General features: G+C 44.7%; 1 protein-coding gene across 5 annotated transcripts; it reads right to left on the reverse strand.

Annotated features, from left to right (window-relative positions):
• Nucleotides 1-52,382: 52,382 nt before the first annotated feature.
• PAPOLA (poly(A) polymerase alpha) lies at nt 52,383-117,812 on the reverse strand. Of its 5 annotated transcripts, XM_023546569.2 has the most exons (23): nt 117,609-117,811; nt 94,710-94,883; nt 92,896-92,962; nt 89,601-89,682; nt 87,997-88,106; nt 87,502-87,555; nt 85,167-85,278; nt 84,396-84,485; nt 84,168-84,306; nt 82,547-82,619; nt 81,163-81,283; nt 80,271-80,355; nt 74,933-74,986; nt 74,273-74,392; nt 72,703-72,812; nt 71,943-72,035; nt 68,587-68,708; nt 64,234-64,376; nt 61,298-61,398; nt 60,845-61,065; nt 56,890-56,952; nt 54,878-54,952; nt 52,383-52,801 (listed from the first exon to the last, which is right to left on the reverse strand). In XM_023546569.2, the coding sequence occupies exons 1-23, from the start codon at nt 117,614-117,616 to the stop codon at nt 52,706-52,708; spliced, it is 2,313 nt and encodes a 770-aa protein (XP_023402337.1). In that variant the 5' UTR covers nt 117,617-117,811; the 3' UTR covers nt 52,383-52,705. The 5 variants fall into 5 exon arrangements, with proteins under 5 accessions (XP_023402337.1, XP_023402338.1, XP_003408916.1 ...); XM_023546570.2 differs by lacking the exon at nt 56,890-56,952; XM_003408868.4 differs by lacking the exon at nt 71,943-72,035 and having other exon boundaries at nt 117,609-117,809.
• Between the last annotated feature and the right edge of the window lie 4,502 nt (nt 117,813-122,314).

Consider the following 122,314-nt stretch of genomic DNA (forward strand, 5'->3'; position numbering starts at 1 on the left):
CTGAATAACTTTTCAGCAGATCAAAAAGATATAGTGTTCCAGGAAAACTGAATTCAGAACATCAACACTGAAACATTGCCTGGTTAAACTATAGGACATCAAGTATAAAATCAAATTCTTCAAAGTTCAAGACAGAAAAAGCAAACCACCCACAAGGAGGAAAAAAATGTACTTGCCCTAAGACTTCCCTGCAGCAGTGTTCAATGCCAGAAAGTACCGGAGCAGTGGCTAGAGAGTTCTCGAGTGCCAAAAGTGTCACCAAGAGAACTACAATCAGAAAAGATTCTATCTGAGTAATAAAGACAATAGAAGCTATTCTCAAACATGAAAAAGCATGGGAAATATAGCACCCAAGCCCTTGAAAAAATGACTTAATGAAATCTGCCAGTTCAAATAAATAAAATGAAAGCATAGTGGCAAGACTTTTAGAAATTAAAATTTAACAGCCTTGGAATTATGGTTTTAAAAGAGATTTATTATTATAAAATACGCATAACTGGGAAGTGAAGATGGGAAGAAGTGTGAACAACCCCAGAGCAGGGCATCCAACTGATACTGGTAAAAATGGAAACATGGAGGTACTTGCGACTAAGCAGGAAAGATAAAACACATTTTTATTCTGGTTTCAGGAACCCTTCCCATATAACAGTAACACAACAAGAGAGCTATACACCCAGAGGAAACAGAGAAGATCACCCAGCAGATGAGAGACGTCAACAAAGTTCCGGAAGATGGACAGCTGATGGACCGGTGGGGGATTGACTTAGAAGACCAGAGAACTAAAACGGAATTGAGTCCAAAGGGCTCTGGAGGAAGGCAGGCAACAAGCAGGAATCAGTTCCTGGAGAAGGTCATCATGCTTGGCAAAGTACCAAAACCAAAACCAAACCCAGTGCCGTCAAGTCGACTCTGACTCATAGCGACCCTATAGGGTGAGTAGAACTGCCCCACAGAGTTTCCAAGGAGTACCTGGTGGATTTGAACTGCCGACCCTTTGGTTAGCAACCGTAGCACTTAACCACTACGCCACCAGGGTTTCCTGGTAAAGTGCAGGGTCAACAAAAAAGAGGGAGACCCTCAATGAGATGGATTGACACAGTGGCTGCAACAGTGGGCTTAAGCATAACAACAATTGTGAGGATGGTGCAGGACCGGGTGGTGTTTTGTTCTGTTGTAGTATGAGTCAGAATCAACAGCACATAACAACGACCCAAAACAAAAAATAATACACATGAGGAGTGTGCTTTTAGTTCAATCAGATCCATGAGACCAAATGGGTGGCTCCTGTCCAGGGGCAGGATGAGAAGACAGGAACTGGTTGAGTGGACACAGGGAACCTGGGGTGGAAAGGGGGAGGGTGCTGTCACATTGTGGGGATTGCAACTAATGCCACAAAACAATATGGTATAAATGTTTGTATGAGAAATTAACTTCAGCTATAAACTTTTGCCTGAAGCACAAGACAGAGACAGAGAGAGATAAAGAGAGAGAGACAGAGAGAGGGAGAGACAGACAGACAGACAGATGGGCAGCCAGGGACCACCAGACATGACCACCAGACACTGCAGAAAAGTCCTTAACAGAAATGCAGAAAAAGACTCTAAAGGAAAAAAGAAGAACTCTAAAGAAATAGTAACAGAAGTAAGAGAAAAATACCATATCTGTTAAATAAAATCAGATACTATCAAAACAACAAAAGGAACTTTTTGCTGTTGTTTTAATAGAGAGAAAGGAAAGTGTCTAAGAAGTTAAAGATATGATTGAGGAAATTTTACACTGGATAGAAATATCAGAAGGCAAAGCCAAGGAAACTTCCTAAAAACAGAAGCAAAAAGAACAGAGAGGTGCACCCCCAACACAATTTCCACGCACCCCCAACACAATTTCCACGCACCCCCAACACAATTTCCACGCACCAAAATGGTAAGGGCAGCAATATTATTCTCTTCTTTGTCATTTTGTGTTTTCCAAATTTTCACAATGGACACTGCCTTAGTTATCTAGTGCTGCTAGAGTAGAAATACCACAAGAGGGTGGATTTAAGAAACAAATTTATTTTCTCACAGTTTAGGAGGCTAAGATCCCAATTCAAGGTGCTGGCTCTGGGAGAAGGCTTTCTCTCTCTGTCAGCTCTGGAGGAAGGCCCTTGTCTCTTCAGCTTCTGCTTCCTGGTTGCTTGGAGATCTCCATGTGTCCTGGCATCTGTCTTACCCCATCTCTCCTTTGCTCCCTTCTTTAATCTCTTTTATGTCTCAAAAGAGATTGACTCAAGACACACCCTACACTAATCCTTTCTCATTAGCATAACAAAGACAACCCATTCCCAAATGGAATTATAAACCACAGGCATAGAGGTTAGGATTTACAACACATATTTTGGGGGACACAATTCAATCCATAACAGACACATTTAACTTTGTAGTCAGGAGAAAACAAATAGAAAATGTCATAGTCAAAGACTGTGACCGCACAACAGCAGCCTGCTGGGGGCTCTGGGACTCGAGGGCTGGGCTGGGCTGGGGAGGGAGGTTGCTGGCCAGCTCCTAATTCCCTGCGGGCACCCAGACCCCATGCACCAGGCAGCAGGGGCTTTGTGGGGTTTGCTTAGCAGAAGAGGGAGCCCCTCGAATCCTCTCTGGCCAGGCTTTCAGTAGCTCAGGGCCTGGGCAAGACAGAGCAGTTAGGAAGCTGATGATGAGGTCGACCAGCTGGGCAGGGATGAAAGAGATTCAGGAACCTGGATTTGGATGGAGTGGGTCATTTTTCTGTGTCCACAAGGGACCAAACAGGAGCAGCCGGGCTCAGGTGAGTGCCTGGGAACTGCCCAGTAGGAAGAACTTGGCAGGGGTCCCTTCAGGTAATTGAAAAGCCAGTTACTGTTGAGCTGACTCCAATTCCTGGCAAACCCATGTGTGTCAGAGTAGAACTGTGCTCCGTGGGATTTTCACTGGCTGATTTTTCAGAGATAGGCTGCCAGCCCTTTCTTCCTAGGTGCCTCTGGTGGACTCAAACCTCCAACCTTTTGGTTAGCAGCCGAGTGTGTTAACTGTTTAGATTCAGAGACTCCACCCTGTGGTTAGTCACCAGAGGGTCTTGTGGGTCTCTCCTGTAGAGGGTGAGAGTCTCTCATTTGACAGGAAACTATGGTACACTGCTTCATCTTTCAGGTGTGCAGTTCTCGAGTCTCGGCCCCAAGGTCTCACCTTGTCCAATTCAGCTGGGCCCAGTAGCTCCCACCACACCAGAATCAAATGCCAGCCTCATCCCCTGCAGACACACCCTCTGAACTCAATGCTGCAGACACCCAGGTGTCCCCAGGCAACACGTTCTCTCACCTGCAGAGTTTGTCCGTGCATCTCTGCCCCAGGGCCTCTTTCTCGCCTCTTGGATCTGGCTGCTGCCTACCCAGTCTTTGAAACCCAGTGCAAGCCTTGTAGAGGCTCAGAGTGTGGACTAGCCCTGACTAACGTACCCAAAGCTCTTGAATCTGAGTCGCTCATCAGTCTCCTCCTCCAAGAAGCCTTCCTTGATGTCGACAGAGGGCCTGGACAAAACCGTGAGCTCCGTGTGGGCAGTGACGATTCTTTCTTCTTGCTGGGTCCCCAGAGCCCAGCACAGCGCCTGGCATGTAAGTGCCTCTATGAGACGATGTGGAAGGCGACGGACTCCCCAGCCAGCCTCGCTCCCCTCCTCTGAGAAGTCAGCCAGAGGAACTCCACAGCCTTCTGGCCTCTTCACTGGTCTCGCTGCCGCAGCAGACACTTGGGCCCCAAGATCTTCCTCCCCAGGAGGGAACCAGAGCCCATTGCAGAGGAGGCCATGCACATGACCCCTGCTCCCTGCGGGAATCCAAGCGCATGGCAGGGGTGCCAGGGCTTGTGGAATTAGGAAATGGCTGAGCCTATCCTCACTTCTTTTTTCTTTGCTGTCAAGTCAATTCCAACTCATGGTGACCCCATGTGTCAGAGTAGGACTGTGCTCCATGGAGTTTTCAGAGGCTGATTTTTCTGAAGTAGATCTCCAGGCCTTTCTTCTGAGGTGCCTCTGGGTAGACTCAATCTGCCAACCTTTCAGTTAGTAGCTGAGCACCTAGACATTTGTGCCACCCAGGGCCTCCTTCTCCCTGACAAGAGTCTCCGTATGCCCCACCCTACCATGTGCCCTCTCCCAAAGGGCCCTTTTTAGTACAAACACCCCAAGAACAAATAGTCTAGGAAGTCACTAAGTAGAAGAGTTAGCAAGTCATTATCCTCGTGGACAAGGCACCCGGAGGTGTGCTGAGCTCGGGGCTGCAGAGGACAGAACGGACTAAGCCGGGCAGAAACAGAGGGTCCTACCAGGCGCGCGGTGTGTCTGTCCTTTTCTCTGTCTCTGGCATCACCTTACCGGTGGAGTGACCACAAATAAAAGAACTGACCTCTCAGAGCCTTGGTTTCCCTCACAAGAAAGGCATAGCATGTCTAAACTGTCTGACACGTAGTAAGAGCATTTGTTGTTATTGTTGTTAGGTGCTGTTGAGTTGGCTCCGACTCACAGACAACAGAACAAAATGTTGCCTGATCGTGTGGTATCGTCATGATCATTGGTATGTTTGAGCCCGTTGTTGGGGCCACTATGTCAATCCATCTCACCAAGGGTGGCCCTGGTTTTCACTGGCCCTCTGCTGTATCTGCCCTGATGTCCTTGTCTATGGATCAGTCTTTCCTAGTATCGTGTCCATGGTCAGTAAGCCGAAGTCCCCCTACCTCACTTCTGAGGATCCTTCACAGGAAAAGTCATTTCTACCCCCCAGACATCTCCCTCCAATCTTTTCCCTTCCTGAAGGAAGGCACCGTTTTCATCAGCCCTTCTTGATCGTGCCCCCCCAATCCGTGTCCACTTCTCAGAGTCTCTGAGAGATGGGCTGGTGCCAGGCTGGCCTTTTCTCCTGCTTCCCTCCTCCTCCTCACAGAGCTGGCTTAACCGCCCCTCCGGCTGACCCACAGGTACCTGAGCACTGACGAGCTGCTGAGGGAACCCGCCCAGGCCTTTCCTGCCATGGACGGTTATAAATAAATAAGGCCAGGGCTGTAAGACTAATGGGGACAACAGACTCCTTCAAAGTGAGAGCTGAACTCAGCCCCAACTGGCCCATGGAGTCCACAGTGGGGTGCGGCAGGCCCTCAGGACCTCCCCCTGCACACTCCCCTCTCCTGTCCCCAGCACCGTGCAAATGTGTGTTGACGACCTCTCAGCACCCGGGGCCAAGTGTGAGGAAGGATGGAGGGACGTCACAGTCCCTTCCCTGCCCCGCCTCCATTGGATGGCCTGCAAGGGGGGCAGGGTTAGGGCTAGACAAGAAATTGTCCTTGTGATAACAGCTTCGAAGTAAAAAACTCTTATTTGGTACAATTAAACAGAAACTTGCAGAACCGGCCTGTCAGAGCAGCCAGAAAAAGGGACAGACAAGGAGGGGGAACCGTCCCAGGTAGAGGGCAGATGCTAACATTCCCAGGTGGGAAGGGCTGGCAGAAAGTAGAGAGGGCCTGAGCAAGGCCACTAGGGGCGCGACCTGCAGGGGAGGGGCAGGAGCTTGGGCGAGTCTGGAGAGGCCGTCTGGGCCTCATCTCCCAGGCGGTGGCAGTTCTCACAAGGACTTGGGCTTTTACTAAACCAGAGTTTGGAATCAGGAGATTTGGTCACCAACTGGCTCTGCTAAGTCCTTCTTCAACTCCCTAAGTCTCAATTTCCTCACCTGTCAATTCTATCCTGCAAGGAGGCTCAGGACCTAGGAGATGAGATGTCGGCACTGGAAGAAACCCAGATGTCATCCCATCCAACGCCTTCACTGCAAGACGACAGGAACCTGCCCAGAGACAGGCAGTGATCAACAGATGTGCAAGTAGGAGGCCAAAATGTGCAAGGGAATGAACGTGCAGTCACCAAAGTGTGGCCCAAACCCTGGCTCTGTCTTGATTAGTCATTTCTCAGAGCCTCGGAATCCTCACCTGGAAAAAGGGACAATACACCTTGTCACCAGGACTACTAACAAAACACAAGGGTCTGTCACAGCGCCTGCGGCGGGTTAGAATATGCGTGGCAGCTTGACCACTGTGCCTTGAGAAGTTACTGGGCAAGGCACACATGCTGTTTAGGGGTTCTGTCAGCCCAGCAGGCTGTCCTGGCCTCCGCAGGTGTGAGCTCTCAGTAGCTCCACCCCAGTCTCCCATTGGTCCCTAATAGCCTGAGAATTCTTGGCTCTCTCTGTCTTCCAGGGTGGAAACGGCTACAATTAAAGCATACCCCCAAAACCGCCAGATTTGTCCCTGAAAAGATATCTCTGGGTGGGAAGTCTACTGGACCAAGTGACCCCCATCTCAGACTTGCCCTGGGGGGTCTCTAGGGCTGCCTACCACTGCCAGCTCCACGGGGGTGCTGGGAGGCTCCGTGCACAGGTCCTCTTCCTTCCTGGCTTCCTTGGTCACACCTGAATCTGGCCAGCCCTACCCCACAAGCTTTAACTAACCACTGAGCCCTGGTGGCACAGTGGTTGAGAGCTCAATCTGCTAACCAAACGCTTGGCAGTTCAAATCCACCAGCGGCTCTTTGGAAACCCTATCGGGTGGTTCTACTCTGTCCTGTAGGGTCGCTACGAGTTGGAATCGACTCGATGGTGACACGTTTAACTAACCACCAAGGGAGAACAAGAGAGGAACAAACCCAGGCGTCCACGAGGCATAAATCCACGGCTGCTTGGGCTTTCTCACAGGACAGCAGCATTGTCTCTAGAGTGAGTTCCCAAGAGAACCAGGTGGAAGCTGTGTCAGCAGTTACCATCTATCCCCAGAAGCCACACGGTCTTCCCCACTGTAGACAAAAGTTCACTTAAATTCAGGATTCTGGTGGTTTTCAAGGGGTTGGATGGTGAGGGACACGACAGTCTTCTCAGGCTGACCTGCTTGTGAGCCGGGGGAAGAAGGCCAGCCAGGGCCAGCCGGAGTCAGTGGCCAGGACTGGGTTCTCTCTGGGGCAAAGTAAGCTGACCAGGCCCCAGTGCTCTCACACATGCCCAGCCCAGCCTTGCCCCGACCGAATACCACTGTTGTTGTTGTTCTGTGTACTGTCCAGTCACTTCCAATTCAAAGTGACCCTACAGGACTGAGTACAACTGCCCCATGGGGTTTCCTAGGCTACACTCTTTATGAGGAGCCCTGGTGGCACAGTGATTAATAGCTTGGCAGCTAACCAAAAGGTTGGCAGTTCAAATCCGCCAGCTGCTCCTTGGAAACTCTACGGGGCAGTTCTACTCTGTCCTATAGGGTCACTATGAGTTGGAATTGACTTGACGGCAACAGGTTTAGTTTTTTGGTAATCTTTATGTGGGCAGGTCACCAGATCTTTTCCCCTGCGGAGCTACTGGTGGGTTCGAACTGCTAACCTTTCAGATAGTGGCTGAGTGCTTAATCACTGCACCACGAGGCCTCCTTGAAGACCAGCAGGACCTTGAAAACAGGCACCTGCACCTGTCTCCACTCAGTCAAGCAGCTCTAACATCAGACCCCTCCCAGTTCCAGCCTCTGCACCTCTTCCCGTGGCCAAAGCCACCTCCTGCCCAAATCCCAGGTGTGTGCCAAGACCCAGACCCCGGAGCCCAGGCTGCCCCAAGTCCTCTGCCTTTGGCAAACTTCATGTTTCCAGCATCCCACCCTCCTGCCCAGAGATTATTAAATATAACTCCCATTTGTAGGAAATATGCAAAAACTGTTTATCTTTGGAAACTCAAATATATGAAACTGAGTCATCAGGCAAATTACATGCATCAGTAAGTGATAAATGTTGGGGGCAGCTGTCCTGAAATAGCGTGTGAAAGCCTTCTTGCTACTCTTCTTTCTGCCTACCGAGCACTTCAGAGCCAAGTTCACTGCTGAGAGTACAAAGCCAAGCCCCACAGAGCCTTCCACATCGGCCCTGCCTGCGCCGAGGTGCCACTGCCCCAGCCCACCCTCTCTTCTCTGCAGGGCAAAACTGGTGGGACTTTACTCTGGATGTCCCCCAAGGCCCCTGTGGCTCGGCAGCCTGGGACAGGAGGTCCAGGAAACCGTCCTCTTCGCTGGCAGACCCGACAGTCCAGTATGGCTCCCCTCTAGCCTTGGCCCAGAGAAGGTCCTTTCCCACAGTGCACTCCTTCACTGAGTGACCCTAGATGGACAACAGCTTCTAGCAGCTTCCTTTCCGGTACCCTCACTCGTGCTCTCTCTTCCCCCTTCCCATGATGCAGACAAGAACACTACTGCTTCCCCCATCCCCACCATGCACCCCCCGCAGCGTGCAGTGGTGGTGATTGTCACTTGCCATCAAGTCGGCTTTGACGCGTGATGACCCCATGTTCAACAGAACGACATGTTGCCCGTTCCTGCACCATCTTCACGTTTGAGCCCACTGTTGTGGCTGTTATAGCCCCTTCCAACCTAGAGGCTCATCTTCCAGCACTCTACTGGACAATATTCCATGATCCATAGAGTTTTCATGGGCTAATTTTAGGAAGTAGATTGCCAGGCCTTTCTTCCTAGTCTTAGTCTGGAAGCTCCACTGAAACCTGTCACCATGGGTGACCCTGCTGGTATTTGAAATACTGGTGGCATAGCTTCCAGCGTCACAGCAACACGCAAGCCACCACAGTACAACAGGCTGGCAGACAGGTGGGGGGGCCGTGTGGTGGCTCCATATTAACCACAGAGACAGCTGGGCTGGACTGAACTCGATGCTGAGAGACCTGAATTCTAGCCCCACCTCCTCCCTGAGTCACTGCGTGATGCCAGACCTTCTCTGGGCCAGTCTCTATATCTATAACACAGGAGGCTTCACCCTACGGCCCCTAGTGGCTCGTGGTTGAGTTCCTCATTCTAAACAGGTGCTCAGCATAATCCTGCCACAGATATAGAAACTCGTTAATTCATTCAACAAACACCAAGTGAGCACCTCCTGTGTGCCAGGCTCTGTGCTAGGCTCTGGGGATCTAGAGCAACGAAGACAAACTCCTGGCCTCGAGCTGCCCACAGTCTGAGGCCTAGAGTGCTCCCCAGATAAGGCGCCTACTGAGCCGTGACTCCAACAGGCCGCCTTCTCACTGGACACTGGGCCAGAACTCCACCTTAAGCCCTTTATTGCCTTCAGGACGGGGAGCTCGTGTTTTAGCTTAACGCAATGGTTATAGTCTCCAGCAGGGCAGAGTTCTCATTTCAGGTGCCCCTAGGTACTTTCAGGTGAGTTTCCTCACCTGAAAATGTGAATTAGAACAGGATCACCTGGAGGATTAAGTGAGATCACCCATAGTGCTTGGCACACAGTAAGCAGCTAATAAATGCTGCGTCACATTTCTCCCCTCCAGACATCCCTCGTATGTGTGAGTATCAATCATTCACGCTTTACTGTGAAAATGACTCACCTTGTTCGCTCTCTCAGGACATTTGCACTGAGGAGCTGGCCTGGTGTAGCACACACACCTGATACGGAGAAAGCTGACTATGTAGGAACAGGACCCAATGTCAGTCCTGGGAGATGAGATCATAGGCGAATGGATGCAGGAGCCAGGCTGTGCAATCCACAGGCTAGGAATTAGGAATCAGGTATGTCAAGACGTTGCTGTCATGAAGGGAGTCACTCCTGCTCCTGAGTGCTAGACTCACCGGGACCACGGGAACCTTCAGGTATTGCACAAATGCTGTGCTATTTTCTCCAGCTCAGGTGTGGCTTAAATTTTATTCTCAGCTGTCAGGTCACTGAACAACCTTGCACCATCCTCTGCTGGCCTCCAATCCCTCCCTCCTGAGTTCGAGTCTGGCTGTGTCGCCAAGGAGCTATCTGTCCTTTGTCTCAGAGTCTTTGTCTGAGACACGAGCTGATACCAGCTCCCTCTTTTTAGGGCTGCCATGAACATTGAATGCAACAGCACCCAGGGAAGCTGTCTGTAACCTGTGAGTGATCCATGCACACAGTCGGTCTCCCATAGAAGCAGAATGTCCCTCGGCATACGTGAGATCAGCAGGGATGCTTTGAGCTGCAAGTAACAGAAGCACTGACTCAAAGTGGTTTAAAAATGAGGGGATCCATTACGTCACTATACAAAAAAAACCTGAGATAGGGCCAACTTCACACAGTAGCTGACTGGCTCAGTGTCAAGGGGAACAGGAGCCTTGGACCAATCGCAGTTAACCCTCTGGAGCTGAAGGTGGAGCCTGGAGCCACGGGTGGGTGGACAAGGGTGGATCCCCAACAGATCAAAATCAGCCAGCAAGAAAAGGAGGAGAAGGGACTGGAGCAGACATCAAGCACGTCTACCACACCTGCTCACATGAGAGCTGTGCATGCGATCCTTCTCGTCCACTCGCCATGCAGGGTTGCTGCTGTTGTTATCAGGCGTCTTCAGCTCCACAGCGACTCCGTGTGCAACAGAACCAAACACTGCCCCGTCCTGCACCACCCTCACGATAGAAGGTGTGTTGGAGTCCACTGTTGCAGCCTCTGTGTCAATCCATCTTGTTGAAGGTCTTCCTCATTATGCGTTATTAGCATTTCCTAATGACGTTGAATTGGTAATCACTTTGATTGGGAAGAACACGTGATCCTTGGTGTCCTTGGTGTGTGTGGTAGTCCTGCAGTGCTGCTGTAATAGAAATACCACAAGGGGGTGGCTTTAACAAAGAGAAATTTATTCTCTCACAGTTCAGGAGGCTAGAAGTCTGAATTCAGGGCACCGGTTCTAGAGGAAGGCTCTCTCTCTCTCTCAGTTCTGGAGGAAGGTCCTCATCTCTTTTCAACATCTGTGGGCCCAGTCCTCCTTGGAGATCTCCATGTGTCTTAGCATCAATCCTCCCCTGGGTGCAGGAGGCTCTCAGCACAGGGACACTGAATTCAAAGGGCACGCCCCGCTCCTGGCTCTTGTTTCTTGGTGGTACTGAGGTCCTTCTTCCCTCTGCTCGATTCTCTCTCCTTCTCTCTTGTAAGATAAAAAGGTGTGGCTCAAGCAAGGGTGTGACTTGCGTACTTGAATCATGCCCTTTAGCAGAGGCATGACTTAAGATACACCCTACAGTAATCCTGCCCTACTAACACACAGAGGGTTAGGATTTACAACACATAAAATGGAGGACAATTACATCAGATCACAAAATGGAGGACAACCACACAATACTGGGAATCATGGCCTAGCCAAGCTGACACACATTTTTGGGGGACATGACAGTGCATCACACCTATGAACAACAGGCAGATTTGCTGTCCCCTTACCTCCTGCCTCCAGTTGAACTCTTGGTCCAGCAAAGCTGTTGTCCTGGAAAACGCCTCTGCTCATCTCTGTTCATCCTTTTCCTCCAGCCTAGAGACAGCAGCTGACTGGGGGAGCCGGGGGTAGGGAGAGGTGATGAGGAGGGGGGCATTACCCCCTCAAGGGCAAGTCACCAGGCCCCCCAGGCCATCCAGGACCCTCCCCACCCTCCTCATTCCAGACCTGCTTCTGCTCTGACCACCCCCCAACAATGCACTCTGGCCCTTGCCCCTGATGGGGTCCTCTCAGCCCCTCTGAGGTCGATGCCTGCACCTTCCCTGGCCCCTTGGCTGCAGGTCGATCCTCATACCAAGCAGCCTGAGGCTGCAGGAGGAAGGGAAGGGCCCAATCGAACCAGAACCAAGTTGTGGGATGAGACAGAGGCCTCAGAGGCAAGCTCACCCTCACCATCTCCTCTCCAGAAGCGTGCCCCAGAGGCTAGGTGTAGGTTTCCAGCACAGCTCCGAGGACATCCCGGGATAAGAGGAGCCTTGGCCCAGCTGGCTAGGGATGCAGGCGGCGCAGAAAAGGCCCCACTGTGCTCACTGCTCCCTTCCCTGGAATAGGGACGCTGCTCTCGGTAGTACATAAACTCTTGGCAAAGTTGGGTTTTCCATGGTTTGCTGAACTCCTGAACACAGATGTCCCATTTGTGTTTCATTAGTACATCAGCCGCGCTGCGGCTTTCGACCTCTGCACCAGGCAATAATTACCTGGCGCTGGCCCATCCCCTCGCCAGCTGGCCAGGGACCTGCTCAACGACCAGGGCTGTGTCTGCTGTCAGCCCTTTCCAGGCAGCCGGACAGCACCAGCACCACCAGGCATCTCAGCTGGACCCACGTTAGTGCTGGGGGACTGGGAGAATCCCTCCACAGGGAGAAGTTTCCGGAGCCCAGCTACCCTGGGAGGGAAGAGGGGGGAGGCAGGGGGAGGGAGAGGAGAAGGAGGAGGAAGACTAGGGTGAGGAAGAAGGTTGGGGGAGAGAAAAGGAACAGGGCGGGGGAGGCAAGATGTGGAGGAAGAGGGGAGGCAGGGAGGGGAAAAGGGGAGAGAAGGAGAGGAGGGGGAGAGACAAGAGAGGAAGAAGGAAAAAGAGGAGGAGGAGGGGGCAGAGATGGGTGGAGCCCAGAAGAGGGACACCTCATCCGTGAGCTGGGCATCCCCACGTGAGCCTGGCCCCAGCTTCGAGGCCGTCCACCTCCAGTCTGGATGGGCCAGGGTGGCCTCTCACTAGTCACGGGGTCCGCCGGATTTCATGAGCAGCCCTAGCAAAGTACAGGCTTCTGCCCCCTCAACCCAGAGCTGACAAACCTAGGTGCAGGGGAAAGGGTCAGGACACCTCTCCTCCACCCCCAATGGCATCCCCATCCCAAGGCTCTGCTCTTGGGGCTCCAGGGAAAAGAAGACTGGGGCAGGGCCCCGAGCCCAGGTTTCTGTGAGTACAGTTCCAATCGGTGCAAGTCAAAAGGGGTGCACGGAGAAGCCAATGAGGCTTAGGCTTCAGATCCCGTCACGCACCCCTTTCAAGGCCTTGAATCTAATTTGGAAGAGAGCCGCCCAAACTGTATAAGCTTCAAGCCCGGAAACCAAACTCTTTGCCGGGGATTCAATTCCTATTCATGGAGATCCTATAGGACAGAGTAGAACGGGTTTCCACGGAGCAACTGGTGGATTCAAACTGCCGACCTTTTGGTTAGTTGCCATAGCTCTTATCCACTGTGCCACCAACCAGGGCTCCAGTATGAATTTTTACCTGCACTGAAGTTTGGAATACCAAAAAACCAAACCCAGTGCCGTCGAATCAATTCTGACTCATAGCGACCCTATAGAACAGAGTAGAGCTGCGCCATAGAGTTTCCAAGGAGCGCCTGGAGGATTCAAAATGCTGACCTCTTGGTCAGCAGCCGTTGCACTTAACCACTATGCCACCAGGTTTTCCGAAGTTTGGAATACATACATTTAAGTCAAGAGTAAGTCCAAGCAGGGACTCAGGGAGGCCAAGTGTGCAGACAGAAGGACATTCCCATCTGGGTGGAGAACCAATACCGAGACGATTCCAGAGAATGTAGGTGGTGAGACAGGAGAGGGGAAGAGGAAGGAGGGCCCACATTTATTAAGCACCTACTGCGTGTACTCCCGGAGTCCACGGGTGGCACAAACTGTTATTGTGCTCCCCTGCTAACCTAGAGGCTGGTCGTTCAAGTCCATCCAGATGTGCCTCAGAAGAAAGGCCTGGGGATCTACTTCTGAAACATCTGCTGTTGAAAGACAACCCTGTGAAGCACAACACTACTCTGACGCATGGGGTTGTCTAGACAACCAGTTGTGTGTGTGTGTGCACATGTCACGCATCCACCCTCCTAAGTACTTTGAATAACAGTCTCGTTTAATCTTCTCAACAACCCTGAGAAAAAGCTGTTCGTCCATTTTACAGATAGGAGGACTAGACCTCAGAGAAAAGGTAGCGGAGTTGGAATTCAAACTCAGACCTGCCGACTTCAAGGTGCACCTTTGCCAGCAGGCAGTCTGGGCTCTGTTCAAGGGAGCTGGGGAGGCCGGAGTGGACGGTAGGGGCGTTTTGTTGAAACCACGGGAGTCGACGACCCTTCAACACTTCCTGAACAGGAGGGCTGAGTCATGAAAATCAGCTGTATAGCACCTGTCTTAGTCATCTAGTGCTGCCGCAACAGAAATACCACAGGTGAATAGCTTTAACAAAGAGAAACTTATTTCCTCACAGTAAAATAGGCTAAGAGTCCAAAATCAGGGTGTCAGCTCCAGGGGAAGGCTTTCGCTCTCTGTCGGCTCCGGAGGAAGGTCCTTGTCCTCAGTCTTCCCCTGGTCGACAAGCTTTTCAGGCACAGGGACCCCGTGTCCAAAGGATGCGCTCTGCTCCTGGTGCTGCCTTCTTGGTGGTATGAGGTCCCCAACTCTCTGCTTGCTTCCGTTTTCTTTTATCTCTTGAGAGATAAAAGGTGGTGCAGGCCACAACCTGGGAAAACTGCCTTTACATTGGATCAGGGAGGTGACCTGAGTAAGGGCGCTGTCATAATCCCACCCTAATCCTCTCAACATAAAATTACAATCACAAAATGGAGGACAACCACACAATACTGGGAATCAGGGCCTAACCAGGTTAATACATTTTGGGGTGGGGGGCATAATCCGATCCATGACAGTATCTTTCATTATTAATTCACGATGTATCGAGTGTCTTTGGTCTCTTTATTCAGTCTGCTGTCGTTTTTATTGTTTTCCATTTTGTCTTGGTTTGGTGAATGTACATAAAAGTATGCATATCTATAAATTCACGGTTTTACTGGTGATCTTGCTGGCCCGAATACAAATAATACGCCCCATACGTCTGTCAGTCTGTCACACTGTGGGGGCTTGCTTGTTGCTGTGATGCTGGAAGCTATGGCTTCGGTATTCAGATATCAGCAAGGTCACCCACAGTGGACAGGTTTCAGCTGAGCTTCCAGACTAAGACGGACTAGGAAGAAGGACCCGGCTGTCTACTTCTGAAAAAAGTTAACCAGTGAAACCTTCTGAAGAGCAGCAGAACACAAATTTCCCTGTAAGTTCGTCATCCACAAAGTCTCCCTCTTTGGGGGCTTTGGAGAATATAGCCATTGTCGCCAAAGAGTGGAGAAGTATTGACAGAGCCGAGGATGACAAATTTCATCTGTTCACCAAAGCCCGTCGATTACCTATGGGTGCCTTCCCGACACCCTGTGTTGGAGGGACCTCAGGACGTGGTGGTCGGGATCGGTTAGTGTCTTAGATACCTAGTGCTGCTGTAACAGAAATACCACAAGTGGGTGACTTTAAAGAATAAAATTTCCTCACAGTTCAGGAGGCCAGAAGTCCTAATTCAGGGTGCCAGCTCTGGGAGAAGGCTCTCTGTCTGTGGGCTCCGGGGGAATGTCCTGGTCTCTTTCAGCTTCTGTTCCTCCGTTCCCTGGCAATCCCCACGTGGTACGCTCCTTGTCCTGTTCCTGCCGGCTCGTCTGTGTCTGTGCTGGTCCTTGTAACTCAGAAGTGATAGATTTAGGACACACCCTAGACAGATATGGCCGTATTAACGTAACAAAGAAAACCTTATTCCCAAACAGGGTTACACCCACAGGTATAGGGGTCAGGGCTCCAACTCATATTTTGGGGGGACAGAATCAATCCATAAGGGTCTGCCCCAAAAGCAGCTTTCCTGGCAAATACTTGTCAAGCCCTGGGAAAGCTGCCACAAGCCGAAAGGGTGAGTATCTGTTGGGGGGCTGTGACTAGACTCAGGCCCTCAACATAGAGAAAATGGGTTCCTCTCCACCCTGACGAGCCTCGGGGTTGTAGGTGCCTGTCGGGTACCCAGGGAGGCCAAGAGAAAGAGCTCAGCCTTGGGCGTCCAGGGATCACAACCGGAACCAGAAGTAAGATGGGCTTATCCCAGTCTGCCTGAGGAAGGTCCACACCCACCTCTGCCTCCACCTCCCTGGTTGACTGAGTTGCTCAGCCATGGGTCATCTCACATGCTGTGTCCACCTGAACGTGGGTAGGGGCACCTGCCCTTGATTTCCACAGGGAACTGGCACACAAGGCCTTCACGTGCGTGACAGATTCCACTGAAGCTGGGGGGCTGCAGGGGCCACGGGTCTGTTCTCCCAGGGCTGGGAGAAGGGGAGACATTGGCCTGGGGCGCAGAATTCAAGGGATGCCGAAAACCTCTCTTACCAAGAGAAGTAAGCCTCTGATGCAAAAATTCATGGAAAAATCCACGCTGAAGCAAAGATCAAAGCTTTCAATAAAGACAGGAGCAGGCTTCATAATTTTTCCTCTCGCCTCAGGCTCCAAGAGAGCTCGGACTGGTTGATTTTATCTTTATTTAAAATTTTTGTCCATTATCAATTTTTTCATTAATTTTGGGTTTTAAATTTATGGCATTAAAATACTATTTATCTTGATGACTGAGATTTTGGGTGCTCCTTAAATTCCGTGCCTGAGGCGAGTGCCTCACCAGCCTCACCCTAGTCCCAGTGCCCTGCAAGTCTCTCCTCTCCGTCTCTGCTCTGCCACTCTCAGCCTCTGCTCCCAGCCTCTCGGAGATTAAACTGTTTCTCCTGTTTGCTTGGGGCAACTTAGCTCTTTCCCATCGCTACCCCCAAACTCAGGGCTCCAGGTCTTCCAAGACCTGGAGCTTTGAAATTACTCTTGGCGAAGGTCTGCTCAATTCCAGCAAATGCAGGGAAAAGAAAAGCAACAGGTAAGGGCATGACTGAATACATGAGGGGGTTTCCCACCAGGGAGGACTGTTCGTTCAGCTGTAGGAATCAGACACAAGACCCCACAAGCCAAGAGCAGGCTCCCAAGGCAGCTAGTTCCCGGGAAGGTGTCTCACGCAATGTAGGGAGGCAAAGCTGTGGCCAAATAGACCAGACTGTCAGTCAAGTTTGTGTTGCCACTGGGTACACTGGGAGGGGGTGGTCAAGTCTACGTCCCCCTGCTCCTTCCCTCCCCCCATCCTGACAATTTAGCGACTCTCATTGCCCTCTGTAGGGGCGGGGTTCACTCTACAGGGTGCTATGTGGGCCCAGGGCTGGTTGAGGGGATGTTGCTGCTGCTGTTAGCTGATGTCGAGTCATGTCTGACGCATGGTGACCCCATGTACAACAGGACAAAATGTTGCCCGGTCCTGTGCCACCTTCACTATCGTTGGTATGCCTGAGTCCATTGTTGCAGCCACCGTGTATTTTCAGAGCCTTCCAACCTAGGGGGCTCATCTTCCAGCACTATATCAGACAATATTCTGTTGCGACCCATAAGGTTTTCATTGGCTGGTTTTTGGAAGTAGATTGTCAGACCTTTCTTCCTGGTCTCAAATCTGTCCACCAAGGGTGACCCTGCTGGTATTTGAAATACCAGTGGCACAGCTTTCAGCATCACAGTAACAAGCAAGCCACCAGAGTACGGGACCCGAGGGCAGTGGGAGGGCTGAGCAGACCCCAAGGAGCTTGTAAGGACCAGGTATGGGAGGACCAAGCAGGGCCCCGAGGGGCATGGGAGGGGCCTGAAGAAGAACCATTAGCATCAAAGCCTCCACTGTATGGGGCCAAGTGATTGGGGGAACACCAGCCACCAGTGGACACCCGTATAAAAGCAAGAGTGGTCACTTCACCGCATGCCTCTGTTGGGGCCCGGCCACCTTTGTGAAGGCTGCACGGATTTGCATGTCAGAGGAGACAACTGAGCTTTGCCTGGATCAGGCACTTCATGCTCAACCACTGCTCTTTCCCTTCTAAGGCCTGGGAAGAGCTGCGCAGAGAGGAAGGAGTGAGAACCAGCTTGTTCCCAGGCTCTGAGGCTGTAGGCCTCGGAGCCAAGGGCAGTGTGATGGCTAAGGTTGTGTGTCAACTTGGCTAGGCCATGATTCTCAGTGTTTTGACAGTCATGTAATGTGGTCATTTCCCCGTTGAGATTTGATATGTGGTCACCTCCATGATGCGATCTGCTGTGAGTAGACACTCAGTTGAAGGGAGCTTCCTTCAGCGTGTGGACTGCATTGAATATAAGTGGACGCTCTCGCAAGGTTCACGGGCTTTTTGCTTACGCTGGGTCCTAGAGTTGGCTCCTTGTTCATCTGACCTCCAGTCCTTGGGACTTGAGCTAGCAACTTACCTGAGGTCTTGCCTGCTGATCGTGGGATTCATCGATCTTCACAGCCTGTAAGCAGCAGCCTTGCTCTCTGACCTGCCAATTCTGGGTTTGCCAGCCCCTGTGGCTACATGGATCAGGAGCAGCCTCTATCCTAACCCACAGACTTGGGACTTCCCAGTCTCTACAACCGCATGAGTCATTATCTTGATCTAAATCTATACATATATTTATATTTATACACTTTTCTGGTTTTGCTTCTGTAGAGAACCCAGCCGAAGACAGACAGAGAACTTAAATTAAAAAAAAAAAAAAAATTAAACACTAATTTACTAAAGGATACATAGGCAGATAGGTATACCAAGAGGTGTGGGAGGGTGAAAGGGAACACACCCACCTGCAGATACTGGTTTGGTGGTGAATATGTCTACGTACATGACTACAGGTGCTGCTGATATATTAATATAGACAATGGGGCACACAAGGGCCACAGTCAAGGAAACTTCTTAGACATAACCAAACACCTCGAGGGATGAAGTTTCTAGGCTCGAAGGCAAAGGACTATAGACTCAGGGAATACCTACGTCAATTGGCACAACATAGTTCATAAAGTTTTGCCTCCTACTTTGATGAGTAAAGCCCAGGGTCTTAAAAGCTTGTGAGCGGCCACCTAAGTTAGTCTCTTACCATTGAGAGCAAAGGAGAGTGAAGAAAACCAAGGACTCCAGGGAGCAATTAGTACAAAGGACTAATGGACCATATGAGCCACAGCCTACACAACCCTGAGATCAGAAGAACTAGATGGTGCCCAGCTACCGCTAGTGACCACTCTGATTGGGATCACAACAGAGGGTCCCGGGAGAAAAAATTGTAGAACAAAAAATCAAATTCACAAAAGAGAACCGACTTACTGGTCTGACAGAGACTGGAGGAACTCCCAAGACTATGGTCCTAAGACACCCTTCTGAACTGGAGCTGAAGCCATCCCCGGAGACCAGCTTCCAGCCAAACCGTAGACAGGCCCATAAAATAGTAACACCCAAGAGGAACATGCTCCTTAGAACAATCAATCATGTGAGATCCAAAGGTCCTCCCACACCACATAAAAATTTAAAAATAAATAAATAAATGAAGGAGAGTGTGGCGCTCAGCTGCTTACTGAAAGGTCAGCAGTTCAAACCTCCCCAGTGGCTCCTCAGGAGGAAGGCCTGGTGATCTGCTCCCACAGAGATTACAGCCTAGGAAACCGATAGGTCTGTCACATGGGGTTGCTATGAGCCAGAATGGACTCACTGCTCCCAGCACCAGCCCCAGAGCCCTCGTGTTCTGCACATGTACCCCCAGAGGACACAGGACTGGGCCCTGAGCAGGGGCGGCAGGGAGGAGGGAAGCATGTGTAGGGCTGAGAACGGACTCCAGAGCCTGCAGGCCTGGCTTGGAGTCTTGTCTCTGCTGCTTACTAGCTCTATGACCTGGGGCAAGTCACTCAGCCTGGCTGTGCCTCAGTTTCCTCCTCTGTAAAACGGGTATCACAATAGTACCCACCCCATAGATTGTGATGAGGACTAAATGAGTTCAAGATGAGAAGTGCTTAGGACACTGCCTGGCATGTAGCAAGGACTCCGTGTGCCAGCCCTATTTAGTATTATTATGGACACGTAGGAAGGGCTAGTCTCATTCTATTTATTATCCAGCCTCAGCAATATTAAATTAAATGTATTTCTCCATCACTCAGAGCTTATCCTGCTTTTTTTCTCTACTGTTGTTGTTAGGTGTCATTGAGTCAGTTCCAACTCATAGCAACCCTGTGTACAATAGAACAAAACACTGTCTGGTCCTGCACCATTTTCATAGTCATTGCTATGTTTGAGCCCATCTTTGTAGCCACTGTGTCAATCCATCTTGTTGAGGGTCATCGTCTTTTTTGCTGACCCTCTACTTTACCAAGCGTGATGTCGTCCTACAGGGACTGGTCCCTCCTGATAAATACTAACTTAATCACTGCTTGTAACTTGACACAGTACTTTGCATATGAGCCTTCTCATTTCACCTTCACATGAGCCGTTGAGGAAGGCGAATTTTAGGGCTACTCCCATTTCACAGATAAGTAAACTGAGGCTCAGGTATTTAGTGACCAACCCAAGGTCACACAGCTAGAGAGTAAGGGAGCCAAGACTGAAACCCAAGTCTTCTCATTCCAGAGCCAGGGTGCTGACTGTTCCTCCAGGCTCCTCCTGGAAGTAAGTAAGTTGGGCATCGTTTCAAAATATTATCAGCAGTGTAGGTTTGCACTGAAACTGTCAGGTGACCTCAGGTCAGCTCTGGCTCATAGCGAGCCTGTCTGTGTACAACAGAATGAAACGTTGCCGGGTCCTGCGCCTCCTTCACCATCATAGGTATGCTCCAGTCCATCGTTGCAGCCACTGTGTATTTCGATTGCCTTCCAATCCAGAGGCCTCATCTTCCAGCGCTATGTCCACTATATGGGGCGATATTCTCTTGTGATCCATAATGTTTTCATGGACTCATTTTCGGAAGTAGACCATCAGGCCTTTCTTCCTAGTCTGTCTTAGTCTGGAAGCTCCACTGAAACCTGTCCACCATGGGTGGCCCTGTTGGTATTTGGCACACTGGTGGCATAAGTTCCAGCCTTACCCCAAAAACCCACTGCCGTCGAGTCGATTCCGACTCATAGCAACCCTACAGCACAGAATAGAACTGCCCCATAGAGTTTCCAAGGAGCGCCTGATGGATCTGAACTGCCAGCCCTTTGGTTAGCAGCCATAGTCCTTAACCACTATGCCACCAGGGTTTCCTCCAGCCTTATAGCTACCTGCAAACCAGCACAGTATGACAGACAGACAGGTAGTGGACATCGAAATTACATTGGGTTATTAAGGGATTACTATTATTTTTTAGGTGTGATAACGATCTGGTTATATTTAGAAAAAGAGTCTTGGAAAGATACGTTACAATATTTTCAATGGAATATGATGTCTGGACCCACTTGTTTTGGAATAACGGGGTAGGGGTGCGCAGTTGAAATGAGACTGGCCAGAAGTTGTTGATTGTTAAAGCTGGGTGGTGGGTACGTGCAGTTCTTTGTCTGGTTCTTGTGTATGTTTAAAATTTCCATCACAATATAAACTACATCAAGTTTTCTAAAATGGAGGGATACCTGTGTTGCTGGAAAGAACTAGTCAGAAGGGCTGCTTTCAGCGAGTATAGGGAAGAAGACCCCAGGGATGGCTGCTGGCCCTTGGTGGACATGGAGCCAGGGTCACAAATCCAGTGCCTTCAGGGCCAGACAGGCAGTGTCTCTGAGGGGAGACAGGTAAGAGCTGTGGCAAATGGAGGTTCCCACGCACAGACTAAAGGTGCCAGGCAAGAAAGGGGGTGCTGAAGGACCAGATCTTGCCGTTCAAAAACAGCAGAGATCCAGGTTTTTATGTGAAATGTCCTGGTTTTTAAAAGATGGCATCTGATTCTAATTTAACTCTGTGAGGCAAGTGCCTGTGGGTGGCCACTTTGTCTCCTATGACCTGGGCTAAACTTCTGAAGATGGGGGACCAAAGCCCAGAGTGGGGGAAAAAAAACTCTTCCAAAGTCCCACAGTAAACCAGATCTGACCCCATCACCTAACACATGTCTTCCCTCTCCCAGTCCACTTCTGGTTCTTATATTCTAGTAGCCAAAGAACCACTCCTGAAGAAGAGATAATGGAGAAATACAGAAGAAAAGAAAAACAAGTGCCAGATAAGAATTTCTAGGAAAATATAAGTTCTGCTTCTGAATCCAAATTAGTTCGTCTGCCTCAACAAAGTCAAGTGGGGGCAGAGTCTGGGGGTCGGGTGGCAGACATCACTGCAGACCTTAAGATCAGAAATGTGGACCAAATGAGTTTTACCTCTTTTTTTGCCATGTGGGTTTTCTAAGCAAGGTATTTAAGCAGATTGGTTCTCTGTTTTCCCACCTATAAAGTGGAATAATGTAAATAGCTTGCCCTTGTCTGTTTGATAAGGACACTATAAAAGCCCAAACTGTCCGCAAATTGGATGACCTTCTCAGAGCCTTGGAAAAGCAAGGGTGAATATTCCACTGTCATTGCCATGATTTAATCTCCATTAACGAGACACACGTGGAAAAAGCAGCAGTGCTGAGAGCTAACAGATCTAAATGCCTGCACTTTTGAATCTCCCTCTTTTCAGAAACCTTTTTCTTGGGTGAAGAGAAGAGTACTGAAGACAGGAAAGCAACGAAGACTGCCATGACAGTTCTAGTCGCGAGGCAGCGAAGCTCAGGGTGGAAACGCAGTAGACAACTCTCCACTTGGACTTCTGAGGAGACAAGGAAATATTAGTCCAGTGCATTTGTCTTTTAAACATCCCCCAGAACATGGCTAGAAAATGGGGCTACAGAAATAAAATATGCTGAGTAAGGGAAGGATGGGGCGGGTTGGAAAGTGGGGACGAGACCTGCCACCTGTGAAGCGGCAGAGTCCTGGGCTCAGTCACCCACCTCAGCCGCTCGAGGCAGATCAGGCTCTTCCTGGCATCAGTGGCAGTCTCCCCAGTGCCCAGAGGCTCAGCAGCCGCAAGACGCAAGACGGCCTGCGCGAAGCCACAGAGGGCAGGGTGGATGGACGGGGAGAGACCAGAACAGCCATCGGGAGCTGTGCGGCCTTGGACAAGCGTGTCACCTCCCGGAGCTGGGCTTTCTGTTTTGCAGAACCGGAATGCTAAGGTCCATCCTAGAGGATTGAAGGGTAAAGACCATGCATGCAGACAACCAGGAATCTGCAGCAGCTCCGTCATCTGCCCGGGTTACACTATGGCAGGGTTGTGACCAGAACCCAGGCCTCCTGGTCTCCACTGATGTGCCCACTACACCACACTGCTCTTTGGGGTCTGACGCCTGTCACTTCAGTAGTCCACCAGCTGGTAGTGGACTGGCTGGACAGAGGTCACAAGCTGGTAGTCCAGGAGCCAACACAAATGTCTACACAAGATAGCCTTCTTTTCTAAACACGGGAGATTTCACATTAAACATGAATTTCCAGCTCCCCTTGAGAAATTGTAACCCCAAGGCACGCTGGGCCCTGGATTCCCACGTGCCAACAATTGGCTGTCACTGAGAGGTAGCTGCCCCCTGAAAGTCATGGGCCCTAGTTTTGCTGAGGATCCCCCTCTTACAGATTGACTTCTGTTCCCCAAAATAAATGTGGGAGTCCTGACCCCTGTGCCTGTGGGTGCGATCCTATTTGGAAACAGGGTTTCTCTGCTACATTACTGAGGCCGTGTCAGTGTAGGTGTGTCCTAAATCTAATCACTTCTGAGTTCTAAGGAGCAGCACAGACAGACTCACGCCAAACCAAGACCAAGCCCACCGCCATCACATCGATGCAGACTCAGAGCACAGAGACAAGCAAGCACAGATGAGGGGAGACAGAGCCACTTGAGGATCGCCAAGGAACCACGGAATGCTAGAAGAGACAGGGTCTTCCCCCAGAGCCGACAGAGAGGCATCCCCTAGAGCCGCGGCCCCGAATACAGATCTCTATCTAGCCTCCTGAACTGTGAGAAAATACAGTTGTTTTTTAAAGCCCCCCCTTGTGGTATTGGTGTTACAGCAGTACTAGGAAACCAAGCACCCCCGCCCCGCCCCAACAACTACTTCCACCACCTGCTTCACCCATTCACTTCCCTTTCCGGCCCCATGAGCATGTGGACACCAGGACACACAGCCTTCTGCAATAAATAGCCCCTGGCTGACTGGCAGCAGCCAGGGGACCAGGCCGCCAGAGCCGATGAAAGCTTGCAACACATGCCTCCAAATGCCGCCTCAGTGATCAGCAGGCTGGGAGTGTGATTTAGGAAGAAGGATGAGCTCAGGAAATGTGAGGAGCTTGGCTGCACTCCATCCACGGCCTCAGGAAGGAGCCAGGCCCTTAGTGGAACCTGGGGCAGCTCAGAGAAGCAGAAACTGAGCCACAGACATTTTAGCTGAATTATCAGGAGACTACTCCTAAAGCCATGAATGCTGAGGCACACAGGGCTGGGTCCATGCACTTGTTAGTTGCTTTCGAGTCGGCTCCAACTCAAGCAACCTTACGTAAAACAGAACAAAACCTGCCTGGTCCTGCCCAATCTCCATCAGCCTTAGGGAGCTCATCTTCCAGCACACTATGGAACAGTGTGCTCTGTTGTGATCCACAGGGTCTTCACTGGCTGATTTTCAGAAGCAGATCACCAGGCCTTTCTTCCTGTTGTTGTTGTTAGGTGCTGTCCAGTTGGTTCCGACTCATAGCGACCCTACGTACCACAGAGCAAAACATTGCCCGGTCCTGCACCATCCTTACAATCCTTGTTATCCTTGAGCCCATTGTTGCAGCCACTGTGTCAATCCACCTCGTTGAGGGTCTTCCTCTTTTCCACTGACCCTTGACTTTACCAAACATGATGTCCTTCTGCAGAGACTGATCCCTCCTGACAACATGTCCAAAGTATGTAAGACGCAGCCTCGCCATCCTTGCTTCTAAGGAGCGTTCTGGTTGTACTTCTTCCAAGACAGATTTATTCGTTCTTTTGGCAGTCCATGGTATATTCAATATTCTTCACCAACACTGCAATTCAAAGGCATCAATTTTTCTTTGGTCTTCCTTATTCATTGTCCAGCTTTCACATGCATATGATGCAATTGAAAATACCACGGCTTAGGTCAGGTAAGCCTTAGTCCTCAAGGTGACATCTTTGCTTTTCAACACTTTGAAGAGGTCCTTTGCAGCAGATTTGCCCAATGCAATGCGTCTTTTGATTTCTTGACTGCTGCTTCCATGGCTGTTGATTGTGGATCCAAGTAAAATGAAATCCTTGACAACTTCAGTCTTTTCTCCATTTATCATGATGGTGCTCATTGGTCTAGTTGTGAGGATTTTTGTTCTCTTTATGTTGAGGTGTAATCCATACTGAAGGCTGTGGTCTTTGATCTTCATTAGTAAGTGCTTCAAGTCCTCTTCACTTTCAGCAAGTAAGGTTGTGTCATCTGCATATCGCAGGTTGTTAATGAGTCTTCCTCCAATCCTGATGCCCCGTTCTTCTTCACATAGTCCAGGTTCTCAGATTATTCGTTCAGCGTACAGATTAAATAGGTATGGTGAAAGAATACAACCCTGACACACACCTTTCCTGACTTTAAACCAATCAGTATCCCCTTGTTCTGTCCAAACTGCCTCTTCATCCATGTAAAGGTTCCTTGTGAGCACAAGTAAGTGTTCTGGAATTCCCATTCTTCGCAGTGTTATCCATAATTTGTTACAATCCACACAGTTGAATGCCTTTGCATAGTCAATAAAACCCAGGTAAACATCCTTCTGGTATTCTCTGCTTTCAGCCAGGATCCATCTGACATCAGCAATGATATCCCTGGTTCCTTGTCCTCTTCTGAAACTGGCCTGAATTTCTGGCAGTTCCCTGTTGATATACTGCTGCAGCCATTTTGAATGATCTTCGGCAAAATTGTACTTGCTTGTGAAATTAATGATATTGTCCAATAATTTGTGCATTCGGTTGGATCACCTTTCTTGGGAATAGGCATAAATATGGATCTCTTCCAGTCAGTTGACCAGGAAGCTGTCTTCCATATTTCTTGGCATAGACGGGTGAGTACCTCCAGTGCTGCATCTGTTTGTTGAAACATCTCATTTGATATTCCATCAGTTCTTGGAGGCTTGTTTTTCGCCAATACCTTTGATACAGTTTGGACTTCTTCCTTCAGTACCATCAGTTCCTGATCATATGCCACCTCTTGAAATGGTTGAATATCAACTAATTCTTTTTGGTATAATGACTCTGTGTATTCCTTCCATCTTCTTTTGATGCTTCCTGTGTCATTTACTATTTTCCCAGTAGAACTCTTCACTGTTGAAACTCAAGGCTTGAATTTTTTCTTCAGTTCTTTCAGCTTGAGAAATGCCAAGCGTGTTCTTCCCTTTTGGTTTTCTATCTCCAGCTCTTTGCACATGTCATTATAACACTTCACTTTGTCTTCTCGATCCGCCCTTTGAAATCTTCTCTTCAGTTCTTTTACATCTTCATTTCTTCCTTCTGCTTTAGCTGTTTGATATTCGAGAGCAAGTTTCAGAATCTCCTCTGACATCCATCTTGGTCTTTTCTTTCTTTCCTGTCTTTTCAACTACCTCTTGCTTTCTTCATGCATGAATGTCATTCCACAACTCATCTGGTCTTCGATCATTAGTGTTCAGCGCATCAAATCTATTCTTGAGATGGTCTCCAAATTCAGACGGGATACACCCAAGGTGGAAAACCTGGTGGCGTAGTGGTTAAGTGCTACGGGTGCTAACCAAAGGGTCGGCAGTTTGAATCCGCCAGGCGCGCCTTGGAAACTCTATGGGGCAGTTCTGCTCTGTCCTATAGGGTCACTATGAGTCGGAATCGACTCGACGGCACTGGGTTTGGTTTGGTTTGTACTCAAGGTCATATTTTGGCTTTCGTGGACTTGCTCTGATTTTCTTCAGTTTCAGCTTGAACTTGCATATGAGCAATTGATGGCCTGTTCCACAGTCGGCCCCGGGCCTTGTTCTGACTGATGATATTGAGCTTTTCCATCATCTCTTTCCACAGATGTAGTCAATTTGATTCCTGTGTATTCCATCTGGTGAGGTCCATGTATATGGTCACTGTTGATATTGGTGAAAAAAGGTATTTGCAATGAAGAAGTCGTTGGTCTTGCAAAATTCTATCATTCCATCTCCGGCATTGTTTCCATCACCAAGGCCATATTTTCCCACTACCGATCCTTCTTTGCTTCCAACTTCCACATTCCAATCGCCAGGAATTATCAATGCATCCTGATTGGATGTTCTTCCTAGCCTGTCTTAATCTGGAAGCTCTGCTGAAACCTGTCCACGATGGGCGACCCTGATGATATTTGAAATACTGGTGGCATGGCTTCCAAAAAAAAAAAAAAAACCAAACCCATTGTTGTCGATTCTAACTCATAGCAACCCTATAGGACAGAGTAGAACTGCCCCATAGGGTTTCCAAGGAGTGGAGTGGCTGGTGGATTCGAATGGCTGAACTTTTCATTAGCAACCAAGCTCTTAACTTCTGTACCTCCAGGGCTCCAGGCAAAGCTTCTAGCATCATAGCAATACACAGCTGTTGCTGCACCCCGCTGGGTTGATTCGGACTCCTAGTCACCCATGTGACGGAGGAGAACTGCCCCATGGGGTTTCCTAGGCTGAAATATTTATGGGAGCAAATTGCCAGGTCTTTTCTCCCTCGAAGCTGCTGGGTGGGTTTGAACCACCGACCTTTCAGTTAGCAGCTGAGCACTTAATTGTTGCTCCACCAGGGCTCCTGCAATATTCAGAGAAGGGGGAAGAAATATCTTTCCTGTTTCTGTCTGACTTCTCCTCAAAAGAGGACACCAGGTCCACTTGATGGACACAGGGGAAGCCGCTCTCCTGAACAGCAGCTCTGGGGACCGGAGGGAAAAGACTTGAAGGGATAACCAGCTGTTCCATCTTTAGCACCAAAAGAAGGGTAAAGTCATCCTCATTGGAGCTGGCCTGCCTCGACATCAGGGTGGCAGGATAGATGGGGGCAAGAACAATCTGGCAGAAGGGCACAGAGCCTGAGTGTGTGACCAGTGTTGGTGGTCATCAAAGCAGACTGGCTGTGGGATCCTGGCTTCAGAAGAGTAGCCTACTGGGTAGGTATTTGAGTCAGGACACTTTTCAGTTGCAAGAAGAATCCAACTCAAACTGGTTTAAGTGAAAAGGAAAATTATTGGCTTCCATAAATGGTAACATCAACAACAGTGAGTGCTTCAGGCATAGCTGGATCCCGGGATTCAACTGATGCCATCAAGACCTGTCCTCTCATCTTTGACTCCACTTTCCTCTGTGTTGGCTTCACGCTCAGGCAGACGCTCTCCTGTGGTGGTGAGAAGGCCCCCGCCACCCCAGCTTACATCCCAGGAACCCCAATGGAAGCAAAGCACATCTCTTTCCCATGAATCCCAGGAGACATCCTGAGATCAACCCATATTGAGCTGATTTTGGGTCACATTCCCATCTCCAAAGTCATCGGACTGATGTGGAGGTGAGATGCTGTGATTGGTTATCCAGTCTTCTGGGCCCACCTGGGCACTGGGGGTGGGTTCAGCCCTGTCCGTTCCAACGGGCTGGCTGTGGAGGAGGGGTGCTCCGTGGAAAAATTAACGCAGTGCTTCCAGAAGCGGGGGGATGAAACAGAGAGGACTGAGCCACAGCAGGGGGCAGAGCACAGAGGACAGACGCGGTGCTGGAGAGGGGACCAGAAGTAACGTGGCGGGCTCTTGGCCACAGCCCAGCTGGGCTTTCACACGGCCTCCTGGACACTCGATGGGGTCGGGGGGAGGCATCACAGAGGCATCACATTAGACTCCAGGACCCCGGGTGGGGCTGGGAGAGTGAAGATCCTGGCCTTGGCGGGGCTGCCTTGGGGTCTGGGGAGCGTGCAGCTTGGGGAGGCTGATGCCCACAGCTGATAGGGGCCTAGAGAAGGTGTGGCACAGGAGCTCTGAGCCCAGAAGGACAAAAGGGTACACTTCAGTCGCCCACAGTGTCCCCACGCATCCCAAGGTGGCTCTCAGCCTCTGCCCCACGGGGGTGAACCCCAATTTCCTTGCTAGCGATTGGTTTGGTTTTGTTGTTAGCTGCCATCAAGTCAGCTCCAACTCGTGGTGACCCCATGCACAACGGAACAAAACACTGCCCGGTGCTGTGCCACCCCCACGCTCAGGCAGGAATGGAACCATTGTGATCCACAGGGTTTTCATGGGCTGATTTTTGGAAGTAGGTCACCCGGCCTTTCTTCCTAGCCTGTCTTAGTTTGGAAGCCCCACTGAAACCTGTTCAGCATCGCAGCAACACGCAAGCCTCCTCTGACAGACGGGTGGTGGCTGCACACAGTGCGCACTGTCTGGGAACCAAACCTGGTCTCCCGCACGGAAGGCGGGAATTCTACCACTGAACCACGACTTCTCTGTGATTGGTTTAGGCATGGGCACGTGACCAGTTCTAGCCAATAAAAGTTGACGGAGTAGGATGGGGAGGAGGCCTGGGTTCCTGGAGAAGGTTGTCCTTGATGATAAAAAGCATCTCATTGAAGAAAGTGCCCCTTTCCTGCCTGTGGACATCATCATGACCCAGGAACATGCCAGTTCTGGGCAGCCAGTTTGGCACCATGAGGATGAGCCAAGCTGTGGAGGGTGGCCAGGCAGAGACAAGGAGCAGGGTCTTCCTGAGTGATGTTGAGTCGCCGAATCACCTGCCCTAGAACTGCCACCTGGGGAAGCCTTGACAGCAACACAGCCAGTGTCCTCATTCATGAAACTAGTCGAGTGGGGTTTTCTCTTCCTACAGCTGAAGCAGGCCTGCCTGACAAAGACTAAACTAGTGCAGCCTTACTCAGAGTGGGAAGGGGCTCATGCAGGCTGAGAGCGGTGTAGACAGGAAGGATCAGGACCCATGCCCCATCTTACGGGCATCTGGACACCTGTCCTCTGCCCTTCTGGCCAGCTTTGATCACCTCGGGCTTGTCTTATTCAAGACACCTTTTACTGGTCACTTCCTGCTGCAAGAAATGGCTTTTTCTGTCACTTCTAGACTACGAGCCTCTGAAGGAAATTTTCCCCGTAAATATCTTTCTTAAAAAAAAAAAAATTTTTTTTCTTTCTTCTTCTTACCCTGGTTTAAATAAACCTCCCAAAAATGGCCAGAGACGGATATTTCCTTTTCACTCCGGCAAAACGGAAGTTCACCTCTTAGCTGTCCATCAGTAGGAGTGATTATGTTCATTCAGAACAGCCACTGGGGGACTGGGGCTGTCTGCAGCCCCTAAGTCATGGGAGGAGCTTTGCATACACTAATGAACGTGGATAAAAAGCTCTAAGACAGTGTGATCCCAAGTCTATACACAGAGGGGGAAAGAAACGGATGGTGGAATTTATGCTGATATTTATTTTCAACTTTATACGTCTATGCATTTTTTCAAGTTTTTGACAATGAGCACGTCTGGTGATTTTCACCAGGAAACCGGGGCGAACACTGAGAGGAACCACAGGGAAAGAATAGAAAACTCTTCTCCAGCTCTCCTTGAGGTCCAGAATCCCAAGCCCCCAGGGAAGCCACCTCAGAGGCAGGACTTCAGACTAGTTCATTCTGGCTTGAGCCCCTGCTGAGAGTTTGCGTTTCTGACAAGTTCCCGGGCCATGCTAATGCTGCTGGTTAGCGACCTGACCTACCGTTCTGAGAACCACTAGCAGAGCAGAGCTTCTCATCATTTGTTATACATAAGAATCACCCAGGGATCTTATTAAAAGGTAGATTCTGATTCAGTATACCTGGGGTGGAAATACAAATTCTCATCAGGGGTTCAAACCAGAACAAACCAGTCCAAAGCCCTGAAGAGGCCAGAGAGAACACTCATGGGTTGTTGGTTCTACTGAGGGCAAGGCTCCCCTGGGTGAACCCAAAGAGCAGGTGCTAGGGCATGAGAAAAGCAGGGTGCCTGAGCGCCTCCCCTCTGTCTCCTGTCGCCCATCACATCCCCCTCCCACCACCTGGGTGGCGTCTGCCCCTGAGAGCGCGCAGCAGCAAAGCCCCAGAGCAAGCCTACCTCAAAGCCGACCCCACACAGGCCCATTCCCAGGGGCCCCTCACACTCAGGGAGTCTGGCACGTGGAAGGTTAATTCTCTTAACAAAACTGTACAAAATCCCAATTTTGCAGAGTGGCAATTTGGTGGGGGGGAAACCCAGCAATGGGAAAATGTTGGTTAGGCAGCTCCAGACATCCAGTTCTCAGGGGATCAATTATAAAAACACTCATTCAGCTACTTCTATTCAAATGAACACCTGAAGAGGAGGCCTCAATGGTTTTAAAAGTGTGTGGATATTACTGGATAAATGTTAGTCCAATAAAGGAGGCCATCATCCACTATTTGTGTACATTAAGTTGACACTGAAAAGATCTTTGTGGAGTGTGCTGCGGCTGCTGCTTTCTCTGCCCGCATCTTTTTATCCCCGGGTCCCTTAACACTTTAGGAGCTGAGGAAAACAGACCAAGTGCTGCTGGCCATAGGTGTAGTGTTTCCTTCCTTCCTCCTCCCTCCAAGATGAAGGGACACAAGTGTAAGGAAGGCCACACCTGAGGTGGGCAGCCAGGTCCCTCACACTCATGAATATGTAACGTCCTGCTTGGAGGCGCAGGCACGGAACCGCTAATAAGAATTCACTAGTCTGTGTTTGAAAACACACATTTGCATTTGCCCTGAGGTCACCGTACATGGACTATTCTTATTCAAAAATTTATTTGTCTTCTTTTTTTAAGGCCCGGAAATACTCGGTGCCCTGCCGCTGCCAACATCGGCCCCTCTTTCTAGGTTCTCTTGAAACAGAAATTAAAAGGATGGAGGTGGGAGCCCCGTGACTGTCCCTTCCCCTGCAGCCCTGGGCCTGGGGCAGACGCCCTGAAACCTCGGCACAGGAGATTTTGTTTCCTGTCCAGGAGGCTTCTCGGTGCAGAATAAAAAAAAAGGAGAGGCAACAGGCATTTGTCAAAGCCACAGGACAGCAGCAGGCCTGAGCGCCGGCGTGAACCCTGGACTTCACTTACCCAGGCGGCCTCAGTCCTGGCGCGTCCGCTGCAAGTGTCCCTAATAACAGGAGGCGCAGCGCGGGGAGGGGTCCTATGGGAACAGCTCCGCGTTGGGGCAACTTTCCTGTCAACCTAAAACTGCTCCCACAAAGTAAGCGTATTATGATTTTAAAAGGGGGAGCACCAAACAGCCGCGAGGCACGCCGGGCTCACGGAGACCCCAGAGCGAGGTCAGGTGGGATCCGCACGCGGCTGTCCGAGCCCGAGACCCGGGCCCGCGGCGGGGAGCCGGGACCAGAGGCCGTAGCTCTCCGGGGTGAATGCAGAGAAAAACAGCTCCCAGCTGGTCACTCTCTAAAAACGGACTTCTAAAGGGGGCCCTTTTCGTCTGCGACCTCCTGAACCCCGAAACTGTCGCCAGTGTCTAAGCGAGCGCTACAAGTTGCCCAGCCCGAACACCCGTCTTGATTTGGGTCTCCCCTCCCTCTTTGATTCCTCCATAAAGGGAAAGGCCTTTGACCCGTCCGCTCTGGGTCCCGCCCGTCGTGGGTCCTCGAAGCCTGACCGGTGGGTACCGACCGTGTGGACGCGGCCCCGGCACCGACCTGCCCCGACCGCCCCGCGCCCCCAGCCGGCATTTCCGCCTGCCCCCTGCGGGCCCCGCCGCGCCCTCCAGCCGGGGGTCACACCCTGGCCCCCCACACCGGGAATGCGCCCCCTGACCGCGCGGGCTTCCTTCAGGACCCTGTGGCCGCTCGGTTCCATCTTCAGTGGATCCGGGGGGCGGCGGGAGAGGAGGGGTCAAGAGCCGCGGCCCGGAGCCGGCGGGCGGGAAGGTGCCATCGCTGGGGCCGGGCCCAAGAACCGGGCGAGCCGAGCCATTCCAGGGCGAACAGTGACACCTGCAGTTCATCCGGCCACATGTCACACTGCGGGAGAGGGGTGGGCCTCGGGCCGTCCGCCAGCACCCCACCACCCAAATGGGCCGGGCCCACCAGGGGCCCCCAGGGAGAGGGCCTGGCCTGGGTGCCACGCGGGTAGGAGGGACACCTGCTGAGTCGGGAGAGGCGGGCAGGACCAGGTCACCTGCCTTCCGGCCCAGCCTTCAAGCTCCCCAGAGACGTCCCAGTCAGGACCTCCCGCTCTGAACCAAGGAGCTGGGCCTGCTGGTCTCCCAAAGCAGCCCTCCAGCCTCCAACCAGCAGACTCACCCGCACTGGGTGAGGCAGGGAGCTTGACCACCAGAAGCCACCATGGCAGCAGGAGGCTGTTTACTGAGAATCTGCCCAGTTCCCTGTCTTCCTCCCTCCTCCACACAGCCATGCAGCAAGGCGGAGACAGCAGCTCTGCAGCTCATTTCACAGACCACGAGACTGAGGGCCACAGCGGGCCAGTGGCTCCATGAAGGTCACACAGGGAGATGGGCTGGGGACTAAGTCTAGCCTCCAGCCCCTGCCACTGACCCCAGAGCCACGCCCTGGCACTGCCCTGGGCCCCTCTGCTTTCGGCAAGGCCACTGCATAAGGCCCTGCCCCTCCCGGCCAGAATCTCGGCTGAGAAAGCTGGTCTGCAGGGGGTGCGCACACGGCGTGTCCACAGACTCTCTCTTCTGCCCCCCACACACATACACACACATGCACCCACACACACTCGCACACACCTATGCACATGCACCCACACACGCCCACACACCCATACACACTTGCATACACACATGCATGAGCATACACATACATGACCCATACACTCGCACACACCCACACACATGCACCCCCACATGCACACGTGCACATACACATGAACCCACGCACACACACACGTGCACATACACATGCATCCCCACACACACGTGCACATACACATGCACCCACACACACATGTGCACATACACATGCACCCCCACACACATACGTGCACATACACATGCACCCATGCACACACACACGTGCACATACACATGCACCCCCACACACACGTGCACATACACATGCACCCACACACACATACACACACATGAACATACACATGCACCCATGCACACTTGCACACACCCACATACTCCAATACACACAGGCACCAGCATACACATACACACACACACGTATACACACATGAACACCAGCATGAACCGAGCATACACATGGATGCACACACATGCATGCACACACACACCCCACGTGATGGCAGCTGAATTACTTTCGCTTCCCTAAATTCCGTCCCAGGTACCGAGGCTGGGTTTGGGCGGCCCCAGCTCTATTTCCTCCTGTACACTCGCCTGCAAATGTCTGACAGACACGGGGAGCAGGGAATGAAAATGAAGCGACGCAAAGATTTCTTTCTAACTTTTCTCAATATTCTGCTGATTGCTGGCTCAGTAGCAGATGTGGTATGTTAATGATGCATAGACAAGCAGCAGCCCTAATCCCTAAATGAACCTCCCATCTCTAAATAGATGCAGGGGAAGCGACATAAACTCCCTGTAGCCTCTCTGCTCCTCCAGCTCTCCAGGCATGGAAGGAGCAAGTGGAACCCCCAGACCCACAGGGGCACACAGAGGGCGGGGAGGAAGGGGTGGGAGGCTGCAGGGCAGCCAGGTGGCCAAGCCCAGAAAGTTTTCCTCTGCTCTGTCCGGCTGTCAGGGGCCCTTCTGCGCTGTCTCCATGGGGGGACGTGAGGGACTTCCTCTCCCAGAGAGCCATCGGCGGCCAGAGAAGCAAGAGCATCGAGCGAATATCCCTCGGTTGACTTGCTTCTATTAAAAGGTGCTGAGAGGGTCACCTCCGAGTGGCATTGCTTCCTAACCCACAGCCTCTGCAAAACAAATCTGCAACAAGCTTCAGGAAGTTTTTCCAACTGAAGTTCATGACATCGTGTGCTGTTGAGTCGATTCTGACCCATAGCAACCCCAGAGGACAGAGTAGAAACCTAGGCTGTAATCTTTGTGGGAGCAGGTCTTGGCTGCTGGCAGGCTTGAACCACCAACCTTTGGATTAGCAGCCAAGTGCTTTAACCACTGTGCCAGCAGGGCTCCTTGTCTTGGCAAGCACTGTATAAGCATCAGCTGTGTGTAGGCCCTGGGCCAGGCCAGGAGGGACAGCCAGGGCCCAGTGGGGACAGATGTGAGCCCAAAGCGCAGTATGAGCCAGAGGCCCCACTGGGCTCCAGGGCCACAGGGGCCTGGGGTCTGCCCCTCTGCACCCACCCTGCCTCCTTACCCAGGGGGCGTCAGAGCTAAATCTCGAAGGACTCAACACAGAGCTCAGGCAGGTGGAACATCAAGCGCAAAGGCCCAGAGGCAAGAGAAGGCCTGGCCCATACAGAAGCGGAAGCCAAGTCTGGGCGGCTGCAGTAGGAGGGAGGGCCTTGAAGGCCAAGTAAGGAGTTGGCCTTTAAGCTGCAGAAGTGACACCTATCGCCCCTGCAGAGTGAGCGGTGGCAGGTGGGTGGACCGGTTCAAGGCTTCCATTCCAGAACTCCCAGGAGGAGAGTCCAGCGCCTGGCCAAGTCACTTCAAATAGCTGTTCAGCCCAGATGGCCCACCAATCTTGAAGGAAACCCAAGGAGCAACAGAGACACAGTGGGAAAGAGAGGGAGTGCCCCCAGCCCACCCCCTGCCACAGGAGAGCTTATGTCTGTGCTGTGTGGGCTTTCCCATCAGCCGGGTAGAGAAGCCGTGGCTGGGCTGGGAAATCTGTACTTCACCTTACGTCGCACACAGCTGGGTTCAGACTGGCACCAGTGCTAATACCCAAAAAAAAGCAGGGTCTGTATTCATCAGCACCCTCTGGGAGAAGCCAGGAGGGGCCTTCCAGCCTGCATTCCAGCCGCAGACAAAGGGAGGCAGCCAGCCGTGCTGGAGGGCCCATACCGGTGAGCGAGGGCCCTGTGGGGAAGTAGACCCTGGAATGGAGGAGAGACCAGGTCTTTGCCAAATCACAGTTTTCAGGGAGAAAAACATTCTCAAACAGGAGCTTTGGAACAAAGCTCTTAGAGCCAGGAGTCCTTCCAAGAAGCCCTGCCCAGTGGCCTCATTCTATTGATGGAAAAACTGAGGTCCAGACAGGAGAAACCATTTGCTGAGAGACACTGCACCCAGTTGCAGTTTTTTTGTTCGTACGCAAATGCGTTTGTGCTTCATTCTGACTTCTGCTCACGTAAGTAAAGATGGGGGGGGGGCGGTCCCTAGAACGCCAGTCACATCCAGGCCATGCTGATGTGCCTCTGAGCACTGTGCGGAGGGAAAAAGACCCCCAAGGTCTGCTCCTTGCCCTCAAGATGTTCTCATGCTGTTTGGGATATGAAAACCTATTTGAAAGCCCTTAGCAGCATGTGAATAAGAACATAGAGTACGGGGCCTGCCGTACGTACTCCAGGAGCATCGGCTCCGAAATCCCTCCTGGTCGGCAAACTAGGTCGGCGGAGTCTATGGCAACTCGTGTTGACCCCATGTGTGTCATAGGAGAACTTTGCTCCATACGGTTTTCAATGGCCGTCTCTTCAGAAATAGATTGCCAGGCCTTTCTTCCAAGGTGCCTCTGAGTGGGCTCAAACTCCCAACCTTTACGTCAGTAGCTGAGTGTGTTCACCGTTTGTACCACCCAGGGACTCCAGGGAGCCCCTTCGGGTTAGTATTATCTACGAGGCCCACCAGGATCACAGGGTGGTGGGAAGGAGTGGTCAGCCACCTCTCAGTTATACTCCAACTTGGACCTTCCTTTCAGCTTCACTCTGAGCCTGCCTTTGCCTCCCCTCCCAGAATCTCCTTCCTTAGGGTTTTCTGGGAAAAATTTGGTGTAAAAACGTCACCAGTCCGTGTGGATGCAGAGAAAAGATGTGGCTGCAAAGGTTCAGACCATCGTCTCTTAAAACCTCAACTGAGGCCAAAGAGCAGCCCTTCCCCCTCCCCCAGCATAATTACAAGTTGAGCAGCAAAGCAGCTATCTATGCTAGGCAGATGCCACCTACAGGGACACCTCTGGTCCCAACCAGCTTCCTAATCTGTGAAGGACACTTCACGAGCCCATTTCACAGGCTCTTTGTGAGAAGTAAGGAGACAGGCTAGGTGGTGCCAACGGTTTGCAGCAGACTGCTAACCTAAAGGTTGGTGGTTTGAACCCACCCAGCAGCACCTCGGAAGAAAGACCTGGTGATCTGCTTCTGTCAAGATTATAGGCAAGAAAACCCTGCGGAGCAGTCCTACTCCATGACACCCTGGGTCACCACGAGCTGGAGTCAACCCAACAGCACCGAACAACAACGGCCACCAGAAGAAGCCATGGTGCCCTGGGTCGCCACGAGCTGGAATCAACCCAACAGCACCGAACAACAACGGCCACCAGGAGAAGCCGTGGTGGCTCGGAGCAGAAGTCTCACCTTCCGTGTGGGAGGCTCAGGTTCAGTTCCTGCCCAACACACCTCATGTGCAGCCACCACCTACCTGTCAGGGGACACTTGCGTGTTGCTGTGATGCTGAACAGGTTTCAGTGCAGCTTCCAGACTAAGTCAGACCAGGAAGAAAGGCCTGGCAATCTACATCCAAAAAATTGGCCATTGAAAACCCTATGGAACACAGTTCTACTCCAAGACTCCAAGAAGTCAACTCTAAGGAAGCTGGTTGGGGGCAGTGAGTGTTAACCAGAGTGACAGGTGAGATGGCCGTGAGACCCTTGCTGTGGGCCTGAAGGGCACGGGCAGGGCCTTGGCCTGTGGGCTCTACAGTCTTTCTTTTGGGAGCACAGACGCCTTTTTCGCTCTCTGCTCGGCTCGGATTCCAGGCTGGCTTCCTGAGGGATGAAGTGCGTACACGCCAGACTTCAGAGAAGCAGGCTGTCACAGGCAGCATGGACGGTCTGCCCTCCCTCCTGAGCCTTCCCTCCAACTCCATTTGTAATGGAAGGACTGTTGAGCTGAACGTGAACTTGGCAGTGTTCTCTCCCAAATGCTGTTAGCGTCCACTTAGGAAATGAGAATGAGGGCCGTGATGCCACATTCATTTTTAATAAAAAATGAGTTATAGGCCAAGATCAGTTTCTTAAATCCTGCAAGTTATGCCTTAATTTCCTCTCCCAGCGCTGGGCCAGCCCTGTGCTGCGGCTGCTCTGGCCAGGATCACAAACTTGCTCAGCCATTGTCACCTTTGTCCTCTCTGCAGAAGCTGCTGTGGCTGGGTACTGATGAAGCAAGGACTCAGCCTGTAGCTGGTCCTCAGCCAATGAAAGCCTTCTTGACAGCAATCCTTGAGATCTATAAGGACCCCTGAGCTACCAATCACCGCCCCATTAATGGAGCTTCCTGTCTGGTTTGTCCAGTAAATGACAAGTGTCAGGTCAGGGCCCCAGTGAGGGGCTGTGTGGCCTTCAAGCTGCAAGACTCAGGAGCCCTCTCCAGGGTCTGTCTGGTTAGGGAAGGTCCTGACTCACCTGCTTCCAAGCTGGGTGTCCTTGGACAAGGCTCTCATGTTCTCTGAGTTCTGCTCCCACAGGGCTGTTTTCAGAATGAAATGAGAGGTGGAAGGTGACGAGCAGGCCCTCATACACTGCCAGGGCCCCTCTTCTCCATCCACCATGCCCAAATGATACCAACATAGCAGCTGGTCCTGCCCGATAGATGGTGCACGATCTAGGACAAGTGTTAAACACTTGTCCTCTGGGCCTCAGTGTCACCATCTGTAAAATGGGCACTGCAGTATTATCTGGGTCACAGGACTGCTGGGAGGATTTGACGAGACCATGCAGGTAAGGCATCTGGTCCACAACCCTGTTCATAAACACCAGCTACTGCTCCCCAGAGCACCAGGCAGTCCTGAGGGCCTGGGCTGGTCAGCCATAAACTCACCCAAGCGTCACTGTGTGTCACACCTTGTGGCCTTGGCTTTCTGGGAGCTGTGTGTGCAGACTCACAACACACTGCGCAAGCGCTGACTGGGCCACAGAGTGCCCTGGGCGCAGAGGGGTCCCAACCAGCCCCATGGGGCAGGAGTGTTCTCAGAGAAGACGCTATCTAGCTATAGCTGGCAGGATGTGTGGACACCAGTGAGGCACCGGAGCCATGGGGGGCTGTGCCCTGCCCCACCCCGCAACCGCCCCGTGCTGCGCATGGCAGGTGGGCCGTGTGGGTAGCTGCGCCCACGTGCACCGGCCACACCAGGCCAGGCTGGTCCAGGGAGGCGCAACAAGCCTGGGGAGCTGGCAGACACTGGGCTCCAGGTTTCTCTGGGCCACCCCCACACCTCAGTCCCATGGCTGGGGCCCCAAGCGTTGCTGCTGGGCCAAGGTTGTTTGTCTGGGTGGAGGCCCCCAGGCTGCAGGCCCACACCCCTCACCTCAGGCCCCCCAAGCTCTGTCCCCGTTTCTCCTCTCCCTCTCGGCCCAGCCCCTCGCAGAACCCCGGCCTCACTGTTCACCGTTCTCGCCCTCCCCTCTGGGCGGTCAGCCCTCAGGAAGGCTGTGATCAGCGCAGACAGGCAGCAGCCTCGAGGTCGGCTCCTCCCACTGCCTGCGGCGGGGGGAGGGGGGGCGAGGTGTGCCCTAGGGTCAGATGCACCCGTTCGCCTTCTGGATCTGGGTCTTCCGACTAGTGGGTGGGTGAGTGGTGGAGACTAGAGATCAGTTGGCGGCTGCAGGTAAAGTGCACTGCAAGGTGGCTGGGCTGGTGGCCAGGGGTGGCAAAAGGGGGAGGTTGCGTTTATCAAAGAAAATATGAAAGGCTGTTTCTCACTTTGATGAGACTCATTCATACATACTCCACGCAGCAAAGGTGAGCCCACAGTGATGGGGGGCAGGGGCCCAAGGCTCTCTGGGGGACCCAGCAGTGAGACGTGGCCCCCATGGCCATGCAGAACAGAGAGGGTGCGCTGCCTCTGCTGGCTCCGGGCTTGCGTTGCTCCCTCTTACCCTCCTTGAAGTCAAAGGCACTGGTGTTTCAGGGAGCCACGGGGTGGCGGCAGCCAGGTGGTCAGCCTAGGGGCGACAGGCTGCAAGGGACCACCACAGGACTCAAGAGTGTGGCTGTGCTCTGCAGAGGCAGGTCCCCTGCTGGCTGGGCCAGTACGGTGGGTGGTCAGCACCATGGGGTGATACCCCCCCGTGAGGGCTGGGGTGACCAGGGAGGTGGGTCAGTGAAGCACTCAGGGCAAGCCTGGTGCTCGGTGATGGTTGTCATCTGCCCTGCATGGCAGGGCAATGTGTCCTCAACACCCAGGTCACAGGGAAGATGAGGGCAGGGCCCAGGGCACTAACTTGTTGTCCCCCAGGGTGGCAGAGCACCGGGCAGGGTGGGAGGGTCAGGGTGGGAGGGTCGGCAGCTGAATAGAGGCCTGAAACTCCCAGCACAGGCCTGGGCCCCTACCAGGGATTATTTCACTGACCGCCCCTTCCCCCGTTTACGAACTCCCCCAAGAGCTCGGACCAGGTCTGCACGCTGACCTCTCTGGGCGTCTCCACCCCACCTACCCTCTCCATGTGCCCTGTGTACAAGCCCTCTCCCTGGCCGGAATACAACTCCTACCCCGAGCACAGGTGTGCCCCTGCAGCACAGGTCACAAGACACTGCTTCCTCCTCTCCTCCCCAAGGCCACCAGGCTGCTCCCAGCACTACTGGAGGCTTGACTGCCCTGCATCCGCAGGAGTGAGTGCCTACCCGCAGGAAACACTGGGCCTCCCTTCGGAGCCTCCTGGTGACCCTGTCTTGCTTCCATCTTGATCCTCACCAAACCATGAGCTCCCACAGGAGCAGGGGCAGCTGCCACATTGGCTCACCACTGCACAGCTGGGGCCTCTACCTGTGGGTGAACAGACCCGGGGCCTCAAAACAGGCTCCGCTCCCCCTGGCTCATCCGCTTCCTGCCTACCACGGAGTATCGGTGGAGTCCCTGGGGATGTGAACAGCCAAGTACCTGCCTACTAACCACAAGGCTGGCTGTGTTACATCACCCTAAGTGACACCACTACTCTAACCTGGTGCCTTCCAGTCAGTTCTGACTCACGGGGTCACCATGTGTGCAAAGCAGAACCTCAGAAGAAAGGCCTGGCAACCTGCCTCTGAGAGGTCACAGCCTTGAACACCCTGTGAGGCAGTCCTAGTGGTTGTTGCCATTTGGGGTGATGGGCCTCCGGGGTCACTGTGGGCCTCAGCCCCCTCCTCGCTTGTCGTGTCACAGCAACAGCCCCTGGCCATGGGAGCGGGCCGACGGCCATTTGCTGAATTAATGAATTCCCCAGGAGGCACAACCGTTTCCATTAGAATTACATCATTATGCCACAAAAATAAGGGGGGCGGGGGACATGGCTAACTTCAGGCTTTCTGACAGAGTCTGACAAGGTATGTGTTTCAACATAAAGTCAATGGTCAGTGAACCTCCGCGATCTAGCCCTCGCCTCAGCCGTTCAGGAAGTCTGTCATGGTCTTTCTCCCACCCTGGGTCCACATAGCACCTTTCTCCAAGCCCTTGAGGCGAGGTCACGCTCCCGGGGGGTCATCAGCTTGTGTGGGCACAGGACATCCCTGGGGTCTTCGCTGACCCGACCAACAACCATGACCAGAGAACTACAGAGGTCTTAAAGACTAGCTCTGAGAAGTAGGATTAGGAGTGATTTTTATTTTCTTTATACTTTGTACTTTTCAAGTATTAAAATGAATATGTATTACTATTAAACCAAAGAAAGCAACATTAACAAATTAATGAGAGCATCAAGATAGCCTAAAGCCGATTCACCAAATAATTTGCCAAATGACGTATTCGCCCACCGTCCACATTTTAACAATATTTACCACATTTGTGGCAGTTTTTTATACAACATAACGGAAGAAACCTTCCACAAAAATTTATTTAAACATCTATTTCAATTTTTACCTTTCAAAAAAAAAAAAAAAAGTATTTTTAGCCAGGTCCTTTCAGGGCAGTTCTGCCTGGACTTTATGTTTTTAGTAAAAACATACCAAACGTAATCCCTCCAGACACAATAGAGCAGGTACACAACACCTTCTGAAAAGCCTCTAAGGTACCTCTGTTGACATTTCTATGTGCTCTACCCTTTAGCAGTTCTTCCAGGTACTCTTCCGTCCTAGCTGAATTAAAACAATCTACAAGAGGGTGCAAATTTTCTCAAGGAGAAAGTGATCCAATCCAATAAGGAAAAGACATTTTTTAAAAATCTAAATTTTTGGCAAATGTAATACAAGGAAAGTCAACATGAAGCAGACTGAGTGTGAACAGATCAGTCACCTCCAACCAGCCAGGACTAACGACCACACTTATCTCCTCCAGGCTCACTGATCCCACCTCCCCACAGACACTCACCCTGGCCTCTTCCCTTCCTCACCCCTAGCAGGCCAGAGTTAACAGCTCCAGACAGCCGAAATGCATCTTAGCAAAAACTGGAGGCATGTGCAAAAAGAGACAGCCAACTACCTTGGCCTTCCAGTGAGAACACCTTCGAGCTGCACCAAAAGGCAACGCCGTGAAGTAGGGAGATGTACAGCTGTATTTAGGGACTGAATTTGAGAGACTGCACCAGGTTCAGATGCCAAGGTACTTTGTGACCCTGGGTGAGGTATTTCACCAAACTGAATTTGATTCCTCATCTGTAAATTGTGACAGACTCCATTTACAATTTGAATATCAACCTCATAGCGAGCCTATGTCCTGCACCATCCTCTCAATCGTTATGTTTGAGCCCACTGTTGCAGTCACTGTGTCAGTCCATCTCGTCAAGGGTCTTCCTCTTTTTCGCTGACTCTCTACCAAGCATGATGTCCTTCTCCAGGGACTGGTCCCTCCTGTTAACATGTTCAAATTACATGAGACAAAGTCTCGCCATCCTCGCTTCTAAGAAGCATCCTGGCTGTACTTCTTCCGAGACACGTGTTCGTTCTGGTAGTCCAGGGTGTAGGCAGTAATCTTGGCCAACGCCACAATGCAAAGGCATCTTAGGCTGCTGTGAGGGTTAGACCTAATGCTTCAGGCCTAAACCAGTTGCTGCCGAGTCGACCCTGAGTCACAGCGATCCCATGTGCGCCAGGGCAGAACTGTGCGCCATAGGGTTTGCGATGGCTGACCTTTGGAAATAAATTGCCAGGCCTTTCTTCCGAGAGGCTTCTGGGAGGACGTGAACCTCCAACCTTCCGGTTGCACCACCTGGGGACTGCTAACAGACATGCTGAGCCACTAGGAGGTACTGTGGGAGGTACTATGGGGCATTCCCCAGATCTCCTCCTCCCAAGCTTCCTCGGCCACCTCAGGTCAGGCAGGCTGCTCACCATCTCCTCGGAAGCTGCAGCCGCATACTTGTCTTGGTCCTGAGGCACAGAAAGTACGTGTTCTGAAGAGCCAGTCTGCTCCCATCCCACATTAAAAAAAAAAAAAAGTGCTTTGCTGGCCTGCAGCCGCAGTTCTCCCCGCTCCAGGGCTGCCCAGGTTTCCTAGCAAGAAGAGCTTCGCCAGTGAAGGAGCTGGTCTGCTGGGCGCTCCCTGAAGTCTGCAGTTTGCCTTTGTGCCCGCCCTCTGACAAATTCAAATTAGGTTTAAGCTGGCACTTTAAAAAAATCTAGATTCTCTACAACATGTCATATTCACTTGCTAATTCTAATTCACCTAAGGTTGAAAAAAAAGCCTTGTTGCCTTCGAGTCAATTCTGATTCATAGTGACCCTACAGGACAGAACAGAGCTGTCGTCCCACAGCGTTTCCAAGGAGCGGCCAGTAGGTTAGAACTGCCACCCTTTTGGTTAGTAGCCAAGTTCTTAACCAGTGTGCCATGCCACCAGGGCTCCATATAGAGTTCCAAAGAAGGACAGGTTCTATTTTCCTGACTTAAAAACGGAAAGGAAGGTTTTAAAACGACTTGCCCATGGTGACAGGACTGTTCTTCCCGAAGGGCAAGGCTTTTTCTTCTAAGAGTGAGCGCTAATGCCAACTAACACCACACACTGGCCTGGCTGGCTTCAGAAGCAATCAAAATGGAAAATAAAAGGCCAAGGCTCCAATGCAACTGAAAAGGGCAGAACTGGCAATATTCTACCGATAAATAAGAAAAAATCACTTAAAAGTGGTCAAGTCCCAGAGTAGCTGTGCAGTTCAGCCGTGGATAAACGGCTGGGATTCCTCCACCAGTCAGCCTCAGCCCCGACTGACTCACTTCTCCCCGTCCCTGGCTCTCTCCACTTCCCCCGACACCCTGCAATGAAGGGGCTTGCTCACGGCATGGCATCACATCTCCTGCTCACCAGCAATTTTGTTTATTTCCTCTCACTATGACCTGGGAACCTCAGGTTTAGGCTATTCAGTCCAACTAGAAAGATAACAGAAGTTCACAGCATTTGGCTAAACTAATTTTTTTACAAACAAAATTCATAATCAGGTTGACTTGATGCAAATTTTAACGGATTCTCAAAGCACTCAACCTCCTTGCACGGAGGTTAGATTTCTTAAATCCTACCCTGGAACAAAAAGCTCCGATCTGCAACTGCGTAAGTGCTAAAACTCACAGTTAAAACTTGAAGGCCAATGAGCACTCAGCTGCAGAACGGTGACGCTCAGAGCATGCGCAGACCCAGGAGTCAGGAGTCATCGAGCTACCAAAGGCGTTCCGTGCAGGCTCCACGTGGCGGGCATCCTCCCGCATCCCGTCCTCACACGACCCTGCAGAGCTGGTATTACTCTCCTCCACTGAGGAGAACGAGCCTCAGAGATGCTGCAACTGCACGAGAGCACACAAACAGAAGTGGAGACACTGAGATCTGAACGCAGCTCTGACTTGACAACAGCCATCGTCTCCTCTACAGCACACAGAAAAGCCGTTCATCGCAGGTTTCAGCTCTGCCAACACGCGACGAAATGGGAGTCAAGGTTGGTGGCATGAAGAGCAACTTCGCTGAAGGCTCCTTCTAGTGTGAGCCAAGCCTGGTGCCTCAGGGATCAAACAGGCTCAATTCTCCCATCAGGGACTAGGGCGCACCCTACAGGAAGAATGAAAACCTTAGACCTCTTTCTTCCCTTATTCTCCACGGAGCCCCGGGGGGCACAGTGTCTGGCCATGCATCGAACACCAGTGTGGGGTGACCCTCTTCCTGGCTTCTTCCATGGCAGCCAATATGGCAGCTTCCGGCAGAACGCCGCGGATGCTTTCACTTCCGATCACTCGTGGAGGCTCTGTGTCTTTGTATGCTACAGCCCCGCTAGTGAGCAAGCCAAAACGATAAATGAGAATTTCCAAACAGTTAATTCTGACTTAATAAAGTTCTGCTAATTTGCGTGGTTTGGGCATCTACCAGTCATTACTAACAAAAATGTAACAAAGAAACTAACTTCCAGCAGAACATCTGTTCCACGAGGTCGGGAACACAGTCCAGTCCAGGCAGGGAGAGAACTTGAACACGTTTTGCTGAATAAACAAGGGAAAAGAGTTATTTTCTCTAGGTTTCTGGTCTCGTCTGCGTATACATCTATTTCCCCTTACGGGTTTGCGTATTTCCCCTTTATCCCAACTGCATTACCTTTTTTAAAAAAATCTATCCTTAGCATTTCAAACTTTAAACCATTTCACATCCTTCTGGAAATGAAGTAAAATTTTCAAGCTTTCCAAAGGCCTGTTGGGTTGACAACAGCCAAGTCGAAGTTCTTCATAACAGCACTTCAAGGCCCAGTGGAAGCTCATGGAAAATACCAAAAATCCTTGCAGCTTTCCTTCTCCTGCCCATTACAGTGCCCAAGTCCACTTTGTAGGATGATGGTTTACAGGTCTGTGATGAAAACCCACCCTTTCACAAGCCAGCCCTGGGAAGTCTGGATCAGGAAACCTCCCTTTGACGGGTACAGGGGACAGAGCAAAGAGCAGCCTCAGAGAACATGCTCTCCACGTGCCACAGGGCTGGGCGGCACCGGGAGGGCGCCACAAAAGGGTCCTGCAAGAGACGATCCCTCTTACTCCTTCCACAACAAGTGAGTCCAGAGCACAAACACACAAAGAACAGACCTGAGGGCAGGCGGACAAGAGTGTGTATGACCTGTGACAAGTTAGTCTCTTCACCTGCTTTAAACCCTGCTGGACGTCCACGTTCTTCTCCACCCTGGCCAGACACAGGATTCCTGTTAGCAACAATTCATACCAAGTGACCACAGGGGTTTTGGCTTCGGTGAGCTCGTCATGTACCTGGAAAATGCCTCCTAGAAGGACTGACACAACAAGGTGCAGCTCGCTCCATTACTCCCACAAGGGCTACTTCACTTGGAGGCTGTATTCTGCATATGTGACATATCCAAGGGTAGGGGTGTGATCCATTTCCCCCTTCAGGTCCCCAGCTCCTGGAGAATGCACGCTAAGGGTCAGATGGCCACTATACCAATTTGAGGACGTGCTGGTAACACACTCTGGCCTAGTCTGGGCTCAGAGTCTTAACTAGGGCTTCAAACTGGTTCGTTCCGGTTCGAACCCCTGCTGAGAACTTGCCTTTCTCACAAGTTCTCAGATGACAATTTGCATTTCTACTCCAGATATACTGAATCAACATCCACGTTTTAACAAGATCCCTGGGTGATTCTTCTATTTAACTTCCTCGGAATGTATCAGAAATGCAAATTCTCAGCAGGGATTCAAACCAGACAGAACCAGTTCAAAGCCCTGGTCTCAACATACCCTCGTCATAAAACGCACCCCAGAATATAATCTTACTCGGGATAAGAAAACCAACCAGCGACAACTCAGAAACCTGTTTTGAAGGTCTCGTGGTAACGAAAGCAGAGAATTTGCTTCTAAAGGTAGCAGTCAAGTCACTGGGGGTCAAAGAAACCACCCAGAGCCCAGTCTAAAATTTTCAAATACTGCCAAACGATGGAAAGTCTGAAACAAGGGCTCCTCCCTCAATGGAAATGCGTGAGCAGAGGCTAGCAGAGATGCATCAGATGGGATGTCTCATTAGATTTGTTCTAGCTTTTTAGATTTTTAAGAACATATTTTTAACTTTTTTAAATAATCTATTACCCCTCTCCCCTGCAAAGAAGCTATTCAAAAGGTTAGGCTCATGCAGACACGAGACGCAGATTTAAGTTTTCCAAAAAGTATCCACACCTGTGTCACCTAACAAGGCGGTTTCCTTATGGGAAAAGCCTGACCAACAATACAGCCTCGTGGTTAAGAAGGCGAAAACAGAAACCATGTAATAACTAGGGCAGTTTAAAAACTGGAGGCAAAACCCGCACCTTTAAAGTCAGTATAAAAGAGAGCCAAACATTCTCGTGGTCCACCAAGGAGGCCACGCAAAACCGATGGGCAAACAGCTAAGCCGCCAGCAGCCTAAGCTTAGGAACAGGGAGAGATGAAAAACACAGCATACTCAGGAGGACACTGAACATCCCACAACTAGTGCTTACTCTTCAGCCTGTCCAACTTGACTCCCTGAAGACTTTGAGGAAGAGGCTGTCTAGAAAAAATTTAGGCTTTCTATAAAAACTATAGTAATATTTTTTTTAATAAAACAATTTTACTAAGCCAAATGGGGGTGAATTGTGAGCACTTTTCAGAATCACTTACAAAGATAATTATTTTACAGTTGGGAAGTGTGCCCGCGCCCTATTTGTGAGGGTGTCTGTTTTGAGCACGCTGTGGATGTAAGGATAAAAACGGGAACATGGAACAGGCCTAGATCAAAGCGCGCTCTAGCAGCCGAGCCGAGCCGAGCTCCTCCTGACCGTCTTGGCACGGTGTCCAGGCACGGTCGGCTCTCTGCTGGGGGCGGCTTTCTTGGCCGTGAAGGCAGAGCACGCCCTCTGTCACTCATGGGGAGCGGCTCTGCCCAACTGTCTCTTTTCGACAACTTTATCATCAATCTCTTTATTAACAGCTCCGCTGCAGTCAGAAAACGCAAACAAGGACCAATTCTCATGCCAGATTTCTGGAAATCACATAGCACCCGGCACCATGCAGCGTGAAAGTGTGTAGGGAGGGTGTCGTGCCAGGAAAGACAGCATCCACAAGGAACAAGCACAAAGTTGGGACATTCTGCATTATTATATTAAAAATGCACATACCTACTTTCTGGTGCCTGAACTCCTAAATGAACCCAAATATGCAGGTCTGTGTGGGAGCCGAGGGCCACGGCCATGGCACACTCCACAGAAAGTCTTATTAGAGCAAAACTACTTTATACATAAAAAGTGTGAACTACTTTAGGACTACATGACACCACAGAAAATACACAAGACTGAGATAAATGTCTGCAACGAGCTCTAACAAACCCACAAAAGTGTTATTTTAAATTACACAAAATACATATTTTCAGCATGAAATTTGCTGGCTAAAAAAAAACCACATCTTAAAAATTAATAAAACATTCTAAAAGGCTTGCAAAGAGACTCAGACATAAAAAATATCAGGCTGTAGTCACATGAGCATGACTAATACAAAACAAAAAACCTCCACATTAAGGAAAAACTCAGTGTACGGTCTGGACAATTCCAAATTACTGGGATGCACGGTGCTTAGACTGGGTGATACTTTTTCATTTAACTGTTTATTACATTATAATCAGGTCAGGGTTTACCTTTAATTGTTAGTCTGTTCCCTATTTCTGTCTACTGATGTAACTGTTTGGAAATCACACTGGACAAAAGGAGCATTATTCTGTCACTACAGGGAAAAAAATTTTTAAAAACAATAAAATAACGTTTTAAGGCCCTGGTGCTATTGTTTCCAGACACTCATTGTTTATTTCAAAATATAAAACAAACCCCCAAACCCTCGGGCTTTCTCTGGTCAATCCTGGGACCAAGTGAGAAGAGACGTGGCGGGGTTGGCCGAATTCCATTCTTACCACTAAAAACAAACACGGAAAAGCAACACACAGACAGAAGTTCTCAGCAGGATGACACAAAGGAAAACTATTTTTGTTTAGGACATTATTCTCTGTCTTAGAAACAGCGAAGCAGAAACCACAATGCTTGAAGAAATAAGAGCCCATTCTGAATGCAGGTCTACTTTCCACCCTGCCAGTGGGATTTAAAGGGACCCAAACCAGGAGTGACTGCACTGTCTTACTTACACTGAAGTGTGAATATTTTAACAGTTAACATTTTAAACAGTAGATATTTAAACTCTAAACAATACTGTGCCCTTTACAGATATGATTTTTAGCTAGCTAAAAGTATAAAGCATTTTAAAAGATAAGTGGAGGAAAAAAACACAATAAATTACAATCACAACCTTCTACACAAATGCGGAAGGTTCCAAACGTGAACTTAAGCACAGCCTTAACTCTACCCTTTCAAGGAAAGGCTTATGAATTAGGAAGGGATGTGAAAAGTAAATTCTTACTTAAAATTCCATCCCTTTCAACAAAATACATGTGTGGTTTTGATCCGCTGCAATGATACACTGAGACAAAAGCATGTCTCTGAGGAAGAAAAGCAGAAGTTGAAATGATTTTCCAAGTCTATGAAATCGCTTTTAAAACGAAGCACAACCACTTCTGAAATACATGGTTCAGAAACATTGATGCCGTCTTTCTTACTGGATGCCAATAAAGCTACATAAAACGTCAAAGAGTCTTAAAGCTGGTGATTAAAGATCCGCACGTCGATTCTACAGACATGAGACACAGATGTTAACAGAGCGCTGAACAGGCCACTATATGACTGAAGGTCATGTTTAGTACAGGAAGGATTTTATTGACCGAGGTCTGAGTTAAGACAACGTCTATTTGTGATTCTGACTTGGAGTAACGCTAAAAGAAGAGGAACACAGTGGAGGAAAATTTTTTTAAAAGGCAACACATACAATTCATACTAAAAAGCAACTAATTTTCCTTGTACTATTCATTTTTATTAGGGTTAAAATAGGCAAAAGGACATCCAAAGGATGGTTCAATGCCTTTTCAAGCGAACAGTTCGTCCTTCTGTTTAAATGCATTTAAGGGCACTAACAGTTATTTCCGGGACTCGGTCTACAAGTCTGTGTACGTTAACGGTTTATCCCTTCATTATCAGTTACTACTTGGAGCTGATCATTTACTGCCACCCTGAGTGCAGCCACCATTAATACTATGCAGAGCTCTAAAATATGTTTTCTGTGAGGAGAAAAAAAGAGAGGTGTTAATTAGAAAAAGACAAACTTTATTCCAGAACGCATGTAGAGCCACAAAACACACAACTTTCAATCACCGTTTTACCAACTCAGAAGATGCAGGAAATGCCAAAGGGTGTGTGGGCGGTGAAACGCCACAGTGTGACATTCAGCCCCGTGTCTACCAAGGTACGGGGGGCTGCAAGTTCGACCCTCTACAGGCTAACAACGGAGTCCGAGGTCATTTTTACAGCATTTCCCCATTTACTGCGTATCCTCCAAAAGATCAATTTTAGTTGAATAAAAGGCCACCCACGCTGTGGTCCTCTATTTCACACAGAGTGAAGGTTTGACAATTTGAAGTTTCAGAAACCGTATGCATCTTCCAACGGCAGCTGTCATCTCCACTCAAACACTCCAGAAACCACACTCGGGACTGTACCTTCACAAACACACAACAGCAGCTGATTTCTAACCCGCGAGTCAGGTGTGCAATGGTGAGCATTTGGGTGTTTCATAAGGAGAATCCAGTATCTCATCAGGGTTTAATACAAGATGAAACATAAGATCCTGGCTGGTTCTAGTCCACAATCCTAATTCACTGAAAAGCAGTGCCACCTGCTGACATTAGAGATAAAGCACAGTGGCTCTGAAAGCCAACCGCATCCGAGGTACAGTAACTGCACGCACGGAATAAACACGCTGATAAGGTATAGTGTCACATGCCCCAAACACTTCAGAGGACGGAAGAGTTCAAGGTGAATTAACATTAACTATGCTCATGTTCTCCTCCCTAAATGAAAAGAAAACCCTCATTATCATGTGACATATGAATATCAGCCCGCTGCTAACGGCGAAAGTTAACCAGAAACAAACCTTTTCTAGATGTAACTGCAGTAACATCCCTAGCAAGTCCTCACGTAGCGCACCATGCTATAAATGTGCAAGAAGACCCAATCAGACCACTGGAAAAAACAAAACACTCAAATCAAAAGAAATCAGTCAACTGTGGGATTGTGCTGTTTTTTTTTTTTTTTTTTTATTGTGTTTTCAATGGAGAAATACATCATCTGTTTACAAAATAGCTCTTGAAAAATACGAGGAGTACAGATACTATAAAACAAAGCAAACTCCAGTCATGCGGAAGCAACAGTCTGATCTCCAGGTCGTGAAAACGAGAATTAAAAAGTCACTACACAGACAAACTCCAAGTTTCCAGCTTGGCAAAAACTTGGGTGCAGTTACATGAAACGTTAATAAACTGAATTTTTTCCCCAATGTGTAAACAAAATGACAGGACTAAATCTGTGCCTGGCGATTTCAATCTAACTCTGAAGCTACACAAAAAACACAGACGCCTTGTATGCTTCACCTGTTAGTATAACCATCTCGGTTCTGAGGTGGTGGGAAGGAGGGCAAGGTGACTGTGCAGAGCAAAGACAGGGAAGTAGGAATATTGTACACTAGACATCGTCAAGTAACAGTGAAAAGAAAGCCTCAATTAACGCATAGCCTAAGGGGGGAAGACTGCACTCCAACTTTGGGAAATTAATTTAGAAGGACAGGGAAGAGTTGAGAGTAACTGCAGTTTAACAGGAAAAATGCACAGGTGACAGGATGGAGCAGAGAGCAGGATGCGTGAAACGTGTCGTAAGGAAAACTGTTAGCATTTGCTTTGCCCAGATCCACAAAGGGTAAGGTGATCACATCCGGCACCCCTCACAATTCCTACACATGGAGGTTCTGCTGCTTCAGGATGAGATTTTTGCTTCTGTTTTTTTTTCTTGTCTTTAAAGAAAAGAGTTCCTAATTTTTTGACAGAATAAAACAAAAAAAGGAGTACAGAGCCGACTAGATGTCAAGTGCTTACTAGAAGTGATTTTAAAATGTTTCTATATGTAAAATTTACTGACACAAAAAGTAGGTTAAAATTCTTGGAGAAAATGCCTTTTTGCCCACATGTTTAAAATTGAAAACCAACTTTACGACAGACAGGAGTTCTGTGGAGTGTACGAAGTTCCTCCTAGTTAGAGCTCAGCGGCCATCACAGGCGTTGCTTTCAGTCGCCCTCAAGTTTCAGCCATGGGACAAAATCTCGTGCTCTGTGCCATGTGGCCACGGGGTCAGTGTCCTCACACCACGCACGGCTTGAGAAAATACCGGCATTTTGTTTTTTACGAGTAAGTCCTACGTTGTGCATACATGCAAAAAGGGAGGGAAGGGGGCTTTTTTGCTTGTTTCAAAGACAACAGATTAAAGGCAGAAGAATACGGAGCTTTGACAGACAGGCTCAGAGAAAAACGTCTGCTGTTTGATCGCTGATTTGTATGCACTATAAAACAATTCTATAAATAAAACCAATGTATCATTTCTTAATTATGACCCCATCAAAACCAAGTTATTTCCTAATTATTCTTTCAATGTCAAATGTCAAGTACCCCAGAGTTGACATTTCATGTTTTAGGGTCACAGGTGCTCACAGGGACTGAACTAGAGGCACTCTCAGCCTTTCTCTGAAGTCTAACAGTACACCATGCACAATGGTACCCAATTTGGAGACTAAGGGTAAAGAAAAATTTTCAGGTAAAAATGAAAATCCATCAAGCTGAAAATCTAAAATTAGTTCTACTTTCTAATAAAAAATACATAAAAGTGCATCATCAGAATAAGGAATTCTATGCCAGTTTGTATTGCAGATTTGCCAAAGAACGCATCAAACATAAACCCCATTCAGACGTCAATTATGGATACAAAGGGAACTCGAGGTTTTTTTTTTTTTCTCCGTTTTTGTTTGTTTGTTTTTTAAAGGCAGTAATCTTTTGAAATAGTTAATGCAACTGTTGCTAACACATTAATAATAGTACTCCTGGCTTCACATACTAACCTGGACTTCCGATCAAGTGCTGATTAGCCCAGTCAGGGAGTCATCAAAAAAAAAATAAATCCGTTTTCAGTCATGTCTAGTCTTGTACCCTCCATTCTCCTTTTTTAGCATTTGAAGACAACAGGTTGAGTTGGCAGATATTGTTTATGGACCCCTGAGGTGGTTTTTACCGATTCAATCTCAGTTTTATTGAATTCTTGATAACAGGAATAGGATTTGCAGGGAGAGCGGGGATATCAGAAAGGTCTGTACTGGATGTTTTCTGAGGACGAAAGCAAAGAACACAGTTATCATTCAAAGCACTGTAACCGAACAATGAGATTTACTTTCTATCGCTTTATTTCCTAAGAAATGGACGGGACCTTAAAACAGAGGTACTAAAATGTAAAGAAAAACACACTAGTATGTTGTCAGGTTGGAAATTAGCATACCTATTACTATCTAATTATTTATTCTACACTTTTAAAAGTTTTTCAAATAATTATGAAAAATTATATCTATGTACACATATACATACAAACTTCAAGTAACTGCAAATACAGTGTTTAAAAATAGGCTCCTCTCAGAAATCACCTAGCAAATAATAATCAAGTTAAAGTACACTTACTCAGTATTACTAACTCGGTACCACAGCTTCAGTATCAACCAGTACTGGAGCACCCCCATGTGGGAGAACACTTAAAGTTCACCTCACACACAGGACCGGCAGTTAGGTATACATTTATTATTTTCTGACACTGTAAATTGTAAAAATTAATCTACACAACTTAGCGATATCATCCTAAATTTGGGGAAAGTTTTACTATATGAAAAAACATTGTATCGTTCTACTGTCTTTTTTTAACATTCAAAACCATACAGATGAATTTTTCTAAAGTTTTATTATGAAAAACTTCCAACGTACAGGAAGGTAGAGAACACTGTATAATGAATCCCGAATCCCCACGTATTCACTACCCAGCTTCATCAACTGTCAAATCAGAGCCAATCCACTGTCCTCCCACTTTCACTCCCCGGGTTATTCTGAAGTAAATCCTGGAGATCCTACCATTCCATCTGTAAATATTTCAGGGTTTGTCTCAAAACAACAAGGACTCTCTGTGAGACACAACCACAGTATCAACATCACCTCCACGGAAGTAAGTATTTCCTCAACATAACTAAACACAGAGATGCGTTTTACTTTAAAAAGTCAACATAATCAATCTTTTTATAATTGAGTGATTTTCTCTCCATGACTCTAGGAATCCTTTCATTAAAAAGAAATTTCTACTCATGAAAATATCTAAAAGGCAAGCACCCGTGGGTGCTAATCACTACAGGAATGAGCTCGGGAAGACATGACTATGAAAACAGCTCCCTAGAGCATCATGTGGCAAACCAAGAGACATGCAATCACAATCACAAAACAGTTTAAGTGTGATAAACGTGTGTCCACGTATCACAGCACCTCCTAATGTTATTTCCGTTAACCTCCTGCAAAATTTTATTAAATAAAGGTCAGTGAAATAAAAGGCACTGCAGATACTAAATATAAGATTTAACATCTTCACCCAGCAAAAGCGCACTTTAAACTTGTCACGTTAGAGTAACTTCATGAAGCACAAGGCCGAGAGGCGGCATCATGGTGTCGGCACAGCCATGTCACTAGGCAGCAGGTGTTATCTAGGTTATCCAGTGCAAGGTCTACTCAAATTAAGTATTTACTTTGTGTCGGAGTCTGACCTACACTTTGGGGTTTACTCAATTTGAGAAAAGGATTCAAGATGAAGACATTAATTACTTCACAAAGAAAATGAAGGTTCACAAATCAATGCAAAGATTCCACGTTCCTACTGTATGCCAGGGCTTGTCACAACTTCTAAGACAAATGAAAAAATAATTTCCAAAAAACAATGAGTTGTACTAAATAACTAACTGAAAATCAGTAGTGAAAACTGAGGCAAAAACAAATGTTAAAAATAAAAGATCGTGTTAATCTTGCAAAAAATCTATGAAGAGTGTTTTTAGTTCTCTCGTAGCTTAAACGACACTCCGGCTTTTAAATAAAATCTCTAGATGAACAGTGTGCGCGTAATTACTGAGGCTTTAAATAAGCTGCAACATCAAACGGTAATATAACGGGATGAGTTAGCATCCTGACAGAACAAAAGAAAAGCCTCAACAAATCCAATGCCCTGCCTTTAAACAACAATAAATACATTTATTGACCAGCAATAAACAATCACTTTCACAAAAGATAATTAACAGTCTCCTATATGTGCCCATCTTAACTCATGAGACCACACGAACCATAAGAATTGTTTATAAAGCTCTCCTTGCTCTGTGCCCTTAGTACCTGCGAGGCCAACAGAGAAGCTGCCGTCTGGATAGTTTCCGACTGAGCTGTACTTGTCTCTGTGTCCAGTTGTTCCTGGAAGACAAAGAGGATGGGGAAAAGAGACTTAAAAAAGGATACAAGAACATAACTGGGTTTGCTGGCTAAAAAATTTTTAAGACAAACTGGAAGGCGGGGGATCAAGAGAAAGCTGTGACTACATTACAGAATCATCCATTAAGCCCTGTTGTAGGTTATTTCACACTGTTTCAGATACTCCTAAATTTTTATTTGCCTATTTAAATCTCATAAGCACGGTGTCCAAGGATCTCACAACTTTCCAACTGGCTCCAACTTGGACACTGTAAACAAACAATAATTAAGACATATACAGGCACATCATAAAATGCTGCCCAGACAATAGTTAGCAGAATATAAGCTCAAGAAAAAGCTCTTGGCCATAAGACAAAAGCACAACTCAAAAATAATTTCATTACTAAAAGAAATTACCCAGAAGCACAAAAAGTGCACCATGCCTTTAGTTAAAAGTAGACAAGGTCTCTAAACACTTCTCCCTGTGTAAGCTCGAGCTCCTCCCCTCCCGCAGTAACCAGAGCACTGACGCTGCTCTAAGAGTCTGGGGAAACGCCAGGTGAGCACTGTCACTCCACTGGTCTGAACGTCTTCAGAGCAGCACACAAAAGCGAGTAATACATTACTACGCACACAAATACCTGACAACTTCAACTTTTACGACACAATATATACAATAATAAAACAATGAAATATCAACTTTCTCCTGGGAAACCAAAAAGAGTAAATAACAACAGTGCCCTGTGCACACTGGGAAAGTGTCAGGGCCGGCACGGAGCAGCAGTCACCGGAGAAAGGCGGCCTTTCTTGAAGACAGCCTGGCCATATGCACCGGAAGTTTTAAAACGAGGCACACTATTTGCCTCAGTAATTCCTCCTTCATTAATTTACCCTAAGGAAAGAAACATAAATGGATGGCAGCAGCTTAGCTATAGTCAATGCTACAGCAGAGAAGAGCAACTTTGTTTTTTAATGGAAACAACTGTAAATAGGAAATTGGTTGAATAAAATACGGTAGTAGCTTTAAGATGACATTCTATTAAAAAAAACCCAGTGTTCTATGTAGCCATTAATAGTAATTTTGTAGATTACATAACGATGTAAACAATTTTTTCTTGGTTTACAAAGTGAGTAAATATCACAAGGCATTACTGGTATGTGTGTGAACACGTGTGGGCACACACAGAATCTAGAAAGACAGACACAAAAAAACAAACAAACAAAAGATCTATCCATCATGGGAATCTGGATAAGGTCAGGGAAGGGGAAGATTTCCAGCGTTTCTACAACAAACAAAGAGGAAATATGTTAAAGTCTTCCACATATTTCAATTTCTGAAAAAAACAACATTCAGGCTTTGACGGTTGGGCCAAAACCCATCTCTTCCACCCCATCTGCCCCATGCGAGCCCCTGCACCTTAACGCCAGCCAAAACCTTCTGCCAAAACCGGGTTCTTTGATCCCACCATGCTCTTTCCCCAGTAGTGAGGAGCCCTTCTCATTCACCTTGGACTGCTTAAAATCCTATGTGTCCTTCAAGGGCCACTTGAAACGTTGCTTCCTCCTACTATGAAGCTTTTCTATTACTTCTGTCAGAGATAACATCTTCCTCGACACTCAGGCCTCAATTACTGTGATTTTCTTTGATAATGTAATTAATTACATCAATGTCTTACCCTCTCTACTTAATTATCAACTCCTCAAAGGTTTGGGACACACCTCCATCATCCCTATTTAGGCTTCAGCACTGCCTAGCATCCAGTGGGACCTCACACGTTTGAGGTCTTCCATCTCAGCATAATGAATTAACATTAAAGCAGTACTGACAACTATCTGAAACCTAAACAACAAAATACAGGACCACACTCTAGAGACACGTCTGTGACACCTTCTGCACTCTTAATTGTGTATTATATATTCCAAAGGCTAAATTTGTATACCTTCGTTTCTGTTTTATCATGTCCACTCAAAGCAAGACAGTTAGCCTCTTCACTTGTTTCATCCTGTTTTTAAAAAAAAAAGCTTTATTCTCTAAAATGAAAAAATTTTGATTACTGCCAATCAATACTTTATGAAATTTTTAAAACTATAAAACTACAGTTATACTTGTAAGATTAAGTATGGCCTCAAAATAGATTACAGGTTTCCTAAAAACAGTTGTTTTCTTCCCCCCCTCCCCATATTAACCAATGTAATTTGGCTCCGGCATTTACTAAAATTATAAGGAACACGGGAAAATGGTTACTGTAGACCATCACCACCTAAGGTACATTTCCCAAACCACTAAGTTCATGAAGAAACACCCCCTGGTCAAACATGTTTAGGAGCTCTACATCCGATCACCCCGTTCCTAGAGATTCTCACACACAGGCACACACGTGCACACACACATACACATTGTTAGCACATTAACGGTTCTGAGTTCTACAAAGGAGATCCCTTTAAACTCTCTGAACGGAATTAGCCACAGAACCCCCATTCTGGGTAAGACCTAGTAACATCCTAAAGAGATGTCCTTCCCAGGTCTTAATTTATTCTAATTCTATTCAAAACAAACAACTTATTTTTGGCAAGGAGGAAAAGGGAAAGCCAAAGATAGCTGAACTTCACCACTCCTGACTTTCTTAAGAAAAAAATTTTATGCACTATTTTCTCTGCTTTATTTACCAAGCAGAACTAAAATTAAAATCTGAATGTGGCTTCAAAAAAAAAAAAAAACAGAAACAGAAACCACAGGGTAACCTATGTATCAGAAGAGATTCTACTAGCATAGCAATACCAACTCATTCCAGCAAGGACCTTATTTACATCCTGCAAACAGACCAACTATTAAAAAAATGAAAATTTCAAGTCACAGCTGGGAAAATCTGAACACTGACTGGACATGTGACGCCACGACTGACCGCTAATACTGACGTGAGAAATACACTGCATGCTTTTAACATCACTTATTCTTTAGACACACCCTGGAGTATTTGTGGTCGAAATGATATCACTTCTAGTATTTGCTCCAAAACAATAGGGGAAGGTGGGGATACAGAAGCCACAAGGCTGGTGATGCATTATTGCGGAAGCCAGTGAGGCGAACATGGCAGTTCCCTATAAGCTCTACTTTTTCATGTCTGAATTTTTCCCTAAGAAAAGCGTCTGTGTGTATGCAACTTCATCTTGCCATACAGTCCAGGTAGTACAGCAAACTTTATTTTTGTTTTAGATTACCACTCATGTGTTTGAAAAACCTGAGCATATGATGAACATTAAACAGAACTAAATTACCTAACAATATCCAAACCTTCTTATCTATATCCATGTTCATGGATTATTAACTGAGTGGAACCAGTGTTTTTTCCTGATTTGCTAGATTATTTCTAATACCAAGTCCTCATTAACAGAGAATTTTTTAAAGACCCAGTTTAGGAGGGCTTTAAAACTAGGGCACATTTATACTATAACTCATTTCTTCAACTTTGGCACCATGAGAATTAGACCTGGGTTCTAACCTTGACTCGGACTTCAACTAGCTTTATAACTGCAAAAAGCCACCGAACGTCAACTTCCTCTTCTGTGAAATGAGATTAGTAGCCTGTGAGATAACCTAACATCACAAGATTCCTTCTAGTATTAAAATTCTATCTTAAAATTCTGTTTTTGTTAAACAACTCCAGGGAGAGGCCCTAAACAAAATCCAGACTGTGGGAGAACATACAGAACAATAACAACAACAAAATCTGCAAGGGGAGAAAAACAAAAGGAAGAGGGAAACTTTTAAAACGTGACTTAGGTTAAAGACCTAAGAGACATCAAACAACTGCAACGTAGAAATCTTATTTAATTCCAGATCTGAGCAAGTAAACTGTCAGAAAATGAACAAGACAACCGGGAACATCCGGCCATTGACTGGATATATGCTGCTATTAATGAACCGTCCCTTTTTAAGTGGGCTGATTTATTTGGCTTACGTCTTCTCTTTTTTTAACCATTGCCATCAGGGGGTGCCTGGCATTCATTCATTCATTCTCACCAGTACCTCTGGAGCCTTCACCCTCAGGTTAGTGGTGAGGGCATAAGGGGAAATGATGTCTGGATTTTGCTTCTAAATACTCCAAGGGCAAGGGGACACCAAAAGCTGGAAGAAGTAGTATAGGGTTGGATGAGCGTCCCTCCTCACTGAAGGTGCGGGATGGGTACGGGGTCACTAAATGATTCTCTTTACTTCTGTTGCATATATTTTAAAACTTCTAAGTTTAAAAAAATCCTACATTCCTATTGCCTCTCTAACCCAGGCAAAAAACATGAGTGCTATTCTACCAAGGTAAATGAAAGCTACATTACAAACCTGGGGCTGATGCAGTGCACTGAGTCACAGCTCCCAGGGACACACTTGTGACATTCAGGAAACCAAGGGACGAGAGCCTTTCACTAAGGTAAGAGGAAATGTGAACTCTGAAATATTCTGGCAACTCGATGCCATGATCAGCAGACAGCTGTGGAGTGGAATGACACCGACACCAGTACACTCGGGTGGCTGCACAACGCCATCACGCGGCAGCAGAGGCTTTTAATCACATGATTCTCTGAGAGTCTCTGATTCAGCCTCTCGGGAGGAGGCCCTAAAAAAGCCCTGAAAGAGGAACTGTGATGTCCAAGTAGAGCTGAGAACCACTGCCTTAGAGATTTTACACACACACACAGGTGGGTTTTCAGAACACATCTTCTAAGATATGAGAGTCTATACCCATTTTTCTTTTGCATTTAGAGTAAGTGACAAAATTAATCAAAGTATTCATTTTGAGTTAACAGTGGCTATTTCCAAAAAATTAAAAGCAAAAGGCCTCAGAATAAACTAGGGACTAGAACACTTACAAATTAGAGACAAGTAAGTTCCCATCATCACAGATGAAGACCCTTACAATGGACTCCACGAGAAGCCTAGGTATTTTCCTCCCATTCTACAGCAACACTGGTATAACAAGTCCCTAAGTAACAAATTTACGGTCAAAACTCACAATGAAATTGATCCTTTTGGAGTGTTATCTCTGGGGCCATGAAAGCCACCAGAAAGCAACTCCAGGGAGCAGGGAGACGGGTAATGAGGCAGCTTCTATTTTAAGAATCCCACCAAAATGTGCTCTCAATGGTTTTCCTAAAACTGTCTGAGATGGTGACAAGATGAACCAGCTACTATAAAAAATAAAAGTACCACCAGAAAATTTCCTGAAGAATTGGAGCAAATAATCACTCAGGGCCCCAAATGAATGTGACTTTGCCAGCCTGTTCAGCCTCTCCGTAAGCATCCCGAGATCCTACCGTGCTCAGTGACACTGTAATACAAGGACAACGCGCAAACTCCAGAACCCCACTGGATCACGGGTACTGGGGACTTTCGTCCAAAGGGGCTATAAAACAATCAGCAAACATAAAAGATATGGCCCCAAGAGAATAATCAACTAAGACGATAAGTTGTGTTAGCCTACACATGCTATGGGAGTCCTGGTGGAACAGCAGTTAAAGCGCTTGACTAACAAAAAGGCTGGTGGTTCGAACCCACCAGCAGGTCCTCGGAAGAAGGATGTGTCAGCCTGCTTCTGTAAAGATTATAGCCTTGGAAACCCTACAGGGCACTTCTAGTCTGTCCTACAGGGTTGTTACGAGTCAGAATCAACTCGCCAGCTGTACAGAGAGGCAGTTAATGAGAGGAGTAGGGAGGGTGGATAAAGAAAGACTGAAAAGAAACTCTGGCACCAAAGCGCTCCACACACACCTGAAATTTTTCTTCCACCAGATCTGCAAACAGACAAAGCTGGTACCCCCCTGGGCTAACTGCCGTATTACACACACCTCTTTTGTTCTGGTACCCCCCACGCCCCCCAGGGCTAACTACCGTATTACACACACCTCTTCTGTTCTGGTTTTCTTGGGACTCTCTTCTTTATGCGGGGAGGATGTCCTCTTCATTCCTGCTATAGGATTAGGTATTTTTGTTGCTGCATTTCCTGAAGGTCTAGGTGGTTGGTTTACCAGACGTGTTGAGGAAACGACTCTGGAGACCGTAGGCTTTGGTGGTGGAGAAATGGCTGGCTGTGTGGCAGTTTGAGGAATGCTTTCACTCGATGTACCTACGTAGCAAGTATATGAGTTTGTAAAAATTAATCATTCAACCAGGAAAGCTTTAAAAATTTTATTCCTCTAAATTTGATTTCATGGATCACTTTACATGCAATTAATAAAACCCCATTTAAAAAACTGAGTTTAACCTACTTCATCAACAAATAACGCCGTATTTCAAAAGGAAGGCTGAAACCAAACACACTGTAAGCACTCCCAAATCTGTCACCCCTGAGTCCTCACCCCCTGAGCTTTCACTGGAATTGACTTGTGGCACAGAAACTTCAGGAGCCTGGGTGTTGGTCACAGATGCTGCTGTTACAGCTGGAGCAGGACTGTTTCTGCTAAAAATAGTAAGAAAAAACAAGCAAGTACAAGTCAGTAATGGAATTTAATACATGCAGGAGTTACTTTCTAAAGTAAATGATTCTTTAGTTTTACTTCTGATACACAGACTTCAGGTACTGATGGCAAAACAAAACCAACCATCAAAGGCACACACGTTCTAAAGCAGTGCCGCCCGACAGGCCTTTTTAGGGTAATGCAAATGTTTACCTGCACTACGCCGCCGCATTGCAGCCGGCCGCCAGCCAGATGGAGCTGCCGCAGACGTGAAATACGGCCAGTGAGGGACCAAACAGTTCACTGCACTTAACGTTAGTTAAGTAAAACGAAAATCCCCGCATGTGGCTATGGCTACCATAATGGGCAGCCCTGTGCTAAAGGATCTGTTATTACTAATTTCGGGTATAATAAAACTCTACAGAAAGCTATGAAGACAAAAATGGTCTGAGAAACTGAAAGGAATTTCATCATATAAACTCCAAGAGTTTCTGAAACTCTCAAAGCTAAATGTCCCAGGTAACAAACAAAGGTTCTCAAGTGACAGGGCGATACTCTAATACTTTGTTTCAAAAATAAATTATTTTAAACCTTCTTTGTTGCTGCTGTGACGTGCTGATAAGTGGATTCCCACTCCTGGTGACCCCATGTGAGAGTCAAACTGCCCCCATAGGGTCTCCTGGGCTGTAATCTTCACTGGAGCAGACTGCCAGGTCTTTTCTCCCGCGTGGAACCACTAGTGGGTTAGCAGCCAAGCGCCTAACCTTTGCGCCACTCGGGCTCCTCCCCTCAAAAGTCCGACTCTCCCCTCTTTCCTGCCCCTTTCACCTGCAAATCTCAGCAGATGACCTGGTTTCTTACTCCACCCAGGAGTTATCCCAAACGCTGACCATAAAATAAGGCAGGCACAGACACCTATCATTAAGTCCCTTCTTTCCTGTTACACTGGAATTCTGTCTCTTACCATCAGCTCTCCGAGCCCAACCCCACTTCCTCATTCGGGACCCCACTCACTGTCACCCCCCTTCCCCCAGGAGACTGACTTGCCATCCTCCCTCCTCTACTCGCCCCCCTCTTCAACTTTTCTCTCTCAAATAAACCCTACCCTTTATCATTTAAATAATCTCAAGTTCTGATTATCTTCGAAAGCGAAAACGAAAGCTCAAAGTCCTCCACGGTCACCCTCTCCTCCGTCAGGAGCTCTCCCTCTCACTGATGAAAACGCGGGCCACGCTGGAGGACCTGGATGTTTTGGTGTCTCCAGGGACATGCCCGTAGTGTCCTAACACAGTCAGCTTATTAAAGGTACGGCAGGCAAACGCCAGTAGATTAGGGCTACCCCTCAGGGACAGCGCGAAGATGGAATCAGGCCAAGGAGACAGCCCTCCAGGGCACAAACATCTAATAATTAAACAGCAAATGAGAGCCGGTCAGTCCCACAGACGCAAGAGACAACCCGCTGCTGACACAGCTAGCAAAGTGCTTAGGACATAATAAATACTCAGTACCTGTTGAGCAAACACACAGCCATAAACTTAAAATCTGGACGTCTTCTCTAGAGGAGTTATTTAATAACACCTCAGAAACTAACTTTGTGAAATTCCTTAGTACACCGACCTTTCAGGTTCACAGTCAATCACACTTTAACCACTGCACCACCAGGGCTCCTTGCTCAGAATGTACACATAATCGAACACGTGCACAAACTCACAAGTACGCAACGGCTTTTACAAATCCCAAACTCTTACTAAAATGTTAGCACATTCACTCAAGAAACAAAAATCAAATCTTCCCGTTAATAATAAAAAATCTTGAAGTTTATGCTCTTCAAACTAGAAATCTTTTTAAAACTACCAAGATTTAGAGACCACGTTCATTCCGAAGTCTTCACACCACGCATCATTAGCCTAAAAACACATCATGGATACAAAGTTTAAAATCCACCAGCTATACCAGGCATGTTCTACCCAGAGAACCATCCCCACCCTGCAACTCTGACTTTGGCTCTACTTTAACTGCTAATCAAATTTCTAAATCCACTTTTTTAAAGGAAAAAAAAAAAACAGGAATATAAAATGTATTTTACAAAACTGGTCAAGTTTAAGTGTCAACTTACCAATTACAAAGTGAATACACTGGTGTAACCATTACACTTATTTAAAACATTATTGAGCACCCCGTGCGTCTACCCTCACCAGCTCCCTTCGACAGTGAAGTAGTACACCCATAAAAAAGGGGGAAAAATTCTTGAAGGATACACTATTAAGATTTATAGACATTAAATATAAATATGACTTCTTGTGTTCTATTTTTACCACCACAGGCATGTATTTCTTTTATAATGAAAAAACCTAAACTGTCTGGTATGTTTTTAAAGAGAATCTTAATTCTCTAACTACCACCAACCCATACAGACTGTCACCTTTTTTAAAAAAGGTCCCTAATATTCTCACAGACACTCCCCCCTCCTACACAGGTACAAGCAGCTCCGGCACAGAGGAGGGACTCTGCCTCCCGGTCTACTCCCCTTAGCTCACTGTACCGTTCCTGAAGGCAGTCGGTGTCTCCATACAGGGGTTTGGAGAGGCTGTGGTGCTGCTAACATCCATTACTATCTGAATCTAGACAAATCAGTTCCAAAACTGGAATAAAGGTATGATACAGTAGAACAAAAACAAAAATTGTTTGTTTTTCCAGAAACTAAGAATAAAATTGCTGTTAAAAAATTAAAATCTGGAATAAAAATAGCATTCTAAAAAGATTATTTTAACAGCAACTAGAGCATAGTGTGTTCGGTAGCAGATGGCCGATCCGTTTCGGCTTCGCTCTGCCCTTACCCCTGAGAGCTGCCAGAACTGTTCAAGGGACTGGTCTTCATAGCACTGGTAGGTGAAGGCACAGACATGCTGTTGTCACTGTCCATAGACAAGTCAAGGCTGCTGTCATTCAGAGCTGTCAATCGGACGCCTTCTGCTGAATGCTGCAATCAACAAATTATTTAATCAAATATACCTTTATTTCACCAAGATCTTTGAAACGTAGTACCTTTTACCTAACTGATATGACATTTCTACTAAGAAGCACATATCAACAAGTCTGTGAAAACCACAAGTGCCATACTGCCTGTGAAAGGCAAAGATTTGGTAATCACAAACTCGGACTTCAACCTAACTACATTTGCAAAGTGGGAGGAGAAAGGAGTAAGAAATGCTACACTGAAGGTACACACCGATTGTGAGACACATCGCAAATTAAAAAGCATTATAATATGAAAACACACGCATCTCGAATCAGAGGACCATAATTTAATTTTTTTCATATATATGTTTACATATATGAAAGAAAACTCTTAATAATAACCACAACACGAATGATAAATGACTCTGGATAGTGACATAAGTAATTTTGTTTATTGATATTTCTACTTATTCTACAATGAACATAAAATTATGTAATTTCAAAATAATTATCATGTAAGTAAAATTTAGTGCCACTTATTACTATTCTGCAATAAACTCAGCCTCTCAGAAAGGCAAGGGATCTCCAGCACTCCAGCTACAACTCAGAAGTTTAACACGGTACATTTAACAGTGTAAATTATCCTATGAAAACAGAAGCAGAAATAATTTTCTGAAAATTAAACCTACGATCCACGTATAAATCCTAACGTTGGTCTTGATTCACTGTCAAAGCACTTAGCAAGCAGGAAAACCAAAATAATGGTTTTATGGAATAAAGCTAATTTCTGGAGTGACTTTTTTTAAGTTTAATTTTTGCCGCCAGAGCTATTATAATATCACACTGATTTCTTCTTCTTTTTTTTTTTTTTTAAGAATACTTTTAGCCTCCATGTTCACTTAATTTCAGAAACATTTTAATGGAAATAGTTCCCAGCTACTGACAGAAATCCCAGACCCCATGTATCTATATAGGTATCTCTATACCTACTGCTCTCCAGTCTCCCCAGTGGCAACACATCCTAATGTTTGATTTAGCACCACAGAAATGCCACCATGGACACAGATTAACACTGATCAGATGGGGAAGAAGGAGAGGAGGAAAGAGTAATGCCATCTGCTTATAAAGTCAGGTGTGAAGCAAATTTTCTCCTATTCTAAATGAGCACCTTTACTATCCAAACATTCTCCCAGCCTCTCTCCCCATTGGGCATGAGAATGGTTTGTTCACAAATAATAAGTGACTCGCTGTAGACCTGCACTCAAGTCTACAGAGCTACCTGTCTGTCAGAGAGAGACCTGGCCACCACTGGGGCAATCTGGGAACAGAAAGCTTCTGACTGACGGTCTGCACACAAAACAGCAGTAAGTCACTCTGCCTATATCCCCTGCATCTGTATCAAGTCTGGTAGCGAGAGACTCCAACACCAAACACTCACTCCTAAGTATTCTACCAAAGTGTGCTCATGAAACACACATCAGCCAGAGAGCACACCGCAGTGAGAAGTCAACGACACACATACTCTGCAGTCAGAGCTCCAAGTACAGCTCATACTACATGGCCTTCAGCAAGTTTCTTAGGCACTCTTTCTTCTGTAAGAGACAACACCTACAGGCTACCTGGACATTAAATACAGAAAAAGACTGGGGCTGTATTTTACAAATAGACGGTAATAAAAGAGAGCCATCAGACTTCTGGACACTGGTTACTTATAAAAACAAAAAAGTGCCATTCTCAGATACATGAGAGATTAAATAGATCATATTAGTCATACGAAGAAATACTAGGCAGTCACTAATAGTGTCATACAGATAGATGGTCACACTACAGACTACAGTAATCACAAAAAAAAAGTCAGGTCACAAAATGGCATCATCGAACCCCTTTTAAAATACCTGTTATGAAGCGGGTTAGAAGCTGGCGAAAAGGACACGAAAAGAGAGAGCAGAGGGAGAGAGCAGGCTGTCTCATTAGGGGGAGAGTATTTGGGAGTGTATAGCAAGGAGTATATGGGTTTTTGTGTGAGAGACTGACTTGATTTGTAAACTTTCACTTAAAGCACAATAAAAATTATTAAAAAAAAATACCTGTTATATGTGGGTATATATGTCACTCAATAGTCAATATAGAAATAAACTAAAATGTTAAGGGTGATGAGTTTACATTGACTTGATTTGATAAATAAAATTCTTAGACTATGCAAATTTTGATCACTGATGATTCGTTTTACATTCTAAAAGATTATGTCTACACAGATACTACCTTAGTAATAAGATAAAAATAAAGCATCTTATATTAAAATTTTCTGAAACTATACACTAGTCATTTCCAAACATCAATGTTACCATGTAAATAATAAGAGTTTAAAAAAAGGTAAGGTGAATCAAGGGCTCTCAAGAAGCTAATTGCCACAATTATAAATAGCTGTTTTAATAAAATAGAAATGACTAAGCATTAAAGGATAAAATAATCTAATTATTCATATTCATTTCTGCAAAACACAAAAGTTTACAAATATTTTCAATACGTAGTGGATATACATTTAAATGTAACTTCTTAAGCCCACCAACAACATAACACTCAGTGAGAAATCAGAGGACAAATCTTAGACTTGATGCTTTAAAAACAGAATCGCGCTGGTGAGAGGGAAGCAGGGTTGAGAAGGGAGAGGGTTGGTGTGTCGTGGGGCTGTTTATCTGAAGTCTTACAACGATGTACAAAACTGGTTTGTTCTGTAAACCTTCATCTAAGGTTCAATTTTAAAAAATAAAATAAATAAAACTGCTTGAGAGAAGAATTGCACTTTCTCCCCCGACTTTCCAGACTATCATGAAACCATTAGGTTAAGAAGAGAAAAACAAGGTAAGACTTAGATATAATGTATGTAAAGACTTAAATGTTACTGCAAAAAAATGAAACGTGATTTTTAAATTGCATTTAGACCAAAAAAAAAAAAGGAAATGATCTGTGTACCTATCCCCAGGTTATTAATAATAATAATGACGGTGACAGTAACAGAAGCTCAACGTAAGCATTTACTATATATGCCAGGCACTCATTTAAACCCTTTACATATACCGACTCATTTGACCCTCACAAAGCTGGACTTAACAGGTAAAAATATTTTAAGAATATTAACTTTAGAGATGATGCGAACCACGCAACAGGTATCTCTTACACAATCTGCCCAAGTCTCACAGGTAGGAAGCAGTGGACCTTGAGTTTGCATCAGGCAATGTACTCCAGAGTCCTTGCTCTTAACTTCAATGTTTCCATGCCATGATGTGTTTTATTCTACTCATAATATACTCTATGCCTTAAGAAACAAAACGTTATAAAGCTGAAGCCTCCTGTGTTCATTTCATTCCCGTCCTTTCCCAGCCCCAGCCTAATAACCATTATCCTGATGCATGTCATCCTCAAACACACACTTTTATTTCATACTGTCTCCGAAGCAATGAAGTACTCTTAAAAGTTCTTAAACTTATAAACCTTATATAAAGCACTGTATGATATGTATTTTTCTGCAACTATTTTTTTTACTCAGCGTGAGCCCTGCCTCATTTATTTCACTGCTGTGTAAACATTCCACCATAGGAAGAGCCATCTATTTTTAAAACCACTTAAAAAAATGTAAATGCCATCTCTACACTAAAATTCCAATATGCCCTTTATAATGAGTGTAAATAAGGGGAAAATGGCTTTAATTTATTCAAAAGCCAGAATACTGGAACAATGTGCTACAAAATAATAACTCTAGATACCACCAAGTATGGTTATCAGTGACCTCCTTCTTTATACTCAATAATTTTTAATTTTTAAGTAATAGCTATCTATAGCTTTTACACTCATCCACAAAAGCCATTTTCATAAGAAAATGTTCACATCAGTTACATGATTCACATATCACCTAATTTTATTTTTGAAGGAAATCAGATACTGATGTGAGATTTTACATGGATACGAATAAAATGCTTTTAAAAGAGAACATATTATATATAAAGTAAGGATATGAGGCATCACCACTCAGCTCTATGAAGCCTGAACCAAGCGTGTGCAAGAAACTGGATTAAGAAACACAACTGCTCCACGTCACAAATTTTTAAAAAATACTGTGATCTATTTCAAATGTGACTTATGATTATTAACTGAGCCCAGATTCTGAAGTCTGGATAAGCTGTACACGTAAACTGGACGTTACTGATGCTTCTGTAAGTACTTTCTAAATTTACCTTTTTCTTTTTCTGAAGCACGTGATTAGGGAGCAGTTGATGGAGTTGTCTTCTTTTTACATGCATTGCAGCAATTTTCATATCCACCTCAAACATCTTGCTGTTTATTGCTTGCCTATAAACTATACAATTAGGAAATTGTTAAAGAAATAGAAACATTTTAATAAAGGCAGTTAAAGTCACCCAGGAGAAGCTACTCTAAGTAAGGATCCCTTTTCGATCAATACTGCGTATCTGTAAAATCATCAGGTCAAGACCTAACTTTAATCTGATACCACCCATTGCCTGAGCAAACTCTAAGTGCTTATTACAAGGCGTACGTAACAAACGAGAGCACACAGCGTGTTAAGTCTTCCCGGGTGCCTCTTTAAGAAACAGCAGGATTAGAGAAAAAGAGTTTCTTAAGCCCAGTCTTAAGCCCACAGTCTTTTATGCTATCAGTGTAATTTAAGACTGTAGCCCAAGTATATGAAAAGGCAGCAAAATAAAAATCAAACTCATTAAACTGTATCTAAAAAATACCTTTTTTATATAAGATAAAATTTTAAAATGTGAAGTGAAGAATCATTTTAAGTGATGACACATTATTACAGAAATAACCCAAATGACAGGTCACAAGAGCAAAAAAAAAAGCTACACATAAATAAATCCAAATCATTTAGCTCTAGAGAGCCGACCCCAAAATGGAAACCTGACTGAAGTCAATCACACAACAGATACTGACTGAGCACCTGTCCTTGAGCACACTGTTCGAGACACGGGGGTCTAAGAGTGAACTCGAGACCAAAGCAGCCTGAAGAGTCTACATCCTAGTGGGGAGAATATAACAACAACAAAAAAAAAACCAAACCCATTGCCATCGAGTCAATTTCAACTCACAGAACCCTGGAGACGGAGTAGAACTGCCCCACAGGATTTCTAAACAGCGGCTAGTGGATTCTAACTGCCAACATTTTGGTTGGCAGCCGAGCCCTTAACCACTGCGCCACCAGGGCGCCGATGACGCTTGAGTGGAGATGTAAATGAAAAGGACGTGAGCTGAGGGCCCCTGGTGCCCTCTCTTCCAGGGAGAGCGAACATGAAGAGCGTGTCCTGAGCAGAGGGCACGCCTACAATGCTGTAGGAACAGCATGGCCGCCAGTCAGGGGAGGGGAGAAGCAGACGTTCACAACCCCTTCCTCTGCAACTCTTAAATCCCAGAAGTTCCTAACACAGATTTCCCCTAAGTGTGACACCGAAACTCATCTGGCAACAAAATCTGACCTGAACAATCCGTGGCCACCTAGCCTTTGTTGTTGTTGCTGTCAGTTGCCATGGAGTCAGCCCAGCAGGCCAGAACATTACAGATACCGTCTGCGTGGCCATTTACCTTCTGCTGGTGTGAGCATCACAGGGTTCCCTCTGATCACCAGATGTGGCCCCAGGCCTGGCGGGGTGTGTTGCAAAGTGGTAACTTTTATCAACTGTATTACCTTTCTGGCCCCAAGATATGTGGATAAAGGGTGCGGACCTCTCACAGGGGGTGAGGTCAGAGACATAATGGTAAGGTCAAATCATGTGGAGGCTTGAAACCACAGCAAGGACTTGGGCTTCCATTCTGAGTGAGATGGGCAGCAGCTATACATTCACCCAGACAAGACATGATCTGGCTTTAAAAGCTCACTTTGGATCCCATTTAAAAATAGCTGAGGGAGGGCAAGGGCAGAACAGGGACGCTAAGGCAGCAGACAGAGCAACGACAGTAGCCTGGATGAGGGTGACGCGGTGGGAATACTAACAAGTGGTGGGAATCCCAACATATCCTGAAAGCAGAGGCCGAAGGATTTGGTAATGGAGTGGTATGGAGCAGGGAAAACACCGGAGTCAAGGACGACTCCATGGTTTCTAGCACGAACAACCAGAAGGACGTCTTAGCCAGTAACTAAGATCAGAGAGACCTGGAGAGAAGCAAATGGGGGGGGGGGGGGGGTGAAGATTTCTGTTCTGAATGTTTTAAATTTGTTTTACTAAAAAATCCCTTACGGTATTCCATTAAAATGTTTCAAGATGAAGGACACCTAAATATTTCTTTCTTAAAATACCTAAGAGTTCCTTTAAAATCGTAATGGTTCATTAGTACCATCTTTGATAAAACAGCTCATCTTGAATGAATTATACAAATTTTCTAATTCGAGTATCTCTCCATGACTTGTTAGCTCGTTAACTGTTTAAGCTGGCACTGGATTTTTACTTAGGAAAAAAATAACTTCAGTGGTGTCAGCAGGAGGAGTACCACCTCCAGATGACATCCCGGAAATCTGTGACCGCGTTTCTGTTGTCACAATGATTAAGGGTCACTACTGGCTACGGGCACTAGAGGTCCTGCAACATGAACCCTCCAAAAAGCCAAACCCATTGCCATCCAGTAGATCCCGACTCACAACCACCCTACTGGACAGAGTAGAACTGCCCCACACGGTTTCCAAGGAGTGGCTGGTGGATTCCACCTGACGACCTCTTGGTGAGCAGCCACACACTTCACCACTGCACCACCAGGGCACCGCAGTATGTTCCTTGCCCCACCTATATTCCTAAAGATGAAAAATCTACTTATAAATTATTTGAACAAAGAACTGAACTCAACTTTACATAAAAACTGTTTTTATCCCGAATTTCCCAGGAATGCAACTACCATAAATCAAGAGAAGGTTATCTGTTGTTTTCTTTGAATCTTTTATTTTGTCATCAATGGCAAGACAGCTGATGGTGTCTGAATCACCAGAGGTAACACCTGTACCAGTCGGTATTCACAAATGTCCCAACAGCAGTGATTCTACATACAGGTGCGATCACCTGACTACCTCAGTGTGCCTTCTGGCATCTCTGTGCCTGAGCACTTACACGCTAACAGACCTATTTTCTCCTTTTACTTCTCCTTTATAATTACAGCTAGTGCATGATATTTTTTTAATTTTAATTCTTATATATAATTACACTATCTATAAATTCCATTACAGCATAGTAAATATTATCAAACAAAAGTAACTTAACACAGCACCTAAATTTGAGACTGGCTTTTTAATTGAAACTTACTATAAAAATAGACTCTAATTTCTACTTAAAGACTAAAGACTCAGTCACTTCCTTTAATTTATTACATAGGACCCTGGCGGCATACGGCTTCTAACCAAAAGGTCAGCAGTTCGAATCCACCAGGCGCTCCTTGGAAACCCTATGTGGTAGTTCTATTCTGTCCTTTAGGGTCGTTTTAAGTCAAAATCAACTTGACGGCAAGGGGTTTGGGGTTTTGTTGTTGTTGTTGTTATGACCTGGAAGTCACATACTTCGAGTTAAGCTGAAAAACAGTCAAATTGTACCAATTTTTTCCTCTCCATCTCTCCGTTGGTTGGTAAATCTGAACATTCTCTGTGGAAAATTATTTCTCCTGGACAGCTGGAAAATGACACTTGCTGAAGTTTTTTAAAACAGGGGCAGGAAAGGGAGTGAAATGTTTGAAAAGAAGAGAATTAGTCCTTAAGGAAGAGGCAGTTGTCCCTATGTATACTTGCCGTCCCCTGAAAAGCTGTGGTCTACACACAGCCTTAGCTTTCCTCAAGGCCAGCCACCATTTTCAGTCTTTAGTTAAACCGTATCAGCTTTTACCTCAGGGTACAGGTTCATCTGAAATGTGGACCAATTTACCCTACCCCCCCGTCCATGAACTAACATTAACACTTCAATCTACCCTTGACATAGAGAAGATATTCAAGTCCCCAGAAGTTTATCTTCATCTATTTCTAAGGTTCAAGATTATTAAGACAGAAACAAGCTCGGTCTTTTAGAAACTCATACACTCAGGTTGTTTCTAATTACATAATAGTGTGAAAAAATCAAATTTAAAACTGTTTTTCTTAACTTAAAGGTCTACCACTATAAAGATCACTTACATATTGGACATTAATGAAACTGGTTTGGGTTAGTTACTGAAACTACTAATAGGAGATCATTGAAATTATTTTGGTGATCATTGTTCCCAAGTAATTTCAAGTTGGTTATTGCAAATAACTACGGTGTACATTAAGAAAAATTCAAACATGCAAGCATACAAATGTTCTGATTATCCAAGGAGGGACATACCTGTATCTGTGAAAGACTGAATATCATAGGTGAGATCAACACTGAGGTTTTCAGAGTTTTCTGTTTTCTTAAACACTAACCCAATCACCCACATTGTACGAAACTCTTCCCTGCAAAGTAAGAATAACATTACTGTGGTTCATTAGGATGTCAGGAAAATATCACTATAAATGTAGCTGACAATCTGAGGCAAGTGGAAAAACTTGAAATACAAGTGTACAAGCAAACTAAGTAAAACTCTAAACCCAAACTCCATCGAAAGGCACTTCAAAGTGCCCCCACACGGCTGTCCTCTGTATTCCCACTACTGTATAAACAGCCAGCGTGCCAGGGCAAATACGCTCTTAAAACCAGCACCAAACCCATTGCTGTCGCGCCGATTCCAACTCACAGCGACCCTGCGGGACAGAGTAGAACTGCCCCGTAACGCTTCCGAGGAGCGCCTGGGGGGGTCAGACTGCCGTTTTGTTAGCAGCCGTAGCACTTAACCACTACAGCACCAGGGTTTCCAAAAACGCTCTCAGGGTCTGTAGTTGTTGATCCTCCAGCAGCAAAGGCTCTAGGATCAAAGCAAAACTACGTTCTAGCTGATGAGGGAAAAGAATAGTGCTGTTTAGAAACATCTGAAACAAGACAGGGTTTTCTAGGTAAGAAAATTAACCAGAACGTAAATACTCAATCTTTAAGCCTTTAAAATTCAATTAATGAAGTCACGTGAACAGAAAATTCACAGCAGTGTAATAACAACTGGTGGGTGGTGCAGTTGCTTCTGCACATTTGATGGTACCTCGCATCAGTCTTTTCATAATTAAGATGGCGAAGAGAGACAAAAACCCTATACACGAGGACGGCAGCACCCCAGTGCCAGGGACTGCTACCCTATGATGACACAGACTTCAGTGGTCCTTTCACTTCCGGTTTTCAACCCTTCCTTAATGTTGCTTTATTTTTACAATTTAAAAAGGTCATTACTAGTATTTCCCTCATCTTCAAATACAACCAAATACAGGCAAAGCAGACTCTCAAACTAGGCAATAATACATCACCAACCAGGCCAGCCGGTGACCCGTGAGAGGCTCTTACAGGGACAAAGCCAGCCTGCTTTCATTAACGTATCCTCACCGTGTTTCAGAATCTATCACAAATCACAGCTCTGCAAGGTCAAAATCAAAGTATGTTCCTTTTTAAAAAAAAATTAAGATATAAAGCCAAGATCGATGCTCGGTGTGGCAGCTGCACTGAGAGCCGCTGCGGACCGATGGCAGAGTGGAGAGGAGTGCCGCCGGCGGTGTGAGGCGAGGCTGTGGAGTGGGAGCTCACGCAGCCAGCAAGCGCCTCGCCGGCAGGTTATCAGCACAGAATATGCTATTTCACTGCTGATTTTCCTCAAGGAATAGCCCTTCTCGTCAATGTTTCTGATCAAGACAACCTAAGCTAGAAATTCTAAATTTGCTTTGAGTGATAAGTAATGAACAGAACAGTGGTTCTCGTTATAAAAAAAGTTACCTATAAAACCTCGAAGAGTCAAAGTTGACAAGGGAGAAGGGAATTAAATCAGAAGGTGCCTTACTTGTCAGGGTTGTCTTTGGGTGCTGGAAATGACTGGGGGTTCACATGCGCCAGTGTAATAAATTCATTCTTCTCCAAACTTCCAACCAGGATTCGGATTTTTGATTCCACCAAGCCCACCCTGAACAAATGCCACTCAGTATTATTCAAAGTTGTGGTTAACTTTCAAAGACAATCATAAAATCAAATGTACTTATGTAAAGCAGTAATATCAAGACCACAAAAAACCTGTACATACATGCAAGCAGTTCAACTGTCTGAACAGCACAGGTAAGACCAAAGCCTTGCGCTCTACCCAAAAATGATGAGGCCTTGAAAACTATCAATGTTTCTCCCATGGGGAGAGAGAAAATCAAACCACACATCATTCCAAACACGAAAGTTACAAAAGTCAGTGCCACTGATATTTAAAGAAAAACATGCAAGCTAAAACAACTGTTAAGAGTTGATACATGTCTTTATAAAGCAACTAAAAAAATAATTTGTATGTGGATTCTCTAATCCTGTACTTCCATTACAACAGGTAGCAAAGCTCCATTTATGAACAAATCAAAGCCAAACTGGATGCTTTAAGGACCTCCTCCCATCTCCTACTGCCTGCTGCGGGTATCTGAGTCATTTTGAAATTTATTGTTTCTGTAAAGTCTAACCTTATACTCACCATTCTAGGCGTTGTTTTTCTGTTGGTGCACTTGCTAGAAGTACAATATAATGCCTTTGAAGATAAAGACAACATGCTATTTATTTTATTTATATGCTTTGTGCTGGATATTAAAACCACAATGTAATAAGCTTCCTTACAGTTAAAGATCAACATCAATTTAGCAAAGGGGGTTGGTATCACAATATAAACATAAATTCTTAAATGCTAAAATCCACTTGTTTCAAACTACTGGTGGGTTTAATTCTTCTGAACAAGACAGTCATTTTACAAATAATTACAATAAAAAGCATATTAACTCAAGAATGCCAAATAAACATAAGCGATAACTTTGTTCAATGATCCCAATGAAGTACTGCACCTCTTCCAAAGTGTAAAACTGAGGAGCTGCTCACTGAAATAAAATCTGTTAAGCCAAAATTGTTTCTATGGAAGCAGAGCACCAAGGCTTTAGCTACAAAAACATAACTAAATACGGATACCACAACAGTAACTTCAAAACCAGTGTCGCACGTGTCACACATTTAGTTCAAATTAAAAGGTAGCAAAGTTAAACCGGACATTGATGTGAACCTCTGTGATTTTTCCAACAAAGAAAGAGATACCACTAATGTGAAAGCACAAAGAACTCTGGTTTCTACACTGAGTGTGATACCACTCAAATTAGAGTGAAGGCAAGTTTTCAGTTCAGAAAATACCATGACCAAATACCTACTGTTAATCTTTTTTTAAAAGACTATCTACAAAACTGAAGTGTAATTATCACTATACGTCAACTGTGTCAGACTGAAAACATTCAGTTCAACACACCCTTTTACAGTTTCCACTTTAGAGTGCTGAGAGTCAAACTTCTCACAAGACACTGAACCTCAAAAGCACGCTGAAGTCACTATCCAGTGCAGACACCCGTTTGGAATGGGGGGGCATGACCAAAGATTTAAATGTTGTTACCCTAAGTCTGACACATTTATGACGTTTCCTGACAACCACACTTTACAGGTAAGGTTCTTGACCAAAAGCAAGTCTGACCTAGGCCCAGTTCAAGTTAGCACAGAAAAAAAGAGTATTTAGGCAAGGAACACTGGCAGTTTTGCGAATTTAAGCATTTTTAACCATATTCCTTTAAAGTAGTCCCTTTATTTACTATTTATGCTCACAAAATATTTGAAAAGTAGTCCAGATACTCTGTAGCTGTAATCCTGGACAAGTCTAAGACTGATGGTCCTCATCTGTAAAATGCAGTAATAGTGCCTGTCTTACTGACGAGGTACAGGGAAGCTGGAAGTTCCAAGGAGGGAACAAACGTCGAGTACTGCAGTCTAAGGTAACAGAGGAGAGATACGTATGTGAGAATACGTAGAGAGAGGTGAACACACAGCCCACGTTCACACAGACCAACACCTCTCTGTCAGTTAACTGGCTCAGTTTTATCAGAGCAGGCCAAATACATACGGCAAGCACAGATAGCCTCTGAGCACCCAAGTCACACAAAAGCACTGAAAGCTCATGCATTTTATCTACAGAAAAAAAACCTGCAACCCTCTCAGAGCCCCAAACACTCTGAGACAAAATCCTAATAAGCTCAGTGACCTGATTCCCAGGTCCCCAGGAGAGTAAAATAAGGAACTGATTTTAAAAAAAAAAAGGGAGGGGAGGGGAGGGGAGGTGGAGAAAGAGTTCTCTGACAAAAGCGTAACTTACAACAGGAAACAACAATGTATACGAAGCTGGCATGCACACAAAAACTAAAAATGCCAGGTTATCTAGTATCATCTGGCTGTAAGCACAAAAGTCCCTCTGTCCCTAAATCACTCCATTACCACACTATTAAATGGATACTCTTTAATGATCGCCTGAGTGTTTGACAAGAGCTTGAATGATACAGTGTTCTCTATTTATAAAGGTGAAATATACAATTCGCTTGAACACAATTTTGTTGACAAATGAAAAGTTTAAAATTTTGAAGCCCAAAGAGTTTGACTTTGATTTCCAGTGAAATCCCAGAGAACTATCTACTCTGAGAATTGTTCATCAACAGAGCTGGAAGTGTTAAATGACTCTACCGAATTCTTTATGCTGTAGATTAAAAAGTCCTTCACTTTGCCAAATCTAAGCAAATTTGAAGTGGGAAATATAAAACGAAATAATTTGTAAGTTTAATAGAAATAACTTGCTGATATTAGCCATTAGGAGTGGATTTAAAAAAAAAAAAAAACCCCATCCATCTAAGAACTGGGAAAAAAAAATCCCAACTTCACTCTTCTAAAAACACCTACTTTTTTAAGGTTTAAAAACTGTAACCAGGTAATCAATTCCTGAGACTCCTACCAGAACACAGAACCCAAGTGGAAATACTTTTAAATTTAGATTCCATTATTTTGTGATGTACCAAAATCTGTGATCCCCTACTTCACCCTAAGGGATTAAAGCACCCTGTAAACACGACCTGTGAATGAATGAAAGAAGTCTCACCTTGCATAAGTAAACCCCCATGAAATAAGGTATTCTGTGCACTGTCTCTTAAAACCGTCACACTCAAGCTGCTCAGATGCCTTCAAGAGACACTCTGAAGTCTTAGAGCAATTCAGGTGTCATTAAGTTTTCCCCAAATTTAAAGATCATAGCTTTCAATATAACACTATAAAAATGTGTTCCAAATGCATTTAAAATCTACTTTAAAGTACTCAATAACATCTCACTTAGTTATTATTATTCTGTAAGTTAGGTTTTCCTGGCCATTTCATCTCACCAGTATTTTACCTGGGTAGATAGATAATAGCTCAGATATGTGCACTGAAAAACTACTTATCTCTTAGTCAAAAATCCTTGACCAAGTAACCCAATATTGAGTTGCTAACAGTTCACAACAATAAAAGTTTTTATGCATGTTTTCAGGCTAAATTATTTTACATACTCTTTGAAATTATAAATTATTAACCTTACACCTTTGAGAACATTCTGGCTTTTTCCTTGATACTTTTTCTTCCTTGTTTCCCCGTGAAATAAACACCTGAGATTACTATTCAAATTCCCTGTATTTATAATGACTTATTTTATTACTAGCTATGTTTTAATGTGAATACCTTAAAAGATAAATACAAAAATATTCTTAGAATTTTTAAGAATTCTACAAAGCAAGGATGCCACCTTTTTCCTCAAAGAATGTTAATATCTCGTTTTCCAAAAGATGATTCCTCTGCTTTTAGACAACTTCCTCCAAGGTTCCCTCCCTTCTAGGAATGAGAAGTGTATTACACACAATTTAAAATCTTGTATTTATCAAATAAGGAGCCCTGGTGGAACAATGATTAAGCACTCAGCTGCTAACCAAAAGGTCACCGGTTTAAATCCACCAGCAGCTCCACGGGAGAAAAGATCTGCTCCCATAAAGATTACAGCCTAGGAAAACCCTACAGACAGTTCTACTCTGTCATATAGGGCTGCTATGAGTCAGAACTGACTCGCCAGCACACGACGACGCCCATGTATCAAATGGCAGTAATTCCAAAATAAGACTTAAACTCTGACTCAAGACAACACTCAGGATTTCAATTCAGCTGTACATCAAATCTTTGCAGCACTTCATATGAGGATATGTTCCTGAAAAACTCAAATCTCTGAATACTTTCAAAAGCTTAATGACAGTAATTACTATACCTTAAAGAGGGGATGGGACTTCTTCGGAGAAGAACTGAAACTACAAATAGAATTTGGTATAGATAAAACCAGCCCACTGTTCCCATCTTTTAACATTTTCGTCCTCCCAGGACTTACAGCTAGAATTTAAATTTTCCTGATGTAATTTAATTTGTTGCTATTTCCTTACATCTAATATAGTTTACTTTTTATAACATAATTTAAGAATTTATTTCAGAAGAGTTAGGATAGTTTAAATCACATGTTAAAAAATAATCTTTTAGCCAGTCAGATGGAAACCCTGTAAGTACTATTTAGCAAAGACTGCTGTATTGTGTAAGTCTAAAAACAAAAAACCTATGTAAGATTTTTAAAAAGGCAGCTTCCAGGTTCTAGCAATGTGAGTGTATTCAAACGAAATGATACTATCAAGGCTTTTTCAATTCCAAGATTAATCTTTGAAGTGACGGAAGCCACTTCACCAAATACTTTCGAGAACCTCATTCTACCCACCTCTTACTGCTCTTTGCTTCTTGGCAATGAGAGATACTGATGGACTGTTCTGCAACTTTATTCCTCTCCTCACGAGTCATTACCTACTGTTTTATATTTCAGTTTTAAAAGTACCAGTATATATGCTTATTAGTTTAAATGTTCAAAGGTACTTCCCTCAACAGTGGTTAAAATAAAAAACAAAGAAAAATGATTTGCCAGATGGAAAAGCACAATTTATGGGGGTTAATAAAACCAGCACATTCAATATTAATGTATTTAAATGTTTACTGACAACAAGGCAGCGCTCCTGGAACACAACAATGAAGCTGGCTCTATTACTGCTTGTTCATGCACAGAACAGAAACAAAACACAGAGACGGCATGAGGGTCATCATCTCGTTTTTAATCAGGGAACGCATAAAGCAATCCTGCTTAGCTGATTACAAAACACACCCAACACAAGATCAAAGGGTCGGGGAAGTTTCAGACGTTCAAAAATTCCTAAGTGGGACTTTGGCAAATGTTCAGCTCAGGGCAAATAAAAGTGCAAGTCCATGTTTTTTTAAAAAGTAAGATTTATTATAACTTACAATTTTCATCAAAACCAATACAATTCATCAGACTTTTAACCTGTGCTAAGGTATTAAACCATTATATTAAAAACATTACTAAAAAATACTAGACCCACTTAGATCCCAAGAAAACTATTTGTAGAGATATTTCAAGGGGCTTTATTAACATTGGGGGAAAGGGCCAACGATGTGTTGTAACTATTAGAAACATCTGATTGGCTACAGATTGGCATTTATTAACTTTGTTGCAGAGACTATCACTGATAAACAATTTTCCAGAGCTGGCTGAAAATGCTTAGTGTCTTCCTAGACAGGGACCAGATTTTAACAGTTCACCTCTCTGCTAAGGTACATAGGCTTTAAGAGTTTTGGTCGTCAGTAACGTACGCCTACAGAAATGAAGTTACAAAGCCAGGTATTCAGTTAGCTCAGGCAGCAGAACGGCAGAGCTACCCGTTACCTTGGCAAAGAGAAAAGAAGAGGCTTGCTAACGAGCACACCCTCTGTGACAGGAAGGAATAGTCTGGAGAATTAAAGGAAAATCCACGATTCCGTTAGTCTAGCAAAAGAGACGTCATCGCTAAACCACCATCATTTAAGAGAGCAACATGTCCGACATGCCTTAAAATACATACTTGTACTTTTGAAAGAAGTTTGGAGCTTCAAAAAGTTTGGACCACTCTGCCTTACTCAGCAAAATTTCATCTGTGATAGCAAGACCTAAATTAAAAACATATTAAAACGTTTGTATGCTTCAGTCTAACAATCTAGAATTTTAAAGAATCTTATTAAACTTATCACAGGCATTCATAATAATCCTAAAATAATTTTAACTTTAGAGCATAGAGATTTTTATATACATACACACTTTTTCAAAGCAGCTAAAGGATTTTTCAAGAGCCAGGTTTCTGGTAGAGTGCCAATCTGCTAATTTCTGCTGCTCCTAAAAGGGCAGAGACGCCTTCCCACAAAGAGCCTCTCCAGAGGATACAAGTTTTAAACTCGAATTTTAAGCTATTAGATGTGCAACTGATTCTACTTCCTCCACTGTCTTCAGCCAAGCTAAGTAACATTGTCCCAGCTGCTTCTGTCAAAGGCTTTTAGTAGTTATACCCTCAAATTGGAAGTATAACCGGTACTCAAAAAAGTTAAGAGGTTCTTCCAAAATAGCAGGCAGTCTGGCCCCAATCCTCCTCAAATTTCTTTCCCAGAAGTATACACAGCCTGCTTCTCTAGTGCTGCCCCCCAGTGGGAGATCATTAATAATTTTACATGGCACACTGTGGCACTGAGCCAGCTGTCTTTACGTGCTGGTTCATCTTCCAACATACAGTGACAAATAAACTGCCTGAAGGTAATCAAACTGAGTTTTTCAAGTCAGTTCTCAAACACATGCTGTAATCGATACATGAATGCCAATGTCCACTTCCATGAACGCACACTTCCACTCAAACTGCAGAGCAGACTACTGGTCTAGATGGCATTTAAAATCCTTCATGTATAAAGGAAACAAGGATAAACACTTACCTTGCTTAAACTCCTCAACCATGACCATCCGTGTTGAAACGGACACATTGTACGTGGAGTTCTGCTGTGGGTATGCTGGTGTGATTATAGGCATAAGATGGTACCTATCACTGGGGTTGACCTACATACAACAACAGCCAATCAGTTTCTTCAAGTACATACACAACAGACACTTGGACTTTTTATTCCTTGTTAAACTGAATCAATGATTTTTTTTTTTAATTGCATTCACAGCTGGAGTTGAGAAAGAAAAACCATGTAAGGAGACACTGTTTTTATAAGAATTCTTTACAGAATCAGAGATTTGGTCTAAATTAATGGCTTGTTTCCATCTTTCGGGTATTACTCATTTGGCAACCTTACTGAAACAGTGTGCCTGCTGAGCAAGACAGGTCCTCCGGGGGATCTAGTGATGTTTTTCTTTATTCAACAACAGAACTAGGGATGTGCAAAGTTACACTTCTGAGAAAGGTCACACTTCTGTGTAAAACTAGCTTTAAACAAGGTAGAAGCAAGCTTTTACATGCCCTCACTTGTAAGGCCTATAAACTTACTAACACGAGGCAACTACGCTATCCATGTGGATATCACTTTAAAAGGTAATGAGATGACTTAATAAACTGTTCATCTTAATCCCTATCAAAATGATACTGGTGGAAATTATAAACTTGAAAATGCATTGTTTGATGTAATCAAAGAGACTTAAAACTAAGTTTTTCATATTGCAATAAAATATCAAGTGAATTTAGAAAAACCAAGTATCTATAAACCTAGAATGTCTTATTCAAACTCAAATTTCTTTTGTCAATTAATAAAATGCACATTGTTAACACTTAAAATAAGTAAACAGCAATGATCATAACTTGCCAAGAAACAAAATGCAAACTCTTCTTTTTAGCCCAAGCTTGTCTTTATAATCTTTGAAATATTCCAACCCATTTTTACAATTACATCATGAAATTAAAGTGATACTGCTCATAAGTTATCTGCCACATGTAAACATTAAGCAACAGCTTTTCTACAATGACCCAATTTTAACAAGATATTTAGATCAAATAAAAAAATACAGGGATTTTTAGTATCCTTTTATTTTTTTTTAAAAGCACAAATGCCCACAACTTTGACTTACATGGTAGTTCTATATAGACTTAAAGTGTTAGTGAAGTTGCTATTAAAAACTATGTACAATTACGTGGTTTACAGGGTACATCATTACGCTTCACACATCAGAGGACAATTATAGTTCAGGTTATCTAGAAGAACGTGTAATACGGACATGTCCACTCATACGTAAGCGATGGAAAGCCTCCCTGCACTTTATGCAGATGATTTTTACTTGTTATTGCACAATGTGAATTTGTAGGGGAAAAAATAATACACTAACCCTTGGGTCCCATACAGGCAAATTAAGATTGCATTCTTCGGGCTGTTTCAATAGCACTGGATTTGGCCATTCCCTGTTTAAAAAGATTGTAGCACTTGATAAGACTACTGGGTATCACATCGGAACGTACTCTGTAAAACATACAGCATTCGTGACCGTGATCCTTCTTCCCTCATTCTGCCCTCCTGGCTTATATGATCTGGTATTCCTTCCTACTGATATTAGACTACTCTAAATATTTTTCTTCTAACTATGGAATTAACTCAAATGATTTGATAGTTTTCTAAGGTTGAAGTCAAACATCTCTGACTTTCAAAAAAAAAAAAAAAAAAATCCCCACCCAGACGAAGCACCATCAGATAAAGCGGCACCTGGATGCATCCAGCTCAACCGCGAAAAGGATAAATCCCCAGAGAAACTAAAATGTGTCTTTACACTAGCCCCCATCCACAGACAACTGAGAATTTTAAAAAAGTTAATTCTAAGCAAGGGAGTATAAATTACAAAATTTGGGAAAAATTTTCTCTACCCTCATGTCATGAAATAGTGTAGCAAAACTTTTGAGTTGTGAACACACTGTTTTCAAGATGTTTTCTATAAATTACATAGCTACTTTACTCCTTTACAGAACAGATAAAAACTAGAAAACATCTGTGATCCTTAATATCTAGGTCAGCTTTTCAAATACACTATTGGCTTATGTATGTGCAACATTAAGACAAATTCTGACATTCTTTAATCTCACACGCCTGATCACACACAATTATGGGCGATCAAATCCCAGGACAGCAGAATGAGTACTGAAAAGTGTGGCACAGTTCTAAAATTATAAATCAACACCAGTAACTCTAATTTTTATAAAATTACTAGAAAAAAAACTCAATTTTTTTTTGGAGGGAGCAGGGGCAGGGCTTGGCAGGAAAAGGGAAGGAGGACTTAAAATCACTAAGATAAATGTGACCAAAAAACCAAGAACCTTCGTCTTTTGGGCCAAAGTAACTAATATGAAATAACGATAATCTACTATCTCACTTTTTTTTTTTAAAGAAAGAATAGTTGACCAACATGCACATCTTGAAATAAGGAGACTTTTAAAAAAAAATCTCTTTTGCGTTAATGACTAATCTCAAAGGGACCATCATTTTTTTTTTTTCCAGGCACTTAATTTATTCTTTTTTAATATAAATGTATACCTTTAATATTTTATCAAAGATAAACGAACAGCTAAAAGCAAAAACAAACAAAAAAAATCACAAAAAACTAACGGCCTATAGATCTGGAATTCGAAGAGTGAGAGAGGTAGTGTATACACAGGTTTTCTTCTATCTCAACCTATCAACTCATTGGGTTTTAGCAAACACTGCAGCTAAGATTCAGAGCTTATTTGGAGGGCAGGTTTACACAAGGAAGTACAAACTGCACCTGTCTTACTATCCTGGGAAAGCTAGGGAAAACTAATGGAGTTTAGGTTTGTCATTTTATACACAACGTGATCTCCCCGAGGCTACTTAAATCATGAACTAAAATTTGAATCTAAAAGCAGCTGCAGAAATGTCATAGAAATAAGACTAAACTTCAGTGTCTACAATCGATTTTATTTTAATATAATCTAAACACATACCATTTAGAAAATACCAAGAAAAACTTATGTACAAGAGTTGATGCTATTGCATTTGGATAAAGCTGGCAAGTTCTGGCTACTAGCATAGCCCAGGAAACACCACCGAGGAAACCTAGTATATTGGAATAGATGTTGTGGCCTGTTGATAAGGGAAAAGCAAAAAGATAAGTTAGTGTTGAACAAAAGTTCAAACATTTTAATAAGCTAGCCAACAAATTCTGAACTCACGTTTGGCCCACAGTTTGATAGCTCTCAGAGTTAACCTGAAGTTGTCAATGTTTGGTACTAGATGTAAAATTTCATCGGTTACCCTGCAACCTGATTAATAGGAGTGAAAAAAACAGAGCATTAAATCATCAGAAGTTTATGATATTACTTCGTTTAACTTTTCTGAGACTGATGTCAAATTAAGTAAGAACTTTTATTTGGTACAGCCAGTAATGGCAGATTCAAAAAAAAGCAAACAAAAATCTAATAAATCTTTTGTCTTCTTTCACCAAGCACTACACTAAACCATATAAAACTGAATTGTAATCTGTCTAAATCAAGCTTCCAACTCTTTTCAACTTTTTCCATCCAGGCATACAGAGGAGGGCTTGATCCACACAAGTTTCCAGGAACTGCTCTTCAAGAGCATACGTTAATGTAAGACTGTTCAAAAGTAACCCTTTTAACACTACAGCTGAAAACATTAGAAGAGGATATCAGGATCAAAATTAACTAGGGTTACGCGGTGAAATCTAACTCATTAGTAACAAAGCAGATAATCTCGTGAAGTGTCCTAAGTGCCATTCACAACAGAAGAAAAGAAACAGCAGTGTGAGATACCGACTGACACCCACCCTGCTATAGTCTAACTACTAAATAAAGCACATTTTATTTGACTCACTATTAGTGAACAATATGGCTACAAAAAGCTTCAGTACAGAACCTGAGTTAAAAACAGTTATTTCGTGTTTTACAAAAATTGCTACTACACAAAAGGAGGTTTTGACATACCGTTAAGACTTCTTATGCATCTTATATCTAAATTTTTAAGCAGACTGTCATCTCGTAAATCCAAATCTTCTGGAATAGTCTGCAGTGCTAATCTTGCAAACAAAATATCAATCTAAAACAAAAACAGAATATCAATCTAAAACAAAAACAAACTGTAATACTCCAGATCTGCCAAACCATTCTGAAGGCATTTCTATAAAGACAGAATCTTCTCATCAACTAGGACAATGTCCACAAAAGGTTCACAAATCACGTTAATTCACAGCATATGTATAGTGGTAAAACACAACGGAACTCGTATAAATACCTGTTTGTTGAGTTAATCATAGTAAGTTTGATTTACTAAATCTTTTAAATGCATCCACTGGATTATTTAAAATGTGGTATTCAGTTCTCCATCTACAGGAATGGTGCCCAAGTGTAAAGCAACCATCTTTCCATTTACCCAAAAAGTACCTCTTGATGAAAACGGAGCGCCTCCTAGTTGAGAGCATCTATAGTCACAGTATTACAGAATGATTTTTCTGGACTTAAAAGGAAAAATCATGGCCTTAAACCAGAATTGAGACTGATTTTGAATGCTTATATAGAATTCAACTGATGAGAAAAAAAATTTTTTTCCCTCTTGTAAAATGGGGGGGGTGGGGAGCAGAGAAAATAAGCACAGATTTGTTCCTTGTTCCTGGTGGTATGTTTTCCTGGTTCCAGAAAGTTGCATGTTGCTATAAACTAGCCTTTTACAAGATCACTTTAAAGAAAAACCTTTTAAAAGCATGTTGTAAAAGCTGTTTACACATAACACCTATGGGATGACACTGGGGCAGCGGAATCTATGCTGGCTGGATAAAGAAGGACTTGCAGGGATGAGAGCGGGGAGAGGGGAATCCACGCTGCTGGATAAAGGCAGGCTTGTGAGGATAAGAGTGGGGAGAGGGGAATCCACGCTGCCTGGATAAAGAAGGACTTGCAGTGATGAGAGCGGGGAGAGGGGAATCCATGCTGCTGGATAAAGGCAGGCTTGTGGGGTAAGAGTGGGGAGAGTGGAATCCACACTGCTGAATAACGGAGGACTTGCAGGGATGAGAGCGGAATCCACATTGCTAGATAGAGGAGGACTTGCGGGATCGGACAAAGCCGCCAAAGAACCAGATTCCAAAGTCTAATATCTCACCCAATTTAGAAAGAAACAAAGACTTTATGCTCAAAACAGTTGATAACTCAAACAGCCACTCAGTGATGACACTGATGTGAAAAAACAGAGTTAGGATAAAATTATTTCATACAATGTGAAAACAGAAAAAGATAGCCTAAAAAAAAAATTATTTTATATAATATATATAGACAGAAAACACATTTGATATTTTAAACAGCCATCTGACTTTCATCCCTATCCTGAAAAATTTACAGTTGAGTTGTCCTCCCACCAAAAAAAAAAAATCTGTTCTTTGTTGGTAATCTTTTTAGAAAAATGGGGCATCACCCCATTTCCCAGGTTGTTCTCATTTAAAAAACTGACAGTAAATCAAAACTACCTGAACCTGGTAATCCTTACCAAATTTCACGTTTTATGTCTACTTATTAAGGTCATTCCTTTAAGTTTTCATTAAAGACAGAGTTGAACATGTCAGGCAGTTATGAGAACTGCCTTTTTGCAAAACAGTGAAGTATTATTCACCCAATTTCCAAAATTTTCTATTTTCACTATTATTCTCAGTGACTTACCAGTACCATTCAAACCCTATTTCTGCAGAAGTACCGTAATAAGTAATGAAAGTTGCTTCACTGCCAGCTCTGTTCCAATTACCTTCACTACACATGTTGGCAACAGCAAGAAGAAACACGCATCATTTCAAGAGTCTGAACTTGGGTGTCCCACAGCACTTAAGTTCTCCCCTATCAGAAAACATTTCCAGCCTTCACAATACCAGGCCACAATCTTCTCCCAACATCTTCAAAACATCTAACTCAAATGAAGCTGAAGCAAAGTGCTTTTTGCAAAAATATACTGTTATTTCCTTAATGAGACTAAAAGTACACAAAATCTGCAAACAGAACGACTATCACCACAGGCCTCAGGTCTCATTAGTTCCGTCAATGGCTGGCTGCCTAATTTCACTTGGCACTTAAAAAAAGAATGTTTGTTTGTGCTCAAGAAAAAAAAAAAAAGACTAAAATGGCAGGTTCTACAAAACCAAGAATTAAATAAACTTGATTCTTACTAATATCACAGCCAATTCTCTTATTATGAAACTTTAAAATAAAAGAAGTTTTTAACCTGTATCCATCAAAAGTGGTGACACGACACAACAGGAATGTAACTGGAATTACACCTTACCTCTATCCCGTCAAAACACAGCTTGATAACTGGTACAAACGCCTCTTCCACAGCCTGTAAGAAAGGTAAACAGAGTCAGTACCTCTGAAACTACATCAGCCCCTACTAGTTTAGTGCTTTTAAATGAATGCGACGCTCTGGAAACTATTTAACCATAATTTACGTGATAGGTTCTCAGTAAGATGCTTTAAGACACTGGGCTCTTGAATCAGACAAACCTAGTTCAAAGCCTTGATTTCACTCATGAGTTGTGTGATCATGGCCAAATTAATTAATATTTATGTTCTGTTAGCCTCAGTTTCCTAACCTGTAAACAAGAGATTATGGATTTACGCTTTTACACTTGTGGTACAGAATAAAATGCAAACATACACACGAAGTGCTTAGAAGGGTCTAACACACTGAGAGAGTGCAGTAAATGATGGCTATATCCTAAAACTCAGTAGACTAAGTAACTGCTGTAACTCCACTCCCTTTAGCCAGACATTTACTCACTCTTAAATCTTTTACTTCTTCCTGTAACTTCAATTTATCATAGAATGAGGTGAAAAAGTCACTTCGATCAACATGTCTTGGTGCAACACACAATGCATCAATATCAGCACCTAAAAAAAATTAAGCCCATCAACCACTTATCAATATTACAAGAAAAATATTTTGCATCTGATCAGGCAGAATCTTATGTTGAGAACCTGTTAACATTATACTAGTGAGCCACCTCTAAAAATGCATGACCCCCATGACCCAAAAAAAATTACCACCCAGTATAGGAAAAATAGGGTTCTAAATGATGGGATGTGGTTTTGTCTTTTCCCTGAAGCATCCTCTATCTGTAGTGGCCGCGGTGAACTGGGAGTCAGAGAAAGGTGAATGAGATAGGTTTTCACGGTGAAGAGCGGGAATGAGTCAAGCACATGCCCGACATCTTAATGTCACTAGTCATACCCATGTTCATAAGTTTAAAAAAAAAAATACTGTTTTCCTCTATACACTATATGACTGGTACTTCTAGGTTCCTATCTAACCCCAAATGGGACCTACAGAATAAACTTGAAAAAGAATTAAAATCAACAAGTAGGACCATGACGGGGAGACGAATGTGAGGCCAGGTAGCACAGGCATTCCCTACATGTGGGAGCGAAGGCACTACTCTGAAGGCCGTCTACATCCATGGGGAGGAGAGGGCCACAGTACACCACAGCAAATGCACATCTCCTGGCACAGGGCAGTGGGAGGTGGGGGGATGCCAAATGCAGACAGCACTATACAGGCAGATACTTTTAAAGCAGAGAGGCCACTGGTTAATGGTTATAGACTACACCCGCAGGCTGCCTGGGTTAGAGCCCTGCTTCTGCCAAGAGATGCCTGGGAGAAACTGCTGAAGCCACACTGCTTCCTTAGGTCTCAGACCACTTGCTGGTTCTATGGGAACAAGAGGACTGCAAGGGCTGAATAAGATAATAGAGATCAAACGCTTAGCTCCAGGCCCAGTTCAGAGAAAAGAGCTCAACGAGTGTTCTTTGCCAGGACAGCATTTTTATTGTGTTTTGATTTGCATAGAGGGGAAAAAATCTGCAAGAAAATACTGACAGTGATTACGAATGGCTTTTTTTTGCTTAGCCATACTTACAATTTGTCTATAATAAAAGTACGGGAAAAAGGAAAACCGCAAAATTGCTTAAAAGCTTGAATTCGTTTTTATTCTGTCTTTTTACAGTGGCATTCTTCACATGAAGGAAATCACAGGGAGGGCAGTGCTGCCCAACAGCGTTCTCTACAAGGGGGGAATGTTTTGTATCTGTACTGTCCAACCTGGCAGCCACTATCGTATGTGGCTAGTCAGCATATGAAATGTGTCTACTTCTACTAAGGAAACCAATTTTTATTTTTACTTAATTTTTATACTGCACCGGACAGTGTGGGTATAAAAGAAAGCATCACATTACATCTTTCTTCTTCCCAAATTTAGACCCCTTGAGGTCTTCTCTTCCATGCAAACTTCAGCTATGACACAGCACAAGCAACTGAGACGAACACTTCTTTAACATTTTTAAGAAAATAAAAGGACCCCTTCTCAAGGTTAATAAAATAATATTTACCTTTTGTGTGTACTCCTAATCTGTAAGATCCAAATGTAAAAATTTTTCCTCCAACATTTTCAATTACAGATTGTGGAAGATTCTATTGAAACAAATTTAAAAAATAGTTATTTTGCCAGTGACACGCAAGGAAAATTATTTCAGATGGTACTGTACTTCCAAAAAAACCCAGTTAAGATTTCAGTGCAAATTTATATAGAGAGTATTAAAACTATAAGCTCTACAAAATAACAGCCCTTCCTTCACAGACCAACCTAATTTGAAATGCAAGCAATTTTTCCTACTTTCAATGAAGTGTTCTTTAGTGATGATCCAAGCTATTTTAGCTGCTTGCCACATACAGGGTGGCTATGAGTCGGAATCAACTCGGTGGCAACGGGTTTGGTTTTTGGGGTTTTTTTTGGCCACGTTTCTGAAAACTGCTATATTAAGGCAGAGGAGGTCGTGTACTCCCACAGGGGCGATACCAGACCAGGGGTTTTATTCCTGACAAAGACACTACATAAAATAAACCACGAATATGAAAACACAACAAAAACAGATACTGTGATCACTTAAAAAGATCATATTCAATTATACTAAATAGCACACTGGAGTCTAATTTTACTACATGAAAAGTGACTTTACAGCCAACACTGACAAGTGGTAGTGTAGTTTTTTTAGATTTCTGAAAGACTTTGGTAGGATGACTTTAAAAAGAACTAAGCTACTCATAGTTTCTCATTCAGGCGGCGAGGGCGAAATCACTGAGAACCCATCGTGACCATAGCACGGCTAGAGTATGACGGTGGGTACTCAAGGGCCCTCACTGTTAAGGATGGTGGTGTATGCAAACAAAAACCAATGTGAGTGAGTTCTAGTTCAGTGTTTCTCCTTACCTAATTTCCCAGTAAAGTCTCTTTTCAGTACCACAACATATAGGAGAGACCACTCTCTCAGAAAAAATAAATACATGGCATAAATGAAGCATTATTTCATACTAGAAAGGTCCTAAAAACAAGTTCTAAAGATTTGAGGAAGGCTATTTTTAAGGGTGCATTTAACCACCACTTACAGAAAATAAACTATTACATACATGTATAATGTTATAGTCTAAAAAATAGCAAGACTTTTTATCTTTCTATATTTAGTTACAAAGAAGCTCCATTACTGAAATGAAGCAGCAGCATGTGTACAGAAACAGGCCTACAAACGAGGTTAGGGAGCAATGAAGTGAGGACACCGATCTGCACAGAGCTCCACAGACAGACGAACATCCAACATGTGTACAGAAACAGGCCTATGAACGAGGTTAGGGAGCAATGAAGTGAGGACACCGATCTGCACAGCGCTCCAGAGACAGACGAACATCCAACATGTGTACAGAAACAGGCCTACGAACGAGGTTAGGGAGCAATGAAGTGAGGACACCGATCTGCACAGAGCTCCAGAGACAGATAAACGTCCAACACAACTTCCTGTGAGGGTGGAAACGGTCTCTATCTGCACTGCCCAGTACAGTAGCCGCTACCTACACGTGGCTATGCAGCACGTGAAATATAGCTAGTATGGCTAAAAAACCTTAACGTTCAATGTTATTTAATTTTGGTTAATTTAAACACCCATATGTGGCTGGGGCTACTATATTAGTGTAGCTTTAGACATGAACAAGCTTATACCTACTGAGATCACTGTAACCCAGAAATTAGGATTTCTCAATTCAAGTCACAGAAAAAACATTGTTAATTTTAAAATCTTTTTTTAAGAAGTCTTAAAATATTAGATGGCAAACAGGGTCTACTGTCCAAAAATGTTATGTGATTTTTCTCCCAGAATACTATAAATTATGGTGGTTAAGAGTTTGGCTGCTAACCCAAAGGTCAGCAGTTTGAATTCACCAGACGCTCCTTGGAAACCCTATGGGGCAGTTCTACTCTGTCCTATGCTGTAGCTATGAGTCAGAATCGACTCAATGGCAGCGGGGTTTGGTTTTTTTGGTTTATGTTAAATCAGTGGCAGTCAATCAATGAGGATTCTGTCCACCAGAGAACATATGGCAATGCCTGAAGACATTTTGGTTGTCGCAACTTGGGGGGGTGGGGTGCATCTACTGGGTAGAGTCCAGGGATGCTGTTAAAACCAAAAAAAAAAAAGAAACCCACTGCCACTGAGTAGTTTCCAACTCCTAGCGACCCTAAAGGACAGAGGAGAACTGCCCCATAGGGTTTCCAAGGCTGTAATCATTACAGAAGCAGACTGTCACATCTTTCTCCCACAGAGCGGCTGGTAGGTTCAAACCACTGACCCTTCAGTTAGTAGCTGAGCACTTAACCACTGCACCACCAGGGTTTCCAATAGTATACAGGGCTGCTATGAGTCAGGATCAACAAGACAGCAATGGGTTTTTTAGGGTTTTTTTTAGTAGTACATAGAACCCCCAATTTAGAGGACTCCAACTGTTCAGGTTTTCATTAGTCACCTAAAAACATGTATACACTGTTTTAAGAAAATAATATAAATCTGACCCAATCAAGAGACTTGATTTACTTTTCTTCTAAGTTGATGCCCTTTGTCCCCATCCTATAAGGCTTTCGGCTACGCTTGATTCTCTCTCCATCACCTTTTCAGCACCTTGGGCTACCCTTGATTCTCTCTCCATCACCTTTTCAGCACTTTGGACTACCCTGCATAAACTGCAGCTATTTCGCTGAACAGAATCAACTCGACAGCAATGACTTGGTTTTGGTTTAGGTTTGGTTTGGGTATTTTTAAAAATGGGTCAAATGAATTCCACACACAACTCTTTAAGAATCCACTTCCTTTGCCATAAACCCTGTCATGAATTTATCAGTTGTGTGCATGGGTATTCTAATAATACAGTATTAGGAACACAGAAAATGTCATTATAAAAAACAAACAGATATTCTGCTTGAGAGTCTAATACCTTAAATCCTAAAAGAAAAAAAAATTATCTTTGTAGGGTACCTGAGAGGTAACAAGATTCTCAAACATATTAAATATTTTTCCAGCACCTTTTCAGGTACATATCTATCATTTCTGTGAAGTGTAGAAGTAATTTAAGCTTTGAAATGTTCCAACCAAAAAAGTACATATAAAATCATGAAACTCAGTTCAGTTTTTCCTGCTTCCAAAATAACTAGAAAGAAAATATAAAATCATCATCAAGGGACTAAAATGGACTCTGCATTACATTAAGCCTCCAGGTCCACTCAGAAACAAGGATGTTCTATAAAACAGTTGCTGTGTTCAGTTGGTGACAAATGGCAAACGATTCTGTATGCAAAACGTCACTTACCTTGCTTTCACTGATTTCCCGTATCCACTCTTTTACCAGGTTATTTAATTTTCCCAAAATTAAAATCCTGTAGAGAAAACAAACACCAGTCAAGAATTAAGCTGTTTGAGTTAGAAATAGAACTACCATACAACCCAGAAATCCCACTCCTCGGAATATACCCTAGAGATACAAGAGCCTTCACACAAACAGATATATGCACACCCATGTTTATTGCAACTCTGTTTACAATAGCAAAAAGCTGGAAGCAACCAAGGTGTCCATCAACGGATGAATGGGTAAATAAATTGTGGTATACTCACACAATGGAATACTACGCATCGATAAACAACAGTGACGAATCTGTGAAACATTTCATAACATGGAGGAACCTGGAAGGCATTATGCTGAGCGAAATTCGTCAGAGGCAAAAGGACAAATATTGTATAAGACCACTATTATAAGATCTTGAGAAATAGTAAAAACTGAGAACACATACTTTTGTGGTTACGAAGGGGGGAGGGAGGGAGGGAGGGAGAGGGTTTTTTATTGATTAATCAGTAGATAAGAACTGCTTTAGGTGAAGAGAAAGACAACACTCAATACATGGAAGGTCAGCTCAATCGCACTGGACTAAAAGCAAAGAAGTTTCCGGGATAAAATGAATGCTTCAAAGGTCAGCGGAGCAGGGGCGGGGGTTTGGGGAACATGGTTTGAAGGGACTTCTAAGTCAATTGGCAAAATAATTCTATTATGAAAACATTCTGCATCCCACTTTGAAATGTGGCGTCTGGGGTCTTAAATGCTAACAAGCGGCCATCTAAGATGCATCAAATGGTCTCAATCCATCTGGAGCAAAGGAAAATGAAGAACACCAAGGTCACACGACAACTAAGAGCCCAAGAGACAGAAAGGGCCACATGAACCAGAGACCTACATCATCCTGAGACAAGAAGAACTAGTTGGTGCCCGGCCACAATCAACGACTGCCCTGACAGGGACCACAACAGAGAACCCCTGAGGGAGCATGAGATCAGTGGGATGCAGACCCCAAATTCTCATAAAAAGACCAGACTTAATGGTCAGACTGACACTAGAGGAATCCCGGTGGCCATGGTCCCCAGACCTTCTGTTGGCACATGACAGGAACCATCCCCGAAGACAACTCATCAGACATGAAAGGGACTGGTCAGCGGGTGGGAGAGAGATGCTGATGAAGAGTGAGCTAATTATATCAGGTGGACACTTGAGAGTGTGTTGGCAACTCTTGTCTGGAGGGGGGATGGGAGGATAGAGAGAGAGGGAAGCTGGCAAAATTGTCACGAAAGGAGAGACTGAAAGGGCTGACTCAATAGGGGAAGAGCAAGTGGGAGTACGGAGTAAGATGTATGTAAACTTGTATGTGACAGACTGATTGGATTTGCAAACGCTCACTTGAAGCTTAATAAAAGTTAACAAATAAAAAAAAGAAGAATTAAGCTGTTTGGGCTCCAGACTATCAGGGATCAGAGGCATGGAAACAGAGCGCCCTGTGTACAGACAATAAAGCAGGAGGGCGGAGGCAAGGCTGGCTGCCTGATAGCAATCAGCCTTGGGCTGTGGACACTGATAATGACCCTTCTCCCCACCCTGTGAAGTCAGGGGAGGAAGTCCTGACACGCCACCATTTGGTCACCCCTTTAAGTATCACTCTTTTCTGAAACAGATACACAGATTTGGGAGAATAACTCTGACCTCCTAACTGGATAACTCAATACAGAGTGTCACAAAATCAGTTTATTTCAACACTACTAACGAATTATAAATTCTACTTTACAGACACACATCTAATTTACCTGCGCTGCAGCTCCTCCTCCTCTTCAAAAACCCCAAAAGGCTTCAGAGTCTCGATGAGTCTCTGTGTAAGAACGCAGTCAGTCTCCTTGGGGGTTGCTAAGCTGATAGGGGAGGTGATACCATAGTGCTTCTGAGGCGGCCGTGTCTGTTGTGATCCCTGCGTTGTAACTGGACTGTAAACAGAAGGAGAGAAAATTACTGCCCAGAAAGTCTACTATTTTGAAACAAATCAACATTACTAGAAAAACTGCTTTAGTAAAATGCATTTCTAAGCGTGGCTGGTTCTCCACCAGACCCAAAAGTCATTTTACTTACAAAGAACATTTACTTGTCACACAACAAAAAGAAAACAAAAACAAGCGACCAAAAAGAAAACATTGTTTCTTCTCCCATAAGCATTTTAACTTTCTCACTACCTAAATCCTTGAATATTTTACAAATAAAAATCTAGATCCAAAATGTATTGCCAGAGAAAACTTTGAGCAATCAGAAATGTAATCAGAATACAGTCAACTTCTGAGAAGTTTTACTTGTTGAAAAAGGGCCAAAATCCATACACTTCCAAAGCAATTAAAAAAAAAAAAAAAAAACTCTCTACAAAAATGCTGTTTTACCAAAACAGAGGGAACTTAGCATCTGAATTACGGTGCATAAAGCCCACATTACTGTTGTCAGGTGCGACTCATAGTGACCTTATGAACCACAGAACGAAACACTGCCCAGTCCTGTGCCATCCTCACAATCACGGTTATGCTTGAGCCCATTGTTGCAACCACTGTGTCAATCCATCTCACTGAAGGGCTCCCTCTTTTCCTCTGATCCTCTACTTTACCAAGCATGATGTCCTTCTCCAGGGACTGATCCCTCCTGACAACATGTCCAAAATACGTAAGACGCAGTCCGGCCATCCTTCCTTCTATGGGAGCTTTCTGGATGTACTTCTTCCAAGACAGATCTGTTCATTCTTTTGGCAGCCCACGGTATATTCAGTATTCTTCATCAACACCACAATTCAAAGGCATCAATTCTTCAGTCTTCCTTATTCATTGTCCAACTTTCACATGCATATGATGCGATTGAAAATACCATGGCTTGGGTCAGGCGCACCTTAGTCTTCAAGGTGACACCTTTGCTTTTCAACACTGTGACGAGGTCTTTTGTAGCAGATTTGCCCAGTGTGGTGCGTCTTTTGATTTCTTGACTGTCCACATATAACAGACCAAATAACAGAAACACAGACACAGCTTGGGGGAAAGAAGTGTGTTCATACTAAGGTTGTTAAATGATTTTTGGTAAGAGACTTCAATGATGGTGCCAGTCTAACAGGTTTTTCCATTTTAAGGGACATTCCAGGTTTGTACGACCAAAAGGATTTTAACAACCAGGGAAAAGGCACCGCATGCTTTAGATGCTTAGGCAAATAATTTGACTCAATATGACTTAGCAGAACCGATTCTTGCTTTTTTTACTTGTCCCTGGTGAAATAATTAACTTTATAAAGAACTCTAAAGATAACATAACTATTATTTAAAAATTAACAAGTTGAATAGCATACAAAGCCAGGTCAGAGATATGGGAAAAACCTAACATCTGGATTAGAATTTCCCTAAATTGTTTCATGGAACACTCCATTCCATAAGAAATTCAAGTGTTTATTTCACACACATTTAAAGCTACTTTTTCCCTCCAAGTTCTAAATACATTTTTCTTTACTGAATTAAGGGGTGATAATCTACTTTTTTTTTTTTTTAGCAGGCCAGGGTAGCTAACTGAAAGGCTGGTGGTTCAAACCCACCCAAGGACACCTTGGAAGACAGGCCTGGCAATCTGCTTCTGAAAGGTCACAGCCTTGAAAACCCTATGGAGCAGTTCTACTCTGCACATATGGGGTCGCCATGAGTCAGAATCAGTTCAATGGCAACTAACAACAACGATCTACTCAAGCAATAATGTGCCAAATCCAAGTATGCTGTGCACATTGAGTCCCACGACGTGCTGACGACCTACCCCCTGGAGTCCATGTGTACTGTGACTACCAGGCCCTGGTTTTGTCCTCTGATATCAACAGAGACCTAAGCCGGGAAGACCAGGCTGCTTGTGACCAGTCAGCCACAGTGCTGGATATGACCTAGCCAGCGTTTTCTGGTCAGTTACGCATCATCTCAGGTTTCATAACAACGTTTACTGAATAAATATGAATAAAGTGTATTATTATCTATTGCAGCAATTAATTCACATAAGATCACTTTCTCCTACTCCTTTAAACTACACTGCACAGCCACAAAAGGCTACTGTCTTAGTCGCAAAATCTAGGAATCCAAAGAACACCGAACATTGTCTAGACGAATGATGTTACATTTATGTCCTACTTTTCAAATTTATGTAGCATCTATATTAAAACATACAAATTAAGTGTAACTGAATTCATGTCTTGGTTAGTACCTAATTTTTTCAATCAGTAAATAGTTATCATTGGGTTTCACAAAACTGACATCAAAAAGGGGGCCCTCAAAACTGCCTGACAACGGGCAAACCCTGCCTCAAGCCACAAACAAAAACTTTCACTAAAAAAACAGCTGCCATCCAATTCATTACAACTAATGACAACCCCACGTGTTTCAAAGAAGTACACTCCACAGGGCTGTCAGTGGCTGTGATCTTTCAGTAAATTGCCAGGTCTTTTTCCCAAGGTGACTTTGGGAGGATTCAAACCACCAACCTTTTGGTTAGGAGCCAAGCACTTCGCTATTTGTACCACCCAGGGACTCCCCAAACCAGCTGCTGTCAAGTCGGTTCCGACTCGTGGCGACCCAATGTGCTTCAGAGTACAACTGCCCTCAGAAGGGTTTTCAAGGCTTTCGTAAGACCTGTGTCCCGAGGCACCTCTGGGTGGGTTCCAACGCAACCTTTCAGTTAGTCCAGTGCTTAACTGTTTGCATCACCCAGGGACTCCTTCCCCACACCATACACTTATTTAGGATTTTTTAAGTATTTAGATGTTAAAAAAAAAAGCACACTGACCACATATCCGAGCCTAACTGTGTTATTCTGTGTTGTCTGTTGTTTCACACGAGTTTCTCCAAATAAACTACAGCCCTTTGTGGCTATCTCAGAATTAAGCATGCTTTTATAAATGATGGGTAGAGCCAGAAGTTAAGACAAGTTCATCCTAACTAGGCTAGACTTCGTTCAAGCAAGGAGAATCTTCATGCCAAGTGTAATTTGAATTCGTGGCAAGCAATGAGCCTCTATCTTTCCTGGGCGGGGGGAGGGGAGGAAGGGGAAGAGCTGGACAGACTTGGCGCAAGTGATGTTTCTCTACATTCTTTTCCTACTGAACGGTTTTAATTCAATACCAGCTGCGTTTAGGTCATCAACGACATTCGGGAAGCCACTCTCTGTGGAGACCTCTCTCCTACCTTTTCGTTTTGCCCTCCCCTCAAACCTGTCTGGGAGGAAGCACAACCAGAATGCTCTTTAGAAGCAAGGATGGAGAGACTTCATCCCACGGACTCCAGACATGTTATCAGGAGGGATAAGTCCACGGAGAAGGACATTATGCTTGGTAAATTAGAGGGTCAAGGAAAAAGAGGAAGATCGTCAACAAGGTGGACTGACACAGTGGCTGCAACGATGGGCTCAAGCATAACAATGATCATGAGGATGGCGTCATGGATTCAATTGTGTCCCCCAAAAATACACGTCAACTTAGTTAGGCCATGATTCCCAGTATTGTGTGGTTGTCCTCCATTTTGTGATTTTCCTATGTGTTATAATCTCTGCCTGTGGTTAAAGAGGATTAGGGTGGGACATTACACCCTTGCTCAGGTCACATCCCTGGTCCAATGTAAAGGGAGTTTCCCTGGAGTGTGACCTGCACCACTTTTATCTTACAAGATAATAGGAAAGGGAAGCAAGCAGAGTTGGGGACCTCATACCACCAAGAAAGCAGCACCAGGAGCAGAGTGTGTCCTTTGAACTCGGGGTACCCGTGCCTGAGAAGCTCCTTGACCAGGGGAAGATCGATGACAAGGACCTTCCTCCAAAACCTACAGAGAGAGAGGGCCCTCCCCTGGAGGTGATGCCCTGAACTTGGACTTGTGAGAGAATAAATTTCTCTTTGTTAAACCCATCTACTTGTGGTATTTCTGCCACAGCAACACTAGATGACTAAGGCAGATGGTGCAGCACCTGGCAGTGTTTCACTATGTTGTACAAAGGGTCACTATGATTCAGAACTGACTCGACAGCACCTAACAACAACAAATCTTCAGGTTTTTCAGTGACACAAAAACAGTGTTTGGAAAGCCTCAGTCTACTTCAACTATCTTACCAAAACTTTAGGATACAGGCTCAAATTTCCAAATGTGCACAAAGTTTATATACCCTCATTTGAAAAATGTCAATGTCTACAGTAACACTTTGATGGGGGAAAAAAAATCATATGCAAATTGGTAATTTTTTATTTACTTAGTTCAAAGGATAGTCACATCACTCACTCTCAATGCTACTATGTGTTAAGATAAACCTACATTTGTTCCAGCTAATTCAAGAAATAACACACACCATGCATAAAAGCAAAAATAAATCACAGCCAAAAAAAAAAGTAAGAAACAAACGCATGTTGTAAAATTAAAAGTTACTTGTGCCTCTACTAAAAATGACTCAGTCTTAGCTGAGGTGACGGGAGTAGGACTCCCAGAAGGCCAGGTGCTGTGAATGTCCCAAATGCCAAGTAAAGGCATTTCGGAAGTAGGTTTCCAATTTAATTTTGATATTAGACATTTAAGGAATCTTTTGTTGCCATTCTGTTTCTAACAAAACAAAAATATACACTCCAACATTGGGGAATCTGGAACATAAACCTCAGAAGAGCCAGGCTAATGGGTTCTAACTTACATACACACGGAACCTCACGGCAGACAGCTACCAATCCCAGGGATGCAACGCTCTTCCTCTCACTCCTTCCCATCAGACACCTGCCCATGTCTATTACCATCTAGAGACATTTTCATCAAAATTTAACTTAGTTATTTTCTTCAGGCGTTGTTTTACTTTACACTCCTACAATTACATGAGCCAAAGGGGGTGGGAGCGGGATCAAACTAGGCACAAGAGCTCCAAGAGTCACAATTCACCGAAATGCTTCTGGCTTTCAATATCGGAACGGTTGTGCTTCTCCTGAGCAACTGGTTCACTTTCATCGCACGAGCATGACTTGTGTTTACCGCCAGAATACGGACTCGGAAGGAACTGGCCAAGCAGCTGGCCAGCTAACAGGTACAGGATCTCACTGTATTTCCATAAGAACTATGTTAATTAGAACCCTAATTTCTTGCTCTGTTTTATAACTCTATTCTTGTTTTTCCTTTTCACTGCTCTTTAATGCAGACATCTTCTAATTGTTAATACATGACGAAAGTCTTCATCTTTTCTGGACCAAGGCAAGGTATAAGAACATATCTACACATACAGTAGTTACGTTCTTATCTTATAGATCCTGCCTACTTTCAAAATCACAAAGACAGCACAACATGTCCTGTCCCTCCCTTTTACTGGAGGAGGAGGAAAAGAGCATAGTAGAAAGCATTTTCAGAACTCAAACTCTTCTCTCCTCTGAGCACGTGGTATTTACAATATTGAAAATATTTACATCAAAGCAAAGCTCACATCAAAGGATCAGTAGTTGGAAAACATGGTCTTGGTGACAGAAACAACACCAGAGATCATACGACAGAATTTTCCAAGACCAACAACGTCTTCATCGCAAATACCTTTTTCAACAATATAAACGGCGACTATACACATGGACCTCAATGGATGAAATACAAAGGAATCAAAACGACTAAATCTGTGAAAAGAGATGATGGAGAAGCTCAATAACACCAGTGAGAACAAGGCCAGGGGTTGACCGCAGAACAGACCATAAACTGCTCCTATGCAAGTTCAGGCAGAAGCTGAAGAAAATTAGAGCAAGTCCACGAGAGCCAAAATACGACCTTGAGTATATCCCCTCTGAATTTAGGGACAATCTCAAGAATAGATTTGACACACTGAACACTAATGAATGAAGACCAGACAAGCTGTGGGATGACAACAAGGACATCATACATGAAGAAAGCAAAAGGTCATTAATAAGACAAGAAAGAAAAGACCTAAACGCAACGTCGGAATAGACTCTGAAACTTGCTCTTGAATGTCGAGTAGCTAAAGCAAATGGAGAAATGATGAAGTAAAAGAGCTAAACAAAGGGCGGCTGGAAAAGACAAAGTACTATAATGACACGTGCAAAGACTTGGAGATAGAAAACCAAAAGGCAAGAACAAGCTCAGCATTTCTCAAGTTGAAAGAACTGAAGAAAAAGACTCAAGCCTTGAGTTGCAATTCTGAAGGATTCTACGGGTAAAATAATAAACAACATAGGAAGCATCAAAAGAAGACAGAAAGAATACACAGAGTCACTGTACCGAAAAGAACTGGTTGACATTCAACCATTTCAGGAGGTAGCATTATAATCAAGAATCAATGGCACTGAAGGAAGAAGCCCAAGCTGCACTGAAGGCACTGACGAAAAACAAGGCTCCAGTAACTGATGGAATACCAACTGAGATGTTTCAACAAACGGATGCAGCTCACTCATTTATGCCAAGAAATCTGGAAGACAGCTACCTGGCCAACTGACTGGAAGAGATCCATATCTGTGCCCATTCCAAAGAAAGGCGATCCAACAGAATGCAGAAATTATGGAACGATATCATTAATATCACACGCATGTAAAATTTTGCTGAAGATAATTCAAAAACGGTTGCAGCAGTGTATCGACAGGGAACTGCCGGAAATTCAAGCCAGATTCAGAAGAGGACGTGGAATGAAGGACATGATTGCTGATGTCAGATGGATCCCAGCTGAAGGCAGAGAATACCACAAAGATGTTTAATTGTGTTTTATTGACTATGCAAAGGCGTTCTATTCTGTGGCTCCTAACAAATTATGGGTAACACTGGCAAGAATGGCAATTCCAGAACACTTAATTGTGCTCACGAGGAACCTGTACATTGACCAAGAAGCAGTCATTCCAACAGAAAATGGGGATAGCGCGTGGCTTAAAATAAGGAAAAGTATGCACCAGGATTATATTCTTTCAACATACATATTGAATCTGTATGCTGGGCAAATAATCAGAGAAGCTGGACTATATGAAGAAGAACAGGGTATCAGGATTGAAGGGAGGCTCAGGAACGACCTGTGATATGCAAATGACAAAACCTTCATTGCTGAAAGTGAAGAGGATTTGAAGCACTTAACAATAAAGATCAAAGGCTACAGCCTTCAGTACAAATTATACCTCAACATAAAGCAAAAACTCCCACAACTGGACCAGTAACCAGCATCCTGATAAACGGAGAAAATATCAACGTTGTCAAGGATTTCATTTCACTTGGATCCACAATCTACGTCCAGGGAAGCAGCAGTCAAGAAATCAAACGATGGAAGGGAAAGAAGCCTCGGATAAGTAAAGCATTACCGCAAAAGAACAACAAAGTGGGAGGCCTCACTCTACCTGATTTTAGAACCTATTATACCGCCAAAGTAGTCAAAACAGCCTGGTACTGGTACAACAACAGGTACACAGACCAATGGAATAGAACTGAGACTCCAGACATAAATCCATCCACATAATACAAGCAGTTAATATTTGACAAATGCCCAAAATCAGTTAAACGGGGAAGAGACAGTCTTTTTAACAAATGGTGCTGGCATAACTGGATATCCATTTAAAAAAAAAAATCAAACAATACCCGTACCTCACACTATGCACAAAAACTAACTCAAAATGGATCAAAGACCTAAACATAAAATCTAAAACGATAAAGATCATGGAAGAAAAAATAGGGATGTTAGGAGCCCTAATATATGGCATAAACAGTATACAAAACATTATTAAGTATACAGAAGAAAAACTAGGTAACGGGGAGCTCCTAAAAATCAAGAACCTATGCTCATCCAAAGACTTCACCAAAAGAGTAAAAAGATTCCCTACGGACTGGGAAAAAGTTTTTAGCTATGACATTTCCAATCAGCATCTGATCTCTAAAATCTACATGATACTGCAAAAACTCAACTGCAAAAAGACAAATAACCCAATTAAAAGATGGGCAAAAGATATGAATAGACACTTCACTAAAGAAGACATTCAGGTTGCTAACAGATACATGAGGAAATGCTCACAATCATTAGCCATTAAAAAAAAAAAAACCCATTAGAGAAATGCAAATCAAAACTACAATGAGATTCCATCTCCAACAAGGCTGGCATTAATCAAAAAAACACAAAATAATAACTGTTGGAGTGACTGGAACACTCATACACTGCTGGTGGGAATGTAAAATGGTACAACCACTTTGGAAATCGATTTGGCGCTTCCTTAAAAAGTTTTTTTTTTTTTTTTTTTAATAAAGTTAGAAATAGAACTACCACCCGATCTAGCAATCCCTCTCCTCGGAATACATCCTAGAGCAATAAGAGCCTTTAAACGAACAGATACATGCACACGCATGTTCACTGTAGCAATGTTTACAATAGCAAAAAGATGGAAGCAACCAAGGTGCCCGTCAACAGATGAACAGATAAATTATGGTATATTCACAAAATGGAATACTATGCATCGATAAAAAACAGTGAGGAATCTGAAACATTTCATAACATGGAGGAATCTGGAAGGCATTATGCTGAGTGAAATTAGTCAGCTGCAAAAGGACAAATATTGTATAAGACCACTACTATAAGAACTCGAGAAATAGTTTAAACAGAGAAGAAATATTCTTTGATGGTTATGAGAGGGGGTAGGGGGTATTGACTAATTAGATAGTAGGTAAGAACTACTTTAGGTAACGGGAAAGACAACACACAATACAGGAGAGGTCAGCACAACTGGACTAAACCAAAAGCAGTTTCCTGAATAAGCTGAACACTTCAAAGGCCAGCGTTGCAGGGGCGGGGGTTTGGAGACCATGGCTTTAGGAGACATCTAAATCAACTGGCATAATAAAATCTATTAAGAAACATTCTCCATCCCACTTTGGAGAGCGGCGTCTGGGGTCTTAAACGCTAGTAAGTGGCCATCTAAGATGCATCAATTGGTCTCAACCCACCTGGAGCAAAGGAGAATGAAGAACACCAAGGACACAAGGTAATTACGAGCCCAAGAGACAGAAAGGGCCACATAAACCAGAGACTCCATCAGCCTGACTCCGGAAGAGCTAGATGGAAGAGCTAGATGGTGCGTGGCTACTGCCCTGACAGGGAACACAACAGAGAACCCCTGAGGGAGCAGGAGAGCAGTGGGATGCAGACCACAAATTCTCGTAAAAAGACCAGCCTTAACGGTCTGACTGAGACTAGGAGGACCCCAGTGGGCATGGCCCCCAGACCTTCTGTTAGCCCAGGACAGGAACCACTCCCAAAGCCAACTCTTCAGACAGAGATTGGACTGGACAATGGGATAGAAAAAGATGCTGGTGAAGAACAAGCTTCTTGGATCAAGTAGATACATGAGGCTATATTGGCACCTCCTATCTGGAGGGGAGATGAGAGGGCAGAGGGGGTTAGAAGCTGGTGGAATGGACACGAAAAGAGAGAGTGGAGAGAAGGAGTGGGCTGTCTCATTAGGGGGAGAACAGTTAGGAGTATATAGCAAGGTGTATAAAAATTTTTATATGAGAGACTGACTTGATTTATAAACTTTCACTTAAAGCACAATAAAAATTAAAAAAAAAAAAGATTAATGACACATTGCATTAGGCAAATCTTCTATAAAAGACCTCTCTGAAGTGTTGAAAAGCAAGGATGTCACTTTAGGGACTAAGGTGCGCCTGACTCAAGCCACGGTATTTTCAATCGCTTCTTAAGCATATGAAAACTAGACAATGAATATAGAACAAAAAAGAACTGATGCCTCTGAATTACAGTGTTGGCAAAGAATACTGATTATACCATGGACTGCCAGAACAAGAAGTCTGTCTTGGAAGAAATACAGCCAGAGTACTCTTTGGAAATGAGGATGGTGAGACTTAGTCTCATGTTCTTTGGACATGTTATCAAGAGGGACCAGTCCCTGGAGAAAGGCATCATGCTTGGTAAAATACAGGGTCAGCGAAAAAGACGAAGACCCTCAACGAGATGGACTGGCACAGTGGCTGCAGCAGTGGGTTCAAACATAGGAACAATTGTGAGCGTGGGGTAGGAACCAGGTAGGATTTCGTTTGTTGTACAAAAGGTCACTATGAGTCTCAAATGACTCATTGCCACCTAACAAAAAAGCTCCCACAGGACACACACCCATCCTTTTTTATTTTACCAATAGCCTATATATAACTATTCCATTCCAAATACTCTAGCTCGGACTCTTGTCACTCTGGCCTCACTCCTTCCTCCACCACTCTTGCCATGCCAATCCATCATGCAGACTACCACCAAGCGTGTCTTCCTAAAAGCTACTTCCTAAAAGCCACCAGCCACTCAGGTTGATGGGATTCAAGACTGGTCTGGTCTCAACTCAGAAGCAATCTGATAAAGCAGGAGAGAAAGCTGACCTGTTCCACTTCTGCTACTAAATTTCTCTGGTTGTTAAATTGTACCTCTATGGGTTTACCTCAGATTTCATTACATCTCTTGTCTACTCTGGATGACCAATTAGAAATTTAAAAACTGATACGTTTGTAACACTAAAAAAGTTTCCAAACAGAATGTTTTTAGACCACTGCGCAAACATGGCTCCTTGCTTTCTCCATACTAGGCTGTTTAGAAAAATAAATACCAGGCACTCCGAACACCAATATTTTTGTGATATTAGTATATGACTGTAGACTCTGTATCTCAGCTAGATATTTGCTTCACAAATTTAGGCATTCCCTTGAGGCATTTACTTATTAGACATTATCAAAGTTTGCAGCACAGGAGGCCCCCAGACCTTCTGTTAACCCAGGACAGGAACCATTCCCAAAGCTAATGTGGCAGGAGCCACTGCTGAACACAATCTCTAGCAGTGGCCCCTTTCAATGATTTTACAATGGGAAGATATTGTTGGGGATGTTAGCAATATAAGAAGGCAAGCAAGGAGGTCTGATGGAGACTGGAGGAACCCCTGAGACTATGGCCCTGAGACACCCTGCTAACTCAGGGCTGAAGCCACTCCTGAAGTCCACTTTTCAGCAAAAGATTATACAGGCCTAAAAAACAAACAATAACACACATGAGGAATGTGGTTCTTAGTTTAATCAAGTATACGAGACCAAATGAGCAACACCTGCCCCCGAAGAAGACGAGGAGGCAGGAAGGGACAGGAAAACTGGACAAATGGTTACCGAGGACCCAGAGCGGAACAGGTAAGGGGGAGAGTGCTGACACATCGCAGGGATTGCAACCTATGTCACAAAACAATTTTTGTATAAATTTTTGAATGAAAAACAAATATGCACTGTAACCTTTCACTTAAAACACACACACAAAAAAAGGCAATGTATTGCACTGGGCAAATATGCTTCAAAAAGACCTTTTCAAAGTGTTAAAAACAAATGATGTCACCCTGAGGACTAACGTGCACCTGACCCAAACTATGGTATTTTCAATAGCCTCATATGCATGTAAACACTGGACAAAGAATAAGGAAGACCAAAGAAGAAATGAACCCTCTTAAATTACGGTGTTCATAAAGAATACTGAATATACCATGGACTGCCAGAAGAACAAACAAATCTTTCTTGGAAGAAGTACAGCCAGAGTTCTCCTTAGAAGGGAGGACAGCAAGACTTTGAATCACGTACTTTGAACATATTGTCAGAAGGGACCCTGGAGAAGAACATCATGCTTGGTAAAGTAGAGGGTCGGCAAAAAAGAGGGAGACCCTCATTGACATGGACTGACACAGTGGCTGCAACAATGGGCTCAAACATAGCAACAATTGTGAGGACAGTGAAAGACTGGGCAATGTTTCCTTCTATTGTACATGGGGTCGCTATGAGTGAGAACAGAACTGAATGGCACCTGGCAATAACATTGTTGAATAAAAAAGTTTATGCTTACCAAAACACTATTTTTTAATTTTTTTAAATATTTTAAAGGAAGAAATGATGTAAAACAAGATTTTTTTAATGGAATTCTCAGTGCAATACTCCATGATTAGATATAGTAATATCTAAAACAAATCATGTTTGTTGCTCAAGAAAACTGCTAAGGCAGGCAAGGTTATCAAATTTCATCAACCCAAATTTTCCTGTAAGCATCTTTTTCTCATGTATTTTTGTCAGAAAAATGTATTTATTAGGCTGAAATCATTGAACTCATGTGTGAAAAACAATGCTAAAATAAAGACTATAATGACTTTTAAAAATAAGTCTCCGTTCTCAATGACAATCTCAAATTTTGCCCGGGATTCAGATCTGTAGACAACAATTAAGTCCAATGTAATTAAATGATGGGAGGGCCACCCCGTCTGGAGCAGAAAAAATGGAAAAAAACCAAAGACACAAGGGGAAGATTAGTCCAAAGGACCAAGGGACCACAACTATCACAGCTTCCAGCGGACTGAGTGAGCACAATTAGATGGTGCCCTACTACCACCACTGACTGCTCCGACAGGGATCACAACAGAGTCCAGGAAAGAGCTGGAGAAAAAAAGAAAATTCAAACTCACAAAAGAAAACCAGATTTACTAGTCTGACAGAGATTGGAGAAACTCCGAGACTATGGCCCCCGGACACTCTTTTAACTCAGTACTGAAGTCACTCCTGAGGTCCACTCTTCAACCAAAGATTAGATGGGCCTATAAAACAAACAATAACACACATAGTTCAACCATGTATATGAGACTAAATGGGCACACCAGCCCAGGGGCAAGGACAAGAAGGGGAGAGCATGGACACGTCACGGGGTTGGCAAACAACATCACAAAACATTATGTGTATTCATTACTCAAGTAGAAACTAATTTGCTCTGTAAACTTTCACCTAAAGCACAATAAAATAAATAATAAATGATGGGAAGGGAGAAGGAGGGCTGCCTGGGCAGCTGACACACATAGAAGGGCACATCACATCACCAAGGGTGTTTTCCCAAACAGTTTTTGATTAAGCACTTTGCATCCCAACCTGAACAACATTGATACTGATGAATCCCTGACCGCAGATACCGGGCATTTGGAAGATGCTGCGCCATGGTATCAACAGGGTCAGCAACCTCAAAACGTATAGTTATAACCCAAAAGGATGTCCTTTATTATTTCTTCCTAGATTTAGTTAGCCAAGTTTAAACTGAACGCTTAACTTGCTTGATATTCTTCTTTGGAAGCAATCAAACTACAGTAACTAATGTAGCCACTATAATTTGCTGTTTTAAGACCTTAAGTTTAAACTCAATGTGCCCATTCAGCTTCTTCATCTAGCTATTAAGGGTAAGCAAGAAAAAGGGACATGAACAGAAGAGGAATAACAGACCTTTCTAAAGTATTTGAATGCAAATTAAATAGTAAGTCTTAGCAGAAATAATACAATCTCCTCTTTCACAAGGGGATATTAGTAGCTTGGAGTCAGGCATATAGCTAAGATAATTTATTTGTTCACTAAAAATTATTATGAGGATGGCTAGTTGGCTCACCCCATGTTCTGTGTAAGTGGCATTAATATTTAGAACCTAACTATATTCCTAAAATATGTACTACAGGTGGACCGCAGAGCCAATATTTTAGTTAGCAGCAGAGGTTCCAACACAGATGATGTAAAAGAAGTTATGCTATGAGGGCAATAGAGTATGATGGATCCGAAGGCCAAATTTTGGGAATGCAAGGTTAATTACGCAGGAAATAGCATATTTATCATTCCATTATTAAAATGGTCAGGTTCTTTTTCCTCCCTTCCTAAGGACACTTCCAACTATTCCCTTGCCCTCTCTCTGGACTGGCTGGGAGAAGTGGAAAATCGGCCCAACGGCAGCAGTCCTGCAGCGACCCGCCAAGGACAACCTGAAAATGAAGGAAATGTAAATAAGGTAGCGAGAATCTAAAAAACATAAAAAAAAAAAAAAGGTATCAGAAAAGAACAGCCAATAATACAATCATATTACTATTTTTTTTTTTTTGTATTACTATACACAGTACCTGGAGAAAATGCAATTTAGAACGTCCAAAGTGTTTCTTATGACCAAAATGAAGGAACATACTACAGTAAGAATTATTCTCAAATAACCAATCCCCCCCCGAAAAAAGATTAAAACTGTCATAAAAATCAACATGGTTTCTGTACAAAGTACAAAGAGAATATAAATTTGAAAGACAGTTCTGTGACAGAAAGGAAAAAAGTAAAGCTATCTAACAAAACCTCTACATTTTCCCCTTCTCAAATCCTTAAACTTCCCAATGAGAATGCTATGCAACTTTGTAGGCCTACAATCCACAGACACGAGGGAAAAAACAGCAAACATCTTCCACAGAAAGCAGCGGTCACCAAGTGGGGTTCATGAATGGGAAATCTGAGCCTGACTGTAAAAATAGAGCTCTATACACAAATAACGTCACTGAAGATACTACCAAGAACTTAGGTCCCGCAGCTGGCTAAACTCCACATACACTACACAGAAGTACATTACACAGTACATGTTACCAGTAAACAGACTGAGATTATTCAAACTGAAAACTCCACTTGGTCTTAAAACTTAAGTCCCTGGAGAAGGACATCATGCTTGTAGAGGGTCAACAAAAAAGAGGAAGACCCTCAACGATACAGACTGACACAGAGGCTGCAACAATGGGCTCAAATATAACAACGATTGAGAGGATGGCACAAGACTTCGCAGTGTTTTGTTCTGTAGCACACAGGGTCGCTATGAGTCAGAACTGGCATGACAGCATCTGTCTTAGTCACCTAGTGCTGCCATGACAGAAATACTACAAGTGGATGGCTTTAACAAAGGGAAATTTATTTTCTCACAGTTTTTTAGTAGGTTACAAGTCCAAATTCAGGATGTCGGCTTTCTCTCTCTCTGGGCTCTGAAGAAAGGTCCTTGTCTTCAATCTTCCCCTGGTCGAGGAGCTTCTCAGGCACAGGGACCCCGTGTCCAAAGGACATGCTCTGCTGCTGGTGCTGCTTTCTTGGTGGTATGAGGTCCCCAACTCTCTGTTTGCTTCCCTTCCCTTTTAACTCTTAAGGGATAAAAGGTGGCGCAGGCCACACCCCAGGGAAACTCCCTTTACTTTGGACCAGGGATGTGACCTGGGTAAGGGTGGTATTACAATCCCACCCTAATCCTCTTTAACCTAAAATTACCATCACAAAATGGAAGACAACCACAGAATACTGGGAATCATGGCCTAACCAAGTTGACACATATTTTGAGAGGGGCACAATTCAATCCATGACAGCACCCAACAATAACAATGGATACATGGTTCCCCAAAACTTTCTCCCAATCTGTAGGCTGTCTCTTCACTTTGTTGATAAAGTCCTTTGGTGTACAAAATTTTTAATTTTGATGAGATTCCATTTATCTATTTTGCCTTTTGTTGCTCATGCTTTCAGTAACTATCTAAAAATCCACTGTCGAAAGGTAATTACTAAAGATTAATTACAATACGGAATCTGAAGACGTATCAAAAACTCTTTGTAAAATTCCATTACATTAAAATCTACTGGGCTACCTATGTATGATTACATTATGATTGGTCATTTGGAAAATGAGGGTTCACTGAGTTACGCACGCATGCCTTCTAGACACTGACACATCTTATGATACAAAGTCCAGAAATTATATTCCTTAATACCAACAGCGGTCACACCAGAAACATCTCTTAAGTACTGGGAAGCTGTCAAGCTCACAATGGCAGAAACACGCTTTCCAAAATTCTAAGTTTTCCCTGAAAACTCAAATTTTATCACTGGCCACAAATACTGTCAGTTGTTATCCTTCAAGTGACAGGCTTATTTCATTTTTGAAGTAAATGTCTGCTAAATACTCAAGTATGAATATCCACAGTTTGTTCACAACAGCCAGCAGGTAGAAACAACCTAAATGCCCATCAGCAGATGAATGCATAAACAAAACACAGTACATACATACAATGGAATATTCCTTAGCCAGTAGGAGAAATGAAGTTTTGATACATGCTACAGTATGGATGGAGCTTAAAGACATTATGCTGAGCGAAACCAACCAACCACATAAGGACAAATATGGTATTACCTCACTTAACGTAAGAAGACAAGAAAAGGCAAATGTACAGGGACCTAAGTGATTACCAGAGGCAAGAGGGGTTGTTAACAGTAATGGAAAAATCACACTGATTAAACTGTAGGGTTGCACAGCCTATTACTGTAATTGCTGGCAATAAGTTGTACACCTGTAAAAAGTTGAATTGGCAAAAGCTGTGTGATGTATTTACAAAAACGACCAAAAAAAAAACGCCAAGTAGCTGCTGAAGCTTCTTACGTACAAGCAAACACCTCATAGGATTTGGTTCCTTGGGTGGCAAGTTTAGGGTCACGGTTTCATGGAAGATCCCAGTTAACTGGCCTGATGAGGTATTGCGTGCTTCTGTTCCACCTCCTAGTTCACTGCATAGCGCCTGGAGTCTTAAAGGCACAGGAACTGGTCTCTACTCACCTGGAGCAACAGGAGGAATCAGGAATGGGAAGAGGATATGGGACATGTGGCTATTGAGCCTCCTTTGCCGTGACACCAGAGGAACTGGATGGTGCCTGGCTACCATTACTAACATTTTGATCAAAGAGTCAACAAAAGGATCCTGATCAAAAGGGAGGAAATGCAGAAGAGAATTCCAAACTCTCGCTCACTCTAGACTTCCTGGAGCCATGAAAGGTAGATGAACCCCCGAAACTATTGCCCTGAGATAATCTTTAAACCTTAAACCAAAAACATCCCCTGAAGTCACCTTAAAACCAAACAATAGTTTAGCTTAACTAGTTAAAAAAAAAAAAAAAAAAACAGCTCTGCCCTGAGCACTGTGCTCTTTTAAGATCCATCTATGTGGATCAAACTGACAACTGTAACTCAAAAGATCAGACAGGACTCTTAAGGGGCAGTGAGTTTACGTTAACGAGGGAGGAACTCAGAAAAGGAGGGTGAGAATGGTTGAACAACTCAAAAAATGCAACCAATGTCACTAAATCGTACATGTGTTAACTGCTGAATTGGTGTACGTTTTGCTGCGTATATTCTCAACAATGACAACAACAAAATAAAGAAAAGCTGGGAAAAAGATACCCATAGTCTGTCACTTGTTCTTTCAAATAAACACGGAGCTCCATTTAAGAAGCACAAGTTCAGTTTGTTGCCACCACAGCACATCAACAGGGACGGCCAGAAACTCGACCAGATTCAGAAGAGGACATGGAGCAAGAGAGATCACTGCGGATGTCAGATGGTTCCTGGCGGAAAGCAGAGAGTGCCACAAAGACCTTTACCTGTGTTTTACTGGCTCTGCAAAGGATCAGAACAAATGATGAGTAACACTGCGAAGAATGGCAACTCCAGAACACTTATAACTGTGCTCACCAGGAACTTGTATGCAGACCAAAACACATTTCTTCCAACAGGACAAGAGGAAATTGTGTGATTTAAAATGAGGAAAGCGGTGTGCGTCAGGGTTACATCCTTTCATCATACTTATTCAATCTGCATACTGAGCAAATAACCCAAGAAACTGGGCTATTTGAAGAATGCAGCATCAGGATGGGAAGAAGACTCATTAACAACCTGTCTTATGCAGATGACATAACCTTGTTTGCTGAAAGCAAAGAGGACTTGAAGCACTTACTAATAAAATCAAGGACTACAGCCCTCAGTAAGGATTACACCTCAACAGAAAGAAAACAAAAATCCTCACAATTGGACCAATCAGCAACATCATGATAAGTGAAGAAAATATTGAAATTGTCAAGAATTTCATTTTACTTGGATCCACAACCAACACCCACAGAAGCAGCAGTCGAGAAACAACGTAGTGCATTAGGCAATCTGCTGCAAAAGACCTCCTTAAAGTAATGAAAACCAAAGACATCACTCTGAGGACTAAGGCGCGCCTGACTCAAGCCATGGTATTTTCAATCACCTCATATGCATGTGAAAGCTGGACAATGAATAAGAAAGAATGAAGAGTTGATGCCTTTGAATTATGGTGCTGGTGAAGAATACTGAATATACCATGGGCTGCCAGAAGAACAAACAAATCTATCTTGGAAGAAGTTCAGCAAGAAGGTCCCTTAGAAGCGAAGATGGTGAGACTTCATCTCACGTACTTTTGGACATGTTATCAGGAGGGACCAGTCCCCAAAGAAGGTCAGCATGCTCGGTAGAGGATCAGCAAGAAGAGGAAGACCCTCAATGAGACAGACTGACACTGGCTACAATGGGCTCAAACACAGCAACGACTGTGAGGATGCCACAGGACCAAGCACCGTTTCCTTCTGTCGTACACAGGGTCGTTATGAGTCAGTACAGCACCTGCCAACAGCTTAGCTCTCGAATCATCATACGCGTCTTCTTCCTCAAGACAACCATCTACTCCTCAGTATGCAGCTTTATGTGTACTTCCATTTCATCACAGTGTATTAAAAAGACAAAAGGTTCAAGATTTACTAAAATTAATGATTTTTACTATTTCAAGGTCTTTTTTTTTTTTAAGTAAAAAAGGCTATTTTTTTTTTAACTGTTACTGTAGTGGTGAAGAAACACCATAACTGCTAGTGCACTGAGGCCTCTGCCTGGATTCTTCGTGAGGCACAAAAAGCTTTACCTGCCCGTCACTTCCGCATCATCAGTGTGAAAAGACAGAGCATCTCAGCAGGACTATGAAAACTAGTTTGGGTCTTCTGTACCCCGAATGGGACTCAGGGACCCCCAGAGATCCACAGACCAAACTCAGAACCACTGCTACACAGCACTTCTACCCATCAAGAGGCCCCAGTTCTATCTACGGTGACGACATGAACCTTAACTCCTGTTTCCTTTTTATCTTGACAGCCCCTCAAATATTTGGGAGATATCCCAAGTATCTTTTCCAGTATATTCAGCATTTTACAAATGTGACACGAGAGTTAGGCCACCGACAGTGGCTATTCTCCTTCTAGTCTTTTTATTACTTTAGCGTGACAGCTGACTGTGCCGTAGCAAATAATGATCCGGCTGACACAGAGGAGGGCAGAAATCAGAAAACAGTTTCCATAAGGGCATTATACTTCGTATTCATACAGTGGTTCTCAACCAGGAGCAATTTTGCCCCCAGGGTACATGTGGCAATATCTGGAGACGTTTTTGATCACCACGACTGGGGATGGGGGAGTGCTCCTGGCATCTAGTGGTGGGAGCAAGCCAAGGATGCTGTTAAACATCCTACAATGAACAGGACAACCCCATGCAAGGAAATACCTGGCCAGAAATGTCAATAGAGCCTAGGCTGAGAAACCTTGTATTAACAGACACTAAGACAATGAAAATCCTCACAATATCATGATAAATGGAGAAAAAAATCAAAGTTGTCAACGATTTCATACTACTCGTGGTAAACAATCAATGTCCACAGAAGCAACAGTCAAGAAATCGAACAAGGTATCGCACTAGGCAAATCGACTGCAAAAGACCTCTTTTAAGTTGTACCAAGCGAAGGTATCACTTTGATGACTAAGGTATGCCTGACCCAAGTCCTGGTCCTTTCAAGCGCTTCATATGCATGTGCGGTTTGAAGGGGGGGGAGGGGGCAGAAGAATAACTAAACTGTGGTGTTAGTAAAAAATACTGAATATACTGTGGGCTGCCAAAGGAACAAACAAATCAGCCTGAGAAGAAATACAACCAGAATGTTCCTAAGCAGCAAGGATGGTGAGAATCACATGACTTGCGTGATCTGCTTACTCTGGACAAGTCCTTAGGAAAGACTGATGGCTAGAAAAGGACATCACGTTTGGTACAGGGCCAACAGCCACAACAATGCACTCAAGCATACTGTTATGGATTGAATTATGTCCCCCTAAGATATGTTTTTTAAGACATGTTGCAAATTCTAACATCTATACCTACGGCTGGGAGCCCTGGTGGCACAGTAGTTCGGAGCTCAGCTGCTAACCAAAAAGTCAGCAGTTGGAATCCACCAAGCCACTCTTTGGAAACCCTACAGGGCAGTTCAACTCTGTCCTACAGGGTCTCTACGAGTTCAAATCGACTGGACGGCAACTGGTTTGGTTTTTGGTTTATACCTGTGGTAATAATCCCATTTGGGAACGGGCTGTCTTTGTTATGTGAATGAGGCAGAATTAGCGTAGGGTGTATCTTCAGTCAATCTCTTTTGAGATATAAAAGAGATTAAACAGGGGAGCAAAGGAGGGATGGGGTAAGACAGATGCCAGGACACATGGAGATCTCCAAGGAACCAGGAGCTGAAGAGACAAAGACCTTCCTCCAGAGCTGACAGAGAGAGAAAGCCTTCCCCTATAGCTGGCACTCCGAATTCAGACTTCTAGCCTCCTAAACTGTGAGAAAAGAAATTAGTTTCTTCAAGCCATCCACTTCTGGTATTTCTGTTACAGCAGCACTAAATAACAAAGATACATACCAAGGATCACAAGGATGGCCCAGAACCTGGCAACATTTTGTTCTGTTTTACATAACCTGGCCATGAGTCCAAGCAGACTCAATGGTAACTAACAACATCAAAAAGATTATTAAAAAATTTGGAAGCCCCATTACCATGATTCTTACATCATACCAGCCTTTTTAAGATCATATATTAAGTTACACATGAAATTTGGATAAAATATGCTTGTGCACGGTGTTTGAAATGACCTGTATTTCAATAATCTATTTTGATTTAATCCATTCTGACAACTCACCAATGGCCTACCCCATAAATCTCCCCCTCCCAAATTTAACAAAAGAAAAGGCTATGAAAAATGAAAGTGGAAGTCAAAACACAACATAGACTGGAAATCACAATTTAAAACGTCAAAGGAGCAAAATTAATGACTAACACCAGAACATGAGAAACAAAGTAAATGAGGAAGAAGGTCTATTTTCTTTAACTAGGCAGACTTTGGTCTTTCCATTGTTTATTTTAAAAGAATTAGGTTGCACTTAGCTTAAAAATGAAACCAACAGCTCCTGAAAAACTGGCTATAAAGTTCACATTTCAAGAAACAGACACTGGAAACACGGCATCAGTGTACAAATCTGAGGCCCTAACTGTCTTCCATTTTACACGTCTGAACTAATTCACCAAGAATTTGAAGCACTTGGATCTTCAGTGGAAATCTGTGTCTTCCTCAAAGAATGCTGGGGAAAAAATTTTAATTCCTAGAAATAAAAGCACAAAATATTACAGAAACTATTTCTTCTTTAAGTGTACATTTCCTATCATTGATCAATCTTTAATACTAAATGATTATCAGAAACGGAAGTCCTTTTTCAAAAACAGTAAAATATGAGCTAACAAAGAAGTCACACGGCATAGCTGCAAACATTTCGGTTTTACCTACTGCTGAAGAACGCCACAGACACCTGGCTTAGACTTGGTTCTCCTAGTGCCTCTTCTTACCATCCCTTTTCACCATCAATTAACAGGGACCTTAAAAAGCCTAAGAGTTTAGGTTTGTCTATTCAGTTAAGCCTAACAAATGTTCTCATTACAGAAATAATAATTTGTTAAGCTACTTAACAAAATGATAAAAGTGGATGAGAAGAACACGACATTCCTTCTTAAAATATTCTGTAAACTGTGACAGACGTCATTCTTAAAGCCTGTGTCAAAGTTAGAGCCTCACTTGAGACTGGCATGTATGTACCTACATACATACGTACACGAATACACACACACACACGCAAACGCACATATATGTACTCACACAGACATGTAAGTAAAATTATAAAACTACAGTCGGTGATATTCGCAACAAAAAAAATTTCGTCTTTATTTTAAAAATTAACCCGATGTATTCCTAAAAAGCGTAACACCTTTCACCACCTCGGATTAAGTTTAAGCCCCCGGCCGAGCGTCAGTTACACGCTCCGGAGGGGGCTGCACCAGCGAGGCAAGCTCGGCCCTCCCTCGCCAGGGCCTCCTCAGCCAGCCTCCAGGACGGAGAAATGCCGTCTCACCGCTCGGGCCTCCGCACTGCTGCGCCCTCCCAAGCAAGCTGTAATCTACCTCTCGGGGACAACGAGCTCTCAAACGACATCCTCTTCTGAAGAGAAAAAACTTTTTTTTTTTTTTTTAAATCCCCTAAGGAAAAAAGTTTAGACACGGGCCTGATGGGCCTGGAAGGCACACCCGGGCAGCTCAAGCTCCGGCCGGGACACACAAAGCGGCACCGCGCGCGGCCGGGGCAGACGCGGCCGTCACCGCCTCGGCAGCAGGAGCGCGGGGACCCCAGCCCGCCCGGCCGGCGGGAACACTCCGGGCAGCGCCTCCTTCCTGACGCGCCCGGGCTCCGGGGGCTCCGACGCCCCGGGCCGAGCTGTCCGCCGGGCGCCCGCAGGCCCTGGGCCGTGGCCGGACGTCGACCTCGGGAGCACGCCGCGCGCGGGCCCCTCGGAGGCAGGCGACGGGGACACGCAGCGAAGCGGCCCGCGGCGCCCGGCCCCGTCCCGCGCCGCCCCGGCGCCGGGCATTGTTTTCCGGGTGAGGCGGGGGAGCCTCGGCGGCCTTGGAGCCTCGGCGGGGAAGGCCGCCGGCCGCTCGGACGCGCCGGGAGGGTGGCAGCCGGGCCGGCAGAGGGGCCGCGCGGGGGCGTGGGCACCGGGGCCACCCCGGCCGGGCCCGGGCGAAGGCCGGCGCGCAGCCCTCGTCCCTCCCCGCCCCCGAGGCCCGCCGGCGCGCGACAGAAAACAGAACCCAGATCACTTACAACGGCATCGTCTCCTGCGCGGCACCGCCCAGTCACTGCCCCCCCGCAACCGCCGCCGCTGCCGCCCTGGGCATGATCCACTGAGGCGGGAGGGAGGGGGCTACCTCAGCCTGGGTCCAACCCCACTCCCGCACCCGCTCCCGCCGCTTTAAGCGCTTCTCCTCCTTCCCCTTCGTCCTAACATGGCGCCCGAGCGCTACCACAGCAACGTTCTAGAACCGGTGACGCCGCCACGCACGCCCCGCGCTTGCGCATCCGCCGCCCGGCGCCGCGAGGCCTCACGGGAAACGTAGTCCGGCCGGCGGCGCGGCGCTTCCCCGTCGTCTCCCGCCGCCGCCGCGGGGGCTGTCGGGTGCGGGTGGGCGGGGCTTGAGGCCCGGGGCGGCCGGCGGCCGGCGACGTGGGAGGTCGCGGTGGCCGCCGTTCCGGAGCCGTTTCTGTGGAGGCGCCCGTGGGGCACCGAGTGCTCTCCGCGTGCCCGTGGGCCACGCCCGGGCGCGGGGTTCGGAACGGGGCATTGGGCGCGAGGCCCGACGCCCTCCTCCCTCTTGAGCCTTTTCTGAAAAGTGGGGATAATTCCTACTTGCCTGGACTCTGGGGACGGGCCCTGCGATAATGCGGGAGGAGGGCTCGTCTCGGCGAGAGAGGCCTGGTCCCCGGCGCCAGAATGCTACTGGAGCCCCGCGCCCCCCAGGCAGCCCCGCGAGGGCCCGGGTTTCCGCTGTGCCCTCCTCTACCCGTGCCTGCTCGGAAGGCGCTCCAGAAAAGCTTGCTGACCGAATACACTTACGGGATGAGACAGGACGGGGAATCCTGGAACACGACCCAGATTTCCTTTTTTTTTTTTTTTTTTTTTTTAATTATTTGCTATTGTTGAAAATAGGAAACCCTGGTGGCGTAGCGGTTAAGAGCTACGGCTGCTAACCTAAAGGTCGGCAGTTCAAATCCACCAGGCGCTCCTTGGAAACTCTATAGGGCAGTTCTGCTGTGTCCTGTAGGGTCGCTATGAGCCGGAATCAACTGGACGGCAGTGGGTTTTGGGAGGGGGTAATTGCCTTTGTTGAGAATATGCACAGAACATATGCCCTCCCAACAGTTTCTACGTGTACAATTCACTGACTGCATTCAAGTCGTGCAGCCATTCCCAGCCTGCTATTCTGAGTTGTTTCTCCGTGGTTAACCTAATGTTACCTAAGGTTTCCATCTAGTCTTTCCAGTTGCTCTTGTCAATTTGATCCCATACATCTGTGGCCGCGGAATGGATTCCGACTCATAGCAACCCTATAGGACAGAGTAGAGCTCCCCCATAGGGTTTGCAAGGAACGTCTGATGGATTCCAACTGCCGACCTTTTGATTAGCAGCCATAGCTCTTAACCACTATGCCCCTAGGGTTTCCAGATCCCATATAGTCAGTTCTTAAAAGAGCACAATGCTCAAGGCAGACATTCTTTACTAGTTAAGCAAACCATTGTTTGGTTTTAAGACAGTTTTACTTTTTAACAAATAGTGTACTTGACTTTACTGATAAAGTTGTCCTTTGTAGAAACTTCTGGATTTTAGCAAAGGCTGTTTGCTCCATGGTTTTCCTGAGATAGTTTCCAGCCCTAATCTCGCTCTGAGGTGGGACCTGGGAATGTACATATTGAAAGCAAACTGCTCCCCTCCAGCAAAAGTTTGAAAAGCTAAAGCCTGAGGCAGGCACGACCCCCTGGCATTCCTTCCCTCTTCCAGTTCAAAGATGTAAAGTATGTCACACAGAAAGCTAATGGGGGAGAAGGAGCCAAAATAGAGCAAAGCTACTTTAAGCAAGCAAAGTTCAAAACTCTTTAAATATATTAATATGCACTGTAAGTCCTCAGGAAATTTGGCCGGGGATTTCCCTTTTTTCACAAACCATCTCTTAGGACGAATGTTATAGGACTAAGGGTCAGGAGTAGTAAAAGCACAGGATCTAAACCTTCGCTGTCCAGGATGGTAGCTATTTGCCGATTGTGGCCATGGAGCGTTTGAAATGAGGCTGGTCCAGCTAAGACGTGCTGTAACTGCAAAATACACAAGGATTTCAAAGATCTCAGTACAAAAAAAAAAAATGTGAAATACCTCAATAATTTTTATATTGATTACATGTGGAGATAATATTTTGGATATACTGGGTTAAAGAAAATATTTAAAGTAATTTTGCCTGTTCCTTTTTACTTTTTTTGAATGTGGCCAGTGGGATATTTTAAGTTACTTATGTAGCTCTCATTTCTGTTGAACAGCATTGCCTCAGATTTAATTCTCAATTCTTCCTCTCTTACCCTCTTGTCATCAAGGGGCCTTTGGTTGAGGGCCTAGTAGCTGACCTGTCCTTAAAAGTTTAAAAATCTGAAATCCAGAGAAATCAGTAAAAGTAAGACCACAGCCTTAAAAGCTGCACATAAAGGGCACCGATAATGTACTTTATGACTCAAAGAATGGAAACTTCCTGAATTTGTGGCTGTCCTCTGACTAGCATCTCAGAAGACAGCAGTATGTACGCTAAATCTCATGCTTTCAGTCTATAGTTTCTCGGCACCATTTTGTTTTCAGCCTTCCATTGGATTAGGCAGACAGCACAACTGTTGTTGCTGTTGTTAGGTGCTGTCGAATCAGCTCTGACTCACACCGACCCTATGAATGACAGAATGAAACAATGCCTGGTCCTGCACCATCCTCAAAATCCTTGCTATGCTTCAGCATACCGTTATGGCCACCGTGTCAGTCTGTCTTGTTGAGGGTCTTCCTATTTTTCACTGACCCTCTACTTTACCAAGCACGTTGTTCTTCTCCAAAGACTGGTCCCACCTGGTAACATGTCTAAAGTACATGAGATGAAGCCTTGCCATCCTTGCTTCCAAGGAGCATTCTGGCTGTATTTCTTCCAACACTGATTTGTTCCTTCTTTTGGTAGTCCATGGTGTATTCGATATTCTTCACCAACACCACAATTCAAAGGCGTCAATTCTTCTTCCATCTTCCTTATTCATTGCCCAGCTTTCACATGCATATGAGGCAATTGAAAACACCATGGCTTGGGTCAGGCACGCCTTAGACCTCAAAGTGACATCTTTGCTTTTGAACGCTTTAAAGAGGTCATTTGCAGCACATTTGCCCAATGCAATGCATTGTTTGATTTCTTGACTGCTGCTTCTATGGGCATTGATTGTGGACCCAAATAAAATGAAATCCTTCATAACTTCAATTTTTTCTTCCTTTATCATGATGTTGTTTATTGGTCCAGTTGTAAGGATTTTTGTTTTCTTTATGTTGAGGTGGGATCCATATTGAAGGCTGTGGTCTTTGATCTTCATCAGTAAGTGCTTCAAGTCTTTTTCACTTTCAGCAATCAAGGTTGTGTCATCTGCATAACGCAGGTTGTTAATGAGTCTTCCCCCAATCCTGATGCCCTGTTCGTCTTCACATAGTCCAGCTTCTCAGATTATTTGCTCAGCATACAGATTAAATGTTGTTGTTGTTGTTAGGTGCCGTCGAGTCGGTTCCGACTCATAGCGACCCTATGCACAACAGAACGAAACACTGCCCCGTCCTGCGCCATCCTTACAATCGTTGTTATGCTTGAGCTCATTGTTGCAGCCACAGTGTCAATCCACCTCGTTGAGGGTCTTCCTCTTTTCTGCTGACCCTGTACTCTGCCAAGCATGATGTCCTTCTCCAGAGACCGATCCCTCCTGACAACATGTCCAAAGTTTGTAAGACACAGTCTCGCCATCCTTGCCTCTAAGGAGCATTCTGGCCGCACTTCTTCTAAGACAGATTTGTTTGTTCTTTTGGCAGTCCATGCTATATTCGATAGTCTTCACGAACACCACAATTCAAAGGCGCCAACTCTTCTTTGGTCTTCCTTATTCATTGTCCAGCTTTCACATGCATGGGATGTGACTGAAAATACCATGGCTTGGGTCAGGCGTATCTTAGTCTTCAGGGTGACATCTTTGCTCTTCAACACTTTGAAGAGGTCTTTTGCAGCAGATTTGCCCAATGCAATGTGTCTTTTGATTTCGTGACTGGGGCCTCTTGAGAAGACAAAGCAAAGTATTATAATGACATGTGCAAAGAGCTGGAGATGGAAAACCAAAAGGGAAGAACACGCTCGGCGTTTCTCAAGCTGAAAGAACTGAAGAAAAATTCAAGCCTTGAGTTGCAATAGTGAAGGATTCTATGGAGAAAATATTAAACGACGCAGAAAGCATCAAAAGAAGATGGAAGGAATACACAGAGTCATTATACCAAAAAGAATTACTCAATATTCAACCATTTCAACAGGTGGCATATGATCAGGAACCGATGGTACTGAAGGAAGAAGTCCAAGCTGCTCTGAAGGCATTGGCGAAAAACAAGGCTCCAGGAATTGACAGAATATCAACTGAGATGTTTCAACAAACAGATGCAGCGCTGGAGGTGGTCACTTGTCTATGCCAAGAAATATGGAAGACAGCTTCCTGGCCAATTCACTGGAAGAGATCCATATTTATGCCTATTCCCAAGAAAGGTGAACCAACTGAATGTGGAAATTATAGAACAATATCATTAATATCACATGCAAGCAAAATTTTGCTGAAGATCATTCAAAAACGGCTGCAGCAGTATATCAACAGGGAACTGCCAGAAATTCAGGCTGGTTTCAGAGAGGACGTGTAACCAGGGATATCATTGCTGATGTCAG

This window comes from Loxodonta africana, chromosome 10, assembly GCF_030014295.1.
Source record: "Loxodonta africana isolate mLoxAfr1 chromosome 10, mLoxAfr1.hap2, whole genome shotgun sequence".
Lineage (NCBI taxonomy): Eukaryota > Metazoa > Chordata > Mammalia > Proboscidea > Elephantidae > Loxodonta > Loxodonta africana.

Coding starts and splice junctions, on each gene's coding strand:
- PAPOLA (XM_023546569.2), bottom strand. Junction 89,683..92,895: donor GGGAAATCAGTGAAAGCAAG/GTAAGTGACGTT, acceptor TTGTTTCAATAG/AATCTTCCACAATCTGTAAT. Junction 72,813..74,272: donor CCCAAAGACAACCCTGACAA/GTAAGGCACCTT, acceptor CTTACTTTGCAG/GGAAGAGTTTCGTACAATGT.